Below are 144,179 nucleotides of genomic sequence, written 5' to 3'. Positions count from 1 at the left end.
TTCTTGCTCCATGCATGTTGTCATTACAAAAAGGGGATTTGGCATGACAAATATATTCCTTAATAAAATCCCATGTCACATGAAGAGCCAAAGAAATGAAGAGCCAAGTTTCAAATACACAAATGAAAATCTAAGAGATTAACACTTTCCCATAAATCAATTCTCAGCCCTAGTAAAGGAAACTTCCCAATCAACTTACAATTTGTAAGAAATAGACCGATTTTTCTATATAAACTGGAAACAAAAAAAAGGTATATTTAAAAAATTATTTGAAGTTATGATTCTTGAGTGAAATGTGTTCTTGCAATATTACAAAAGAAATCTCACCTTTCTCATTTGGAGGATTTGGAAGACTTGTCTGGTAACTAATATTGATATATTGACTATAAAATGCAGCTGTTCTATAAATGGACTGCATTAATGCAATCAGTAGCATTCATTGAATACATTAAAAATCCACCAAACTTTAAAGTGAAATATTGACTGGAACTTGCACATGCATTATGTTCATTAAAAAAACAGGCATTGTTCATTAAAAAAGCAGACATTTCAGTCATGGAGAGATTTCTAAAATGTTAAATTCTTTTTTTTTACTTTTATTTTTTAAAATTTTTTTAAAATATAAATTTATTTATTTTAATTGGAGGTTAGTTACTTTACAATATTGTATTGGTTTTGCCATACATCAACATTAAATTCTTTTATGATGAAAAATACTTGGATAGGAAGTTGTTTTGAGGGTAAAGAATAATAAAAACATTCTACCCATCAGATGTATCAGGGAAAAACTCTTGAAAAACCACAATGTCTTAATTATGGAACAATGATGACAAAAATGGGAATTGCCACATAATCATGGAAGGACTTCAAGAAACCAGTTACCTGGGAAGTGGTTCTATAACTGTTCTCTCAGCAAAGTCTTCACAATTACTACCAATGTGTAGTACTCTCTATCATCATGTATGCTACTTATTTCTATCTTTGCTTCCTGAAGCCAATCTTCACAATATATATTTTAAAAAGTATGTTTATAATCTCAGAAATCATCTTCTAAGAATATATGTTTACATAACAACTTAAAAAGATGTATTAGTAAATCAAAAGTTAAAAATAAAACATATTAATATTTTATGCTAAGTGAAGTCGCTTAGTCATGTCCGACTCTTAGCGACCCCATGGACTGCAGCCTAGGTTGGTCATAACTTTTCTTCCAAGGAGTAAGTGTCTTTTAATTTCATGGCTGCAGTGATCTTGGAGCCCCCCAAAATAAAATCTGCTACTATTTCCACTGTTTCCCCAACTATTTGCCATGAAGTGATGGGACCGGATGCCATGATCTTAGTTTTATGAATGTGAGCTTTAAGCCAACTTTTTCACTCTTCTCTTTCACTTTCATCAAGGGGCTCTTTAGTTCTTCTTCACTTTTACTTCTTCTTCACTTCACAAGAAATAAAATAAGGTGGTAGCCAGATAAATTTTTAATAATTATTATTAATAATATAACACAATTAATAATATGTGATAATATAATTATTAAGAATTCTACATGTGATATGTAAGGTGGAAGTGTACTCAGGAGCTCATAACTGAGGAAAACTCACTTAGTATGCCAATGAAATTTAGAAGACCTGAAAGGAATGTAGGACAAAAGGAAATCTGGGAAAAGAGAAGAATATTCTAGGCAAATATACACTACCATGTGTAAAATAGATAGCTAATGGAAGCTGCTGTATAGCACAGGGAGCTAAATTCAGTGCCCTATGATGACTTAGGGTGGGATGGCAGGGGCAGGGTCAGGGAGGGAGACTGAAGAGGCAGTGTACATATGTATACTAGCAGTTGATTCACACTGTTGTAAGCAGAAAGCAACACAACATTGTAAAGCAATTATAGACTCCAATTAAAAAAAAAAAAAAACAAGATGGAATAAAAAGAACAGCCTATGCAAAGGCCCTCAGGCAAGAAGAAATGAAGAAAGGACCCTGAGAAGCTATCTAGGAGCCTAAGGCACCGGATGTCCTCAGCCTGATACATAAAGCTTCATTTAGAACCTGAAGGAAGCGAAATGCAGTGAAAATGTACCGTGTGCCTATCAGAAAATTTGGCCACAGAGTTTGGGGCTGAGGTTTGACCAAGTCTCTTGATCTGGTCTTAATGAGTTGCGGGGGGGTGGGGGGGGGGCAGGTAGTATTCTCTGCAATCCCATAATCTTTGGGAGATGTGATCTAAAAGCTTCAGCATTCTCTCCCTAAAAATAGGGTTTTATGAGCTGTCATCTGAGGGAGAGTTAGATCAGCCCCACTTCATTCATGTTTTAGAAGTCAGAGGTACTGAAGCATCTTATTTAATCATGAGTTGTTCCTCGATTAATTGTGTTGATATTAAAACTTTTAAAAAACTGAAGGAGAGCTACCTTCTAAATAGGAACAGGAAGCCTAAGAATAGAGAGAAAGACAAAGAATGCAGCTATATCAAAGTCCTAAGTTGTCCCAAACTTCCAATTAATTAAATGTGACAGAAAAAGTCATGGCAATGCTGCTACAGTTATTTATTTTTAATTTATGTCTCCTACACTCTCCAAATCAATTGCAGAATCTCTAACAGCTGCACTGGTGTGATCACAGCAGAAAGCAGTTTCTATATCTGAGTTCTGCTTCCTATTATTCAGACATGCTTCGGAATTTTTCTCCACAATTTCAGTCTTGGTTGCTGCCCTGTTACTTAGCTAACATTGCATGATTTTAATTGAGTATGGCTGTATCTCAGAGGGGAAGGACACCAATTTTGTAAAGCAAACTTCATACCACCATGGCTCAAGATTGGGAGGGAGGCTCACAAGGGAGGGAATCACAGCTGATTCATGTTGATGTACTGCAGAAACCAGCACAACACAGTAAAGCAATTATCTCCCAATTAAAAATGTTAAAAATTTAAAAAAGATTGGTAGTTGTTTTGCTGGCTGATCTAAAATTTCCACAGATGTTGGAAACTAAATTATTGTGGAATCCAAGTCCCAATTAAAATGCTCTATTTATCATGCTGGATCAATAAGATGAAGTAAGTTAACACTGATTTCCCAATGCAATGAATCAATGAAATAGTTTGAGGTTATATATTCAATTTCTTGTTCAGTTGTATTGTGAATTTATCCAGTGATTGCATAAGCACTCAATTAGCCTACTATTCTGGGTCCAGAATTCCTGGGACACTCTCCAACACATTTTTCTCCCCCATCAAGATAGTTTATTACTAGGACGTTACATAACCTAACAGTTTCAGTGATTACTGAAACACATTTCTTTTTTATGGAATTAAAAATACAAAAAAATTTAAATTTTTTAAAAACTTTCTTCTATAAATAGGTCAGCACCAGCCACAACTCCAGTACTGTTAACAATAACAATAGTGACAAACAAACCTATATGGCATGGGATTCAAGAGCCTGCTGCTGAAAAGCCTTTTTCTCATTCTTCTTTGCCAATGGGATCCCATTTTGGGGAGCTGGGTGGGGCTTGATAATGAGCCTATCAGTACATCTACTTAGACTCCCTTGCATCTAGGGGAGACTGTGGCAGGCTTCTGGACAATAAAATATAGGCTGAAATTCTTGGTGTGGTTTCTGGGAAAGCTACTGTTTTCTTAAATGTTAAAAGGGAAAAAAAGGAAAAGATAGGGGTGTGGGAGGGAAGGAGGGAGAAGGAACAAGAATGATACAGAAGGAAGAAGGAAGGAAGGAAGGAAAGAGAGAGAGAGAAAGAGTGAGAGAGAATAGACTTTCTCTTCCTGCCTGAAGCCCAGAAGTGGAGGCTGGCTATGAAGCAGCCATTCTGTAACCTTGAGAAAAGACCTCCTGTTACTGAAGACAGAAACAAGGCAGATCTGTGTCCTTGATGATTTCTTTTGAGCAGAGTTGTGTATCAGTTCTGAACTGCCTCCTCCCAAATTTCCTATTATCTGAGAAAAAAAGTAACCCCTTTAATTGTCAGGGAAGAGTGGCCAGGACTTGTGACATGGCTGAAAGAAATCCTAACTGATAAAACACCCCTCTACACATCTGGTGTGGTAGGGTCATATCAGTCCAGGAAGCATCATTTATTTGTATCCTGTACAACCACATGGCCCTATAGCTGTCAGATGCTAAGCATGTTCTGAGGATTCAAAGATTACTGAAATATAGATTCTGCCTTTCAGAAGCTTATAACCTACTGAGAAAAATTTGTAAACAGATAGTTACAACATACTGTTATCTGTGAAGTCAAGGTCTTAGAAAGGGTGTTCCCTAGGACAGCACTCAAGTTAAAAAATGGTCTGTCATTATATGAGTTTAGAAAGCATATACTACGTCTTTGTGATACACTCTGGCATATTAAAGTTTCCGAGGAGTCCTGTAAATAGACTGTAAGGTGATTTAACTCTATTTGACCTACTGTTTCTTAAAACTATTTAATAATAAAAGCCCCCTTTTCCTCTAAGCAGTACTTCCTAACATTCTGCATACTAGTGTTAGAAAACACACCCGAGGAAATGTTGTACCAAGTGATTTAATAAAGTTATAACCTTAGTCTTATGGTAAGTTTACTTGGGGAAATAATTTAACCCTATTTAAATTATTCATAGATTAGTCCCTTCTTTAAAAAACCATCAGCTGTGGTTTGAATTGTGCTCTCGCATAAGACAGCCTGAAGTACTAAGCCCTGGTGCCTAGGTGCCTGCTAGCTTAGTCGCTCAGTCGTATCCTACTCCTTGCAACTCTATGGACTGAAGGGTGCCAGGCTCCTCTGTCCATGGGACTTTCCAGGCAAGAATATTGGAGTGGGTTGCCATTCCATCCTCCAAGGGATGTTCATGATCCAGGAATCTAACCCGGGTGTCCTGCATCGCAGGTGGATTCTTTACCGTCTGAGATACCAGTGAAGCCTGGTACCTGGATATGAGAGCTCTGGATTAGAGTGGGCTCAAAACCCAATCCTTATAAGAGAAACATAGGATACCAGATGCAAGTAAAGCCACGTAAAGACAGAGGCAGAGACAGGAGGGAAAGAGCTGCAAACTAAGGAACCACTAGAAGAGAGGAGAGAGTCCTAGAACAGATCCTCCCCAGGGCCCCAAGAAAAACCCAAACCTGCTGACACCTTCATTTGGACTTATGGCCTTGAGCTCTGTGAAAAAATAAATTTATGTTGTTTCAAGCCACCCAATTTGTGGTCCTTTGTTTCCTCAGCCCTAGGAGACTAATACACAATCATACTTCCTATTTGACTTCTATTGATTCTATTTGTTTGAAAAAATTGTCTTGGCGTTTTCTACCCAGTCTAGCAGCTGGGTTGGGAAAGGGAAGAGCTTGAAGTCCAGAAGAGTTTGAGCCCTGACTCAGCCTATTTTGAACTCTGAATTTAAGCAAGTTACTCAGCTGTTAGGATTCTCGGTTTTCTCAACAATAAAATCAGGATAGAAACTTTCATTCATTCAACTCATCCATTCCTTTGGCAAGTATTGATGCAACAGAGACTGCTAAGCACTATGTAAGGCACACAGATAGATATTAAATAGCCAATTACTAAATCTTGCAAAGATAAGGCAGGTGCTAAGGGAGGGCATAGTCTGACCACATAAGCTAATCTTGGAGGTGGTTATGAGGATTCAGTGAGAAGTATGTGATTGTGCTTTATAATCTATACTTTAAATATAAACAAAGGTATTATCACAAGTAGAATCAAATGGATTAAGGAGAATGGAATGGGTATCTCTGGTCAAGCTGGTTCCTCCAGTCAAACTGGTAAGTATTTGGAAAAGGAAAAAAAAATGTGTTGGTGGGCTTTCAGAGGACTGGCAGGAGAAACTGTTGGAGATCATAAGAGGGAGTCGAAGTAGATGAGAGATGTGTGAATTCACTCATCATTCATTCAACAAAACAGACCTAGTCATGCTCCTCATGGAATTTAGCTAAAGCCCGCCTATCACGTATTGTAATTAAGTGAGATGTTGATAATTGTCCCCTTTTCTTCCAAAAAAATGAAATAAAACAGGTGTTTGTGTTGACTCATTAAGTGGTATACATATGGGAAATAACATTAGTATATCAATGGCAGGAGGTAAAGTAGTTATTGGTGTTATGTTGAGAAAAGGCATAATAGAACAGAAGAGGATAAACTGTCTCACATTAAACATTTCTGAAGTCATGCCAGTGAATATTTGAAAGTTCAAGTCTCTGGTATCTGCATGATGAAGGTGCAAAGCATCTCCTCAGTAAACCTGTCAGGGATCATCATCTGATTTCTGCTGGAATCAGCCAGCTACTGGAAAGAGTCCTCCCTTGGCATCCAGAACATTTGACTCTAGCACTCTCATAAAGAAAGCAGCCAAGAGTTTTCCATCCAGACACAAGTACTGTCTTATTAAAACTTTATGAAGTGACATGGAGTCATATTTCAGAAACCAGTCATGGAGCTATTCTATCTTAAAATTCCCAACACAAAGGCTCATCCTCTATATAAAGATGATATTGGCATGCAGAAAGATTCACAGAGCTGGGGCTCTGGATACGTACACTGACCAGCTCAATCTGGCCCAACTCTTAGGCTTTCCAGTCCAAAGATCAATAATTTACCCATCACTTTTCCGTGTACAAAGTTAAAAATAATGACATAAGAACAAATGCTGAAATACCGATAATATGCTTCAGTAAATACACAAAACTTATATTCTTACCTATTTCAAGATGGGTTTGGAGCTGCTTTTTAAAAATATTTTTGATAATAAAAGAGTTAATTCTGCTATTACAAGGCTTCGATTAAGTCAGATTAAGTCTATAATATATTATAGATTTCATTAAGAGTATTAAGTATTTAATATCAGATAGCAAGGAAACAGTAACCCACTCCAGTGTTCTTGCCTGGAGAATCCCAGGAATGGAGGAGCCTGGTGGGCTGCCGTCTGTGGGGTCGCACAGAGTCGGACACGACTGAAGCGACTTAGCAGCAGAAAGGTTTTTAATATTATAACAAACAGTTTTTCATGTTAATTAATGGTATAAATTTCTTTTAAAAAGTGCATATTGGATTTCTTCCATCCATTCAAGATTCAAAGAAAAGTGACCATAGCTCCAAGTCTTGCCAGCAGTAAGTCCAAACAAACTACCTAATCAGCCAAGAGCAAAGTTGTTTCAAGGACTCTGAGGGAATTCTAGCTAACAAGGCTCATATGTCTAATGAGTATCAAAAAATTGTGAGGAAAATATAGCAATAAGAAGAACATTTTAGTTATATTTATCTGAAACTATCTCAGTATTTATTAATTGCCCAGGGGCTTCCCTGGAGGCTCAGATGGCAAAGAATCTGCCTGCAATGCAGAAGACCTGGGTTCAATCCATGAGTAGGGAAGATCCCTTGGAGAAGGGAATGGCAACCCACTCCAGGATTCTTGGAGAATTTATAACCTGGAGAATTTCAAGGACACAGAAACCTGGCAGGCTACAGTGCACAGGTTCACAAGAGTCACATACGACCGAGCGACTAACACTTTTTTTCAGTTCATATATATGCATGCATGCTTAGTAGGACTGTAGCCCACTAAACTCCCCTGTCCATGGAATTTTTCAGGCAAGAATACTGGAGTGGGTTACCATTTCCTTCTGTAGGGGATCCTCCCAACCCAGGGACTGAACTCAAGTCTCCTGTGTCTTTTGCATTGCAGTTGGATTCTTAACCTGCTGAGCCATCAGGGAAGCCCCATATAAGTATACATATATTAGCCATTTTTATGGCCCTATGCTACTGTACAAAATGAAGACTGCCTACATGTGTTTAAATAACCCTCCCCTTCCCTCTGTGTGTGTGCTCAGTTGTGTCTGACTCTTTTCGACCTTGTAGACTGTAGCCCGCCGGGCTCCTCTGTCCATGGAATTCTCCAGGCAAGAATACTGGCATGGGTAGCCATTCCCTTCCCCAGAGGGTCTTCTCAATCCAGGGATCAAACCCAGCTCTCCTCCATTGCAGGCATATTCTTTTACAGTCTGAGCCACCAGGGAAGCCCATATGTGTATATATATATTCATATATATACATATATACACATATGTGTGTGTGTGTGTGTTTTCAGCTAGAAGAGGCAAAATATGATCTTGCATTATTGTTTCAAACTCCTAACTTCAGTTATATAATGTTGGCATTGAAAATGTATATCATCTACCTCATTTTTCTTATTTTACAGTCATCTTAGTTATTTCAGGCTGTGGTAACAAACTACCATAAACTAGTGGCTTAAACAACAAACATTTCTCATGGTCCTGGAAACTGGGAAGTCCAAGACCAAGGTAATGGTAGATTCAGTTCTTTTTTTTTTTTTTTTTTAGATTCAGTTCTGGTGAAAGCCCACATCTGGTTTGCAGAGGCTGACTTGTCATGCTGTCCTCGCAGGGCAGAGAGGAAAGACTCTGGTATGCCTTCCCCTTCTCATAAGGGCACTAACACTATCAGATCAGGACCTCAGCCTGATGACCTCAGTGAGCCTCCTCACGGCCCCTCTCTCCAAATACAGTCATGAGGTGGGTCAGGGCCATAACATATGAATTTGAGGGGATACAAATTTTCAGTTCATAACAACAGGTACGTATCCAAGGGCAGGAAAGGTGAAATTGGTTATTCAAGGTCACAGAAAGTGCAGATGGTTGGAGGTGGGCAAGCCAAAACCTGAAAAGCCCATCGTTAGGCTCTTCTAAGTTTCACTCCACAGTGTACTTACTGACAGTCCAAGGGTTTGCGTTTGTTTTTGCTGGGATCTTAGTTCCCTGACCAGGGATTAAATCCATGCCCTCTGCAGTGGAATCACAGACTCTTAACCACTCCACCACCAGGAAAGTCCTCAAGTTTGTTTTTTAACTGAAAATTAGCACATCAACTAACAGAAAATCTCAGCAATTCTTTACTCATCTGTATATGTCCAATAATTATAAAGATATGCTCTTTATTCACTTGATCGCATGATGAGGATTTAGATGATTTTCATCTGCTTTTTTTCCCCCTCATCTGCATTAAAATGCTGCACTCTTCAAAGGTCAATACAACAGAAAATGTATATGAACAAACTAAAGTTTGATTTACCTGCTACCATTGATTTTTTTTTCTATCCACTACCCATAGCTGTTTTTGAAAAAGTAAGTCATTTTTGAATCCAGTATCATCAATATAATAAATAAAGGCCCAGAGCCGACCTGTTTGGAGGCTCCTCAGCCTGAAACATGTCTTGTCTTTTTACTTCTTCTCCTGAGGCTCAGGCTTTGAAGAGAACAAAGTAGTTCTGGAGTTTCTCTTCTTCCCCAGAGTCATTATCTGAAGAGCAAAGAAAATAAAGCAGAATGTTGCTTCACCAAGGCACTCCTCAATCTTTCATGCCTGTTTAATCTTGTGGTAGTGGTGGCATTGTTCCAGGCTATGGGGAAAATAGGCTCTTACATGAAGTGCTTAAGCAAAGAGTAATTTATTAATACTAACACAGATGATTTCATAGGAGCTAAAAGAAGTAAACAAAAAGAAGAAGCCCTTTAGGCAGGCTTGCAACAATAAAGCACTATTCCCTCAAGGGCCACCCTGAGAAACAGCATTCTCTCTCAGGCCCTTGTCTCTAAAATGTCAGATTTCTACTGCTCTGTCTCAGTACACCAGTTTATTCCTAGGTAAACTAGCCAATGGATGTCCCAAGTGGCTGGGTGGTAAAGAACCCTCCTGCCAGTGCAGGAGATGTGGGTTTCATCTCTAGGTCAAGAACATACCCTGGAGAAGGAAATGGCAGCCCACTCCAGTATCCTTGCCTGGAGAATCCCATGGGCAGTTGAGTCTGATGGGCTAGAGTCCATGGTGTTGCAAGGAGTCAGACTCGATTTAGCAACTTAACAACAACAAACTACCCAGGCTCTGGTCAGTCACAACAGAATATCAGAATCAGAAGTATGTAAAATGCATTACTTATTGCCTCACCTTAAAATGACATAATTGCTCCGTGACAGATTATCAAACTTGAAATTGGTTTAGCTTTTCAGTTTGCAAGACAAATTCAGTATAGAAATGCTTATTTGGTGATTTGTATCTGATCAGTCACCAAGAGGAGAAAGTCAGTCCAGCTGTTTTTTCTCAGATAACAACTATCATTTTCATACAAAATTCTCCTATTTCAGCATATTTTAAGTGGAAATCTTTCTTAAATGCATAAGAAGGTTTCATGACTCTACCAGTAGAGTAAATATGGCATACTTTAATTTGTTGCTATAATCTCAGGGTTATCCAAGTGGGTCCTGGTCTTCCTTCCAGATTAAGACACTGCTTTGTCAAATAGTAGGGCTTCCCTGGTGGCTCAGATGGTAAAGAGTCTGCCTGCAGTGCAGGAGGCTGGGTTCAATCCCTGGGTTGGGAAGATCCCCTGGAGAAGGTAATGGCAACCCACTCCAGTACTCTTGCCTGGAAAATTCCATAGCCAGAGGGGCCTGGTGGGCTACAGCCCATGGGGGTCACAAAGAGTCGGACATGACTGAGTGACTAACACACTTATCAAAGAGCAACATGGCCTCTCCTAAGTGAACTGGGCAAGGTAGAAAGGACTGTTGCGAGTCCAGGCCAGTGGTTATCAGATCCTTGGCATCAGGACCTTCAACTGACATGATTATTCTCAGACGTTCTGGGAAAGAGTCCTATTTAACTCCTCCAGAGAAAGACTTGGCATGAGACCACAGCTACACCCAGAGTTACAGATGGGGCTGCCTCGTGATTCTGTGGGAAATTTGCTTCCTTACTTGGCTTATACTGCACAGTATGTCATTTTCTGCCCACAATTTGGTGAAAAGAGAACTTCTCTAAGCTCCTCTTTGAGCGTTTGCATGCAATGCGAAAACTAGGCTTCTGAGTGCCAAGTATAAGTGAATAAGGACAAAGGAATAAGATCATCCATTCTCTAAAAACGCCTTGTATAATACAACCCAAAGAATGCATTCTACCTTCAAATCTATGGGTAGTTCAGATAAACATAATCATCACCATCCTTGAATTAAATGGATAATTAAAGGTTATAAACATGCTGTCAAATACCAAAAAATAATTTGAACTCAGTCATAATGCTGATTTTTCTATGATTTGGGCAAAGGGAAAATGTCTGAAGAATACAGATAGTCTAAATGATTTAAATATCTATAAGAAAGATACTAATTCAAACCCCTTCACCTATTGGATATAGTTTCCTAGAAATAAGTTTTGTTGACAGATGTTGATAAACATTTTAAAGAAAACATTATGGATAAAAAAGAGATTTATAAATATTATGGTTCAAATATAATTTATACACTTCCTTTCCCAAGTTTCTGCATTATATATTAGCTTATATTTTCTTTGATTTAATAGTAGCTGTATTTTGCAATACTTTGATCCTCTTCAAAATCTTGGCATAGTTCCCTTTTTCCTAATGGAGCCCATGTTTTAGCATTATTAAGTTTATCCACTGTTTGGCCTCAATTTGTCTTTCCAATTCAGTTTCTAATCCTCACTGTACAAAGTCTATACACCCATATTATTAGATATTTTATAATTCTTTGAGAAAGCCTTGTACTATCCTTGGACTATTTCTAAAGGTACCTGCTCCATGAATCTTCTGTGCTTCTTTCTAACAGAAGTTTTTAGTCCTTTATCTGACTTCTGTAGTCTTTTGTGTTTCCCATGTGTCATCCATCATGTATTGGGTTGTATTATTAGCTGTATACATCTTTCTTTTCTTACTAGACTGTAAAGTTACTTAAGGGCAGAATATGAGTTATCTGCCCAAATGATTATCACTCACAATACCTAACAGAGTGCCATTCATATACAAAATGCAAGATGATTGAATGATATTACAAATATATGAGTCATGTCTCTCAGTTACAAAACAGCAGAAACCCACCCAATTTAAAGAGGCTTAGTTCCTAAAAGTGGAATTTATTGACTCATATAAATGGCCAACGCAGGGATTCAGTTGACCTCAACTATAAAGGGATTTATGGCCTCAAAGAATTCCGTTATAGTTCCCTCTATGAATCTCTTTATTCTTTCTATATTTCTTTGTCTTCATTATTTAAGGAGATATTTCCCCCATGGAGGTCAAGAAAGGCACAAGCAGCCTTGTGTCACAAACTCCAGAAAAGAAAACCATTGACTGTTCTTGGGTTTCATAAAGTCACAGCAGATAGAGAAATAAAAGCCTAATTTCCTAATGGAACTCAAGGACAAAAGAAATGTATCAGACAATAAAAAAATACCTACAAAATCACACTATATATTATAGATTAACTTTTAAAGAATTTTACAGACTAACATAAGGGTTAGCTTTATAATTTTTAAATTTTAGTGAAAATATCAAATCAAGAAATATTACATGACTGTATTCTATGCTCAAGGCATATACATGTTACAAAAGCCAAAATTAAGACCACTAAAGAATCATAGTCTAGTTGGTGACTGACAAAATTTGATGCATGGCAAATGAAAATAAGCTGTGATATTAACCAAGTGTTACATATTGCAGCACATATTATAATCTTAGCACTAACTCAGAAAAGAAAGGATGGTTGCAGAGTAGAAAATTATTGAAGGTTTACAGAGATGGTGCAAGTTGTTTTGTTTAATGAAAGGTAGACTGTCTTTGAATTGTTGGAAGATGGTGGGAAGGATGAGGGTGGAAGGAAAGAAAATGAAATGGCTCAGAGGTGGGCATTCTATTTGTAGAGACCTGATCATAGACAACAGCCCATTTATAATGGAGAGTTCATTTTGAGGATAAAGTAAGATGGTTACAGAGAAGTTAACTGATAGAAAATTTTGAATTTGATCAGTTATAATTTCTCTACATGTAGGTTTAAAGAAGAATAAAGAGGGAAACCCAGTGGCAGGTCATGATATAACTGAAGTTCAGAAATTGGATTAATATTTCTCCTGTGAAATAGAGGCCATCAATTCCATTTATGCACACTGTAAGCTATATGTGCTTGTAACGCTAGTGGGCACCAGCCACACCGCAATGTGAATGGTGCTTCCGAAAGCTGGGAAATACATGATCCTTATAAAGATGTATGGTCCATCTAGATGACTTCAAGAAACAAAACACATCAGTTTGAAAGGGGTTGTAGGTATGTAGGTACTAGGAAGAAATTAAAAGGTTGAAGAGAAAAGTGGAGAGCAGACAATGGAGTGCTTAAGGCTAAGGAACACAGACTTTATTCTATGGTTAATTCGGGAAGCAGTTTCAGGAGCCACTGAAGGATTTTGACTAGAATAGTGAAGTTGCAATCAGTGTTTGAGGAAAATTAAATTTAAGATACAGGTCAAGGATCAATTCAAGGGGGCAGAAAGAGAGAACTATGTAAAGATCATTAGAACAGTTCAGAAAAAAAACTGGACCGTAGGATTGAAAGTAATGGAGGTATTTTGAAATGAAAAAAAAAAAGTGGTAACAAGAAAGAAAGGCAAGAAAGTGGGATTTTGCGAATCTTTTACAAAGGAAACATATGCCCTGGGACATATTGTTATTATTTAGGTGGAGAATAAGGGACAGAAATTATATTTCTTTTAAATTGCTCCCCATGACTTCACTGCTGGAAGTTACACAGGTGTTTAGAGTTTAGAGTAATTTCAAATATATTACTCCATTTGAGTGTAGATGCTTTCTGAAATCATGAAATTAAGCAGTCTTAAGCTTATATACTGTGGTGTTGGAGAAGACTCTTGAGAGTCCCTTGGACTGCAAGGAGATTCAACCAGTCCATTCTAAAGGAGATCAGCCCTGGGATTTCTTTGGAAGGAATGATGCTAAAGCTGAAACTCCAGTACTTTGGCCACCTCATATGAAGAGTTGACTCATTGGAAATGACTCTGATGCTGGGAGGGATTGGGGGCAGGAGGAGAAGGGGACGACAGAGGATGAGATGGCTGGATGACATCACGGACTCGATGGAAGTGAGTTTGAGTGAACTCCAGGAGTTGGTGATGGACAGGGAGGCCTGGTGTGCTGCGATTCATGGGGTCGCAAAGAGTCGGCTACAACTGAGTGACTGAACTGAACTGAACTGAAGCTTATATAGAAAGGTAACATGTAAAATGCAGAAATGTTTATTCATCACCTATGATAGAATGTAATGTAATATTATAATGACAAACTTCCATGTGTTTATTTGGATGAGAAAAGAACAGCCAGTAATACCAGAATCTCTAATATCAAACTTTTCATGTATTTTGGATCTTATTTCTTTCTGAATCTCATTTTTCTTCAGAGACCATGTTCCCTGTCTTTCCTCTTCCCATCCCTGATCTTGTCTTCAGCATTTTAGAAAAACATTCTTTAACCTACCTCCATTCTGGATCATCTCTTCACTTTCTATCAATCTAAGCTGCTGGCAGCATTAAGTGTCCGTTTTATGTCTCTCGTCTCCTTTGTGTTTGCACTTCTCAATCCATCCCACCTCTGCAAGTTTTTCTCCCTGGTGTTAACACAAATCTATTTGCTATTTTTGTTGGTCATTTTTTCAGTATTTTCCATATTTGACTTCTTGGTAGTGGATGATAGTTTCTCTCTTCATCATTCTTGAAATTCCTGCCTTGGGTTCCTGATCTCATTCCATTATCTCACCTCTGTGTCTTTGACGTCTCCTGTCCCTTCATGTCTATAATCCTTCAGGATTCCATCCTTCATCCTCAACACACTTTCTCTGGGGAATTTCATTCTCTCCTTCTAAAACTTATATACAGACAGCTGTCAATTCAGTATCTCCAACCTAAATCCAAAGTGGTATATTTACAATCGAATGCCCCACAGATTGGGACTTCCCTGATGGCTCAACAGGTAAAGAATCCACCTGCAGTGCAGATGTGGGTTTGATCCCTGGGTCGGGAAGATCCCCTGGAGGAGGAAACGGCAGTCCACTCCGGTATTCTTGCCTGGAGAATTCCAAGGACAGAGAAGCCTGGCAGGCTACAGTCCACAAGTTCACAAGAGTCAGACATGACTGATCGCACACACACATGCCCCACAAATGCTCCAAAAATCATGTCCAATACTGAGCTTCCCTTGGGTACCTCGAGTCTGTTCTTTCCATACTCGCTTCAGAAATCATGGACCCATTGTCCACACAGAGATCTAAGGTAGAACAAAGATAATTGTCTTTGATTTCTTTCTTCTTCATCCTCCATGTGAAGGTTAGTTTTATGTGTCAACACAATTGGACCACAGGATTCAGATATTCAATTAAATACTATTTCTGGGTGTGTCAGTGAGGATGTTTCTGGATGAGATTAACATTTGGTAGTCTGAATAAAGCAGATCAAACAAAAGTAACTTCCTATGGGGCTGCAGGTTTGCCATCATTCCTGCAATTATACTAATTTTTCACAGGGATTCTTCTAAACAGTGCTTTCACACAAATCGTTTTTTCAAGGTTCCTTTCTGAGGATTCCAAGTTAGACAACCAGTTTTAGTGGCTGGTTAATATTTTTATATAGCATTTATACTATAATTTAACTATTTCCCAATAGTGCAGTGTTTATGTTGTTTCTATTTGTCTCTACAATAATTAGCTTTGCAATGATTATCTTTGCATGCAAAAATGTTCTCATGAGTTCTAGACTGTTTTCTACAGATAGATTCTGAGAAAGGAAATTACTAAATCAAAAGGCACGAAGACACATTTTACAGTGCTTGATCTGCATTGCTGTTAAAAATATTTTTACCAATTAAGCCAATCTTACTAAAACTTGCTTATCTTATTTGTTATGAGATTACTAGAATTATTTTCTTTGATTGATGAGATTAAATATTTTCTTACACATTTACTGGCTGTTTATCTTCTGCTTATAAATTTTGCAATTTTAAATTATCCTAGAATTTTTCAAACAATATACATACAATTATACAACTTAAAACTATTAAGTCTGTGTTACTAATGCAATCTATTTAATCTATGCAAATATTGTGTTTGATTTTGTTTTTTAATGTTATTTAAAATACAATTTGATTTTCAAGTAATACAATCTATTTGTTTTTGTTTGTGATTTCTTTTAATGCTTCCCTACTTAGAAAGTTGTCCTACATTTAAAGATAAATTTTCTCTTACTTTTTTCTCCTTTTTTTTTCTCCTTCCAACGTCTCTCTTTAACATTTGTCTTATGAATCCCTCTGTTATTTACTTTGACATATGGCAGAGATTGAAAATAGATTCCACCTCATATGCCAAGTTGATTCACTCACTCAATAAAAATGTATGCAGTGTTTACTATGTACCAGGCACAGTGCTAGACATGATTGTAGAGGCAAATGTTGAGATGGATACTCAAGTCTCATTGGAAGTCCCTCAGTGAGAAAGTGCACTTCACTGATTGCCAGTGTGGGGAGGAGGGGAAATGAGTGAACTGGCAGCCTAGTGCTGGGGGTTTGCCCTCTTTGCATGTTGTGATATCAACTTACTCCTCATAGAAAAGCAGACCTGATGGTCAGAGGATGTGCTCCATAACATTAAAAAGTACAAATGAGTAGAAAGCATCATCATCCTGAAGAGAATAAACAGGTTTTCAGCAGTAAGTAGAAATATACGCCTTCCCTCCCAATGCCCCTTAACTTGACTTAATCACTTAAAAGTAGCAAGATATAACAAATTATCTTTTCTATAAGTATTTTAACATGGTTTCAATCATACTATTTATGTGATTTTAGCTTTTACCTTTTCCATTTAACATTATGAGATATTTGCCTATGCCATAAGCTTCTTAGTAAACACTGTATCTAATCGTGATACAAAAGTGGTTTTAAGTGGACCAATTACTCTTTTCAAAGTAAAGTTAGTTTCTTTTCTTAAATGAATATTTCCAACAGATTCTCTACTTGAGATATTATAAGATAGTCATGCCTGTTTTGTAGGGTATACACATTGAATCCAAGTGAATTAACACAAGCACACATTATCTTAGGTCCTCAAGCAAATTTGTTTTTCTATTAACCAGACAATGTTTTGAATTTTCTTCTTTCATAACTCTTAAGACCATTCAGTCAATAATTTATTGAGTCTCTAAATGGAATACAATCAATAATAGGGCACTTCCTTATGAAATAATGTTCCATATAGTCCAATATACTTAAATGTAGCACTTTACATCCTTAACTTACCCTTCTCTACTAGCTCCTTTCCAAAACTGTTTAAGTGTATGCTAATCTAAAACAAAATCCCAAACTCTAAAACCAAACTTTTTCTCAACCTAGTTTCTCAGACCTCAAACTCTACCCAATCTTCTTTCTCAGCCAAACAAAAATAAAAGCAGAGTTCACTCTTACCAAATCTCTTCCCTTAATCATCTATTACCAATTTATTCATTGGAAGGACTGATGCTGAAGCTGAAGCTCCACTAATTTGGCCATGTGATGTGTAGAGCCAACTCATTGGAAAAGACCCTGATCCTGGGAAAAATTGAAGGCAGGAGGAGAAGGGGATGACAGGATAAGACAGTTGGATGGCATCCCTAATTCAATGGACATGAGTTTGAGCAAATTCCAGGAGATTGTGAAGGACAGGGAAGCCTGCATTCCACAGTCTATGGGGGTATCAAGAGTCAGATCACAACTTAGCGACCGAACAACAACAAGCAGTTTATTTCCTAAATTCTGCAATCTTCCAGGCTACCCCTAATCAGTTAACTTTATGGTCTTATTTAGGCTTTATCTTAACTTGTCCTCTCTGTAACTCTATCAATAACACTTCCATCTGTCTTCAAAGCACTCTCTTCCCCAACACCTTTGTTTCCACTGTTTTTTCTCTCATAAACCTTGTTCTTAATCACCAGTTTCTCCTTTTATCTGAAGAGAATTTGAATGTACAGTAGAAACCCTTAACTCCAGATAAGGAATTCACAGGATTAGGGAAGGCTCTTCCCCTCTCTGTAAATGGATTCCTTCCCCACCACACATCAGAGCTGAAAGCTTTTGGCACAAGAAAAATAATCTCCAAGTCGTCTGTGTATACCTAACAACCTCTACACTCAGTAGAGGCAAATTGTTTGTTCTAAAAACTGTTTATGCAATTGCATTTGTTATTTTTATTATGTAATTTAATCAAATGTTATATAAACTAATAAGATATGAGTAGAAAAAGAGTTTTTTCTATGAAAGTTAATATAAGTGGTTTGGAAACGCTTCATAATGGTTGGTAGCTTAAAGAAAAATTATAGTCAAGTGGAAAACAAGGCCAAGAAAAAATGTTTTTTTAAATATAGATATGTTTTACATCTAGTGACCTTATCATGTATGTGTCTTTAAGTTCTTACACCACTCAATAAAGATAAAACTGGAATCTGAATGATGCTCTTATGGCTTAAATGACAAAGCTGAGCTCCAACCAACAACAGATCCACACACAAAGCAAAGACCTTGGCCCGACATTCAGAGATGATTAAAGGAAAGCACATTTCTATATTTTAAGATGTTTATGTATCACTTATTTTTCCCAGTTAGAACTGACTCTGATTAACCTGTTCCAACTGCATTGTCTTAGAAGCATTATCAGAAGGATCTTGACTGCATCATGAGCCCTCTTCTTTCCTTGCTCTGCTGTCTCCCTGAGAAATTTAAATTTCTAACCAGAGCTTCAGTTTAGACTTTAAACAAATAAGCACCACACTGGTAAGCTCTTCACAGAGGGTCCAAGGTTCATTCATCATTAAATCCCCACTTTCTGCTGCCCTTACTGCATTGTACCTTATGTGCAATAACTACTTCAAAAATTGTTGTGATTTAAAGCATAATGAAAATATTAGTCCACAAATTACAACCCAAGAATTAGAAATCTGGTTGAAAGTGGTGTATTACAAGAAAACTCCTCTGCTTTGAGGTCATAATTTGCCCCTTCCCAGCAGTCAAAAGAAGCTCAATTGATAATTATAATTGCAAAATTATCAGTTTTAATTGGGTGGTGGTTCAGCTGCTAAGTCATGCCCGCATCTTTCACAACTTCACGGACTGTAGCCCACCAGAATCCTCTGTCCATGGGATTTTCTGGGCAAGAATAATGGAGTTGGTTGCCATTTCCTACTCCAGGGGATCTTCCTGACTCAGGGATCGAACCCACATCTCCTGCATTGCAGGTGGTCTCCTGCCTGAATGCTGATTCTTTACTGACTAAGCCACCAGGGAAGACCTTAAAGCTAATTTTTAAAAATCAACTGTAGTTTTCCAGAAATGTACACAAATTTGGGTGAACAATGACAAGGAACAATGTAGCTTTCAATTTTATCTAAATTAAGTCTGAAGTTTTGCTAATCTCTTGAATCCTGGGGATTTCTTCTCTCAGAAGCAATTTTATCTGAAATAGGCAGGACAGATATGATAATTTCTTCCATTTGACAAATGAGAGAATGAATGGCTCCAGACTCACCTTTGACCTTATAGATAGTTTGTGACTTACAAATATATTGTACCAGGCAGTAGGTATTCTGAGTCACTTTTAAATGTTCCAATGCTCCTTTACAACTGGTCAGGAGAATCAGAAACTGAATAGTGAAAAGTCACACTCTTCAATCCACAAAGATCACTCTTTTCATCAGGCTGGCTAGAACTATGCCTTTAGAGTTCAGCCCTTTAACACATTTCCCCACAAAATCTTTGGGCGGAATAATGAGTTGATATTTGGGAGAAGGGGAGCTCAAATCTGGTCACATCACTTCATGGGAAGTACATGGGGAAACAGTGGAAACAGTGTCAGACTTTATTTGGGGGGCTCCAAAATCACTGCAGATGGTGACTGCAGCCATGAAATTAAAAGACGCTTACTCCTTGGAAGAAAAGTTATAATCAACCTAGATAGCATATTCAAAAGCAGAGACATTACTTTGCCAACTAAGGTCCGTCTAGTCAAGGCTATGGTTTTTCCAGTAGTCATGGATGGATGTGAGAGTTGGACTGTGAAGAAAGCTGGGCAATGAAGAATTGATGCTTTTGAACTGTGTTGTTGGAGAAGACTCTTGAGAGTCCCCTGGACTGTAAAGAGATCCAACCAGTCCATCCTAAAGGAGACCAGTCTGCGTGTACATTGGAAGGACTGATGACGAAGCTGAAACTCCAATACTCTGGCCACCTGATATGAAGAACTGACACGTTGGAAAAGACCCTGAAGCTGAGAAAGATTGAAGGCAAGAGAAGAGGATGACAGAGGATAAGATGGTTGGATGGCATCACCAACTTGATGGACATGAGTTTGAGTAAGCTCCAGAAGTTGGTAACAGACAGGGAAGCCTGGCGTGCTGCAGTCCATGGGGTCACAAAGAGTCAGACATGACTGAGCAACTGAACTGAACTGAATGAGTTAATATTCATTCTTTCAGTCACTCAGTCGTGTCCGACTCTTTGCAAACCCATGAATCGCAGCACGCCAGGCCTCCCTGTCCATCACCAACTCCTGGAGTTCACTCTGACTCACGTCCATCAAGTCAGTGATGCCATCCAGCCATCTCATCCACTGTCATCCCCTTCTCCTCCTGCCCCCAATCCCTCCCAGCATCAGAGTCTTTTCCAATGAGTCAACTCTTCACATGAGGTGGCCAAAATACTGGAGTTTCAGCTTTAGCATCATTCCTTCCAAAGAAATCCCAGGGCTGATCTCCTTTAGAATGGACTGGTTGGATCTCCTTGCAGTCCAAGGGACTCTCAACAGTCTTCTCCAACAACACAGTTCAAAAGCATCAATTCTTCAGTGCTCAGCCTTCTTCACAGTCCAACTCTCACATCCATACATGACCACTGGAAAAACCATAGCCTTGACTAGATGGACCTTAGTCGGCAAAGTAATGTCTCTGCTTTTGAATATTCAAAAGCATCAATTCTTCAGTGCTCAGCCTTCTTCACAGTCCAACTCTCACATCCATACATGACTACTGGAAAAACCATAGCCTTGACTAGATGGACCTTAGTCGGCAAAGTAATGTCTCTCCTTTTGAATATGCCATCTAGGTTGGTCATAATTTTTCTTCCCAGGAGTAAGCGTCTTTTAATTTCATGGCTGCAGTCACCATCTGCAGTGATTTTGGAGCCCCCAAAATAAAGTTTGACACTGTTTCCACTGTTTCCCCATCTATTTCCCATGAAGTGATGGGACCGGATGCCGTGATCTTCGTTTTCTGAATGTTGAGCTTTAAGCCAGCTTTTTCACTCTTCACTTTCACTTTCATCAAGAAGCTTTTTAGTTCCTCTTCACTTTCTGCCATAAGGGTGGTGTCATCTGCATATCTGAGGTTATTGATATTTCTCCCAGCAATCTTGATTCCAGCTTGTACTTCTTCCAGTCCAGCATTTCTCATGATGTACTCTGCAAATAAGTTAAATAAGCAGGGTGACAATATAGAGCCTTGACGTACTCCTTTTCCTATTTGAAACCAGTCTGTTGTTCCATGTCCACTTCTAACTGTTGCTTCCTGACCTGCATACAGATTTCTCAAGAGGCAGGTCAGGTGGTCTGATATTCGCATCTCTTTCAGAATTTTCCACAGTTTATTGTGATCCACACAGTCAAAGGCTTTGGCATAGTCAATAAAGCAGCTGCTACTGCTGCTAAGTCGCTTCAGTCGTGTCTGACTCTGTGCAACCCTATAGATGGCAGCCCACTAGGCTCCCCTGTCTCTGGGATTATCCAGGCAAGAACACTGGAGTGGGTTGCCATTTCCTTCTCCAAGGCAGGAAAGTAAAAAGTGAAAGTGACGTCGCTCAGTCGTGTCCGACTCTTAGCGACCCCATGGACTGCAGCCTACCAGGCTTGTCCATCCATGGGATTTTTCAGGCAAGAGTACTGGAGTGGGGTGCCATTGCCTTCTCCCCAATAAAGTAGAAATAGATGTTTTTCTGGAATTCTCTTGCTTTTTCCATGATCCAGCAGATGTTGGCAATTTGATCTCTGGTTCCTCTGCCTTTTCTAAAGCCAGCTTGAACATCAGGAAGTTCATGGTTCACATATTGCTGAAGCCTGGCTTGAAGAATTTTGAGCATTACTTTACTAGCATGTGAGATGAGTGCAATTGTGTGGTAGTTTGAGCATTCTTTGGCATTGCCTTTCTTTGGGATTGGAATGAAAACTGACCTTTTCCAGTCCTGTGGCCACTGCTGAGTTTTCCACATTTGCTGGCATATTGAGTGCAGCACTTTCACAGCATCATCTTTCAGGATTTGAAACAGCTCAACTGGAATTCCATCACCTCCACTAGCTTTGTTCATAGTGGTGCTTTCTAAGGCCCGCTTGACTTCACATTCCAGGATGTCTGGCTCTAGATGAGTGATCACACCATCGTGAATATCTGGGTAGTGAAGATCTTTTTTGTACAGTTCTTCTGTGTATTCTTGCCACCTCTTCTTAATATCTTCTGCTTCTGTTAGGTCCATACCATTTCTGTCCTTTATCGAGCCCATCTTTGCCTGAAATTTTCCCTTGGTATCTCTAATTTTCTTGAAGAGATCTCTAGTCTTTCTCATTCTGTTGTCTTCCTCTATTTATTTGCACTGATCGTTTAAGAAGGCTTTCTTATCTCTTCTTGCTATTCTCTGGAACTCTGCATTCAGATGCTTATCTCTTTCCTTTTCTCCTTTGCTTTTCGCCTCTCTTCTTTTCACAGCTATTTGTAAGGCCTCCCCAGACAGCCATTTTGCTTTTTGAATTTCTTTTCCATTTGAATTTCTTTCCAGGGATGGTCTTGATCCCTGTCTCCTGTACAATGTCATGAACCTCATTCCATCAGGCACTCTATCAGATCTAGGCCCTTAAATCTATTTCTCACTTCCACTGTATAATCATAAGGGATTTGGTTTAGGTCATACCTGAATGGTCTAGTGGTTTTCCCTACTTTCTTCAATTTAAGTCTGAATTCGGTAATAAGGAGTTCCTGAGCTGAGCCACAGTCATCTCCTGGTCTTGTTTTTGTTGACTGTATAGAGCTTCTCCATCTTTGGCTGCAAAGAATATAATCAATCTGATTTCCGTGTTGACCATCTGGTGATGTCCATGTGTAGAGTCTTCTCTTGTGTTGTTGGAAGAGGGTGTTTGCTATGACCAGTGCATTTTCTTGGCAAAACTCTATTAGTCTTTGCCCTGCTTCATTCTGTATTCCAAGGCCAAATTTGCCTTCTACCCCAGGTGTTTCTTGACTTCCTACTTTTGCATTCCAGTGCCCTATAATGAAAAGGACATCTCTTTTGGGTGTTAGTTCTAAAAGGTCTTGTAGGTCTTAATAAAACCGTTCAACTTCAGCTTCTTCAGCGTTACTGGTTGGGGCATAGACTTGGATAACTGTAATATTGAATGGTTTGCCTTGGAGACGAACAGAGATCATTCTGTCATTTTTGAGATTGCATCCAAGTACTGCATTTTGGACTCTTTTGCTGACCATGATGGCTACTCCATTTCTTCTGAGGGATTCCTGCCCACAGTAGTAGATATAATGGTCATCTGAGTTAAATTCACCCATTCCAGTCCATTTTAGTTCGCTGATTCCTAGAATGTTGACGTTCACCCTTGCCATCTCGTTTGACCACTTCCAATTTGCCTTGATTCATGGACCTGACATTCCAGGTTCCTATGCAATATTGCTCTTTACAGCATCGGACCTTGCTTCTGTCACCAGTCACATCCACAGCTGTGTATTGTTCTTGCTTTGGCTCCATCCCTTCATTCTTTCTAGAGTTCTTTCTCCACTGATCTCCAGTAGCATATTGGGCACCTACTGACCTGGGGAGTTCCTCTTTCAGTATCCTATCATTTTGCCTTTCACTCATTCTTTAACATCTTTCTGTTAATAAATATATCCAGTTTGCTTTCCTTTAAGTAATTACCTGAGGAAAAGGAAAGGAAAGTAACCGGCATTTTGAAAAAGAATTTGTTTTCTTTTTTTGCATTTTAAAAAATTGAGTTTTCTTGTCTGAGTAAAAAAACCTTTCCTTTTGAAACTATAATACTTTTGCTGAAGATGGAGCCATCTTCGGCTTCCAGGCATCATTCTCCATCTAAGATCAACACTGTATTTACCAAAATAAAAACTGATATTAATTGAAATTGTTGTTATTGTTTTGTTTTGGTCTTTTTGCTATTTACATTTTGGCTATACTTGTCTGTGACCATCATTCTGTCCTTAGTTCATGAATATTTTTCTTATGCTTTCAACAGGGAATTTGCATCATCATAATAAAATTTCTAGGCAAGTACTGATTTTTTTCTGGCATTCCTTTAGTCCAAGTCTTCCTCATCTTGTAAGTCTAAATTTACTTACCATTTGCACTATAATAACAAATAAATCACACAAACAGAAACTTAACCAGCATATTTTCTGAACTTATGTGATGTTGAATGAAAATTTCTGCTAGTGCACTTCCAAACTGGTAGAACTACTCGGACCCATGAAGTTGCTTGTATACTGTTTCATAAATGGCATTCCTGGGAATGTATCCTTAAAAAATATAATTTGGTAGATAAGAAAACAAACAAAAACCAAATAAAAATATTCACTGTTAATTATTTAAAAGCTATAGAAATGGCCAAATATAGGAGACCAGCTAAGCAGGTATTGTGTGTGCGTGTGCTAAGTCACTTCAGTGGTGTCTGACTCTTTGAGACCCTGTGGACTGTAGCTCACAAGGCTCCTCTGTCCATGGAACTCCCCAGGCAAGAACACTGGAGTAGGTTGCCATGCCCTCCTCCAGGGGATCTTTCTCACCCAGGGATTGAACCTGTATCTCTTCTGTCTCCTGCGCTGGCAGACAAGTTGCTTACCACTAGAGTCACCTCAGTGAAAAGGAAGACATTTGAAAATATGATTTAAGACAATTAAAAAAAAGATATTATAAAGGTAGTGGTCATGAAAAAGCATTATACAAAATAATATGCTATTTTATAGCTTTAATTAAATATAACTGCAGATGAGAAAGAAATAGATGGTAATAGACAAAAATGGAAATAGTTGCTGTGCTAAATGAAAGTTATGAAACTTTTTTCAGCAATTATTATTATTGCTACTTCATTTTTGTTTGACTTTTAATTTGATTTTTTAGTTAATAAAGATGCTAATTTTCATGTAAAAATTGAGGTTTAATTGACATATATTAGGTTCAAGTGTACAACATAACGATTTTATATTTATGTGGACTGTGAGATGCTCACTGCAATAAGTCTAGCTATCATCCATCACCATACAAAATTAGTTTCTTTTCTTATGATAAGAATGTTTAGGATTAGATCCTTAGCAACTTTCAAATAAATATTACAATACTGACTACAGTCATTAGGCTGTACATTACATCCTCATGACTTATTTTATAACTGGTCATTTGTAGCTCTTTACCCTCTTCACTCATTTGTCCCACCCACCACCGACTTCCTCTCTAGCAACTACCAATCTGTTCTCTATGAAGTTTGTTTTCTTTTGTTTGTTCATTTGTTATATTTTTTAGAGTCCACATGTAAGTGAAATCATCAGTATTTTGGTTTATTTCATGTAGCATAATACCCTTAAGGTCCATTAATGTTGTCACAAATGGCAAGGTTTCATTCTATTTTTTAGCTGAGTAGTATTTCATTACATATGTATGACCCATTATATATACTATCTTCTTGACCCAGGGATCAAACCTGGGTCTCCTGCATTGCGGCAGATTCTTTACTGTCTGAGCCACAAGGGAAGCCTCATTATATATGATACCACATCTTTATCCATTCATCTATCAGCAAAAACTTAGATTATTAAAAAATAATACTGTAATGACAGGGAGGTTGCAGAGATCTTTTTGAGTTAATGTTTTTATTTCCTTAGGACAAATACCCGGAGAAGGCAACGGCAACCCACTCCAGTACTCCTGCCTGGAAAATCTCATGGACAGAGGAGCCTGGGAGGCTGCAGTCCATGGGGTCACGAAGAGTCGGACACGACTGAGCGACTTCACTTTCACTTTTTACTTTCATGCATTGGAGAAGGAAATGGCAACCCACTCCAGTGTTCTTGCCTGGAGAATCCCAAGGACGGTGGAGCCTGGTGGGCTGCTGTCTATGGGGTCTCACAGAGTCGGACACGACTGAAGCGACTTAGCAGCAGTAGCAGCAGCAGCAGGACAAATACCCATGAACAGAATTGCTAGGTCATATGGTAGTTCTATTTTTAATTTTTTGAGAAACCTCCATACTGTTTTCCATACTGGCTACACCAATTTATACACTCCCACCAAAAGTGCACAAGGGTCCCTTTGCCCCACATCCTCACCAGTGTTGGTTACTTTCCATCTTTTTGATAAAGCCATTTGAACAAGTATGAGGTAGTATCTTATTGTGGTTTCACATGCATCTCCCTGATGATTAGTGATGTTGAGCGTCTTGCATGTGCCTGTTGGCCTTCTGTATGTCTTTGGAAAAGTGTCTATTCTGGTCTTTTGCCCATTTTTAATTGGATTTTATTTTGCTATTGATCTGTATGAATTCCTTATATATTTTCAGTATTAACCTTTAATCATATGTATGATTGGCAAATGCCTTCTCCCATTCCATAGGCTGCCTTTTCATTTTGTTGATGGTCTCCTTCACTGGGAAGAAATTTAGTTTGATGGAGTTCCACTTATTTATTTTCCTTATGCTCTCCTTGCTTCTGGTTGTTATTGTTCACTCAGTCATGTCCAACTCTTTGCAACCCCATGGACTACAGCACGCCAGACTATCCAGTTCTTCAGTCTCCGGGAGTTTGCTCAAACTAATGTCCATTGACTCAATGGTGCCATTCAACCATCTCATCCTCTGTCACCCTCTTCTCCTCCTGCCCTCAGTATCTCCCAGCATCAGGGTCTTTTCCAATGAGCTGGCTCTTGCATCAAGTGGCCAAAATATTGCAGCTTCATTATCAGTCCTTTCAGTGAATATTCAGGGTTGATTTTCTTTAGGATTGACTGGGTTTAAGCTCCTTGCTGTCCAAGGGACTCTCAAGAGTCTTCTCGAACGTCACAGTTCAAAAGCATCAATTCTTCGGCACTCATCCTTCTTCACAGTCCAACTCTCACATCCATACACGACCACTGGAAAAACCATAGCCTCGACTAGACGGACCTTTGTTGGCAAAGTAATGTCTCTGCTTTTTAATATGCTATCTAGGTTGATTATAACTTTCCTTCTAAGGAGTAAGCGTCTTTTAATTTCATGGCTGCAATCACCATCTGCAGTGATTTTGGAGCCCAGAAAAATAAAGTCTGACACTGTTTCCACTGGTTCCCCATTTATTTCCCATGAAGTGATGGGACCGGATGCCATGATCTTCGTTTTCTGAATGTTGAGCTTTAAGCCAACTTTTTCACCCTCCTCTTTCACTTTCATCAAGAAGCTTTTTAGTTCCTCTTCACTTTCTGCCATAAGGGTGGTGTCATCTGCATATCTGAGGTTACTGATATTTCTCCTGGCAATCTTGATTCCAGCTTGTGCTTCCTCCAACCCAGCGTTTCTCATGATGTACTCTGCATATAAGTTAAATAAGAAGGGTGTTGGCCCTTCTCAAATATAAGATCTTGAATCTCTTGAATTTCTTTCAGTTTTAGGAATAAAACATTAACTTGGTGAAATCCCTCTAGATTTATAATTTTGAAATTATTCATATTGTTAAATATATGGCATATAGAAATATAATATTTTAAAATGAAAACTAAGATCATGGCATCTGGTCCCATTACTTCATGGCAAACAGATGGGGAAACAGTGGAAACAGTGGCTGACTTTATTTTTGGGGGCTCCAAAATCACTGCAGATGTTGATTGCAGCCATGAAATTAAAAGACGCTTACTCCTTGGAAGAAAAGTTATGACCAACCTAGATAACATATTCAAAAGCAGACATTACTTTGTCAGCAAGGGCCGTGTAGTCAAGGCTATGGTTTTTCCTGTGGTCATGTATGGATGTGAGAGTTGGACTGTGAGGAAGGATGAGCACTGAAGAATTGATGTGTTTGTACTGTGGTGTTGGAGAAGACTCTTGAGAGTTCCTTGGACCGCAAGGAGATCCAACCAGTCCATTCTGAAGGAGATCAGTCCTGGGTGTTCTTTGGAAGGAATGATGCTGAAGCTGAAACTCCAGTACTTTGGCCACCTCATGCGAAGAGTTGACTCATTGGAAACGACTCTGATGCTGGGAGGGATTGGGGGCAGGAGGAGAAGGGGATGACAGAGGATGAGATGGCTGGATGGCATCACGGACTCGATGGACGTGAGTCTGAGTGAACTCCGGGAGTTGGTGATGGACAGGGAGGCCTGGCGTGCTGCAATTCATGGGGTTGCAAAGAGTCGGACACGACTGAGCGACTGAACTGAACTGAAAGAAACCAAACAAAATAGAACTTACAAAAGACCTAGCAAGACCAGTATGAAGAGCTCTACCTAAAGGCAGAGTTATGTAAATTCAATTTATAGGCCTTGAATAGCTTCCCCAATATTGGCCTTTGAAAAGCTCTACACTGATATTTCAAGAAACTAGCAGCACACTTCACCTTGGAAAAGTAATACTATAAAGACATTGCCATTAGTGATTTTATGTACTTCTCCATACCCTTCTTGAATTTGAAATAATGGATAAGTTCAGGTAATAATTTTTGTTCTCTTTCAAATTTTATGACTAAAATATTGAGTTGTGGTTTATGACCTACATTTATTATATTCTGTAGAGTCAGCCAGCTGCTTTAGGCAAAGAATACCTTTGCAGTCAGAAATAAGACTTGGGGAAGAAATCAGAGGTTTAAAATGGGTAATCATATACTCTGGAAGCTGAGGAATTTTCCAAAGATTTTGAAAAACAACCAAATATTGCATACTGTGTAATATATGAGCAATAATTTTCCAACTCTCTATACAGTTTCTTTTTCTTTTGTGGCTAGGATAATTATCTGTTCATGTATGGGCCAGGATTGTTGCTATAAAACTTAATTTGTTCCAGAGCAGTTTAGGTAGTTTTTTGGAGGAAAAGTTTGTTTAACAAATTGCACACCGACAATGGTAAGGAATTTTTAGTTATGAGGAATTCTGACAAGGTCACAGGAATTATCCAGTCTCAGGTTTTCAGTCTCAAGAGTCACACTGAAAGAATGGAATTTAAACACTGTAGATTAAACATGGTAGATTCAAAAACAAGTAAGCCTACTTAATATTTGCATGACAGGACAAAACACTGAAACTTTAGATCTTTTTCTCTTTAAATTAGGTTCTTACTCTAATGGACCAGATATAATCTGTTAATATAACTTGTTTCAAAAGAATGAGAACATGGCTTCTATAGGAGAAAGAGATGGAAAGGACAGGGTTCTGACCTGGATTATGATCCTGTTGTGCTCCTAACTTTCTAGAAGGTTCTAGACCTATCACAGTACTTTGATAAGCTTTGCTTTATTTACCAATATGTGAAGCAAATATTTAACCTGACTGTGATAAGTAAGATAGTATATTTGTAAATAAAAGCATTTAAAAAATAATGTAAGTTATCATTTATTAGGGAAAAGCACAAGTCAGGCACACTGAGTTTTCACCATAGTATTAACATCACAGGCTGCTGCTGCTTAGTCGCTTCAGTGGTGTCTGACTCTGTGAGACCCTATGGACTGTAGCTCACCAGGCTCCTCTGTCTTTGGGATTCTCTAGGCAAAAGTCCTGGAGTGGGTTGCCATGCCCTCCTGCAGGGGATCTTTCTGACCCAGGGATCAAAGCCGGTTCTTCTGCATTGCAGGCAGATTATTTACCATCTGAACCACCAGGGAAGCTCATAGACGAGCTAGATTGTAAATTCGGTTTATTTTATGGGTTTTAATATCAGAGCCCACCTAAAAATTTTCTGCACAGGGGCTGACCTTAAGCAGTAGTTGTGGCTAAACAGATCTACCCTCAGTTTGAGCACTCACTGGCTATTATTGACAGTGGTGACTAAAATCTGGTTAAAGTATCTAAAAAATTATGCAGTATGTGATAAATTACACTACTAAGGCTTTTGAGAAATAATTTACTTTTTTAGAATTTAGGTCAAGAGCAAAAGCAAAATTATCAGTTATGCATAAACTCAATTTTCTTTCCCTTCAAGAACTTAGAACAAATGTGCTACGGATTTTCTCTGAAGAGGTTTATAGTTATTATGTTTGTTTTACTTGTTTTTTTTACATAGGGAATCTTATTGGCCTTTAAAATGCAACTTAGCAGTGTAACTGATGTATTTTTTGCCACCAATAAAACCAATACATATGACAAAATGAATGCGTACTCATTTCAGCCTCTAAGATTTGTTTTTAAATTATTCTGTTGCAGCCAGGAGAAAAACATGAGATCATTTCTTTCCCTTCTGCCAAAGACAAGCTGACTTCCCCAATCCACGTAGGCAGTTGAGCGCTACGTCTATCACCGTAGCGTGCTCGAGTCTCCGGTCTAGTGCCCTGCCACCTGTGGGGACGCGCTAGGACACGGGATGGGGCAAGACTCAGTAGGCAAGGCATCTCTGGTTTACAAGAAAACTGTGGTCATTTAGCTATGTGTGCCTGCCGCATCTGCCCACTGGACAGGGAAAGAAGGAAAGGTGCTCTGTGGAGAGTACACGGTTGTTCCCATTCACTCTCTCCCACTTCATACACTGTATTCCTCTCCCCACGTGCTTTCCAAGTGCAGGATCACAGATACATTTCCACGCGCGCGCGCACACCCACGCACACACACACACACACCGTCTCTCTCCCAGACGCCAGCCGGGACTCGCCTCTCGCGCACCCCAACTTCCCTGCGGCTGGCTCCACGGCCTCTCCCCATCACCCGCACTCCACGTGGGCGTAACCCGGCGCCAGGCCGCCAGGCTGCCCAAGGAGCCCTTCGCCCGACCAAGAGCTCGAGGGAGGGCGCGGCCCAGGGGTCGGACGGACAAAGCGGGCGTCCAATCGAACCCGGTACTGCCTCCCCGAAGGGAGGGAACGGCGGCTCAGACCGGCCCAATGAGCGGGGAGCCCGAGTGGGACTTCCTCCCGGAATCCCGTTGGCCAAAATAGCGGGGCCGAGGGTGACACGTAAGTTGGGTGGGAGGCGGCGGCCGCCGAGGTTCGGCAGCCCCGTCAGTGACACCGGCCCGCGGTCCCCCCCAAACTCGGCCGGGACAGCTACTCACCCCCGCGAGCCGCGCGCCGAGAGGCTGCCTGGAGTCTGCCTCCCTTTGTTGGGGCCGCACCCCCTCCTTTTGGTGGCCACAGTCGCGCAGTGGGAGCCACCGCGAGGGGGCGGGGAGCGGCCGGGGCGGGACTCCGAGCGCCGCCGGGGGCAGCCGGGCCAAAAAGTGGGGAGGAGGGAGAGAGGCAGGCGGCGTCTGGGGACCGGCGCGAGGGCAGCCCGCCGGAAAGTATGCGGAGGGCCCCCTCCCGGGCCCGGGCACTCGCGGAGAGTCAGCCTCGCAAAAGTTTGGCGGCGGCGGCGGCCGCCTCGGCGGCGTCGATGGCTGCGCGCCCCGCCGCGCGCGGGGGCTGAGCGGGCGCCACTTCCCCTCCGGCCCGGCTTTTGTGTCTCGCGTCTCCTCCTCATGCTGCGTCCGGCCACCTCCTTCGGCGGCCGCAGTTGAGGCGCTTGCTCGGGCCAAGGGGAGGAAGGCACGGCGGCGGCGCGGACGGCCGCGGCGCGGGGCCCCGGCGGGACTATGGGAAACGGGATGTGCTCCCGAAAGCAGAAGCGGATCTTTCAGACGCTGCTGCTGCTAACCGTGGTGTTCGGCTTTCTCTATGGCGCGATGCTCTACTACGAGCTGCAGACGCAGCTGCGGAAAGCCGAGGCGGTGGCGCTCAAGTACCAGCAGCACCAGGAGTCCCTTTCCGCCCAGTTACAAGGTACGGTTAACGGGATGCGCGCGGCCAGTGGCCAAGTTTGCCCCGCGCCTCCCGCCCTGGCTGGAAAAGTGGCTTTGGCGAGCCGTTGGCCCTGCGGGCGCCGCCACCTCTGACCTTCAGGGACAGCAGAGGCAGCCTCTCCGGGCCTCCGGACCCCGGAGTGTCAGAGGAGATGACACCTCCCCACCCTCCGGCGGTTACATTTGAAACTGGTAGCACAACCCATGTCCCACTGGGCGATGGGATGGGCGGGTGCACGCTGAGTCTCTTACTCCAGCACTTGTCATTTGTCAAAAGGCCCAGCAGCCATCTAGGCAGACAAACCAAGATCCCTGCCTCCGCTCTGCCAGCGTATCCGGAGCTTGGTTTTCTGGTTTCTAGGTATTTGGCTTTTCAGCTGACTTTGTCAGTAGCCTAAGAAATGGGCAGTTTGGCCGAGACTTCTCAAACTCTGCTGTTTTTCCCCCAAGGAAATTAAACCTGACCCAGTGGTCGGAACTAATGCTCTAGATGAATGTAGCCTACACTTGCTAGTATCTTATTTCTGCTAACTCGGTAGTGTGACTTTAGAGATGTTCAATGTGTTGGGGAAAGTCCACACTACTGTTCGCCATCCTGCACATGTTTTTGGAAAAAAATTTTTTAAAAGGTTGAATTGTTTTCCTAATTAACTTTTAGTTTATCCCAGAAGAGGGGTGGTTGGGTGTGGGTGTGTGTTTGTGTGTGTGGGTGTGTGTTACAGTTAGCCTTGAGAAGCACAAGAGGAGAAACCTGGTTTTTCACTTTGCCAAATATACAGCAAGCACAATGTGAGCAAGACCTGCAGAATGACTTAAGCTCCTATTCTTCTATTTTAGAATCCCATTTAATGTAAATTTCAGGCACATAAATGATGCGTGACTGCAAATTCAGAACCAGGTGGCCTTGTTAAGAGCAGCGTCATCCTGTACGTATTTTTTGAGAGCTTTTTCTTGTACTCTTGGTTAGTTTTCAGCGCTCATGCAGCCCTCTCCCTAACCAGAACAAGTAATAATAGTAAAGGGCTGTGAGTAGTGAAATGTTGACAGTCTTTGCTGATAATGCAAATAGAGCTTATTTCACATTACTAGGAAGATACAAGCTGCATGGCTGATTTCTGTCACTGTATATTTATTCCAATATAAAACAGATGCCTTTTCAGGACTTAGCTATTTTGAATGTTCTCTCTAGTTAAAAAAAAATAATAAGAAAATGATCCACAGCTGATTCTTGGTCTTATTTGTTTTTCCCAGTTTAGAAGTAAAGGAAGTATTTTTAGCTTACTGAAGCTGTGTCACCACAGGCAATGAAAATATGTGAGCTGGGTTTGTTTCAAAAGGAAAATCTGTTTTGATTCAGCCTTAGGTTAAAAAGTTTTTTTTCTGTAAAATGTGTTGAGATTTACCCATGAATTACTGTTGGTTTGCAAAGTATGGATATTTATTTATTTACTTAGAAGATACTAGTGGTTTCCTGGTGAAGTTCAGTGCAGTTAGATCCAGGGAAATATTTGCCATTTAGGAGTACAGTGGGAGGACTGCATTTTCACACTTGTGATAGGAAGGGTGGATGGTGGATTTACAAGGTCGGTGCCTTGTTCTTTTAGTTCAGGAGGCTCAAGAGCAGGTGCTGTCAATAGTTCACCAAAACACCCTCCGCTCTGTGCAGTGTCTGACCCTGAGGGAGACTCAATGTATTTATTCACTCAACAAACAAAAATTAACTGTGGTAAGACTAGTTCCAAGCACTTTTGTTTGCTTTCTCAGATTTCATTTCCCGAAAAAACTCAAGTAACAACAGTGAAATATTAACCCAAGCACCATATTTGCTTTAATTCCCAGCGGTAGAACTCATTGACTGAGGAGGTCCCAGTTTCTGAGTCGTAGCCTTTATTTGCAGTATTCTATTTAGAAGATCAGGCTCAGTGTCTTTTCTCCTTTTATTTGCCTTCTTTTGATGGTGGTAGTGGGGAAGAGGAGTAGTTCTTGGTATCCAAGACCATTATAGTGCGTAGCAGTTGCTTTGCTGCAGGAGATGAAAACAAAAATGTAGCCAGTTTGAATGAGTGACCTTACAGTCCATTTCCTAATTTACCCTTTTGCGATTTCCTTTTGAATTGTGGTGCTCCAACAATTGCAATATGATTGTGTGTGAAGAATTATCTCCCACTCAGATTAGTTTCTTCTTCTACAGTTTTTCTTTTTTCACACTTGACTTCTATTCTGTGGCATTTTATTTTGAATTTCCTATCAAAATGAAGATTTTTTGATGGCAGGTAGCTTTTCTTCCCTTTTCCAATGACAAATGACATTTTACTTGGCAGTGCTATGTACAACCAGCATAGGTTTGTTTTTAGGACATTAGACTTGTTTAGCTATGTGAGATCTTCAGACTTGTTTAGCTATGTGAGATCTTCAGACTTGTTTAGCTATGTGAGATCTCTTGACCTGGCTTGGATTAAAATCAGTTAATCATGAGTGGCAAAAAAAAAAAAAAGCTGGTTGAAAAACTTTTAGTTTGGCTATGTATTCTGAAGGTGTCATTTGTTAAGTGAACATATTTGGGTCATCTTCAGTTTAATAATGGGTTGTACACTAGACATTAAAAGTAGGTTAAGTCTAACTCCAAGTGCATTTTGGAGTCAAACAGTCTCGTAAATAGGAAGTGGTGGGGGTGATGTGGTGAAAGTTCAAGACTTAGCAATGCCCCCTCCACTAAAAACAGATGTCTGTGTCTGCCAGCCTAGCCTCTCTGTCTTCCACCCATAATATTCCTTAATTATATTGAGGAGTAGAGCAGAGGTTACCTCTGGTGGCAGAGGCAGTAGTAACAACCTTTGATTAGCCCAGTGTTTAGCTAACTTAAAAATTAAGAAAAAAAACACTTTTGGGGCCACCCACTATTTTCTATGTCTATAAAGAGTGTCTGAGCTTTGACTGCCCATTAGAATGACCTGGGCAGCTCCCAGGCCTATTAAATCACAATCTGTGGGGGTGGAAACCTTCTGGCAATCTCCCCAGGTGATTGCAGTGCCGCAGCCAAGGTTGAGAACCACAGGTCTGTAGTCTTGAGACAGCTGATTCACACATTGACTTCACTGGCTTGGCTGAAAAGACATTTTACTTTTTTTTTTTTCCTTTTAACCCAAGCATGTGATTCAAATTCTAGCCCTGCAACTTTTTGTGTGATCTTGGGCCTCATTTTTCTTATTTATATAATGGGGATTAGAATGGCCTATTTCATAAAATACTATAAGGATAAAATAATAACTATTAAGTCCCGTGGCGGATTCATGTTGATGTATGGCAAAACCAATACAATATTGTAAAGTAATTAGCCTCCAATTAAAATAAATAAATTTAAATTAAAAAAAATAATTAATACCTATGAAGCTTCTGGGGTTCCCTGGTGGCTCAGTGGTAAAGAATCCACCTGCCAACACAGTTAGATCCCTGGGTCGCAAAGATCCCTCAGAGGAAGAAAAGGCAACCCACTCCAGTATCCTTGCCTGGGAAATCCCATGGACTGAGGAGCCTGGGGGCTACAGTCCGTAGAGTTACAAAAGAGTCACACACAACTTAGCAACTAAACAACAGCAAATGAAGCTTCTAGCACATAGTAGGTACTGCTTATTCATGATTAGCTTTTGTTATCATTACGGTTTCTGTTTAAGAGATTTGACCTCTTTTTCTTCCCACTGTTGCCGTGCGTAAAATTTTGAAATTCACAGACTTTGTTTTTATAATTAGCTCCTTTTTTGTTGTACCTAAATGCACATCAAAGAAAATAGGTAGACTGGCGTAAATCTAAGTACTTTACTCTGGAGAAGGGACCCTCCCTGATAATTTAAAGTTAGAATTCAAGTCTGGTTACTAATTAACTGTATATTATGTCAGATTAGTAGAGGGAGTGATAGCCAGAGATAGGAGTAACCTTGTGCAATAAGATCTGGGAGAGGGATGTAACTATGTAAAAAAAAATTTTTTTAAGTAGGGTCAAACAGTCACTAGTTCTTAAAACACTGTATTACATTATTGCAGTGCTCTTGGTCTTCCCAGGGATAACCAGAAACCATGGAGAAAAGGTTCATATGTTGTCTTCTGTGCTTCTATTTTCGGAGAAGGCCATGGCACCCCACTCCAGTACTCTTGCCCGGAAAATCCTATGGACGGAGGAGCCTGGTAGGCTGTAGTCCATGGGGTCGCTAAGGGTCGGACATGACTGATGCTTCTATTTCAGATCAGTGTGTGACAGTTATTTAAAATAAACAGGTTTGGTGCTTAAGGCTGACATGGTTAATTTAAGTTAGTTGTCCCTTACATGGTGTTCCCCTGAGACATGGGATGACCCATTTACCTGAGCATGAAAGCATACTGTTTCTAGCTACTATTTTTCTACCTCCCCTGAATCTGTTTTAAAGAATAAAAAAGTGTCCTTCAGCTAAGGGCCAGATTTTTTTTGTGGTGGTGGCTCTTCTTTCTGTTGTTCTTTCATCTCCAGTGCCAGGTGCTTGGCATGATAGGTGCTCAATAAATAGTAGGTCTGTACCTATGTGGTATTGGCTCTCTGCTGATGAATATGCTTATATAAGGTGGGCAGTGAAATGTAGTGGATGTGGGCTGAGGAGTCAGAGTGCTTGGATTTGATGTCTTGCTATATTTTTCTTTTTTTTAACTAGCTGGTGATCTTGGTTTCACCTTCCCAGGTGGCAGCACACTGGTAAAGAATCTACCTGCCAATGCAGGAGATGTGGTTTCCGTCCCTCAGTCAGGAAGATCCCCTGGAGTAGGAAACGGCAACCCACTCCAGTATTCTTGCCTGGGAAATCCCATGGACAGAGGAGCCAGGTGGGCTACAGTCTATGGGGTCGCAAAAGAGTCAAACACAACCTGACGACTAAACAACAAACAGATATTGTCTATTAAATGGACATTTTCACTGAAGTACATACATCTTGCAGTTAAAAGGTGAAATTTACCAGGCTGTTTTTGTTTAATTCTGTTCTATTTAAAAAATGGAACAGAAATGACAACTTTTTAAATTCAGTCAGTTTTATTTGTATGTAAAATCCTGCCTTAAAATTCATTCCCTGAATAAAAGATAAAACTTTGGAAAATATGACTCAATTAAGACTTCTGTTGAATATATGTGACATGCACGGGCATGTTTGCTTCTGCACATTATACCTGCCTTGGTCATCCCTGTAATGGAACTCGCCAATATTGGTTGACCAAGGAAGAGAATTGCCCATTATCTGTGAGCCTTTTGCTTTGCTGTGACTTTTTATTTTATATTGGGGTAAAGCTAATGCCTAGCGTGCTGCAGTTCGTGTGGTGGCAAAGTCAGACATGACTGAGCAACTGAACAACAGCAAAGCATCGATTAACAATATTTTGATAGCTTCAGGTGAACAGCAGAGGGCCTCAGCCACACACACACATGTATCGTTCTCCCCTAAATTCCCCTCTTGTCCAGGCTTCCATGTGCTATACAGTAGGTCCTTGTTGATTATCCATTTTAAATATAGCACTGTGTACATGACCTTTGGAAACTCCCTAACTATCTCTTCCCCACCATTCCTTCCCCCCCACCCGCCCCCCCACAACCCCATGTACCACCGGCAGCAGTAAGTTTGTTCTCTAAGTCTGTGAGTCTCTGTCTATTTTATAAGTAAGTTCGTTTGTATCATTTCTTTTTAGATTCCATGTATAAGGGGTGAGTGAGCCTTTTAAGTCTCAAGTATGTTGTACAGTTGACTACATCCACATGGATTGGAAACCTTACCTTGAGCTTTTAAAATTCCCTTTTGCCTCACCAAGAGCGTGGACATAAGACTAGGTTTTAGAGACTTAAGGAATGGGTGAATTGGGAGTTTGAGAATGAAGACTGAAGCTGAGAGTACCGAAGTGCAGAGGATTTGAGAGGAACCAGAAGATGGAAGAGAGAAAGAGAGGCAAGGGGACTAACATCAGTTTATGACATTTCAGAACATTGGAGAAGATTCTTGCCCCCACCTCCATGTCCTAAAAAGAAAAAACATAGGGAATAGGGAAGGGTATGTGGGTTTGGCATCAGATATTGTTTGAATACAACTCTGGTGTTTACCAGTGGAGTGACCTTGAGCACACAGGTAACCTCTGTGAACTTTGGTTTCTTCATAGTGCCCCGAGGATAGCAGTGTCTATTTTGCACACTTGCATGGACTAGAAATAATACATTGAATGTGACTGGCACGAATCCCAGAGTGTGTCACTATGACATTTACTAGGAAACCAGGACTTGCTGTTGTAGGATTAGCATTGGCTGCTTTTCATTTCATTTGCCCACTGTATTACATCTGGAAGGTAACAGTTATTAGCTGTGGTCTAAAGGTGGCTCTTTTTGGAGCCATATGCTCAATTTGGCTGAAACGTACTTGATTTAAGACGCTCTCGCTCTGTTGTTTTTACCATATTGACCCTTTTTTGGTAAGAAAGGACTTGAGAATGCTGTACATGGTAGTAACTAAGTGTTGCTGTTTTTCATTTTGACAACTCAGTGTCCTTATTTTATCACTGAGGACAAAATGTTTTTGCTACTCTTGCCAGTCAGTGGTTTGTGGGTTTTGTAGCTTTGTTTGGAAGTGAAAGTTATGCATAATATAACTGTACTTTAAAATAAAAATGGCCATCTGTATTTTGTCTTTCAAGCCATTAAAGCGAATTTATTTTGACAGAAATTTGGAAATTTCCTTGGAAGAATTAAATTATGTGAAGTACATACCATTTATTGTCTCCCACATTCATGGGCTGTGCTAAGCATGATACTTGCGTTTTCTCACTAACATTGAACCAAGCACTGTGGTGTGAAGGAGCAATCTGAGGCTCAGAGGGGTTAATTAACTTTCCAGCGTCAAGGTCGAATCTAATGAATCTGAATATGGAACCCTAATGTGACTTTGTAGCCTGGGTTCTTTCCACAGTACTACATTGCCCTCAGAATTATTTTAGTGTCTCATGATGATATTAATGGTTTGGAGAAAGTGGGTTAGGTGGGTCGTGCGAGGATTTAAGATAAAATTTAGAATCAGAAGTAACAAGTCTGATTATTTGATACAGCATCTCCAGAGTGTAGGGCATTTGGTGCAGTTACAGAATGTGATTTTAGTTGATTCTTGAGTTGATTTTAGGTGGTCTGCACATGCTGCTTGAAATAACAGAATCACATGAGAAACAGCTGCTTTTTCTGAATTCCCTTTCAGTGTTTTCTTGACAAGTCAAGGAGGAACTCTCAGTTGAATTCTAGAGCCTCTCGTTGATGTAGCTGCTCATTTGTTTTTCTTAAAGAGAGCAGACTTCAGGCAGCCAAACAGCCTGATAGCTAGACTTTAATAATTGTTTTGTTGTTTTATTGCATTTAAATTTCACACTTACCGCCCATTGATGCCACATAAGTCAGGTTTTTCATTTACAAGGTAGTAATGTAAAGTTTCCCTTTTAGAAGTTTATTATAGGGGAAAAAGTGAACATTTGGCATTTCATAGTACAGGTTTTGCATGCATGGAATAAGAATAAGATGCAGGAGTACCTGCATCTCCGAAGTTTAGGAACAGATCAAATCCCTTTGTGATACTGAAACTGTATTTTACAGTTAAGAAAACAGTTCGGAAGAGGGTGAGTCACTAAGTATGTGTCTCAAGCTGAGCCCAGAGTCCACAAACACTGACTTCCAGAGCCACATAGCATTCCTCCAGGGCTGCACCCTGCAGCCCCTGGAGACCAGCAGCACCCTCATTGCAGTTTGAGCTGAAATGGGTGTTGCTATTTTTAAACAATGCTCTGTAGTTCTGAATGGCACACTTGTGTTCTTTGTTTTTATTGGCTTATGGGTGCTTTTCCAGAGGACATGCCAGCCATTGCCCTACGCTAATAAGCCTCACTAAATAGGCTCATAGCCTAGAGGGATGCAGGCATGAAATAAATTGCTCGTTATAATAGTGTGACATTTTAAAAAATATTGCTTTAGCTATTTTTCATATATAAAATGTCATAATATGATAGGTAATGAATAGAAAGATGTGCTGTCACTCTGAAGGATGAGGCATTTTAGAACATTTGAATGACACCATTTCCTTTCCTTTGAGAATAAGTGAATTTAAGAAAAATATATTATCATTTTAGGAGAGTCAAACATTTCATTTCCTATTTCACATCTCATTTAAAGCCCCCTTTTTAAGTGAAATGTTTTTTAAAAAAATCTACAACTCAAGCTATGTAAGAGAACTTTGACATTGCTTATATGCTCTAGACAATAGCTGCTGCTGCTACTAAGTCGCTTCTGTCATTTGCAACTCTGTGCGAGCCCATAGACGGCAGCCCACTAGGCTCCCCCGTCCTTGGGATTCTCCAGGCAAGAATACTGGAGTGGGTTGCCATTTCCTTCTCCAATGCATGAAAGTGAAAAGTGAAAGTGAAGTCACTCGATCATGTCCAACTCCTAGCGGCCCCATGGACCATAGCCTACCAGGCTCCTCCACCCATGTGATTTTCCAGTCAAGAGTACTGGAGTGGGTTGCCATTGCCTTCTCTGAGACAATAGCTATGATACTATAAAAATAAAATATTCTAAATATAGATTAAAAATGGGAAGTTGATAAATTGGTTATTTAGTTTGATTAGTGTGGAACAGTTTATTAAGCTTTATATTAGTGAGATTTAGTAGTATAAATCTATAAATCTATATTTCCTATGGCATTGACCTCTCAACCTAATAACAAATATTTAGAGGAAATTTTTAAAAGGATTTTATATCCTTTATAAAGATTTGTTTTTGAAAAACATGTTAAATTCTACTGATGTCAAACATCAGTTTTATTAGAAAATGAAAAATAATCCTCCTTGTAGGTAAGTGTCAGCTCAAAATCCAGAAGTCATCTAAGTTTTATTTAGGTGTGGGTATGACTCATTGGAAATAGTTCCTCGAGTATAACTTGTCAAGTTCAATTCCTCTTCATTGATGGATCTGTGAAACTAAACCTCAATTCAAGCAACATACAACAGTGGAGCAGGCATGAGATACCTACATCTTCTTATTAAAAAAAAAAGCACAAAGTACAAGGTATGTGGGAGTTGTTGCTCCATGAAAATTCTGAAATCCAGTTAGGCAGATATTCCTCAACTAGGTTCAGTTCAGTTCAGTTCAGTCGCTCAGTCATGTCCGACTCTTTGTGACCTCGTGAATCGCAGCACGCCAGGCCTCCCTGTCCATCACCATCTCCCAGAGTTCACTCAGACTCAAGTCCATCGAGTCCTTGATGCCATCCAGCCATCTCATCCTCGGTCGTCCCTTTCTTCTTCTGCCCCCAATCCCTCCCAGCATCAGAGTCTTTTCCAGTGAGTCAACTCTTCTCATGAGGTGGCCAAAGTATTGGAGTTTCAGCTTCAGCATCATTCCTTCCAAAGAAATCCCAGGATTGATCTCCTTCAGAATGGACTGGTTGGATCTCCTTGCAATCCAAGGGACTTTGTCTTCTCCAATACCACAGTTCAAAAGCATCAATTCTTCAGCATTCAGCCTTCTTCACAGTCCAACTCTCACATCCATACATGACCACTGGAAAAACCATAGCCTTGACTAGACGGACCTTAGTTGGCAAAGTAATGTCTCTGCTTTTGAATATACTATCTAGGTTGGTCATAACTTTTCTTCCAAGGAGTAAGCGTCTTTTAATTTCATGGCTGCAGTCACCATCTGCAGTGATTTTGGAGCCCCCAAAAATAAAGTCTGACACTGTTTCCACTGTTTCCCCGTCTATTTCCCATGGAGTGCTGGGACCAGATGCCATGATCTTTGTTTTCTGAATGTTGAGCTTTAAGCCAACTTTTTCACTTTCCTCTTTCACTTTCATCAAGAGGTTCTTTACTTCCTCTTCCCTTTCTGCCATAAGGGTGGTGTCATCTGCATATCTGAGGTTATTGATATTTCTCCCGGCAATCTTGATTCCAGCTTGTGTTTCTTCCAGTCCAGCGTTTCTCATGATGTACTCTGCATAGAACTTAAATAAGCAGGGTGACAATATACAGCCTTGACGTACTCCTTTTCCTATTTGGAACCAGTCTGTTGAACTAGGTTCAGACCTGGGAATAATCCTTCATGGTTCTTGATTCTACCCTGTGGAGTATTGAGTTATCCTTCCTATTCATGAAGGGTGGTATGTGTTTACATTTGAGTTTTCTCAGCCTGTTTCTTGCCTGTAGAAAGTTGGGGGTTTATGGTGTTTTTTCATTTAGGACCCTCTCCATTCCTTCTAGTCAAAACTGGCAGTGTTTCTCCTGATAAAATCCTCTCAAAACTTTTGTGGGTCTCCCATGAAGCTTATTGAGGTTTACTCTTGTTAGTCAAAAAGCACACCCATCTTAAGAGATGATTCCTTCTCTACCTTGGGTTTCTGCAAAAATAAGGGAGAGACAATGCCCTTTAACTTAGCAAAATCCTGTTGAGAGAACCTGTGTTAGGTGAGCTTGGTTAAGGAAACTCGCACTTAAGAGAACCTGTGAGTCACACCCTTAAAAGTTGTAGGAGGTCTTATAGCCTGATTGAATAATACTCTGACATGCCACATTTCCCAGGGCTTACCAAAAGGATTTCAGAAGCTACAACTTTGACCTCACTTCACACTTTTTGCAGACAGTTCCCTAGAAATGATCTTTGGTTGGAAACTATTTCTTGATTTTAGCGTTACTGAGAATCTTCAAAACCTTCAAGTCTTGTCTTTTTTGTTTAGTGATCCCTCCCCCAATTTATCTTCTCACAGGTTTCCCTAAACAGCAAGAAGAAACCAGGTAGCCTCTTCAGTACTTTGCTGGGAAGTCTCCTCAGCTAAATTACACAGTTCATTTGGCACTTTTAAAACATCTCATCTAACTGCACAATCTGCAGGTTACGTAACTACATGTTAAGTGTCAGTATTGTTAAACTTTCTGCCACTACATAATTTCTAGTTTCCAATAAGATTTTCTTCACTTTCATTCATGCCCTTATTAGAAATCTCTTCAAAGTCCAAAGTTCTGTGAACAGTGTGTTCGAGATGGTTTACCCTTTGACTCATGCCCTTCTTAGGCCCACTACACGGTTCCATAGCCACTACTGCCATTTAGATTTTTGTCATGGCAGCGCTCTGCTTCCAAAATCTGGACTAGTTACCCTGCTGAATAGCAAATTACCCCCAGACTGAACTGATTTTGAACAACAAATACTATCTCAGTATTTGCTGGAAAGGAATTGACTTGGCTGAGTGATTCAAGATCTCTTAGGATGTTGGAGTCAAACTTCTGATCAGGGTTGTGTGTACTGCGCTGTGCTTAGTCACTCAGTCATGTCCGCCTCTCTACGACCCCTTGGACTGTAGCTCACCAGTCTTCTCTGTCCATGGAATTCTTCAGACAACAATACTTCAGTGCTTTGCCATGCCCTCATTCAGTGTATCTTCCCAACCCAGGGATCAAACCCACGTCTTCCGCATCGCAGGCAGATTCTTTACCATCTGAGGCACCAGAGAATCAGGGTTGTAGTTATCTCAAAATTTGACCAGGACTGGAGAATCTGCCTCAGAATTCACTAATGTGGTTGCTGGCAGGCCTCAGAATATCCAGTTCTATTCTCACTCTTCCAGGGCTTTCGATAGGAATTTCCATAGTTCCAACCTGGAACTTTGAACAGAATAGCTGACTTCCCTCAGGGCAAGAGATCCAAGAGCAACAGCCAGGGAGAGAGTTTGTGTGAACCCAAGGTAAATATGAAAGTATTTTAATAACCTAATCTTGAAGGTATAACTCACGACTTCCTGCCCTATTCTGTTCACTACTACTGAGTGACTAAGTTTAGCTTGTGCTCAAGGGTAAGAATAACAGAATGCAAGAATCATCTGGGGCCGTCTTAGTAGCTGCCTCCCACAATGTAAGAACATCATTGTCATTGTTGGAAATATCCTTACCAAAGTCATCTTTGAGTACTTGCTATGTACCAGTTACTGTTCTAAATTATATTCTTGGATTATCCAGTATAATTGTAATTTTGTAAAAAAATGTTTTACTGTATATTAAAATGTGATTTACCATTTAATTTGACATAGTAAAAAATGACATTTGAAATCATGGCACCTCAGAGGGAAATTATTTGGCCTTTTAAACTATCTGACCAGGAAGAATTCAAATTAAAAGAGATTTCCAGGTAACTCTCTGAAGTATAAACCTAACTAGGAGGTTGTTAGGGAAAATCCCAAAGTTGAAGCCATCCTGTCCTTTAGGGAGTTTCAAAATCCATTGACAATTTGTGAAAATTTCATATTCCTGCAAATGACTGTATTTCATTGGTTAGTAGCTAGGAATGGAGTAGAATGTGTTTGTCCATATGGTATTTTCACTTGCTTCTGAATGTGTTCCTTTTGACTTTATATAGCCTGCAGCCCTTGTGAAGACGTTATTATTTGATAGTTGGAAGATACATATTTTTAATGGAGTTCAACTGGTTTTAGAAAGATAAGTATCTTAGATTTAAAGAAAGAGCATTAGTTGCATGAATAGTAATTTCAGCTTGTTCATTCATTCCTATTTTGAAAGTCATTTTATATATTGTAATACATGAGGTATTCTTTTGTGCTATTGATAAAATTAAAAAATAGAGCATATAGGCATATTATGAAAACATCATTAAATGTTATGAACAATTGAAACTTCAAATGGCCTCACTCTTCCAAACATACTTTCGTAATTAAAGATACTTGAGTTGAATATTTCTATTTTCCATTTTACTTCCATTGTACTTTCCTAAACAGATTTCTAAAAGAGGTGGGATCATCAGGAAGTGGATAGAGAATACTTTGTCCAAATGTTTGAAGCCATACTTCACTTAAAAATCAAGGGGAGTTTCCATTCTTGTAAGTGAGAAGTTGCTGTTGAATATCTAGCCATCAGTGATCATCTTCCTGCCCCTACTGCTATCTATGTGAGTACCAGATTGCTGCCATGATCCTCACTGTTAGGCTAGGTTGCTGTGGGCCTCATGTCTTAGTGATACCCTCATAGATTGAAGGCCCTTGAGACATATGGTCTTCGTTCTGTGTCTGAACACGTAGAAAATTCCCTATGTGTTCTATAGGGTACAGTGTAGTTCTTAGGGAGACTTACAGTCTGCATGTTGTGTTTTTCTTATTTACCTTTTGCTACTCAGGTTGGTTAGGGTCTGTATGGATTAAGCCAGAGGATGCTCTTTTCTGTTGTTACTGCCCAAGGAAGCAGTAGCTACCAACCCAGTTAGCTAGAACGATGGTATTTATGAGTACATGTGAGACCCTGTTTTTAGCCTCCAAGAAGTCTTTATCTGAGGGTCCCACAGTAGCAATACTTTGAGCAGAGGCTGAGCTTTTAAAGAAAGACTGCTTTGTTTTTATGGTGGGCCTCCAGCTGATCTCAAAACTGCCTCCTACCAGGCAACAACTCAGTCCTGAGACTATGTTGTGTGTCTTGCCTGTGGCCCTCTCTTCCTCAAGGGTGGCGTTTTCAATTTGGGATCAGTGAGAGGTCCATGAACTTTCTGAAAATTTATGTCAATTTTGTATATGTGCCTTTTTCCAAGACAGAAGTCATAGCTTTTATCAGATCCTCAAAGCATCAGTGACCTGAAAAAGGTTAAGAACCACTGCTTTAGGGCAAATTCCTCCTTCTGAGGTTTTTTTAAGTCCATCTTGAAATTTTACCTCCTCTGGTTCTACCTCATGAATCCTCTGGAAAGTGGCCCTCTGTTTGTAATGGGGTTCTCAATGCTCAATGCTGTTCCCCTAAAGCCCAAATCCCTACCACCCCCCTTAAGTGTAAGAATCCTGATTAGAGATTTAAATGACATTTCATAAATTGCATTCCTAGAATCTACTAGTAATCACTTGTTGCTGTTTAGTCTTTACGTTGTGTCCAACTCTTTTTGTGACCCGAGGAACTGTAACCCATCAGGCTCCTCTGTCCATGGGATTTCCCAAGCAAGAATATTGGAGTGGTTGCCATTTCCTTCCCCAGGTGATCTTCCCGACCCAGGATCCCCACCTGCATCTTCTGCATTGGCAGGAAGATTCTTTACCACTGAGCCACCTGCAAAACCCATTAGTAATTGCTTAGTAAATAATAAAAGAATGTCTTGTTATCACGTGAGAAATTTAGGCTTTTCAGATTGCTTTATATTCATGATATTTAAAGCAATATGCAACAGTTATTTTCATTTTAAATTTGGGGAAATGGAAATCACACAGCAAGACAATGGCACACTTGGGCATAATGCTCAAATTACTTGAATCCTAATTCAGGGCTTTTACTAATCCTCAGTTTCCAAAGCTACATCACCCTGGAACTCTTGATAAAAGGAGGTTTTGACAGTATCTATTCACAAAATAGAGTTTCTGACTTAAAAATTAAGTCATAATTAAGAATATCCCCAGATGGTGACTCAGCTCAACTTGAGAACTTGTCTCTTTGGGACCCACCTGCCATCACCTGTCACTTCCCATCTCTGGGTCCACAAAAGGTTCTGCTGGCTGCTCATGCTCCCACTTCCTGCTCCACTCTGCAGCTTTCTACTTACTCAGTGGCATGTTTCCCTTGCTCCTTTCTGCATCACAAGTACCCTGGAGGATGGAGGCAGGCTCCATAGGATTGGATCCCAGGGTAATAAGAGTGATAGTCACCGTGGTGAACTTGGCTCCCTGACACTTCTCATCTCTCTCTGGCACATTGTCCTTGTTCCAAAATTAGGGGCTTAAGCGGTCCCTTACCTTTGGATGGTTCTTTCTCAGACTCCTCTGCAACCTGGGGTATAGACAGGGGTAAGCTAAAGGAGATCAGTCCTGGGTGTTCTTTGGAAGGACTGATGCTAAAGCTGAAACTCCAATACTTTGGCCACCTCATGCGAAGAGTTGACTGATTGGAAAAGACTCTGATGCTGGGAGGGATTGAGGACAGGAGGAGAAGGGGATGGACGACAGAGGATGAGATGGCTGGATGGCATCACAGACTCTATGGGCATGAGTTTGGGTGAACTCTGGGAGTTGGTGATGGATAGGGAGGCCTGGCGTGCTGCAATTCATGGGGTCACAAAGAGTCGGACACGACTGAGCGACTGAACTGAACTGAAGCCCGTACCCAGATCCTGCTATTGGAACTTTCACCACAGGCTCTTACAGGGGGGCTTTGAAGTTCTCCAGTCAACTGGTTCTCCAGCTGCGTTTTTTAGCTTCCAGATGTAGAAGCCAAATCACTCCTAAATAAGTCACAGATTGGAAAAGCAGGAAAGAATGTTTGTAGAAACCAGGTTGCAAAGAGAAACATATGGATATGTTTTGGTTTGGCCCACACAGTGCCTGGAAAAATTTCAAGGTAGTTGTCTACATGGAAAAAGAAAGATATTTTATGTAAACATCTAGATTTCAGACTGTTTGAAAAGTCATAGGATCTCTTGACCCTGGTCTGCATTCTTGTGTGGCCTGCACTTTGAGTGGGGCATGTGGGCTTCAGTTGGCAAAATTTTCACTGGAATTCTTCCTCTTGAATAACTTATTTAGTTTATCAATGAAAAAGTCAAGCCTCAGAGAGATCAAATGACCTGACAACTGTGCCATGCTGTGTGGTAGCCACTGGTGCTGTGTGGAAAAAGCACTGAAAGTGTGTGATTGAGTGGAATTTCATATTTTAATTTATTTAAACTTAAAATTTAAAGCTGAAGCACTGTGAAATATTTTTCAGTTAAGCACAGCTTTATCGTTTTGGTGGTACTGTATTTCAGTTAACTCTTGGGTCATGTTAGATATTATTGGATTATTAGATATTAATTATTAGATATTATTGCAATGCATGTGTACTTTGTACTTTTTAAAATGTGGGTTCAGTTCAGTTCAGTCGCTCAGTCGTGTCCGACTCTTTGCGACCCCATGAATCGCAGCATGCCAGGCCTCCCTGTCCATCATCATCTCCCAGAGTTCACTCAGACTCAAGTCCATCGAGTCCGTGATGCCATCCAGCCATCTCATCCTCTGTCATCCCCTTCTCCTTCCCCCAATCCTTCCCAGCATCAGAGTCTTTTCCAATGAGTCAACTCTTCTCATGAGGTGGCCAAAGTACTGGAGTTTCAGCTTTAGCATCATTCCTTCCAAAGAAATCCCAGGATTGATCTCCTTCAGAATGGACTGGTTGGATCTCCTTGCAGTCCAAGGGACTCTCAAGAGTCTTCTCCAATACCACAGTTCAAAAGCATCAGTTCTTCGGCGCTCAGCCTTCTTCACAGTCCAACTCTCACATCCATACATGACCACAGGAAAAACCATAGCCTTCACTAGATGGACTTTAGTTGGCAAAGTAATGTCTCTGCTTTTGAATATACTGTCTAGGTTGGTCATAACTTTTCTTCCAAGGAGTAAGCGTCTTTTAATTTCATGGCTGCAGTCACCATCTGCAGTGATTTTGGAGCCCCCAAAAATAAAGTCTGACACTGTTTCCACTGTTTCCCCATCTATTTCCCATGAAGTGAGGGGACCGGATGCCATGATCTTCGTTTTCTGAATGTTGAGCTTTAAGCCAACTTTTTCACTCTCCTCTTTCACTTTCATCAAGAGGCTCTTTAGCTCCTCTTCACTTTCTGCCATAAGGGTGGTGTCATCTGCATATCGGAGGTTATTGATATTTCTCCCAGCAATCTTGATTCCAGCTTGTGTTTCTTCCAGTCCAGCGTTTCTCATGATGTACTCTGCATATAAGTTAAATAAGCAGGGTGACAATGTACAGCCTTGACGTACTCCTTTTCCTATTTGGAACCAGTCTGTTGTTCCATGTTCAGAAATCTAAAAATTGCAAATGTGGTTCATGGTGTATTTCTGTTGGATGGTGTTGACCTGGCAGAGGTCACACAGCGTGTTGGTGGAAAATCTGGAATATGTCAGCTGATATCCACGGTTCTAACCATATTTTTTCTTTATTTTCAATACTTTATAAAGTGTTGCCCAAATTTTCTTCTGATTCTCAATACCTTTTCATTGTACCAGACAGTCTCAGAAACTCCTCTAGGAGTTTCTTTTTCCTCATTCTGGCGTGGCACATGATACAGAGGTGACTTTATTCAAATAAAAATTTAGCTTTGTGTGTTATAGTGGTCATATAATAAAGGTAATTTTAAAGATAATACAGTTGCTATTCATGATATATAAAGGCTAAAATTATTTTCTCATTTTAAGTGATACTGACCATTAGTTGTCTCTGAATTATTTAAGAAAATAATTTTAAACATATTCAAAATAACATTGTGTTTGATTTTGTCACAAATATATATTAGTCTAAAATTAGTTGCATATTGTATCTCATTGTATAACCAGCAACCTGATCAAAATGCAACACCACCAGCATCCCAGAAGTTTCCTTGAGCCCCTTGCAGTCATGAACTGTTCCTCGCTCCCTAAGGATAATTGCTATGAATTGATTTTGCCTGTTGTTATATTTTACATCAGTGAAATGAAACAAATGAATCAAACAGTTCTTTTTCTTAACATTGTGAGATTCATCCAAGCTATTACATATAGATTGCTCACTTCTTTTAGTATGCCATCTTATAAGTCTATCACAATTTATCCATTCTATGATTGATAAGCATTTGAGTAATAAGTCTGCTGCTGTGAATGCTCTAGTTCCTTTTGACTTTTTTTTTTAAGGGCTAGCAACTGCTTGATGTCCTCAATGACTATAGCTTAAGGTCTACTTTGAGTGCATTTGCCAAGTTGTTATTTTATTATTTCTCCGCTATTAGTGCTAATTTAATATCTTTATGCATGCTGTCTGTATGCACTGGACTATTACCACTACAAATTAAAACATATGACCAAAAATAAAAGCAGCTAAAACTTAACATTCAAAATGCAAGCGTTGGTGTCACTGTTCAGCCAAGGATAAGGATAAGCTGCCTAGGGATCTGTCCAGATGTGAGCTGGCTTATCTTTTGTCTGTTTACCATCATTTCTGCTCTTCTGATACATTCTTTTTCCATTTGTACTGTGTAAAAGGGTCATTTTAAAGTAGTTATTTATTTAAAAACTTAAAATTACATCAGGCCCAATTCTTCCTTTTTGCTGATATCCTGAAACATGTTCATAATCCCTTCATTTGGGAACATTGCCTCTCACTAGAAGTGTCCAGAGGATAGCTAAGCATTTGAGAGGAGTGTTACAGAGTTAACTCAGATATCTGGTGGGTGGTTGAACTAGCCTTAAGAATATTTCTAAACTAGAATAAGGTCATTTTTAAATTCTGAGATGCTAGCTTAAGTGAACAGTAATGAAAATAAGAATTATTTGTAGTGACATGCTCAGCAATTTCACACTAGAGTTTGCTTTATTACGTATAAATGGCTAAAAAGGCAATGATGTTCTTGGAACTGATTCATGAACATTCATTAATGTTACTTTTATAACTTGTCATAATAGAACTTGTGCTATGCTACAGTTTGTACAAATTATGATAGAAATTAATAAGATATTTATGTTAACTAAAATCTACCCTAGTTTTTTAAAAGAATAGATTTCTAAGTAGATTTCTAAATCACTGAGGAGTGTATCCTCCTAGCCACAGAATTAACAGATATTTCCTATCTTGTGGTTCACACAGGCCCTAGAAGTATTAGTATTCAAAAGTAATAAGATTGTATGTACTAAACTCTTCTTTAATTTCAGATTTTTAGTGATTTATACTGGCTCCTGTCCCCAACACTACTTAGTTTACACCTGTGAAGTTTCAAAGGGAAGCTATTCAGTAACTGCTCAAAAATCCATATGGGTGGTTCTGGAATCTTATCAGGTATTTAGAGATACTTTCAGTTCACTTAGAGAATTGATTAGTAGAGACATCTGAGATTAAAAAATTATAACTTGGGTTTCTTAAAATATAGCCCATTCTATATATTATAGTTTATTTCTGAAAATTAGACTACATAGAACAAATGTCTTTCCATGACATTTTCTTTAATTTTTTTTAATTGAAAAGATTTCTGATTGTTTTTTTAACATAAATTTATTTATTTTAATTGGAGGTTAATTACTTTACACTATTGTGTTGGTTTTGCCATACATCAACATGAATCCAGTCAAGGAAAATTACTGTTGTGAATTTAGGATAGGTAATCCAAAGAGGTGTGATTTGATGCAACTGATATTACATGAGTAGCCATATAAAGATACTGAACATCAGTATTTTTTTGTTTTGTAACAGTTTAAAAGTCTATTACTTAAAGAATAGACATATTCATGCTTACTGCTTGTCTGTGATTTGAACATTGTGGCCTGGACTTGATCTGGCCTGATTTATCTGAACCTAACGGGTAGACAAACTTGGAACTGGCTCACTGTCCTTTTATCACCTCATTGGCCAAGCAAGACGCATGGTCAGTCCCAACACTGATGGATTGGGGAGCGGAAGAGTACTCTGCCCACAACAGTAAGCACTACTCTGTGGTTGGCAGGGTGTGAGTATATAATTACAGTAATGAAGGTTAAAAAATTTGGAGTGATGACCCCATCTACCAGAGTCAATTTCAGAATTGGTACAGTGTGAGATAAAGCTGCTTTCATTTGAAGAAACGTTTTATGGTGATTTGACATAGACTTTTTCAAAAATTAACATTGATTAACATAAAAAATCAGACACAACTTAGCAACTAAACAACAACAAAAAACATAGTTTTAATCATATTTGGTTTTCTAGGCAAAACATATGAGTTCATAATGAAAAGACATGTAGCAGAAATTATAAACAAAAGGCAATAGGTAAATATGTTCCTTTTTTCTTCAGTCAACAAACTTTTCTGAAGCACCTGCTGTCCACAGGCTTTCTCAGAGGAGATAATTTTATAGGTGCTGCCATTAAGAGATAGAATGTAAATGAAGTATCGTTTAAAGCGGAAGGTTTATCTGTTCGGTTTTTATGACTGCTCTTTCAGTGGCATAGAATTAGTAGAACTTCTCTGCTGAAGTATTTCAATGTTTAATATGGTGATTTTAGCAGCAAAAGCAGATGTGATAAAATATAGGATTAAATCTTACATACTAGTTTATAAGGGTTTTTTTTTTTTAAAAAGCTAGAACAATTTAGAATATGGACCCATGGATAAGTTTGGGCATTTAAAATTTTTTGTAGACTTCTTGTAGATATTCAAATAATGCTTGGCTTTAAAAAAAATATTCATTATATATCCATGGGAATTCTTTTCTTTAAAAAAATTAAATGACAGATTATGCCATTAGTATTTATTTGAAGGTTCTAGCACCTACTATGGCAGCTATATCTTTTTATACCCAGGGCTTTATATTTTTATACCCAGTGCTTTGAGGGAAAACTATGGAAAATTGAGAGAAATAGATAGCCTTTTTGTCAGTCTTTCTGTTTTTCTTTCTATATTTTTAATATATATATCTAATTTTAAGCATTTCTTCAAAATACCCTCATTTTTCAAGTTGCATATTTTTTAATTTTTAAATAATCTTTTATTTAGTTAGTTGTTTTTGGCTGTGCTGGGTCTTCCTTGCTGGGCAGGCTTTTCTCCGGCGAGTTGGGGCTGCTCTGGTTACCGCATGTGGACTTCTCCTTGCGGAGACTCTTGTTGCAGTAGTTGCAGCGTGTGGGCGCAGTAGTTGTGGCTCTGGGGCTCTGGAGCTCGGGCTCTGTAGTTGTAGCACATGGGCGTAGCTGCTCCACAGAATGTGGGATCTTCAGACCAGGGATTGAACTAGTGTCCCCTGCTTTGCCAGGCAGACTCTTAACCAGGGAAGCCCCACATATTTACTAATTCCTTCCATTTAATGTGAGATTGTGTATGATTGTATGTATGTGTGTGTGTATGCCTAATCACTTACGAATGATATTGGTCTTTAGTTACATAATCCTAGTAGCAATTTATATTTTTACTTTTTAAAGCTTTATTCCTCATGTTTCAGCTTAAGAATATCAAAGTTTTTTGCTAAAAAAGGGAAGCTGAAGGCTGGTCCCTCGGTACACAAATAATGGCCTTAATTTGAAAATAGTTAATTTCCTGTGAGTCGTCCATGCTTTTTGTGCTTACACTAGAAAAAGCAGTAAGAAGAGGCAGGTTGTTGTTGTTTTTTTTTTTCCCCGACAAGTTTATTTCTGTACTTTTTGTGAACAATGCCTGGTCAGAAAGTTTTCAGAGTAGGAACATGTAGATTCTTGCTAAGCGCCAGTTACTGAAACTAATACTGTATGAAACCAGTGAATAATTGGCCAGTTACTGTGTATTTATTCTTTAACTTACTTAAAGAAATATTTCTTGTTATTAACTTTGTTCCTTTGGGAATATGTTGATGTGGAAAGAAAATCTGGCTTTAGTTTCCTTTCATCTCTTTTTATTTATTTATTTTTTAACTCTGCTAATTGATTGCTTAATTACTAAAAAAAAAAAGTCTGGTTGGCATCAATTGGAACAGACACCAAAAAGAACATTTCTGAGTAATTATTTTGTAAAAAGAGTCTAACCAGGCCCCATAGCATTTTAACTACAAGAAATTACAGTTTTTTAGCTATCATACCCAGAATTATGTCTTGAACTTTGAATTGTGTCTCATTCGATTATATCTAATTTCCCCTCTTTCTAGGTCTGTTCTGGTGTTATCCAGGTCACTCAAAAAACCTACTGGCATGGTGTAGACTACATGGATTATTTTTTTATAGTTGTGTTGACCCTACTTTCAGAAGACATATCCTGCCTCTTACTAATCTGTACTATTTCTAACATCCTAGTCTGATTCACTGTCCTCTCTTGATTGGGCTGATTGTAGTAGGCTTCTACCTGGTTTTCTTGCTTCCAGCCTTACCTCCCACATGGTAGCTCAGTAGTTTATAAAGATTATTCTTTGTAAAATATAAGTTAGGTAATGTTATTTTCCATTTCTCCATAGAGGAACTTTTCTATTACCACTTAGTTGTACCAACAAGTTTCCGACCTTTTAGCTGTTAAAGTGACCCTCCAAGCTCACAGCCTTCACAGAGTCTTCAAAACCTGCTCTTCCGTCATTTGGTTGCTTCTTCCCTGAGAATCTCTTCATCATGGACTGACTTTTTTTATTCAGGCCTCAGCTTTGATGCCAGCTCCTACAAAGGCAGCTGTGTTAGCTGCGTTTGCTCCATAACAAATTATCCCCAAATTTACCGCTTTCAAGTAACAAACACATGTAACCATTAACTATTCCACACATTTTCCTGAGGGTCATGGATTGCTGGACCCAAACAGTTGGCTGGGCTGTAGTTGACTCAGGAAGAAGCTGCTGGCAGGATTCATCTTCTCACTATTGGTGAGATATCTCCGTTTTCGCAAGGGAATGCCCTTCCATAGATTGCCCAAGTGTCCTCCTGATGTGGCATCCCCCACACAGTGAGGGATCTAACAGAGGAAGAGCCCAACACAGAAGCCAGTCTTTTGTAACCTAATCCACTTGTATTGGATGCTGTTAGTCACACAGACCATCCATGGTACAGTGTTGGAGCAGAGTACACAAGGCTATGATTACCAGGAGGTTGGGGGTGTCATAGGGAGCCATCTGGAAGGCTGGCTACTATAGCAGCCCGTGAGAATTGCATTGGTTACTTTTGAGAAGCCTACGTGTTTCTTTTCTTCTTTTTTTTTTTTAACATCTGAGCAGTGTTTAGAAGTCATAGCTGCATCTCTTCCTTGATAAGGGAATAGCTGAATGGTGATGAGAGTTCATCCACCCAAGTACTTTCTCTCTCATTATTTACACTAACGACCTTCTGAAATCCCATATTGTGTCTCCTTGTTAATTGTATCTTGTCTGTCTGTCTTCCTTTATGAGAGCATGAGACCCTTGAATTAAAGAAACTGATATTTCATGTCCACTATTTTATAATCATTGGGCTTAGAACAATGCCTGAAATACAGTAGATCATTATTTGATAAATGATAAATTTTATTTGATAAATATGAAAGTGAAAGTGAAGTCGCTCAGTCGTGTCCAACTCTTTGCGACCCATGGACTGTAGCCCACCAAGCTCCTCAATCCGTAGGATTCTCCAGGCAAGAATACTGGAGTGGGTTGCCATTGCCTTCTCCAGGGGATCTTCCCAACCCAGGGATTGAACCCAGGTCTCCCACATTGCAGGCAAACGGTTTAACCTCTGCACACCAGGGAAGCCTGGTGGTGCTTATATTATTTATTTGATAAATGATAAATTTTATTGATAAATATAGTAGATCATTATTTGAAAAAAAAAAAAGATTTCCCTTTTTGAGCCCTGAAAGTTTTATTTTAACTATTTCATATGGGAAATTGTTTTTACATGTATCACTGTTTCTAAAATTTGGTGTACTGAACATAAATTTCATCAGTTTATTATTTTCTGTGCTAGATACTCTGAAGTTACCAGCCAAATAAGACATGGTCTTTACCCACCCAGGAGTCCTTTTAGTGACAAAGGGCAGACTGTGGTGTGTGCCATATGAGAACAAGTAAAGTAAAAGAGGAGGAGATGGCAGGGTGAGAAGCAGGGTGAAAATTGGAAGAGGCTTCACAATAGAAGGTCTTCTTCATGTCTTAGGGTCGCATGTTATTTTGTGCTATACAATATTATGTTTCTTTTAGCATGCTCAGACTGCAAGAAGGAAAGAAACTGAATTTTCTGAACAACACAAAGTCAGGAAGCTTGTTCTACAGAAGTAGAAATGGTAAATTATTTAGTTACATATATTTTAAAGTTATATATTGTTAAACGTCACCTTGCTGAATTGACTGAAAATACAGGAAATTTAATTTCATAATATATGGTTGTCATCACATATAGACAGTTGCCCGTACTTCAGCCTTCAATCAGTGTACCTTTGAAATTAGTTCTGAGTAATAATTATGTTTACAGTATTCTTCACTGTTACCAGTTTGTTAGGGTAGTCCTTCTGTCTCCATCTCCTTAAAGTTGCTTCATCTAATTTTGCTGTGGCTTGAATGCCCAATTACCACACTAGATAGAATTATGTATGTGAAAGTGAAAGTTGCTCAGTCATGTCCGACTCTGAGACCCCATGGACTGTACAGTCCATGGAATTCTCCAGGCCAGAATACTGAGGTGGGTAGCCGTTCCCTTCTCCAGGGGATCTTCCCAACCCAGGAATTGAACCAGGGTCTCTGGCTCAGAGGTTAAAGAGTCTGCCTGGAATGCGGGAGACCCAGGTTCGATCCCTGGGTCGGGAAGATCCCCTGGAGAAGGGAATGGCAACCCACTCCAGTACTCTTGCCCAGAGAATCCCATAGAGAGGAGCCTGGTAGGCTACAGTCCACGGGGTCGCAAAGAGTTGGACACGACTGAGCGACTTCACTTTGACTTTCTCCTGCTTTGCAGGTGGATTCTGTACTGCTGAGCTACCAAGGAAGCCCAAGAGTACTGGAGTGGGTAGCCTGTCTTTTCTCCACTGGATCTTCCCAGTCCAGGAATCGAACTGGGATCTCCTGCATTGCAGGTGAATTCTTTACCAACTGAGATACCAGGGAAGCCCCAGAATTATGTGTAATAATAATAAATGAGACTCCAAAAAGAGTTTTCGAGTAATTACGTTTTAAGGGAGGATTGATTTATTTTTAGTTTAGCTCTCTCGGGCTCATGATTTTCATCTTTCTCATACTCACCTGTGTTTTAACAACTTCTCTTATTTGCTAGGTGGTGTTTTACTTAGGTTTGCTTTTGAACTTTGTGTTTCTGATCAATGTATTGTAGCTGGCTTTGAAGTCAGACTGATTCATGAGTCTGCCAAATTTTAGTTTTATATCCTTAAACAAGTTGTTGAATCTTTCTGAGCCTTATTTTAAAATATATCTGACAGTATTGATGTAAAGAGTAAATATGTTCAAGGCCTAGAATGTTACCTGGCATGAGTTTCCTTCCACCCTCTCTTCCTTCCCCAGTTATCCCCACCAGGTGGATTGGGCTTCACAGTTCACCACCTGGTGCCTGGAGACAAATGCTTCAGTGAGCAGCATCCGTATGTGTGACACTTGGATAAGGACTTCTAGTTTATCCCCCGTGTTGGGCTGGACTTGGAAGACCAATCCTGCGGATACATTTCCTTCCTAAGATTGTCAGCACAATCTGGGGAGCAATCCAAGACTGAGTTTCATGGCAGACTGGTACCAGTAACTTGGCCCAGTGGAAAATGCACAGTCCAAGATTGTAATATTAAACTTACTTTCTAGGTATCCTTTAGAGATTTGATCCTCTGAAGCAGATATTAACTGCTACATGGTATTTCACTCCCTGCCTGGGATTTATAACAGTGGAATTCAGCTGTTTAAATTTAAACAGGGGCAGCTCAGCCTTGAGAAGAAGAAGGCCGTGGGGGTTTCTTGGGGGAGATGTATCAATCCCTGTGCATACTCAGAGTTAACAAAACATTCAGAGCAAGGAATTTTTTAATTAAAGTAAGTTTTACAACATCCATGTAATTACTTACATATTTTCCACTCCCTCACATATTTTCTTGGGTTACCCACCCTTGTGACTCATTCAGTAGCAAAATCAGTGACATCAGCATTCCCTTCTAGTCATCAAGCAAAACAGGTCATCTCTGTACCTGCTGGATTGTCTGGTGTCCCCCCGGAGAATCTCATTTCAGTTTAGGTCTCTTCCTGCTGCCATATTTCCTTGTTTTCCTCCTGGGTGGTTTCCACTGACCTGTTGGGAACTTCTCACCATGCCAGTTTCTTCACTCCTGTTGCTCTCTTTTGACTATTGCATTTCTTGTGTTTCTTCATCATTCATGCCTTGAGAGTCATACCAAGATTCTTCCCTTGTTTTAAATTCAACTAAAATTCATCGAGTATCTATTTTGTACCCTACGTGGAAATAAGCTGTATTATGGAATAAAAGAATAAGGTTCAGAAAGGTTTTGTGTTCAGAATGACAAGAGTAGTATATGAGAGAAGGAATCTGGATGGAAATCTGCCCACTGTAGATTCAGGTTTCTTTCCACTTTAGCACAACTCCCATTTCCTCAAGGTTTGCCAAGGTGTTGGGAGCCTCTGATGACATGAACTGGAAGGCTTCATTAGGTCATGCTTAAGTCTGTGCCACTGGGCATCATCCTTCTGCTGATGCAAGAGGCTGCTGGAAGCAGTGTGTGGCAGATGTGCCCCGGGTACCAATCTTTGGGTCCACCTGGAGTCTGTACTGCCAGCTCCTGGCCTATAGAATGGACAAAATGCTGTTATTTCACTGTTGATTTTTTTTTTTAAGGACTGGTTTTAAAAGTAGATTTAATAATTTAGGGAAAGAAACCTCCACTCATTATGAGGAATGAACTTATTAAAAGCAAAAAAGTCAGGGGAACTCCCTAACTCAATTTTTTTTCAGAATATGATTTTACTCTTTCATCAGAAAGATGTTACATTGAATAAATAGGCTTTCCCTTTTAAGTTATAAAGCTGTATACCTCTGTCTAGGCAGGCCATAGAAATTTTCTTTTAAAATTACTTCTTTAATAACCCTAATGAAAATGAAGGTGGTTTCCATGAGTTGAAAATTAGGCCATTATTTGATTAATTATATCATTGGATGATGAGAGTATTAAAAATAATTCATTTGAGGGGATTTCCTGGCAATCCAATGATTAGGATGCCTCGCTTCCACTGTAGGGGACACAAGTTCAATCCCTGGTCAGGTAACTAAGATCCTGCATCTTACAAGCCTTGCAGAGTGGCCCCCCAAAAAATCCTTTTTGGGTTTTATAACAGTTTTTAGAGATTCTGTGAATCTGTATTTAATGAGGTAGATGATTATGTCAGAGACTTTAAGATACAGTGTGAACAGCAAACTTAAGAAAATGAGGAAACTATTCACTTTCCCCAGAGTTGAAATGACTGTAGCCTGGGGTTCAAATCTGAACTCCATAATTAAACACTTGGATAAGCTTTGACTGGTTACCTAGCTACTCAGCCTGTTTGATTGCCTATTCAAGCAGAGATTATACTTATTCTCTGAAGTTAATGAGTCTAATGAAAACATCAGTTCTGTGTCTAATACCATAGTAGACATTTTGAAAAAGGTAGTCAACTCCACCTCCATTTTAATTAGTTGAGCAATTACAACTTCTAGAAAAACAAATTCCCAGGTGGTGCAGTGGTAAAGAATCCACCAGCAGCGCAGGAGGTGCAAGAGACACAGGTTCAATCCCTGGGTCTGGAAGATCCCCTGGAGGAGGGCATGGCAACCTGCTCCAGTATTCTTGCCTGAAAAATTCCTTTGTAGGCTAACAAAGGAGCCTGGCAGCCTATAGTCCGTGGGGTCTCAAAGAGTTGGAGATGACTAAGCACACACACAAAATACAGAGAAAAACAAATTAAAATATTTGCCTTTTTAATGGTGAGTTAGTTGCTATGGTTTTTCCACTAGTCATGTGTGGATATGAGAATTGGACTATAAAGAAAGCTGAGCACCGAAGAATTGATGGTTTTAAACTGTGGTGTTGGAGAAGACTCTTGAGAGTCCCTTGGACTGCAAGGAGATCCAACCAGTCCATCCTATAGGAGATCAGTCCTGTGTGTTTGTTGATAGGACTGATGTGAAGCTGAAACTCCAATACTTCGGCCACTTGATGCGAAGAGCTGACTCATTGGAAAAGACCCTGATGCTGGGAGGGATTGAGGGCAGGAGGAGAAGGGGATGACAGAGGATGAGATGGCTGGATGGCATCCAGGACTCAATGGACATGAGTCTGAGTTAACTCCGGGAGTTGGTGATGGACAGGGAGGCCTGGCGTGCTGCAATTCATGGGGTTGCAAAGAGTCGGACAGAGTGACTGAACTGACATAACTTCATCTTTTTATACAAAGGCTTCATATTTGAAAACTAGCTACATTACATCAAAGTTTTTATATAACTCCAACTTAGAAAATAAAAATAGGATATAAAGCTTTAATGACACCCTTTTAAAATCTCCATTAGGGAGAGTAAGTTTAGCATATTAAAAGACATGATTTTTTTTTTAACAGGCATTTTTATTTCTCTCACGAAGCATATTTTGGAATGAACTTTGAAAGGCTCCTGCTTCAATTGTTAATTCATTTTACTCAGCAATTATAAACATCAAAGCAGTAATACAGTGAAATACTCAGGAAATGGCATATTCTGGTACATTCAGTTGTCATCGTTAAATAGGAAAAGTATCACTTTCTCCACCCATATGTTTTCTGGTCTGTATATTTAAACCATTCTGTTGAATTTGAGATTATATTGAAAACTGTATGTCAAGTGTTTTTCTGGTAAAAGAAAGAGAAATCAGTTAAATTACTTTTTGTTTCCTGTTATATTATTGAAAGACATTCCAAACTGTACTAATTGCTTTACTTAAGTGCTAAGAATGGTCATCATTAGAAACAATAGTCTCCTCTAAGTGCTGGAAATGTAGATCAGATATGAAGAAGATTCGGCTAACTGTATACTGTCCGTTAGACATGGCAATGAACTTGTCAATAGATTTTGATTTCTCCCTTTATTTTAGAAAGTGAAAGTGAAGTCGCTCAGTCGTGTCCAACTCTTTGCGAACCCATGGACTGTAGCCTATCAGGCTCCTCCGTCCATGGGATTTTCCAGGCAAGATTGCTGGAGTGGATTGCCATTTCCTTCTCCAGGGGACCTTCCCGACCCACTAATTGAACCCTGGTGTCCCACATTGCAGGCAGACGCTTTACTGTGGGAGCCATCAGGGAAGCCCCTTTATTTTAGAAGAGGAGTACAAAAAAAAAAAAAAAAACCTCCATTTAGTCAAGATATGGTAAAATTAGCATCAACATTATTATGATATAAATTTAAAAGTAGTTTATGTTCGTGTAGAAATTTGAAAAGTGCAGAAAATTTTCAAGAGACAAAAAGTCACATAATAACAACCAGGGCTAGCTCTGAAATTTTAGTGTTTAGTCTTTTTATAGAGTTAAAGGCAAGTGGATGTACAGTTGTGTTTTTTGTTTTTTTTTTTTTACTAGTTTAAGTTTTTTTAGACCTGTTTAAGTTGATGTTTTACTTTATTTGTATTTCCATTTTAAGTTTTAGAGAAATCTTTTTAAAATGGATGAGAAGAATAGAAATGAAGCTTCCCTTATGGCTTAAAAAAATCTGCCATTCATTTAATCAACATTGCAGTATCTTATTGGGGAAACAGAAAAAAATAACATTATTTTTTAAAGTTTTTTTTATCCTGCAAGAAACTGATATATAAAATAGTAAATCACGTACCTGCTTTCAGAATTTAGGGATAAGTTTCTCTGAAGAATAGAACCATTGTAAGAGATTTTTATTTTCACTTTATTTTCTCACTTGGAGTATTGAAAGAAAAATTTTAATCACAATAATTTTTGTTGATTTGCTTTCAGGGTTTTCCACTGCAATAAGGAATGTAAGCCTAATTGATAAATGCATTCACGAATTATCAATATTTGCTTTATCTTACTTAGGTTAATTTCTTTTTTTTTTTAACTGAAGGATACTTGCTTTACAGAATTTTGTTGTTTTCTGTCAAACCTCAGCATGAATCAGCCATAGGTATACATATATCCCCTTCCTTTTGAACCTCTCTCCCACCTCCCTCCCCATCCCACCCCTCTAAGTTGATAAATTCTTTTAACTCAGAATGATAAATTAAGCTTATAACACCTTTTATTTCTTAGCTATGAAGTTAAGACATTATAAAATTACTTCTCTATATTCCTAGTGAAACACCAGGCTAGAAAATATTAATATGATATTAATATGTTCTTGTTAGATTTCATTTATGTTCTTTGCAAATTCGTGAAATTCCGAAAGACAAGGTAATGGAAATACTCCCTTTGTATGCCTCAGATAAATATCATGTATATTTTGTATATTGATAGTGTAGAATTTTTCCTTTCTGCTTTATAGGAATGTTTTAAAATGAGTCCTGGCCTTTTTTTCCCCCCTCAAATGCCCGTGTTGTTTTCTCTCATGCATTTAGTACAAGGATGATTTACTAAGTTGATAGTATATTGGCAACTATGTTTAGATCAGAGGGTTTTATTTTTATGTTTTGGGGCTTTTTTTTTTTGGTTCTTTTTATATCGTGTGTGTGTGCGCGTGCGCGTGTGTGCATGTGTGTGTTAACCTCAGAAGAAAAACTATAAGAACTAGTGCTATTTTTTATTTGCTTACATATACTGCTATTTATTTAGGTAACCATCTAATGTATATTTCTAGGTTTATTGTTTTGAATCAGGGACTGCAGTTCCTAATTCATAAATTTGTAGTGTTGAAGGGATAGGATACTTGTAAGTACTGTAGTTTTTATTTTATCATGGAGTAAGTAACAAAGTAGCACAAAATTATCTTCATTAAAAGTAGAACTCAAAAGTGAGTTTCTTAAAATGTTTAAAAATTTACCTAGTGAGTTCCCAAGATTCTAAAGCAAAGATGAAAGAACCAAGCATGAATATTAACTAAAATTTGTCCCAGTTCTCCTATGATAATTCATATTCAACATAATTAATAAAACCATTTCTTTTATCTACATACCTAGATTCATACAACTTTATGGTATGGTGGCAGGTATGTTGTATCAACAACTTAAAGGTAAATTTCAAGATAATAATTTCCTTTCTCACAGTCTCTTGAATGACAATCACAAAGTTACCATAATAAATGAATTTCTTTTCTTATGAAGTACCTCTACAGAAATTTAGAATAGTGGAACAAGACCACACTAATTCACTAAAAAGTTTAAAGCTTCTTAAGTAAATACCTTTTTCAGTACTATACATGTAAGATGAGCTAATGGCTAAAAAAAGGTCACTGGATCATCTAATGAATAAATAGGAGTAGTTTCTAATTAGCACCTTGTTCCACCACAAATTACTTGTGAATTGGGAGTAAAAACCTCTTTGTATATAAATTATAAAGGAGTATAAAAGCATAGTCTATGATGATTGCTACCAAAGTGGGTTTTAAAGGACACTTTTTCCCCCTGAATAGATGAGCGCTCATCTGCAAATGTATTTAACCTCTTAGTGATAGGTTTATCTATAAGGTAATAAAGAATAGAACTGGGATCTTTAGTGGAATAGCTGTTTACTCTTTCAGAGAAATTCTGATTTACACTTTGTCAGTAGGGAAATAGCATCACATCAGAGGTGAAGTGTCTAGTATGCTAACGAATCTTGTTTTAAGCTATGGTTATAATTAGTTTTATTCTACATTTGAAAATCAAGCTGTAGTATAATAATAAATGTCAACTACTCATGTCCAAATTACTATAAATACTGAATTGTTAGAATCTGGAACTATTGAGGTTATTCTTTGCCCAAACTTCCTGTTTTCACCCACCTCCCAATTAGTTGCAGCTGTCAAAATAATTTTAATCATTTTCAGATACTTTGCAGAAGAAAAAGGACTTAGGCCCTTCAGCCAAAAAAGATGTTGCCCCTCTTCTCATCTTCGTTTATAGCCCCGCTGGGCCCCTCTGTTCTAGTCAGGCCAGCATTCTTTCTGAGCATCACTTTTCTGCTATAAGATCTTAAACATTTATTCAGGTCATTCCACAGTGCTGATTCTGTGTCCTTGCCTGGTAAGTCACATCAGAGAAGCAGAGAATTTTAGAGCTGGAAGAAGCTTGAGAAATCAGTTGCTAAGCCAGGTTTATTTTACCAGTGATGAAATGTATGACATTAGATAAATACTTTTCAGATTAAAAATTAAACCCAAATCTCAGGACTTCTAGCCTTTGACCTGCTCCACTATGGAATGTTGCCTGCAGATATGCTTAAGTAGAAGTACACAGACATCTGCCTACTCTGAAAAACACTTGACATTTGCATTTTCCCACCTCTGTGTCCAGGCTTTTCACCAACTATGCTTGGGTATTAGTCCCTGGTATGCAGAAAAGTCATGAAGAGAGCAAACTGAAACGCTTATCAGGCAGGGGAAAAAAGGAGGCAGGCATGCTCCTTAGACCTGTTTACAGTGGAAGTAGTAACTGTGTGGAAGTAAATGCACTTTACTGCTTTTATTATTCTTTCAGTATCAAAATTCATTCAGTATCAGAGAAGGATAATGCGCTTGTAGTTTTTTAGAGTCGTACCTATAGAAAAGGAGAGCCCCACTATAAGTGTGACCCAGGGTCTTAGTTTATACATAATAATTTTCAACTAATTGAAAATCATAAGTGACAGATAAATCCAAAATAGTGTTATTTTTGTCAAAAACCATTCCCTGAAAAATCAGAGCCATTCCCAGCATTCTGCTAAATTGAATCTTTCCTCTCATATTCACATTTATAGTACTGAGAATATTCAAGTTCAATTTGAAATGATGAATGTACTGTTGATGCCTCCTTTGCTTTAAATATGTGTATTGAGAATTTTAGCATTGGAAGGACCTTGGTGACTCAAATGTCCAACTACTTCATTTTATTGCTCAGGAAACAGAATTCAAAATGTGAATATTCTTAAATGTGACAATAGAACTGATTTGTGTATGGTAGCATGGGGCTCAGGAATCTTGGCTCAGGCTAGTGGTATTTTCCCTAAATTACTTGAAAATTTTCTCATTAAATTGTCTCTTGGCTCCATCTGTTTCTCTGCCCATTGGTCCCTTTTTTTCCTTCTTCCTCTTTTTTAATTCTTCCAGGTTAATTCATATCAGTACTACTTAAGTAATTTTCAGTCGATTTAATATGCCTACTAACTATGAAATAGGTTGAAAAAAGAAACTGGAAGTCTCACTTTAATTAGAATGCTGGTATCATCAAAGTTTTTTTCTTTTTCTTTTTGGACTTCCTGGGTGGCTCAGACGGTAAAGCGTCTGCCTACAATGAGGGAGACCTGGGTTCAATCCCTGGGTCAGGAAGATCTCCTGGAGAAGGAAGTGGCAACCCACTCCAGTATTCTTGCCTGGAAAATCCCATGGATGGAGGAGCCTGGTAGGCTACACTTCATGGGGTCGCAAAGAGTCAGACACGACTGAGCGACTTCACTAGCATCCACATATTCACCTTTCTACTGACAGATCTGGACTGTCAGTTGATTTTACTGTATTTTCAAAAATCCCCATGTACTTTGTTAATTTAAACAATAGACTTTGTCTCTGCCTCTCACAGAAAAATTTTAGAGGTTGCCAATGAATTTCTATGTTTATATTGGTATAAGTCAACTGTATCAAATTTAGCTGGACTCGCATGAATCTGTCTTGGTATGTAACTGATTACATGTTTTGTAGGTAAATTTTATGAAATAATTGATATGAAGAGTACATTGTAAACATAACCTGCTAGTTCTCTTCATTCAGTCATTTCATAAACCATCAGCAGGTACTCAGACTCAAGACTAGGTAACACTGCACAGATTTGATTCTCTTATGAGTAATTCTACAGATTAGTAGGAATGACAAATCCATACATAAAGTATTATATTAAGACCATGGATAGAGATTTGCTTAGATCCCTGTGGGAGAATAGGCGTGGGGCATCAGATGACCTGCAGAAGCCTCTGGGGACCACGGTGAAGGTGGACACTGATCTCACATGCCAGGTGTTATGTAGGTGACCACGTTTACCAGATGGAGTCCAGTTTAATGGAAGCGTTTCAAGGCCTACTCACCAGAATTTCACAAAAACCCTCTGTGTCCTCCTCATGTCGTGTCATGATCAAAAGTCTCTTGCTATCTCGCTGAAATCCAGATGTCCTGATATGTGCTATACCCTTTCTTAAAGGCTGAAAAGAGGATGTTTTTATTTGACCTTTGGGGGTCTCAACCAGTGAACTTATCGTTCTACTGAAGGGCTTTTTATGTGCTGTGCAGTGAGTAGAGATTAAACTCTTACCCTCACCCTACACCAGACAGTGCCCAGGATCTTAGCACAATGTATGTGTGTGCATGTTAGTTGCTCAGTCGTGTCCGACTCTTTGCAACCCTGCCAGGCTTCTCTGTCCATAGGGGTTCTCCAGACAAGAATATTGGAGTGGGTTGCCCTCAGTACAGTAGATATTCTTATTTAGAGTTGCATATGATCTTCCTAGCAAACCGTCAGGAAAATATTCATTGCTTTATAGCAAATATGAGAAAATAAAAGAAATTATACTAATTATATTCCTATCTCAGAGGAGAGCTTAAAATGTCAAAAAATGGAAAAAGAATGCAGGTTATCACTAACAATTCCAATCAAACTGGTGAAGCAGGTTTTAGACATCTGGTGTTGATCTTGTCCCCACAGTGTCTTATCTTCTTAAGTTCCCTCAGTGGTAACTGGCATAAGCAGTTTGTTGTGGAACAAAAAAAAGTCAGGAAAAGTAAGAGGTGACTGTGGAGGGTTGGCTGGGAGTTTCCCTTATAGGGGTCCTTGTGTTGCGTCTTCTTAGACTTGTGATAGTGATGTAAATGTTCCCACCATTGACCTTCTGGCTATCAGCCACTTGAGTGTTTCCTTGATTATTCTTAAAACTCTTTGGTACTCTTCTGGTGTCCATGTCAGGCATTAAACATGTCCACCATGAGATGCCCTGCCCCCCCCCACACACAACTCCTGCTGTCTTTCTTGGTCTTGGACCCTCCTTTTGCACAGGAGCATAAGGAAGAAATCTTTGCATCATCCTTGGATCCACTTTCATAACGCACTTTGAGTCAGTCACTCAGGCATTTTGCATTTATTTCTTAAATATATTTTGCTTCTGTGCCTTCATCTCCCTGTCAGTGATTACTGCTTATACTTGAATATTATAAAGTGAAATTCCCTTCACCCTGCAAGATTACTCCTCAGAAAAGAGGGGATCTTGTTGTACTGGTGTGAGTACAAAGCCTCTGCTATTTCTGGGTGCTTTCCCAATTGCTTTATTTTAAACAGCAGAGCACTGTGTGAGGAAGATGCATTGGCCCAAAATGACCTTGTTTAATGCGGCCAGATATTTATGGAGGGCACCTGACAAAATCTTTTTTTTTTTTTTTTTAAGGATGTGGCAGCATTAAAGATAGTGTGGGCATTTATTCCCAGGAATGTGATCTCACAGTTATAAATGCAAAATGTCTTTATACATAAGCCTTTTTACTACCCCCACCTGGCAAAAACAAAACGGAAAACCTTCACCCCTAAAATGTTCAGGAGCTAGGGCTACTGAAAGCATGAATCTGCACCTACAAGACAAATGGAGATGTCAGCTATCCTAATTTTTACCCAATATCTGTGAGTTAGGGCTTTTCTAGTGACAGCGTCAGATGGAAAATTTCACAAATGCTGTTCCTCTAGTGAAGATGAGTATGCTCTAGAAAACTGTCAGAGGACTGAAATACTGACCCGAGGTGATGCAGACACAGATGCCAGACGTGCCTGTGAAGAATTTGAATCAAACTGCTGGGGTGACACAGATAGAGGGGAAAAGTGATCTATCTGAATGTTTTCTATTTCACTATTAATTTCACTTATAATATGTAACTCAAAATAGGACTTCCCTTGTAGCTCAGTGGTAAAGAACCTGCCTGACAATGCAGGAGACATAAGCACGGATTTGATCCCTGAGTCAGGAAGATCCCCTGGCGAAGGAAGTAACAACCCACTCCAGTACTCTTGCCTAGAGAATCCCATGGATAGAGAAGTCTGATGTGCTACAGCCCATGGGGTTGCAAGAGAGTTGGATACAACTGAGCGACTAAACAAATAATAAGTCCATGATCTTAGATAAATATACATTCAGAAAAGTACATGAATTCTAAACTTATAGCTCAGTGAATTTTCACAAAGCAGACAGTGTGGAATCAGACCAGGAATCAATGTCACCAGCACTCAAAAATGTGCTCTCCTGCCCTCTTCCGGGAACCACCTGCTCGTCTCCCACTGCCACAGGCAAGGTTGAACTGGCCCTGCCTTCTCCACCGTAGACGGCATGTGCGCACTCAGTCGCTTTAGCCACCTCTGACTCTCTGCGACCCTGTGGACGGTGGCCCACGGGACCCTCCGTCCTTGGAATTCTCCAGGCCAGAATACTGGAGTGGGCTGCCGTTTCCTCTTCCAGGGGGCCTTCCTGACCCGGTGACTGAACCCGCAGCTCCTGCGCTGGCAGGCAGGTGCTGCACCTTCTAAGCCACCTGGGATTATCGAGCCTCTTCCCAGGAAATCCTGACTCAGTAGATTCTAGCTGGGCCCCAGGAATCTGTGTGATGAACAGGCACTGCAGGTTCTTCTCACTTGCAGGGAAGTCTGAGGAATACTACAAACAGATTATTTTTGTGTTTGCCCCAGTGCTTTCACATGGTCTCTCTCTTCTGTCTCTGTCTGCTGCTCTCCTTTAGATAAGAAACATCCTTCCTCCACTGGAAGGAAACATCCACACAAACGTTGCCTCTGGGAATCCAGACTGACCCCTGCAGGCCCAGTAAATCACTCTGTAGTCACTAAAGTCTTATTCCTGGTCTTCCTCATAACCGTAGTCCATGGTGACTTTCCTCATCTCAGCTGATTACAGGCACTGGTTTTACCTTCAGTTTAAATGCAGAACTGGCTGAGGCTTCTGCATCGTTCTATTCTGTCGTTACACTCGGGCCTGGATGACTGCAGAAACCTGCTACTAACTAGCCTTCCCACTTGCATCTTGCATGCATGTGGTCAGAGTGATCATTATTTTAAAAACTTAAGTGAACATCACACGTTAGTGCTCAAAATTCTCCACTGGCTCCCCATTTCAGAGTGAAAGCCAAGTCTTCACAAGGTTCTGTAAGACCCTTTGTCACGTGCCCCCTTCCCCACCTTCACCCTTTAACCTTCTAGGCTCACTGTGCCTCAGCTATTCTGGCCTCCCTGCTTAATAGATGCGCTTTCACTGTAGGACTTTTGCACTTCCAGTTCCTTATATCTGAAACACTTACCCTGAGGAGTCTAGAGGGCCAACTCCACTTTTTTCAAGTCTTGGCTCCTTCTCTATGAAGTCTATCTTGACCACCCTATTTAAAAGTGAAACTTGATCCATTCTTCCCACAGCTCCCGTCTTTTTACCCTTTCTATTTCTTCCCATGGCGTTCACTAACTTCTTACATACCATTGACTGTGTCATCATTCTCTCTCTGCAGAATATGAGCAGAGAGAATGGTAGAAAATATGGTATTTTCTATCCTTGTGCTCAGGATATATTCCCAAAGTAGTAAATGCTTTGTGAATATTTGTTTGATTTGTTGAATGAAATAGTCAGGATGCAATAGATAAAGAGAATTTACATAGCATCTCTTAATAAGCCCGATTTTCATGAAGACTTTCCCAAGAAATGTTGCAGACCGTCAGATTTGAAGTGAAGACTTGACACGGGGAGTTTGGATGATTTGGGGTGTGCTTGTGTACTGCTGCACTAATTTGAAGAAGCCAGTTGCAGCCTAGCTCACCCTTTCTGAGTTGTGGGTGTGCTGCTAGATACAGGTTTATACAAGGGGGTTGATACTTGAGTTCTGGATTTTCCCTCTTTGTTGGCATTACTTGAAGTGTCCATAGAGGCAGGTTTCCATGAAGAAGCTAGATAACTTAAAAAAATTAAATAACGTCTTTCATGTTTGGTCCAAGCACATAGATTTTGAAAGTTTATGCATAAATTCTTAGGTTCATTAAAAAACCAGTGTGCTTTTGCATATTTTAGCCCATCCGAAGAGCATTCTTATATGCCCTTAAATCAGTTTTGGGGTACTGGAAACCTAATCATCTTTGTCATGCATTATTTCCTGAAGTGTTGTGATGCAGTCCATCTGAAATCTGATTTCTAGATACGAATATTACTTTAGAGAGTCTATTTTTATTCATTTGATTTTAGAATAACTTCTGTTACTGTGAGTTCCTAAGTTTCTAATATATATGCATGTGAAGTGTTATTCGCTCAGTCATATCTGACTGTTTTGCAATCCCATGTAGCCCCCCAGGTTCCTCTGTCCATGGAATTTTCCAGGCAAGAACACTGGAGTGGGTTGCCATTTCCTTCTCCAGGGGATATTCCAGACCCAGGGATAGAATCCGGGTCTCCTGCATTGCTGGTGAATTCTTTACTGTCTGAGCCACCAGAGAAGCCAATATTTGCTCATATGTACTTATTTAGGCCTTTGAGAATGTAACTTTTACATTTTTCATGGGACAGGAGGATAATTTTTCTTTTAGCTTACATAGAGATTAGGTGTAAAAATCTGCTGGCTCAGCAGGTTATTCTGTCATCCTGGCTCACCTAGCCTTTAGAAAGAACGAAAGTGAAGCCTTTCAGTCATGTCTGACTCTTTGCCATCCCATAGACTGTAGCCTGCTAGGCTCCTGCATCCATGGAATTTTCCAGGCAACAATAATGGAGTGGGTTGCCATTTCCTTCTCGAGGGGATCTTTCCAACCCAGGGACTGAACCCAGGATTCCCGCATTGCAGGCAGACTCCTTACCTTCTGAGGCACCAGGGACATCTAGCCTTTGGTTGTCTCCAGTTGTCTCCTTGACTTCCCTGGTGGCCCAGATGGTAAAGCATCTGCCTACAATGCAGGAGACCCAGGTTCGATCCCTGGGTTGGGATTGTTTTCTTACTGTTTTACCTTTCTTAACCTCCTCTCCCAATCCAAATTTATTGATTACAGAGTTTTTATAAGAGTAAATCTTATATTTTAGTGTCTCCCAAGGTGCCTGGAATACTGCTGGGCTGTGATAGCTCTGAGCACCTAAGAGAAGAATTATTTCAGGAAAAGTGAGTAGGTTTCCTATAATAATAATAAGAATGATTATTAGTAGCTCACCACTTGAAAGAATGCCAAGGAGAAGACTTGTGTGAAGACATATATCTTAAATCAGCTAATACATATTTGAAAAAAGGCAAATCTCAGATAATATCATGAGGGAAAGCTTGGGTATAGTTTTATCCAAAATAGGAAAGGCAGTAAAGCACCAATTCAAATCATGGTTAAAACTTCCATTTAAACAACTTCACAAACTGTATGCATTAGCAAACTTAAAAATAGACACTTGTGTGAACTATTATAGGAAGTTTATTGTGCAGTTAAAAAAAAAAGTATAGCAATTGCCATGCAGTAGAAAAATACCTAATCAGACTGTCCTTTTTTCCTCTTGGCTTTCTGAAAGTGTCTGTATTTCAGGGCCGTGATTTAACTAAACACTAATCTTATGAGCCTATATGTACATTTAATCTCTTCTGTTACCTGTCTGTTCTCTGGGATGTGCGAGTACCAGTGAGCCTAAAAATATGGAAATTCAGTTAAAAATACTAGGACTTAAAGGGTAGCAGGCAAATGAGGAAGAGAATGACCTATCTTCTAAATGCATTCAATCATTTCACAAGTTATTATTGAATCCTGCTGGATATTAGGAGTTGGGGGGTTGGAACTGAAGTGGTAGTAAGGGTTGGGGATATAGAAGAGAAGGAAAGGGAAGCAGCCAGTCCCAGCCTTCGTGGCATATATAGTCCGTTCATTTAGTCATTCATTTGTTCATTCCTTACCTATTCAGTGCCTATAATTCACTGTAACAGGGGTAAATCAAACCAGACCTTTTTTGTCCTGTCTGAACTTATATTCTGGTGAGATGGCAAGGCAATAAATAAAGCAAAAATACAGTAGAAAGAGTTAAAGAGTAAGGAGAAAAATGAAGTGGGGGAGGACCCTAGAAGCGTTGAGGGTGAGAAAGGTTGCAAACTTAGACAGGTTATCCAGGAAAGTTGTTGGTGAGAAGGTGTCTTTAGTGACGATCTGAGGGAGGTGAGGGAGATAGTCACGCAGAGGAGGAGCAGTGGGGGCACCAGAAAGAGGCAGTGTGAGATGCGGAGGTGAAAGCTCACTAGTGTGTTCAGGGAATAATGAGGCTGCTGTGGCTGGAGCAGAGGATGGACGATGGGGTGAAGCCTCGTGAGGCTTTGGGCTTCATTCAAGGCATGACAGGAAGCCACTGGAAAGTGTTGCCCCCAGGCCTGCAATACAAAGATGTAATTTGGCAAAGAGAACTAACCACAGGACAGGGTTCTTTAATAATTCAATTCACACATGCACTGTTGAGCAGACTGGAAATGCAGAATTGTACTGGAAGAAGTAAAACCGGAATGGGGTGAAAAGCCAAAGCTGGACTTAACTGTTTAGGGGTTAGAGGTTCCTAGTGGAGTCATGGGGAGGGGGCAGAGAGCTTGAGACCTTGAGGAAAGATCGGGGCTGAGACACTGAAGAAGAGCCTTACGGGCACTGGAGTGGGGGGGGATCCTATGTGATCCTCCAAATGGTGATAATTGTCCCCCTTCTTTTGTCTTTGTACTTGTTTTATGTGGGTTGTTTTCTAGGGAGATATTTGATATTCTTTCTCCGACTTCATATGAAATTAAATTATGAAAGAGGGAAGATAGAAGGAAAAAAGATGATGTTGACTTTGTGTAAATTACTAACTTGTTCAGCAGAGGAAGGCAAGTTGAGGGGTTCCACCTCACTTCTGACTAATTAGAAACACAGTCAAAAATGTTCTTAAAGATAAATAACAATGATTTTAGGCCTAAAAATCCAAAATAAAATGAAACCTCAAAAGTATTGTGTTCTGAGAACTGTGATGATTTCAGTTGATTTTCCTTTTATGTCATTTGTCTTGCTATCCTAAAGATCTTCAGCCACAATTATCAGAGCACAGACTTGTTCATTTTAACTTTTATCACCTGTAAAATGATAATATATTAGTCGCTCAGTCGTGTCCGACTTTTTGCGACCCTATGGATTGTAGCCCGCCAGGCTCCTCTGTCCATGGGATTCTCTAGGCAAAAATACTGGGGTGGGTTGCCATTTCCTCCTCCAGGGGACCTTCCCAACTGTACATAAAGGAGACTTCATTAATGTGCACTAGAGGATACCCCAGGTTAACTGTCTTAGAAAACTGTCTCTTGAGCCTTTAAATTTTATACCAACTCTACACCTCTGGTTGGCCGACTGTTTGTTTCTTTACTTAGGTTTTAAGGTGAATGACCTGGGGCTATTTGTTTCCATCAACCTGATTGCGAATCTGAAGGCACAGTTGAAATGTCTAGTTTTCTTGCCATCCTCAGAAGAAGATTGCTGCAGATCTCTATGATTCTCATTCTTTTCAGCTTATAATACAAATAGCTTATTATTTTTTGCAACCTATGTCTTATAATAAAGCAGTGCTGAAAAATTAAATAGAAGAATGTTCAGTTGCCATATAGGCTACGAAAATGATTTGCTGGTGGTGATTTTAAAGCTTGATTCTAAATAGATTTATGAAGAATGGCACTTGGAAGACGTGGTTCAAATTTTGCTATTTAAGGTATTTTGAAATTATAGGCTGACTCTCCCTAAAATTTCAAAAAGCATAGAGCTGAGGCTCTTAAGGGTATAGCACTGATACAAGCTTTCATAATCATTTCTAAAAAGCATCACTTCATAGTTTTCTGTCTCCAATGGTTCTCTAATATACTTGTAGAAGGAAGGCAACAGAAAACCAAGAATAAAAATAGCTGAGCTCTCCACAGTTGGGCTTCCTGCTTGCTTTCCCTGTTCAAAGAAAAGAGGAGACACCATCTTGCAATAGAGGCTTCATAGACAACTGGGCTTCTCCAGTGACAGTCGGCATTTGATGCCCCATATCTCTTGGTTCTTCTTGTTGCTGATGGTTGGCTTGGCGATGGTGGTGAAATGGTAGCAATTAAAATGATAAAGACAAAAAAAATAAAATAAAATGATAAAGACACTCACAAATCAGTGTTTTCACAAGTTGAACAGTGTGTCTGTCCTACCAAGACTCAGTTGTTTGTTTGTTTTTTACATAAAGATAAAATTTTGTGTTATCATCAAGACTGAACAAAATTTCACAGAAATTCCAAAGAAACATTGCCCTCTCTTGGCTTAAGGTGTTAAAACGCTTAGCAGTGTTTTCTGTTTAGAGTGTTGCTTTCTAATTCTGAGTGGAAGCAGTTTACCCTGAAGTGTTACAGATGGTATGTTTTACCCTTAAGTGGATATACACGGGCTTCCCAGGTGGCTCAGAGGTAACGAATCCACTGCAGTGCAGGAGACACAGGACATGTGGGTTCGATCCTTGGGTCAGGAAAATCCCCTGGAGAAGGAAATGGCAACCCACTCCAGTATTCTTGCCTGGGAAGTCCCATAGACAGAGGACAGCTAATTTCTCTTTGCCTTTCAAATGGAAGTCAGTTAAAATGGAAAATTGCTGTAGGAAGCTGGCATGTTTTTAAACTCTTGAGTGTGTTGAGAGAGGTATAAAAACTCTTTCCATTCTTGACTGCATGGAAAATATTAAACTCCTTGTCAGTAAGCAGGGGAGATGATGAGTATTGTGGGTTTTCATCTTTTTCTTGTGAGTTCTTGTGATTCACATCCTGTCCTGGTTACAGTATTGGTCTGCATTAGCGATCTTGAATGCCAAGATTGAACCATTATTTTAAAAATTATTTTTCCTGGAACCTGTTTGGTGCGTTGAGCATATTCATTATATACGTTTTTTGCTGCAAAAGTTCTAACAGTATGATTTCATCTTGACTGATGCCCTTGACTTCAGAGTATAAATAGAAAAATAGAGATAAGTGACAAGGATTGATTAGCAATCCTCCTCCTAAGCGAAACAGTAAACCTACCTAGATAAATCACGAGCCGCAAAGCCTGGAGAATGTGTGTTAAAGAATTAAAGGTAGTGTGGGTATATGTATGTGTTTAATTGATACGGACATTTTCTAGAACTGTAAGAATACAAAGATTCCATCTGGTCTGTTTTGCTGCTCTTCAAGTTTTATTAAAAATAGGCTTATAGGTTTTACTAAACTATTAGAAAGTATATTCACAACCCTCTCCCCCTTTTTAAGGGAATTTTTTTTAAGTAACAAGAAACTGAGGCCAATATTTTATTGTTGTTCAAGTCTCTCTCTCAATTCATATGTATATGTGTGTGTATGTTTAATTGCTTTGTTATTATTAGACTTTAATTGTAGGGTTGAAAGAGCTCAGGGAATCACCTGACTCATTTTCTGGCACTTTTAAGCCATCACAGACAGATGAAAAAATATTTTAGTATTTTCTAGCATTTGCTCTGTGCCCTGCAGTGTTTGAAGAAGTTGATGTAAATTAACTCATTTAGCCCTAACAGCCACCCAAAGGGATGGGCACTGTTGTTATTCCCATGTGCCATATAAGGAAACCGAAATGCGAAGAAGTTCAGCATCTTGCCCTGTAAGGACTGGATCATGAACTTGAACCCAGACTCCAGAGTGTGTGCTTTTGATCGTTACATTACCACCTGCCTCTTCTCTCTTTCTTACTGGAATTTCTAGTTATAAGGGTTAATTTTTACTCTCACTTTCCTTTACCTAACATGGTTTTCTCAGCCTGTAATGTTCCTTTTCAGTTTGTTTTCCTTTTTCTGAGCACTTCTGCAACCTTCTGTCAGTCACTGCTGTTCCATTCTCTCACCTTCCTCCTCAGTAATATTCTGCAACCCTCAAACCATTTCTGAATTCTTAGGTTGTATATCAGGACAGGGAGGCCTGGCGTGCTGCGATTCATGGGGTTGCAAAGAGTCGGACACGACTGAGTGAGTGAACTGAACTGAGAAGCTAGTGCTTTAATAATGGCTTGACCAATTCTGAGTAAGTTAATATTAATAGTACAGTTACATCATGGTTTCTACACATACCCTCTGTTCCTGTTTACCACATCTTTTTTCTGCTGCAGTTTGCAAAAACACATTTCTCTTGCCTTAGGTTTTGCTATGAATGATGCCATTTTATGTATTCATGATCATGCCTCAGATTTCCTAAGACCTTTGATTGTGGACTGTAATCCACAGGTATATTCGCCTCTTTGTGGACATTGTATAGCATCTCTTCAGGTTATTTATGAAAGTTTCTAACTTTCATGTATCCTAGAATCTTCTAGCTGTTGAGACAAGCTAGAATTTACATGTCAAATGTGTAAATTCCCATTCTACACGTAATTGTCAGACAGCTGTGTGATTAAGTTTGGTTGATGGGTACTTTGTACCAGCTGTTTGCATGTTATCCTCCTGACTGGATCGCAGGGAAGAGAGTAAAGCGCAGAACCATGTCTCCCCCATCCCCCAGTTCTCCTCACCCTATCCACCAACTCCCTGTGGACCCTCCATCCCAGTGAAGATGCATTTCTGCAGATGCAGAAGTGTTTTCTGCTTCCTAAACCAAAGATAAGCATTACATGATGACCAAGTACCACATAATGTTGAGTGATGCTGCTGTGTTTTATTGTCAAGAATTTCACAGGATTATAATTTGTAAATGCAGCATTTGCCCACATTCTTACCTTCCCATGGTAATAGTTAATATTTAGAGTCTGAGGTGTCTGGGGATGGTGATTAACAGTTCCCTCACAGATGTTTTCTTGACTGTGCTGCTGCTGCTGGGTTTTTTGTTGTTTTTATCTTGGGTGTTGCTAGCCTGGATTGCCTCCCCCTAGAGGTGCTGCCCTCCATTCAGGAGCCCCTGGACTCAGGACCCCTGCTGCCACTTCGCTTACTTTAGAGCAAGATCTTGACTACACTGCCTGTTCACCTTTCTTTGAGAGTGATGCACATGCTTGCTGAAATTGTCCATGATATGTCCAGTTAGTGCACCCATTTAGCATAATAAAGGTATATTTCAGCCCTATTTCCTGGCATGTTTATGTTCCTGTGAGCCACTGCCCAGACCGTGGGCACTTTGGCCAGTGGATTGGAGATGAGGGAGTGTGTTTTCTACCAGCTGGGAGCTTAGATGCTCTCATGGCATCCTGTTCTCACCTGTGTATATCATGACCACATTGTAATTTATGTTTCCCTGTAGGCTTCTCCCACCTGACTGAAAATTTCAAAGACTGTGAGCACACAGTTCTGGGCTTGGCTTGGTGAGGTTCCACAGCACTAATCTTTGTTTTCCATGCCTCATTGCAAATGTCATTCAAGATGGTAGCATTAGTACCAATCCAAGGAAACTCTTGGTTTTAATAGACTTCTAGAAATTGGCCAAGAAACGTATATACTATACACCTGTATGTTTGAAAAACAATGTAATTTCTCAGCAGTGGACTTGGAACCAGCTTTTTGGAAAACAACCACCTTTGGTCCAATCTCATCACCTCTGCACCTTTGTCCCTGTGGTGTCTTCCAGGAATGCCTTTCTCTTGTGGCGTCCCCACCTACCTAATTGTTCTTCACTCTCAAAACCAGCCAAGAGTCTTCCCTCACTCCCCTTCCTTCCAGAGCTCACCCTTCTCTTTCACTGGGCTTAAATATACTTTTATTATGCCAAATGCAGTTAGCTCTGATTATTTAAAATTACTGAATGTGTCTCCCTTGTTAGACTAGAGCTTCTTGAGGCCAAGGCCCATGTCTGTTCACGTTGCATTTCTACTCATATCACGGTGCTGGGTAAAGTGGAGTTGGATGAGATCCCTTTATAATAACAGCATTGGAGGAGAGGGAAGGATCATCTGGTGAACAAAATAGGGGCCCAAGTGGAGAAAGGAAATGGGGCAGGTCGTTATTTGGATGACTGTTTGGAGGCGGAGACAAGAGGGAAGATGAGTTTGGGGCAGGCCAGTCCGGGTGGTGGCAGGCATTTTAGCAGTCGTGGACTGAGAAGCGAGCAGCGGTGTGAGGAGAGGAGTAGGGGCTGTGGGAGTCGCAGATGGAGCCCTGGCAATAGCAGCTGCACGTGGAGGCAAGATGAGAGCTGCAGCCTTGGGAGAAGGAGAAGGACTTTGGAGATGATGGCCACATTGGAAGAAGGGCAGCCATAGCTGGTACTGGGCAGGGGGTGGGGGACGGGCCGTGGGGAAAGGTGGGGAAGAAGGTCAGGGAGGGGATCCCTGTGACCGTGGCAACTTTGAGTGGCCAGCAGTCTGGGGCAGTTGTACACACTTTGCCAACAAAGGTCCATCTAGTTAAAGCTATGGTTTTTCCAGTAGTCGTGTATGGATGTGAGAGTTGGACTATAAAGAAAACTGAGCACTGAAGAATCGATGCTTTTGAACTGTGGTGTTGGAGAAGGCTCTTGAGAGTCCCTTGGACTGCAAGGAGGTCAAACCAGTCAATCCTAAAGGAAATCAGTCCTGAATATTCATTGAACGGACTGATGCTGAAGCTGAAGCTCCAATACTTTGGCCACATGATGTGAAGAACTGACTCATTGGAAAAGACCCTGATGCTGGGAAAGATTGAAGGCAGGAGGAGAAGGGGACGACAGAGGATGAGATGGCTGGATGGCATCATCGACTCGATGGACATGAGTTTGAGTAAACTCCGGGATTTGGAGATGGACAGGGAAGCCGGGCATGCTGTGGTTCATGGGATCACAAAGAGCTGGACATGACTGAGTGACTGAACTGAACTGACACACTGAAGGGTCAGTCAGTGGTTGACAGTTGAATTGTATCTTAGGTAGCTGTGAAGAGCTGGAGGTGGTAAAAAGAGCCCGGTGGCAAGCTCAGCTGAGCTTGCCAAGGAGTGAGGTCATCTGTGACCATAATGCTGAGCAAACAGGATTAAAGGGCACATCAGAAACTTGCTTTATCCTCTCCTTCTCTCCCCTGTTCCAACCACTACTCTGTGGGCTTGAGTTTTCTGTCCCTGCATGAAATCTAAGACAGACTTCACTACTTTGTATCAGCTTCTCTCAGATTAAAAATATATTTTTTTCTCAATAACTTTTATCCATAAATACAGTCTTGGTTTAGTAATATCTGGCCTAGTCCAGTATAATAATACTTTTTTTTCTTTTTTCATTAAAGGTAAAACTTCTCTTGCAGCTCCTGTTTCCTGGAGACGTGAAGCCTGTAGTGAGGGAGGAAGTACCCAGGGGCTTCTCTCTGTTTTCCCCCTAAATCATCAGCACTCCTTCCTCCCCTCACCAGGCAACTCCCACTTCTTCAGAATAGACTGGGGAGGTGGGCTTGGTAAAGTGCAGGAAGGCCCTGTGGCACAACATCAGCTTGCCTTGGGTTTCCTGCCATGGCAGATGTCAATGCTGTGGGCTTCCCGGGTGGCTCAATGGTGAAGAATCCGCCTGCCCAGCCAGAGATGCAAGTTTGAGCCCAGGTCAGGAAGATCCCCTGGAGTAGGAAATGGCAACCCACTCCAGTTTTCTTGCCTGAAAAATTCCATGGACAGAGGAGCCTGGCAGACTACAGTCCATGAGGTCGCAAAGAGTCAGACACAGCTGAACATGCAGGCATGGCACAGGTTATAGGCTCTTCAGTGGGGACAGTCTCCCTCCTTCGTCTCTGTGGCCCTCTCGCCTGTATTTTCTCTGACATGGGGAATACACCTCCTTTTTCAGCAAACCTTGGTATGCTGCTGAGCTTTCCACACCCACCCTTGCTCAGCTCGTTCCGCTGCTGTGCTGTGCTCAGTCCTGTCCAACTCAGTGACACAGTGGTCTGTGGCCCGCCAGGCTCCTCTCTCCCTGGAATTTTCCAGACAAGAATACTGGAGCAGGTGCCATTTCCTACTCGAGGTGATCTTCCCAACCCAGGGGTGGAACCCGTGTCAGGCAGCTCTAATTCACTGTCAGCTCGTGTTGACTTGGGAGCACTTATGGGATCTCTGGGTGTAAATATTCTCCTTAGTGCCTGAAAGTGAGGTGGGAGCTGGACACACAGATGGGGGTAAATGCTGTGCAGATGGTGGCTGAAGTGTGGAGGGTGGACATGCTCGTCCAGCGGGAGACAGGGAACCCCACAGAGACTCACATTCCAGAAGCAGGAGAACAAGGAACTGGCCAAGAAGGTGGAAGCCTCTTCCACAGTGTTGTTTCTACAGAGGGGCAGACCATATAGGAGTCAGTTGAGCATTACGTCTATTATTGTTTCCATCTTTTACGCAGATTAAAGGCGTGTATTTTCATTTTAATTGTGAAAGGACCCTAAACTATCTTCTTCCTGTTTTGAAAATTGATGTTGGTTTTACTTTAGAATTTCTGATTTATTGAAGATAAGTTTTCAACTTTTTTTTTCCAGTTGTGTATGAACACAGATCAAGATTGGAGAAATCCTTGCAAAAGGAAAGACTTGAGCATAAGAAAGCAAAGGAAGGTAAGTAAATAATATCATTCATGTTTTACATTTTTTATGCTCTTCTTTGAAGTATCATGTACTTGCTTTACTGTTTTCTTGCTTAGAAATTTTTCAAATCACCCGAAGTCATTCAAGCAATATGCTATACATCGTGCAACAAAATAATTCCTGCTCAAGATTGGATTTAGAATTTTTCATTTAGTTTGTGCCTCTTTGAGGTCATTCATATATCAGAAATAGCACACAGTTTTTCTTTTGAATATTGTATATGTTATGAACATCTGTTAACAGACATATGGGAAAGTAATACCATGCAGTCCAGAATATGATAAACTTTATGTATACATATATATATGTATATATGCATTTATAGCATAATCGATATCAATCTCATTGCATGACATCTTTTAAGTTATAGACCTGTTTTCCTCCTGTGCTAAAGACTTTCTTGGCATAGCCGATTGGTTTGTTTTGAAAAATTAACATTTAACACAGGTGTTAAATAAAAATCAATGCTGTTGATTTTTATCAGAATTTTTCTAAAAAGCATGGACTTTGTATAGCTTGTGATTTGGAGTTACCTGCATTCTTATTTTCATTTTCAACTTTTTGGTTAAATATTAGATTGGAGTGGTGTTTTGTCTGATTACTTTGGTATGGGGTTGAAGGAGGGAGAACAGAGGAGGACAGTATGAGCTGGAATGTTTTACTGAGAAGTTTTAAGATTATTAAAATGCTCTGATAGGGTTTGGATTTTCCTTGTCTTCAAATGCAGAGTGGTTTTGTAGAGCCATCTAGTGGATAATAAAGCTTTAAGAGCATTAAAGATGGTTTCCATGGCCTGCGTTCCTTTTCAGGTCCTGAATGATTTTAGGGTGCCATCTAGTGGCTGGCCTAAATCATCTCTGTCCTTAGGTGCACTGCATGGTTGTGTTTTTTTTCTCCTTCATTTCAAGGCGAGTTCATCACCAAGTCCACACTTTAAGTGCACTTTTAGTCAGTTGGCTATAGTGTGTATTTTGTTGATACAAGATTCACAACTTTAACGTATGGAGGAAAACTTTTCAAGCATTAAAAGGCAAAATAAAGTGTATCGTCAAGTAGATTGTTTAGGTCTGAGTAAAATGTGCCCTTGTTTTTTTAGATGTTTAAAAATGCACAGTGAATTAACTTATACTAATAGAGTTAATTAATGTAATTATGTTCTCCATTTTGTATTTTCTAGATTTTCTGGTTTATAAATTAGAAGCACAAGAAACGCTGAATAAGGGAAGGGTAAGTTGTTTTTTTTCTCCCTTAGTTTTTTATTTCACAAAACTTGACAGAGGGGAAATAAAGTCTCCAGACATTTTACTCTGTTGATCATTAGGACTGAAATACGTCTCCCTCCATCCTTTCCTTCCTTCCTTCCCCCCAAATTCTGAGAGGAAGACTTTAAAAATTGTTCCTTTAAAACCTACCTTCCTTTGCTTATCACATTATTGGCGATAGTGATAAATTGAAAATATCCTTAATGTTCCACAATAAAGAGATTCATTTATTTATTCATCCGTAGTCTCTCTTTTCTATAGAATGTGATGTTTAGTTTGATTTGCCTTTGCACAATGTTACTATCACTTGCAGAGACATTACTGTGTAATGTCTAACACAGTACCTGGCCTAGAGTTCACATGTTCAAATGTTCAAAAACATCTGTAGAATGAATGGATAAATAAATGATATTGACATTTTTAAAAAGTTTTTAAGTCCAAATTAACTAGGGAAAAACACTTTTTTCTCTTACTGTAAGAAAAACATGTAAGTATTGGTTGACGAAAGCATTGGTGTTGTGGGGTATTAGAACTGAGAAGAGTCGGTTCTTTGAATAACTAGGAGGTTACTGGCTTTTCACTCTTACTTGCATTTTTAAGACCTAGTCAAAATCATGTGTGTTCTGTTGTGCATTTTGTAATGTAATATATTACAAATTAAAATAAAGTGGTAAAGTGATGATAAAAAAAAAGGTGTTAAAGCAAAAATGCAGTCCATTTTAGAAGTTGGAAGAACATGAAAAAAATAAATGAAGCTGTGCTTATACTGCCGATGGTGTAAAGTAAGAGGTGGGGCACGTAAGATGGAAAAACACAGCAGCCTGGGGAGAGAAAACTGGCAGGTGTGGTTTGTACACTGACCCGCTGTGGCTGCCCAGGACTGGACATGTGTGAGCTCCAAATGTGAAGACGTTCCACTGGTACATAAGAACACGCTGCTGGAGCACGGAGTTCAGCTGGACACTAAGGCTCAGGGTTCTCTCCTGGCTCTGCTACTAAAGGAGACGTTTGCCCTAGGCCTGTTTCTTTAGCCTTTCTGTTTCTCTCTGTGAGCTGGCGCTCTAGTAAAGAATCTGCCTGCAATACAGGAGATGCAAGAGACGTGGATTCAATCCCTGGGTAGGGAAGATCTCCTGGAGGGAGAAGTGGAAACCCACTCCAGTGTTCTTGCCCTAAAAATTCCATGGACAGAGGAGCCTGGATGGCTGTAGTCACTGGGATCACAGAGTCAGACATGACAGTACACGCACCCACAGTCAGACATGACTGAGTATACACACACACAATGTGTGTGGCATTTCTTACCCATGGGAACTCAAGGAAGAAAAGTGCCTTTTCTCTCCCTTTCTGGAACCCATTCTAAGCTTGTGAGGCCTGGTCTCTGCTGGTTTCTCTCCTGTTCCCATTGGAGCACCAGGTACAAGGTACCAGCCATATGCAGTCCTGTGTCTCAGGACAAGCTCTCCTGTGCCTCTGGCCTCAGTTTTTCTTCTGAATATGAGAGTGGAAGTAAACCACCTCCAAGGGCCCTTTCAAACTGCTGTTTTATAATTCCACACCCTGCTTTTTCATCATTAAAGTCTAGCAAACTTAGAGGAATGTAAAACTTCATTTCTGCTATGAAGTAAAGAGAGGACCTCAGAAGCATCCTGGCTCCAGCTTAGAATTCATTTTTACTTACACATGTGAACAAGTGAAAACCATTCATTAAGAGCTGTAAGTTCTGTTTAACAAAAGAGCCAAATGTGTTATCTTTTTGTTAATTATTTACTTTTCAATTTACAGCAAGATTCTAATAGCAGGTACAGCGCATTGAATGTTCAACATCAGATGCTGAAGGTGAGTAATTTAGAAGTGTTTTTCATGAATGAACGAAGGGGTTAACTAAGTAACTTACGTGATTGAGGAAAGTTTACAGATAATTGATTTGTACCATGATAGTGACTTAGCTTAGCTATGGTATAATAAAGTCATTTTTGGCTAAAGGTGATATATAATTGTAATGCTCCATTGTGTTTATCACCTGATAGCAAAGGACATATTTAACTCATTATTCATTTTCTTATAAATCAGGGTCTCTGGTCACTTAATTTTTGAGTTTGTTCTTTATCCTTTAAGGATTTCTGTTTGTTTTTAATCTAATTTCTCAGAGTGGTTTTTCTTGAATTTTTTTTTTTTTTTTTTTTGGTAATCTTAGACACAGTGGAGGCAGTAGAAGTATTAGAATGCTGTCTTCCTGTTACTAATGTGTCATAAGTGGCCCCCCTACCACAGGAGCACAATTTATATTTAAAGATATTCCTTCCTTGATTCTTGGATGAAACTCATTGTTGTGTGTTAGGAAGACTGAAGAAAAGAGAGAGAGATGCACTGTTTGTGTCGGGCCAGAAGAGGTGAGCGGCGGCTATTATGCCACCCACACAGCAGGAGATCTGTACCGTTGTCTCCCACAACCAGTGCCCAGCTTTTTGTTTGGCGTTGTCTTTCCTCCTATATCAGTAGGGTATATGCCTTTTATTGAAACCAGAATCTTTACTATTCTCAGGAAAGTAATACGTGAATTAAAGCAGACCACCCATTCACGTTAAGCATTTGGAGACTATAGAATTTATCTAGGTTGTGATTACAGTATTATAATCTAGAGTAGTATAAGTAAGAATCATTTCTACAAATAATCGATTTTTTTTACTTCCCCCAAAGGGAAAAAAGTCTTTTTTTTTTCCCCCTTCTATAAACTGGGTTACCAGAAAGGCTGATAATCAAAGAAGGGAAATAAAAAAACATGGCTGGGAAAACATCAGATTGAAAGACAGTCTAGAGGCTCCACGGAGGGGTCATTTTTCCATTAGCTTTGCCTAGTTTCCACAGTAACTTGAGTCCCTGGGAATTTTCCCAGATCCTTTCCTTTTCCATCACTCTTGTAAACTTCCAACTTCTTGTTGTTCACATTAATGTTAAAAATTAAGGAGAAAATTATTTTTGGCCATGATCCCAAACTGTTCATTTGAAATGGAAAGGAAATGGAAGAGAGCTGCACAAATTTAAAGCAGTCAGGAAAATGAAGCCTGCTTCATCTGTGCTTACTTTCTTAGAAGAGAAAGGCAGTGCTATCGAGAGACAGACTGATTTAGAGAATGTGTTAGTGCAAATTCTCTGTGCCCAACGCACAGTGAGGCCAAACAAACCAAACCATCAGAGTTTGGAGCAGAGCAGGGTTTATTGCAGAGCCATGAAAGAGATTGGTAGCTCATGCCCTAAAAAGCCCCCAGGCTCCCCCAAGGGTTTGGCAGAGCATTTTTAAAAGCCAGATGAGGAAGGGGGGTTGCAGGGTCTGTGATCAGCTTGTGCACAAGTGTCTGACTGGTTGACGGTGAGGTAGCAGGGTGGTGTCACAGGAGTTAACATTATCAGTCCTTAGGCTCCAGGAGGCCTGAGGCTGTATGCTCATGGTCATCAAGCAGTTAACATCTTCCATTTGGAAGGCAGGGGGATGGTTTCACATCTACAAAACAACTCAGGAAAAGGGCATCAAATACTGTTATCTAGGTAATTCAGAGAGGAGCTAAAGCAGAGGATACAGGGTAGCCCTGTCCCAGGAAAGCCCCATGGGGTCCTGCTCAGTTACAAATGTATATCCCTGCTCAAATTTTCATCTTTGCAGAGTCAACATGAGGAGCTAAAGAAGCAACACAGCGACTTGGAAGAGGAACACCGCAGACAAGGAGAAGACTTCAGTAGGACATTTAATGACCACAAGCAGAGATACCTGCAGCTGCAGCAGGAGAAAGAACAAGAGCTTTCTAAGCTAAAAGGTATTTGGAAACCTAATGAGCCAGTGTGCATGGAAATGAATCGTCATATTAATGTTTGAATGGAACAAGAGACTTTTGTTTGCTTGGTGATTTATTTATATTACATGTGGTGTTTTACCAGCTACTTCTTTTATGATATTTCACACTGATCTCTCTGGGTTTGTTTAGGGAAACAGTAAAGAATACTTAGTGTTTCTCAATGGGACATATTGGCCTTGTTGGGCAAGACAGTTCTTTTCGTGCATTGTGAGACTTTCAGTATCTCTGACCCCACCCACAGAACGCCGCTAGTGCTTCCCAGTCACAGTGATAGATTTCCAGATCTCCACTGGGACACAAAGACTCTGTTGATCACTAATAGTCACTTCAAAAAGCTCAGGCTCTGAAGTCTGCCTGCCCTGGTGAATCAATGACTAGTTTTATGACCATTGGCAAGTTGTATGAATCTCCACAGACTTAATTGTCCTCATCTGTAAAAGTGGGATATTCATAAAAAGTATTAACCTTATAGAGTTGGTATGAGGATTAAATTATGCAAAGCACCTAATACCGTTACTGGTACATTGTAAACCTTCAATATATGCTAACCACCATATCAGCATCAGGTATTTTCATAGTAATATGAAATGAAATACATCACTTCTGAGTACATATGAGTTCTGAAGGAGGGCAACAGCATATTCTACAATCACCTATTCAGGTCCTGAATAAGTTTGAAGTGTGAGATTTGGTTTAAAAAGGTACATGGTGCTTACATAAACAAAGAGGAAATCAGAGTAAGGTTTTCTATAATCTAGTTAATTGTACTGTGCCAAACAATTTCCTGGTTTTATGTAAAATATTGTCATAGAAATCTGCTGTGTGATAGGTACTTTGGACTTTCTGCACTTTTCTTTTGCTATGCATTGTCTCTCAGTATTCCAAAATAATAGGTTAATAATGGTATTCCAAAATAATAGAAATACATTGTAAGTATTCTCTAGGTGCCTGACCTTGGCATACTTCACATAATTTAGTTCATTTAATTTTAGTGAGAGGCTTAAAAGGCATGTTACCTTATGTCTGCTCTATATTTACGCCCTTCTTTGAAACTCAGTCCATGTGTAGTAAAATTTTATCAAGAAATCAGAACTGTGGAAAATAGGAGGACACTTGTATGTGAGTTCTGCATACTCAGACAATTCAAGCCTGATGGCTGGTCTGAACATCCTGGGATCCAGAACAAAAGGAGAAGTACAGTCAGTTCTGGGGCTCTTGTCATCAGAAGAGAGAATCTACCAATATCTTGGAGGGTGAGAGAGAGACAGAGACAGAAACACGGAGAGTGAGAGAGAGCAGTATTTTTGGTACCAGTTAATATTTAGAAGACATCTCTCATAGAAATTTTAAACAACTTAACATGGCAGTGCCTTTGATGACACTTGATAAGTGATTTTCACATCAGCAGTTTTGTTTGATCATGGTCCCTGACAGTAAATTGTGATAGACGAGGGTCTGTCGTGGCAAACCATGATGTGTGTAGTCCGACTGATCTTTGGTAGATTAATGTGACACGAGGAAGGAGTTTAGAATTTAGAATATGGATAACGAGTTGATACCATGTAGGCTTAGATGATTCTTTTCATCATTACGGTTATAATAAGAGCTGACACTCAACTAATGTTTGCCATGTGTCAGTACCGGGTGAAACTCTTCATGCGGGTATCTTATTTAAGCCTTATAACAACCTGGCAGGTAGGCGTTATATTTAACTCAGTTCAACAAATGAAGAAATTAAGGCCTGCAAAAGTTAAGTAACTTACGGTCACACAGCAAAGGCCCAGGAGACACTGTCCTTAAGGTTATAAACTGAATTCCTTTAAAAGTCAGCCCTGTATTTCAGCTGCATGTGTGCGTGTGTAGACTGAAGGCCCATCCAGCCTATGACACACTTGGGGTCCTCTTGGATTGCTGCTGGTGTCCCGTTTTGATGTTTGAGAAAATCCGCTGTTACAAATAGGTGGACAGCCACTAGCGACATTCTCACCTTCTTCTTGATCTCTTCCCAAATGTAGTCATAAAGCCAGTGCCCAGGGATCAAGCAGGGACTCTTAACCGACTGAAAGCGGGCAGAGAATGTGAGGCAACGTGGTGACTGGCAGTTTTCTGCAGTGCTGAGGGCCACCCTGGAGACAGTAGAGCTTTGCCTGCAGGGAGTGGCTGCCACTCTGGGGACAGTTTGCCAAGCACCATGCAGGCCCACACCTGCTGCTGTCCCAGCAGCATTCTAAAACAGCACCCCTCTCACTGTCAACCATATCTCCCATTGGAAAATGCATCATATGATGACCCAGCTGCCATTTTACTTCTGCTGAGAATTAGCCTGATGTTGCCAGAATCTTATGAGACCCAGCTTCTTGATTTTTACTTGGTGACTACCCTTCAAATGTGGAAGACACTGTATGTTGGCTAACACTTGCAGGGGCCAAAAAAAAAAAAGTCTGTGTGTTGGCCCAGGGGCTACCAGTTCATAACAAATAATCTCCAAATACAGAAAATGTGGGGAAATTACCAAGAGGCTGTTTCCTGAATTGTAGGGCTTGTGGTGGGGAGGTTTTAAGATTTCACTATGATCACTGCAGTCTCACATTGTAACTGTGGAAAGAATTGTCCAGTAGCTATTGGAGGAAGAATTTAGACCAGTCAAGAACTCAACTGTGGGAGAAAGAAAATACATTTAGAATTTTTGAGCAGATGGGGTGTCTGTCTCTTATTTGTTTCTTGAGTTGCTTTTGTAACTGAAATCCCTTTGGAGGACTGTGGAAATTACTCATGGCTGCAGAAAGTGAAGAGGAACTAAAAAGCCTCTTGATGAAAGTGAAAAAGGAGAGTGAAAAAGTTGGCTTAAAGCTCAACATTCAGAAAATGAAGATCATGGCATCTGGTCCCATCACTTCATGGGAAATAGACGGGGAAACGATGGCAATAGTGTCAGACTTTAATTTTTGGGGCTCCAAAATCATTGCAGATGGTGACTGCAGCCATAAAATTAAAAGACGCTTATTCCTTGGAGAAAAGTTATGACCTAGATAGCATATTCAAAAGCAGAGACATTATTTTGCCAACAAAGGTCCGTCTAGTGAAGGCTATGGTTTTTCCTGTGGTCATGTATGGATGTGAGAGTTGGACTGTGAAGAAGGCTGAGCACCGAAGAATTGATGCTTTTGAACTGTGGTGTTGGAGAAGACTCTTGAGAGTCCCTTGTACTGCAAGGAGATCCAACCAGTCCATTCTGAAGGAGATCAGCCCTGGGATTTCTTTGGAGGGAATGATGCTAAAGCTGAAACTCCAGTACTTTGGCCACCTCATGTGAAGAGTTGACTCATTGGAAAAGATTCTGATGCTGGGAGGGATTGGGGGCAGGAGGAAAAGGGGATGACAGAGGATGAGATGGCTGCATGGCATCAAGGACTCGATGGACGTGAGTCTGAGTGAACTCTGGGAGTTGGTGATGGACAGGGAGGCCTGGCGTGCTGTGATTCATGGGGTCACAAAGAGTCGGACACGACTGAGCGACTGAACTGAACTGAACTGATAAGAGATGCAGTTTGTGCTTTTTGATAGCTTTGTTTTTAATTTACGGTGAGACTAAAATCTTAGATGACCCCTACCCATTATATTTCATTCCTAAGCATTTGCTTATTAACAGAAATATTTGATTTTTAGCTCAGGAGTAATTAAAAATCCTTAACTTCTCTGCCAGATAGCTTGTTTAAGCATATTTAAACCACTGAGCCAGATTGTATTGGGTTGTCCAACTGAATCTGTGCCACATCCCAAAATGGTGCCAAGTTTTGTTGATTTGGAGTATTGTACTGTCAAAGTTCAAAACGATCTTTGAAAAAGTTATGTGAGGCTTTAGTTAGGAAAATAATCGAATCAAGAGCCTGAAAGGCCCAGGGCTTTATGCATGATTTTCCTTTTTCTAAAATAGAAACCGTGTACAATCTGAGAGAAGAGAACAGGCAACTGAGGAGAGCACATCAGGACATGCACACACAGCTGCAAGATGTCAAGGTAAAAAAAAAGCAACAACAACCGCCTAAAAACCCCAGCATTTGACTGTTTTGTGTTTGCCTGCTTTACTTTGTAGTGACTTTAAAAGTCGTTCACTACTTGACCTGCTTTACAATCCACACTGTTATTTTGGGCTTTTGCAGAAAGTGAACGTGCCCATGACTTCTTGTGCATTGTAAGCTAAAGAATGATCTGGAAATCTCAGCATTTGCATTAGCACTGGAATGATTCTTTTGCTACATGGGTGAATCTTAATAAGCTTTTTATTTGCAAAGGTTTATTAATAACTAAAGGTATTTTTCTTCCTGTTTTGATTTCCTTGTAAGTGATTATGATTTTTGGGTAACACATTTTAGATTGTGGATTACCACCTTAACCATGGTCTTCCCTCTGCAAAGATTTTTGAACTTATCAAATGCTACAACAGCAAACAAGCCAGCAAGTGAGCAATGTTTGAGTGGCCATATCACTACCTGCCCAAGAGGAGTTTGTCCCAGAATGTCAAAACTCAACATGTAAAATTCTTTTTTGTGTAGCAACAGCATAAGAATTTACTCTCCGAGCATGAGCAACTTGTAGTGACTTTGGAAGACCACAAGAGTGCACTAGCTGCTGCACAGGTTAGAAGGGTAGCAGCCTCTCTGGGTTCTTTTTAAGTCTGCTTAACATTTCTGAATTCCTCTATGCATGCAGTCTCTTAAAGGCCAGTCTTCACTGAGTTCCTTAGGACAGAGCTTTCCTGATCCTGAAGATCATGCATGCTTTCAAAACTCAATCAAGAGAATATTAAGTAAAGCTTTGATTTTTTCTTTTCTTTTCTTTTCTTTTTTTTCTCTGCACTGGCAGTGTGGTTCATATGACTTTTTCTACCCTCCACCAACTCCTACGTGCAGTAGTCTAATACTTGTCTGAGTCAGAGAATTCATCCCACGTGTGTGGTTTTTTTACCACTATATAGACCTATGTAGATTCTTGCTATACTATCTATAGGATTTTATATGCTAACTACCTAAATAAATTATTGTAAAACTCTATATTTTACTCCTACTTCCCTTGCTCCCAGCTTTACACCTGCATACACTCCTTTTGGGCCTAGGCTTATGTGTTGTTAGGTCAAACTACAGGAAATAAGAAATCTCAGGTAAATAGAGAAGAAAAACCAGAGTTGTAAGTTTCATTTGTTCAAAGCCTACAACAGTCCTCGCATAAAGGCAGGCCCTCAGTAGATAATGTCTTAAATGAACAAATACAGGTGTTAGAGAGCTTAGTGAAGTAATGTCACACTGTTTTACAGCTTTATCATTGAAGCAAATAGGAATGGCTAGTTCAGTCACTGTATATTCTTAATCGCTGGTCTTCACTTTTCTTCTCTTGGAAGAATTAAAAGAGCAAAGGAAAACCAACTATTTGTTCTTACCAGGAGACTGTGCATTATTTTTTGTCTTTATAAAATTTTTAAAAGAATCATATACGAGGCCCTGATCTGTTTCAGAGACTGTAACATCTGGGTCTGTGGGATCCTTTTCAAGGCAGTCATTGATTATCCCCCTATAAAACTGTAGCTGTGTGGTAATTTTTTACATGTTTATCAATTAAATTGGCTTTAGAGGATATTATTACATTGAAAATCTTCTTTATAAAATTTCTGCCAAGCATTGTTACTTGAGCCTACTTTTCATACTGAAAAATATGGCAGACCAATTTGAATACTCTAGGTACTATAATAACAATAGGTATTAAATTAAGTAACAACTTGAAAATTCAGAAAAATGTGAGTAAAGTAGTTCATTTAATGACCAAAACCAAATTCTCTTGTAAGCTCACTGGGGAATATTACTCGCAAGATTTTGTAATAGAAAACAGGTTTTTAAATTTAACTTACATATATTTTTCTGTTTCTTTGAATATCTTTTTGGTTCTTTTGGATGAGGTCGTCAAGTTTCTCCTGTTCTTTTACTCCCCAGTTGAAACTTTCCCCAGATCTGCTTAGCAAACAACTGCTATTTTAGGCATATACGTTTCTCATGTAAATCATCTTATGAGATTCTGTCTTGACAATCTGATTTTTAAATGTAATTAAGGGGGGAGAAAGCAGAAACTGAGTGGAATTTGAGAGCTTAGAATTTGTCAGGGATTATCACAATAACTTTATATACAGAATTTTATTTAATATTCACAACCTACTGAGTTATATAACTGTATATATTTTTTATAATTAAATAAGGTCAAAAAGAGTAAGAAGCTGGCCCAGTATTAGTGCCCAGAACCACCTTGAAGCTGGGATTTGTGGAGATTCCCTGTATTACAGTTATGTAGGCCTTGCCCCACACCTACTGAATACTGATTTCTAGGGTGGGCATCCAGGAGCCTGCATTTTTAACATGATCATTCCATAATTTAACATGATTCTTCATGCATGCTCATATTTGAGGACCATAGTATTTCTCCCTTCAAAGGTTATATACGTAGGAGGAGGGGAAAGAAGAAAGGGTAGAATATTTATCTTATTAAAAGCATCGCTGTGTGGATGTCATTTTTTCCCCCTTTGACCTCCAGAGTTGGTTTGCAAATGTTTTGATAGGTTTTGGCTAAGGGCCACTGTTAGCCATATGGCACACATTTGTACAAATGATAAAGAAGCACGCACCTGAGACAGATTTAGCAGGCAAACGTCTCTGTGTGAATTAGAAAAAGGCGGGAGGCGGGTGGGCAAGTGCCATTCAGGTGCACAACTGTGGCCAAGGGAGCAAGACTCGCCAGCCTCCTCTCTGCTCTGCTGGCCCCAGTGAGGGGGCACCCTGCCTGGGAAGCTTGTTCAGAAGAGAGCTCTGGGTTCTTTGTATGTGCTTATGGAAATGTGTGTTTACACAGATAGCACTTCTGTTTTAGGATAACAGTGCTGGTGCATATGATAAAATAAGTATAAGCAGTCTATTGGTTTTCTTAACGTATTTATTTTTTCCATCTTTATAGCTTCTTGTATTTAAAGTATCACACACACAGACACACACACCTTACCACACATACACACAGATAACACACACATAAGTATATTCTCGTCCTATACCTGCATTAGTGCCTTTGTTATTTTAGAAGAAAAGGATATTCAGAATCAAAGAATAAGAATAAAAATCCAGCCTCCTTTCATGCCTATGCTTCTGTTTTCCATAACTGCAGAGCACAATAGAGGGAGCTTTTTGGAGAGGAAGGGACCTTATGTGACCGCGGATTGACTGGGAATGAGGGTGGCCTGGGTGATTTCACATATATAATCAGTTACTTATTTGAAGCACATGATTCTTTCTGCTGAAAAGTGTTACTCAGACCGTACTGGTAAAAGATATCTGCACTTAGATTTATATAAATGTGGAATTTTAAAACAGATTTTAATGTCATAAAACTGATTGCATAGCTGTCTTTTAATAATGATATTTATACTAGAGAGTTATTTATAAAAATTCTGACTTAGTTTAATGTAGCATGGAAAACTAACATCTGTCTTAGATATTTTTTTCTCTGTTCCCTTTAACTCTAATTCTAATTTGCATGTGATTAAAAATGGTTGAGCATGTCCAAGTAAGTATAGATAATGCATGGAAACAGTCTGCATATTTTTCATCTCTTGCATTTAGGTGTAATATTTTTATCTAGTCCTCCACTGAACCATCTATGAATGATATTCTTTTCCCTCCTCAAATTGTGCAATTTGCATCCAATTGTGCAATTTGTGAGCAGACTCAAGTTGCAGAATATAAACAACTGAAAGATACACTGAATAGGATTCCAAGCTTTCGAAAACCAGAACAAACAGAGCAGCAAAATATTACCCAGGTGGCACATTCTCCACAAGGTGACAGCACAGCAAGAGACGAGTCACCTGGAGAGCCTCGGGAGGTAAGAGTTGGGGACTGGTCTGTGGTCGTCCTTTTCTCTGTCAAGCTGTTGTCAGGGGAACTGCTCTAAATATGGTCAGTTCTTCCTGCAGAACATTGATTCTCAAAGTTTAGCAAATATCAAGAGTTCCCCCTTAGGGCTGTTAAAACAGGAATAGCTGTTTTCAGCCCATAGGTTGGGCTTCCCAGGTGGCTCAGTGGTAAAGAATCCACCTGCCAAAGCAGGAGACTCAGGTTCAATCCCTGGGTCGAGAAGATCTCCTGCAAGAGGAAATGGCAACCCACTCCAGTATTCTTCCCTGGAGAATCCCATGGACAGAGGAGCCTGGTGGGCTACAGTCCATGGGGTCACAAAGAGTCAGACATGACTGAGCAACTGAACAACAAGCCTACAGGTTACAGTTCAGCTAATTTTGGATGAAACCTGAGGATCTGTGTTTCTGTTTCAGCTGGCCTGGTGATGTACACTATGAGAACTGCTGTCCTGTTTTCTGACAAACACTAAATTAGTTTTATCTTTCTTCATATGGATCTATTTGGTTGAAAGGAGCTATCTGAGTATTTTAAGGTTTTTTTTTTGCGGGGGAAGGATTGGGGTAGAGTAAGAAGGTTAAATGATTGTGAGGATATTATATGATAATCATCCCACTCAAGTACTAAAGCTGATAATATATTTGAACTTGATACTGTACTAGGCCATACAGCATATGTCAAAGTTTGTATTTTAAGACCTTCATGAAACTGCAAGAGAGTAAGTTCTAGTCACAGAATCCACTCTTTTGTATTCCCGTTCTTTATAAAATTAAGTCTTGTTGTTTAAGAATATCTCCCAAGTGGAGCATCCCAAATGGTGTCACCCATATGATTAATTCTTACCGAGTTGTTTTCATAATTAGATCTTTCCCCTGACAAAGACACTTTAAACAATGAATGTTTGAGAAGACTCCCCAACTCGTCTTCTTATCATCTTATGGCAATAATTAAGTTGGTATAAGTGGACTTCACTTGAATCTTCAGTCTGAGCAAAGTATTCCTTCACGGACAAATTCTGTGTCCTGGATACTTGTTCTTTGTCTGGGTCTTATGTTGCTCTGAACTTCAGGAAACACAGTCAGTGCCCTGATGTGGGAACTGGTTCTATTCTCCATCCAAGTTCAACTGGATTGATGTTTTAATGACTCTGACATTTTTTAGTTTTTCTATCAATGAAATGGAGATAATAGTTATTTGCCCTAACCTTTCTCACAGGGATGTTGTGGAGTTAAATGACAGGTATTTGAAAGCACTTAGAGTCCTTTAGAGAAATATTTCCTATAAAGCCAGCTAGTGTGCTTGCTAAGTTGCCTCAGTCATGTCTGACCTTTTGCAACCCCATGGACTGTATCCTGCCAAGCTCCTCTGTCCATGGAATTCTCTGGACAAGAATACTGGAGTGGGTTGCCATTTCCTTCTCCAGGGGATCTTCCCAACCCAGGGATCGAACCTGTATCTCTTGATTCTCCTGCATTGGCAGGCAAGTTCTTTACCACTATAAAGCCAGTTCAGTTCAGTTGCTCAGTCATGTCCGACTCTTTGCGACCCCATGGACTGCAGCATGCCAGGCTTCCCTGTCCATCACCAACTCCTGGAGCTTACTCAAACTCATGTTCATTGAGTTGGTGATGCCCTCCAACCATCTCATCCTGTGTTGTCCCCTTCTTCTCCTGCCTTCAGTCTTTCCCAGCATCAGGGTCTTTTCCAGTGAGTCAGTTCTTCACATCAGGTGGCCAAAGTATTGGAGTTTCAGCTTCAGCATCAGTCCTTCCAATGAATATTCAGGACTGATTTCCTTTAGGATGGACTGGTTGGATCTCTTTGTAGTCCAAGGGACTCTCAAAAGTCTTCTCTGACACCACAGTTCAAAAGCGTCAGTTGTTCAGTGCTCAGCTTTCTTTATAGTCCAACTCTCACATCTGTACATGACTACTGGAAAAATCATAGCTTTGACTAGACGGACCTTTGTTGGCAAAGTAATATCTCTGCTTTTTAATATGCCGTCTAGCTTGGTGATAACTTTTCTTCCAAGGAGCAAGGGTCTTTTAATTTCATGGCTGCAGTCACCATCTGCAGTGATTTTGGAGCCCCCCAAAATAAAGTCTGTCACTGTTTCCATTGTTTCCCCATCTATTTGCCATGAAGTGATGGGACTAGATGCCATGATCTTAGTTTTCTGAATGTTGAGCTTTAAGCCAGCTTTTTCACTCTCCTCTTTCACTTTCATCAAGAGGCTCTTTAGTTCTTTGCTTTCTGCCATAAGTGTGATGTCATCTGCACATCTGAGGTTATTGATATTTCTCCCAGCAATCTTGATTCCATCTTGTGCTTCATCCAGTCCAGCATTTCTCATGATGTACTCTGCATATAAGTTAAATAAGCAAGGTGACAATATACAGCCTTGATGTACTCCTTTCCCAATTTCGAACCAGTCTGTTGTTCCATGTCCAGTTCTAACTGTTGCTTCTTGACCTTCTTACAGGTTTCTCAAGAGGCAGGTCAGGTGGTCTGGTATACCCATCTCTTTAAGAATTTTCCATACTTTGTTGTGATCCACATAGTCAAAGGCTTTGGCATAGTCAATAAAGCAGAAATAGATGTTTTTCTGGAACTCTCTCGCTTTTTCAGTGATCCAACAGATGTTGGCAATTTGATCTCTGGTTCTTCTGCCTTTTCTAAAACCAGCTTCAACATCTGAAAGTTCACAGTTCCCATACTGGTGAAGCCTGGCTTGGAGAATTTTGAGTATTACTTTGCTAGCCTGACTGTAAAGCCAGGGCAGTATCAATTCACACTTGTCAGGTATGCAAGGACTTGATAAAATGTGTACCTCCAAAAGCTGTCCTCAAGTGTCTGAGAAAAGACTTTTTCCCTTGGTTTATTTATTTATACACTCCAATTTCTTAGTTATGTTTCTGCTAATTTAAGAAGAGAGCTTCACATTTATTTCAATTATGGGACAGTCTGACCAAACAAAATATTTTTTCTGATAAAAATCAGGAGGATTTGGCAGGAGGAAGAGCAGTGACACATTTTCCTATTGATGTTGTATTTACTTTCTTTTGCCCCTTTTTTCTGAGTAATGAGGACCATATAGAAATCTCTGACACTTTCAGAGAACAAGTTCACCAATTTTAGAAGAGGAGTTCTCTGTAGAAAAGACATATCTTTTTTTTTTCTTCAGAGTTTTCTGTATTAATAATATAAAATATTCACAGACTTTCTCTGGTATACAAAGAAATATTACTTTTAATACATTAAAAATGTTTTATTGTACCTGATTTAATGGACACTATTTTAGCTAACATGAATGTCCATTAGTAATGGCATTCTTTTTTATATTAGTAACAGAAAGCAAACCTAACTCATCCTCAATTTGATCTTATCCTTTTCTTTTCAAATAATTGAAGAGAAAATTTACATCAAAGAAAATTGCATAAGTATTCAGTCACTTGGAAGTATGAGGATTTTCCCTTTTTATTCTGAGAGAACAGGAGTTAGACTACTTTTGAGGGCAGAGTCTACTGAGATGTGGTCATTTACAGGCTTTACTTTTAGGTTACTTACAGTATGCTTCCCATGATGAAATTTTGCTTATGTTATCTCTGTTTTATAGGTGAGATTACACAGTGAGAAGAGTTAAGTGACTCCATTGCAGCCATACTTTTCAGTCAGGACTCTATATTTCTAGACTCCAGGATTTTGCTTATGTTGTAACCCTATAGACATGGTAATAAAGAAATTCTGTCACTACTTTCGAACTAGAGGAGTGTCATTTCCAGTGATGTGCTTGACCTAGGTGTCTCGAAATAGTGAAGTGTGGCAGAACCATGAAGCAGCCCCTGGAAGAACAGAGGAAACAAAACCTTACCCTTCCACCCAGAAGGAGACAGAATTTCAGGCTCCCGCAGAACTGACCCGGCAAGAAGCGGGGCCCAGGGAGCCGGAGGAGCGACAGGTGGAGGAGGAGCACAGGCGGGCCCTGGAGGAGGAGGCCATGGAGCAGGTCGGGCGGCCTGAGCACCTCGAGGAGGAGCACGACCCATCCCCCGAGGAGCAGGATCGGGAGTGGACGGAACAGCATGAACGAAAGGAAGCCAGACTTGCGGCAGGGGAGGTTCATGCTGAGGTACGAGGTTACCCAACCAGTCGGCTGGGGTAGGGGCTGTGTCTTTGTGGCTACATAGTGTTGACCCATGAACAAGGAGAGTTTGAACCCTGCAGGACCACATCTGTAAGGATTTTTCTAGTAAACACTAGAAAATCTGTGTTTGGTCGAATCTGAACATGGGAAACTGAGACAGAAGGGCCCCCACAGGGAGGCTGTGGAGGATCCCTACATACAGAGGGCTGACTAAAAGTTATATGAAGATTCTCACTGTGCTGAGGGTCCACGCCCCTAACGCCTACGTTGTTCAAGGGTCAACTGTATCAAGGAAAAAGCCCATGTGTAACAATCTCTAAAATAAAATGAGGGTGATTTCACTAAATCTTCTATGTACTTATTGTTCTGTTGTGATATTAGTAGCATAGCTACCTTACCCCAGAAAGGTGATTGGGGAAAAGAGAAGGTGCTGTAGGTGTTTATTTGTCAAGAATGCACAGTAGGGCGGGGGTAGGAGGGAGGCTGAACAGGGAGGGGATATGTGTGTATTAAAACTGACTCATGTTGTTGTACAGCAGAAATCAAAACATTGTAAAGCAATTATCCTCCAATTAAAAATTTTTAAAAAAGGAAGAGAAAAGAGTGCACAGTAAGGGAGACTTGGGCACATCCCTTTAACAGACTAGGAAACTAGATGGTCACCTCATCCTGCACTCATTCAGCCTGTGCTCAAGGCCCGTGGGCATCTTGATGCCAAGAAGTGACTCATTTTCTGTGATCAAGGGTACTTGTCTCTCTGTTCACTTACTGTTAAATCCTATGTTGGCTTTCACACATTCAAATTCAGGGTGGTTAGTAAGTCATCAAAACTGACCTTATTACTTAAAGATATGCCACTGGGTGAGTGTGTTTAACCAGTGTCTGCTCAAGCTGAGCATTCCCCTCTGCAGAGGAGCACTGCCCTCTCACTCCACTCCCCTTTCACTCCATTCCCCTCTCATTCCACTGAGCACTCGCTTGCTTCTCCATATGAGCACTCCCCTCTCTCCCCACAGCTCTCCCATTCCACTGAGCACACCCCTCTCACATAAGTAAGACTCGCGAAAACAGCCACTATTTTTATAAATGATGTTTTAAAAGAACTGAGAACAACACTGAAGCAGTCAGGTATTTTTCTTACACAGCCTCTAAGGTGATACCGGACAACAGGCTACCTGGCTCTTACCTGGATGCTGACCATCTTTTATTTACAGCTCTGAAGCTCTGTTTGCTCTCAAACTTTGCAAGACTTCAAGCTGCTAGAGGATTGGCTGAGCAGGTGTGAAGGCACCTGTAGGTTTACTCTTAGACTGTTGCACACTTAGTGTGAAGAAGCCTCTCCCAGTCTTGCATCCATAAGCTTTCCTCCAAGATAATTCCCCATTAGGTTTAATTTCTCTCAACCATGCCCCCTCTTTCCTTTGGTGAGAATTGTATGTGCTTGTATTAGTTGGATGGAGGAGAGAGTGGTAGATTGCTTAATGGAAACAGAGTTTAAGAATTCCTGGATCAGATTTTCCTTTAATCTGAAAATCCTCTCTTCTCATCCATTTTTGATTTCTTTGAAGAAAACTGATTCCGCCTCTCCACCCTAACCTGAAATTTGACCTTTTTTGGCTCCGCTTAGCCTGAGCTTGGTGTATGCTTTGCTAGAATTAATTAGCTTCCCAAAGCTCTTCATGGAAAAGCCTTAGCCTCAACTTCAGCTCACACATTGGCCCAATTAGTCTGAGGTTATTAAGTGCCCACTTATACCAGAGTCTTTTGAGCATACATTTAATTAAAGCTGAAACGTTTCTTCTGTTGTGTCCTTTTCCGTTTGAGAGGGAGTACATTAAAAAAATCTGCATTAATACCAACAGCGGGGGAAGGTCAAAGGAAGCCAAGCTGCTTCTTGCTAAAAGAAGCCAAGGGTGATTCAGAGAGAGTAAGGAAATAGCAGTGGAGTCCGGCAGCGGGTGGTGTTGGATCTAACATACGAGACAGTTGACCTGACAGAGAGGTATTAATAAACCAGCCCTGCCTTCTGCCCGGGTCATGAGAAGCGGGTGAAGGTCAGACTCGGGACCCGACTGCTCTTGCTCACTTTTCCCCAGGTGCGTCCTTCAGCCAAGCCGGTTACCAGACTCCAGTCGCCGTATGAGGAGCAGCTGGAACAGCAGAGGCTGGCGGCGCAGCGGGCGGAGGAGGCCCAGCGGCTGAGGGAGGAGCAGGAGGCCCTGCACCAGCAGCGGCTGCAGGGACACTTGCGGCAGCACCAGCAGCAGCAGCTCCTCGCCAGGGAGACAGCCCGACAGCGGCAGGATGGGCTCCAGGAGGGCCGGCTGCAGCGCCCCGAGCAGCCACGGTAGCCTTCTGACCGACCTGGATAGCTTGGCCTCCAGTGTCCACAGACAGATTAAAGACAGCTCCTCATAGTCCTTCCCTGTGAACTTGAGGGGCTCCTCTTGCTCATGGGAGCTAAGGCAGAACCAAAAATCAAATTCCAAATATTTAACTTCCAAAATAATCAACATTTTTTTTTCTGCCTAAAAGTAACAGTTTACATCTCAAAGTAACCTGTCAGGTTTTGTGCTAACTTCATTTTAGTTTTTGAAAAGCATTTTATCTTTTATAAGATATCTTTTGAAAGTGTACCTGGAATCTTTATTAAACCTAATTGGATATGTTTAAGAAATATATTTATGGCTTTTAAAAGAATGTTGAAAAATTCATTGATAACTCTTTTTAAAGATAAATGACTTATGTCAAACTGTGCTACTTAAGTTGTGTCCCAGAGTTGATGACTGTTTCCTTGCAGGCAGCAAGCTCATTACGATGCTGTGGATAATGATATCGTTCAGGGAGCAGAGGACCAGGGCATCCAGGAAGAGGAAGGAGGTGGTGAGCTTCTTAGATGATGAATGTTTTAATAAAACTGCTTGGTAATATATAATGTCAACTCAGAGACATATGCATACCTGTGTACAGGTTTCTCCTGCTCTCTGAGAGTGTTCCTTTGAAACTATTTGTAAGCTGAAATGATATAGATCGAAGAAACAATTACCATAGGACACATCTTGCTAATGGAGACACAAAATAAATTGAGATAAAGCACAGATGCTCATTGGCACATTCAGAGCTCCGGGGGTGTGATGTTGAGATGTGGAATGTAGGTGGGGAAGGAGGAGGGGGTACCATTCTTGCTTCTCTGCTCAGGTGTGTGCTGCCTCCATACCTGCTTTCTCTCTCTACAAATGAAACACTAAATGGCTATTTTTGCTTTCACCTATTTTCATAAAATTGAAAATCCTCTTCCGATTTCTTTCAGTTAGCCAAAACAGGTACTAATGTAGATCTTTCATAAAAGTGAAGTGGCATGAAACAAACTTTCAAAAAGTGGAGGGTACCTGTATGTACAGAGATTTGTGCACCATATGTCTTTTGTTGTCATTGATATGTTTTCCTTTTATCCTCCCAATAAGTTCACATTGATGGCCTAAATCAACCCAAGATAATCTATTTGCTCTCTTACATTTTAAAGTAGAGAGGAAATAGTGCTTTACTCTTCTTATATGGAAGGCGTGCTTGCATGCTCAGTCGTATCTGACTCTTTGCAACTCCATGAAATGTAGTCTGCCAGGCTCCTCTGTCCATGGGATTCTCCAGACAAGAATACTGGAGTGGGTTGCCATTTCCTACTCCAGGGGATCTTCCCAACACAGGGATCAAACTTGCGTCTTCTGTGTTTCTCCTGCATTGGCAAGCAGATTAAACAATCTGAGCCAGATTGCTTACCGCTGTGCCACCTGGGAAACCCCTGAACTTCTTACATATTAATACTTATTATTTTTTTTAGCACATTTTCATAGGGATATTAGGCTTTGGGAAACCTCTACATTTTCTTCTTACCTTGGAGACATATAGATTATTGCCTTGAAAGTTTTTCAAATTAAGTCATTAGCAGCTTTCATTTGTGGTACACATCTATATGTCACTGAACAAATACCGCTTATTAACAGAACTAGAGAATAACCATCTCTCTGGCAACACTAACACTTAGCTGTGTATCCTTTCCTTAAAGAATCTAATGGAAGGTGATTACCGAACTCCCCCTATAGCCTATTCTGATATTTTATAGCTCTGATAGTCAAGAAATTGTTTTCCTTATGTGCCCCCATGCAACACTTGAAGCTTTTTTGTTCTATTATTTAAGACTAGAGAACCATTTGTTCTCCCTTTTATTTAATGGATCCCTTGGTGCACTTGAAACATGATGGTAAGTTACCTGTATCTTTATTTTCTACAGGCTAAATACTCTCCATACATTTAACCTTTCCTCTGATATCTCTGTGTGTGTTCTTGTCTAAATTCTTGGTATTGAAATATTTTTTTCAAAAAGTAACAAGTAAATGTGTGAGCATAAATTTGTGATGTTTGTGGTATCATCATCACTACCACCTCAGAGAACACAGGATGGGCTGAATTTGTTTTTGATCTTCACAAATGGAGTTACCATTTCTTTGATTTCCTGAAGTAGCATCTGTTTCTTCTTTTGGTACCTTGCTATTTTCTCTGACATTACCAAAATTTTGTCAATAATTTTAGTGATGTTCAATTGATTGGGCTTTATTTTATGGAGAAAGTTTCTATCGTTGTTTTTGGCATAATGGGGAAAAACGCAGCTTCTGTTGTAAACATGTGTTTTAGAGAGTTAGAATATGTCAGTTATCCACATTGTCTCTGTAGATACAAGGACTGGGAAAAAGACATAACTTTCAGAAAAGCTGAGACGTGTACTTTATGTTGAGCTAACCTAAAAGGAGTGAGTGAGTGATGAGGTCTGTAGGAAAGCCCACCAGTGGCTTGGCTTGGCTTTGAAAGGGAAGAATCCTGTCGGGGTTCATTGGGGCTGATAAGGGTTCCTTTGATTTGCTAGCCTATGAGAGAGACAATCAGCACCAAGATGAGGCAGAAGAAGACCCAGAGAATGGACATGAGCTGCAAGAACAAGGGCCCCATGAAGCTGACCCAGAACCCGAGGGAGATGTAAGTGTCCTCTCATCTGGTCATGACACTTGGGAACTCACAAGGCAGAAAGGAAGTATAAAGGTTTACCTGACTCTGTAACTCCAGCTCCACTTGGTTTACATAATTATATGGTAACTGTTAACTGTCAACCATGGGGTGTTTGTGTGATGAGAATGGGTTAAAGGTTGCTCGGGGAAAACATCCAGGGAGTCTCCCTCTAGGGCCTTTAGTAAAATTAAAATAGAAGAGCAAAAAGAAGCAATGTAGTATGTAGTAATTCTGAAAGATGAAAAAGGAAACACAACAAAGCAAATGTGGGAATTAGAGAACCAGAGAAAGGAGGTCAGCACCATGGAGCACGTTGAGCAGTCGCTTGGTTGTGAATGTGTGTCCTACAACTGTGTAATGTCTCAGCAGTCCAGTGACTATTTTAGTAAACACACAGCTAAGAATGTGAGGTTTGAGAAATGAAAAACATTTCCCAGATACCATAATGCCATAGAAAAATTAGAGTATTAACAGGTAGAGATATAATAACCAAAGCTATTCTTTTTATTTACCCAAGAAAGGACCAAGACTCCCAGTTCAGTTGGGTGGTATGGGACCTTGACCTTGCCTATAAGTGTGTCTTTGCACTTATGCATAGATGATTTTGACAACTTACTGTAGCTCTCCTGTCATTGTTTGCTAGCAAATCAACCATCACATTTATAGAATGTAGCCTGCTGTCCTCTGGGCCCTGTTTATGTTGGTCCAATGGACTGAGAGGAGGAGGATTGATATTCTTCCTTGATAAGCACTGACAAAGTCTTCCTGAGCTGCTTGAAGCAACCTCGGTGGAAATGGCTTTCCCCTATAACTTGCACGGAGAGGTGGTAGGACATAACTACCCACCAGCTCCTCAATCAGCAGTTCTCAAAGTATGCTCCAGGGAACCCTAGCCCTGAAATATTGTCAGGAAAGAATAAGAACTATAGATATCAGGAGAGTATGAGAGAGCCAGAGGATGTGTAGGAGCAAGAGAGTGTCCATGAGAGAGCAAGAAAGCAAGTATGCAAGAGCCCAAGAGCGATGGAGGGCACAGGGGAAGGGTGGGTATTCCAGTTCCTAACTTTGGGGAAATGCTGTCTGTCTCGATTGGTTACCTGATTGCATGATCCTTCAGTCTCCTTTCATCAGTTGATTTGCTCTAGATAACATGTTGGGAAATGTTGGCCTTTCTATAATGCCTTCCCTTAATGAGAAATTATTAGCCTGTTTATATCTCTCTTTGTCTCACCTATTTTATTTTTTTAAATTAGAAACATTTTTGTCTGGCTTCACTGAAGTTTAATGAATCATCCTTTTTTTTAAAAAAAAAATCTAACAACTGTGCCTATTAAACCTTTTTTATTACTTGGTTAGAGTTAAAGCTAATCTGTATATTTTTATAAACTTTTGCAAAGGACATTCAGTACTTTTTTCCCTGAAGAAAACATGTTACGTTTTCCCTGTATTTCTGCACAGTTTATTGATAACACACAAAAGGAAATCCGTATGACAAGATTGTGGAGTAACTGGAGTTTAGTGTGAAGGTTACGATTTGTCACTCTGTCGCCCCAAGAAAAGTGTCATTTTGTTCTTGAACGAAGTATATAGCCAGGGAGGTGCAGATAATACATCAGCTGAGACTGCAGTGAGCTCTTGAACATGTTCAAGGCTCTGAAGTGAATTGAAGTAGAATTTTGTGGTCTGGAGACTAAATCTCACTCAGGTTTCCCTGTCTCTGGGAAGCATTTGCTGCTTCAGTGAAGTGTCCTGTTGATGACCCCAGTGTGGTCAGGGAAGCTCCTACAAGCATCATCATTTCCGCCCAGCTCACACACTAAAAATCTTTATGATGGTGTATATTATTTTGAAAGGTGCTTTGTGATCATAAGTGGGACATCCAGATAATTCTAAAGTTGATAATATGAAGGGCATTCGTTGAACACAATAACCAAGAACTACTTGAGAGGTAGGATGGGTTGGGGGAGGTATTTTTCAAAATATTTATATCACCAGAAGTTAAGCCCAGTCCCCTTATTTTGTCTCTTATCAGTGCAGCATCTCTCAGCTTCACATTAGTGTTCCTTATAAAGAAATGTGATCCACACTAGAATGTGATGGCCTACTCTTGAATTAGCCTCCTCTTGTCTCGGACATGACTGAATGACTGAACTGAACTGTCTCCTCACAGGCCTTCTTCTTGGGTCCCTGCTGGTGTGGGCTTCCTCTCTCCTCAACTGCTTTTCACCCATTTACATCAGCTGGTTTGCAAAGAATAACTGGTGTAAAAATCGATGTACTGGTGAAAGCAGTTACCATTTGCCTATCTAAATCTCTCATTTTAATTATTTGTCCTATTTGGTCCTTTGGGTTTCATTAACTGTTTTTCTTGTCATCTAGTTATGCTCATATTACTTACGGCATTGGAGCTTTGAGAACTGTTTTGGAATCACTCGCAGGAAAGAAGTGCTCTTTGAACTTCTTTCTCATGCATCCGTCTCTGACAAAGCAGAGGCTTTATCTTTTGACAGCAGGATGGGTACCTGTGAGTCTTGGTAAAGATAGACCTGAGCAGTCTGGTAAAGGACAATTTAATTTTCTGTCAGCCTGTGGCCTTTCAAATGAAATTAAACTTGATCCTGGATTTTGAAGTGGTGCTTGCTTTTCATTAAAATTTTACAGAGGGCAGCTGTAGAGGATATAAACCCAGCAGATGACCCTAATAATCAAGGCGAGGATGAATTTGAAGAAGCTGGGCAAGTGAGGGAAGAAAACTTGCCAGATGAAAATGAAGAGCAAAAACAAAGTCACCAAAAGCAGCAGAATGCAGAAATGGAGGAACATTTGGTGGTAAGTGGGTGCCGTGATGGAGGGTGGTTTTAACCTGGGGATTTAATTTTTTTTAATTTGTTTTAATTAGAGGCTAATTACTTTACAATATTGTGGTGGTTTTTGCCATGCATCAACATAAACCAGCCACGGGTGTACGTGTATCCCCTCATCCTGAACCCCACCCCCACCGTCCCTCCCCACCCTGTCCCTCTGGGTTGTCCCAGAGCACTGGCTTTGAGTGCCCTGCTTCATGCATCAAACTTGGCCTGATCATCCATTTTACTTATGGTAATATACATGTTTCAATGCTGTTTCCTCAAATCATCCCATCCTTGCCTTTTCCCACAGAATCCAAAAGTCTGTTCTTTACATCTGTGTCTCTTTTGCTGCCTTACATATAGGGTCGTTGTTACCATCTTTCTAAATTCCATACATATGCATTAATACACTTTGGTGTTTTCCTTTCTGACTTACTTCACTCTGTATAATAGGCTCCAGTTTCATCCACCTCATTAGAACTGACTCAAATGTGTTCTTTTTAACAGCTGAGTAATATTCCATTGTGTATATGTAGCACAACTTTCTTATCCATTCGTCTGCCAATGGACATCTAGGTTGCTTCATGTCCTAGCTATTGCAAACAGTGCTGCGATGAACATTGGGGTACATGTGTCTCTTTCAGTTCTGGTTTCCTTGGTGTGTATGCCCAGCAGTGGGATTGCTGGGTCGTACTAACCTGGGGATTTTATAAATGCCTAAAGTGAAAAGTGTTAGTCTCTCAGTCATATCTGAACCTTTGCGACCCCATGGACTATAGCCCACCAGGCACCTCTGTCCATGGGGTTCTCCAGGCAAGAATACTGGAGTGGGTAGCCAATCCCTTCTCCAGGGGATCTTCTCAACCCAAGGATCAAACCCGAGTCTCCTGCATTGTAGGCCGATTCTTTACCATCTGAGCCACCAGGGAAGCCCTATAAAGGCCAGGTTTTATGCAAAAGGTTTTAGTTATGACCTGTGTGGACAGAAAGTTTACCTCACATGCAATGCTTGCACTCAGGAGTGGGTCATGGGCATCCTGGGCTTTGTTGGGAGTGATTAGTCATCATTTCCTGCCCACTGAGGCATTGAAATGCACTGTTCATGGTGGCCTGCCTGTTCTTTGTCCCAGAGGACTGGAAAACACATCTCCAGTGTTCAGTAACCTGAACCTCTCCTTTTGTTTCAACAGATGGCAGGAAACCCAGACCAGCAGGAGGACAACGTGGATGAACAGTACCAGGAAGAAGGGGAAGAGGAGGTAGGAAGGGGGAGGGCAGGAGGCCAGACTGCTTGAGGTCTCACACTCACCTGAACAAAACCTCTCCGAACGGGCTTTCATAGAATGGTTTAGAGCCATAGGCTAGATAGGAAGGATGGTTTCGAGGAGAAATGGGCCATAGTCATGGAGACATTTGGTTGGAAGATAACAAAAACAGGATGATAGAATTCTCTTCTCTTGTTTTCCCTAGAAATTTTGAATTAAGAAGACACTTGACCTTCCAGGAATGGCATACTTAGGTTTATGTGATCTTTGTAAAAATATTTTCTGCTGTCTCTTTCCCTCACAAGAAAGAACAAAGCTCTGCTCCTTGAGAGTCTGGACAAACCTCAGAGACTTTCTCTGTAGACATGGCCACTGCTCCTGCCTCATAGCAACACCCCATGGTATCCAGCAGAACACACTTAACACCCTCTGGACATGTAAAACATTTTCACTTTTAGCCTCTTCCCTTCTAAAAATTTAGTATCTTAAAGAAGAAAAGGAAAAATTGATAAGGAGCTCAGTTGAGTAAAATGCATCCGGGTAGAATTTCTTAGCGTTCCATCTCAGTTTGCTTTTTATTGCAAACCCCTAGCATATTACTGTAAATTGGCTTCTTGGAGCATCTGCCATGTGTAGTTGTGTGTAGTATGTAGTGTTGGTGCGTGTAGTGGCACAATTGTGTAGCTGACTGATTAGCTCTTGGTTGAGCTGGTTAGTCTCAGCAGGGTACTGTATGGACCACTGGAGCTCAGAACACAGGAATCTGATATACATGAGGCCCAGGCCCCAGGCTCCATGTCTCTCTGGACCAGAAAATGGTCTAGCAAATTAAAGCCCTAATTCAGAGGTGCTTCTCAACCAGGCCTTTGCAAATGTGTGACTCTGGCCCTGAGGGGGGTGGCAGGAGAGGATGGACAAGTGGCAGCCAGAGCCTACCTGCGAGCCTGCTACGAGGCCCGTGCTTCTGCCTCCTGGGCAGGGCTCCCTCAGCTAAGGCTGCTGCCTCGCCTGCTTGCATTTGTCAGCTTTTCAGAGCTGATGCTGAAGTTTGTGTTTATACCAGGAAAACAGAGAAGAACGTTGTTCTTTGCAGGCATTGGCAACATATACCTGTAGTTTTACATGCAGTCTACCTGCCTTGATCCTCTTATTGTCTCTCCTTTTTCTCATCCTGCTGTTCATCCTGATCTAACCCCTGAGCCGTGTCATCAGAAGAGAGTGTTAGAGAACCCGGCAGCCTTGAATATGAAGACATCTGGCAAGAGAAGGATATTCATCTGGACCTCTCTTGTAACAGAATGTCTGCACTAATATTACTTGTTTCATTATGTCTGCTGCCGGGGATCTTTGAGGGATTAAAAGAGAAGAGGCTCACCTTGGCTTCTTTTTAAAAATTCAGAAGGATAAACATAAAATTTTAATCAGTATTTACTGATTAATTTTTTTTTTTTTACTTCTGTATTCTATCAGTTAATGTGGGATCCAGGAGGGATCAAAAATAGAAAAGAAAGGAAGAGCGGTGGGAGGGAAGGAGGACGGTGACAGGCAGAGGCCCCCCAGTGCCCAGCCTAGAACTCCCAGCTCTGCACCTTTGTCCCTGCTCTCAGACCCTGACAGACTCAGGTCATCACACCTTTTCCTTTAGGGTGGCTACCACATGAGGTCTCAGCAGAAGCCCAGCCTGCCTCTCTTCTTCCCTGGGTACCTTTCCCCTCTGCCCTCTAAGTGTCCTTTGTTCAGGCTGTATTTTATTTTTTTGGCAGTTCCTGAGGTGCTTATTGGATTTTCCCACCTCTTTCCACTGTTCTCAGTTCTTCCCGTGAGGAGGGAGAATTTCCATATACCACTCAAGGCCTAGTAATAGACGAAGTTCTCAGCGGAGTGCAGCAAAAGGAGAAAAACAAAGAGGGATGCTGTATGTGAGAATACATAGCCTGTTGTCTATGAGTGTCATGTATGTGAGCACTCAAAACTGTAAAATGCAGGGTAATGTGCATTGTTCTTCTCTTCCTTAAGGCTTAGAGGCTTCCAGCTGACCCCTGAGATGTAAGGCCCATTGTCACCATTGGCTTGCCTCCCTTCCAGTCCACCATCAACCTGCCGCCTTGTCACATTTGCCTCTAAGGAGGAATTGCATCTTGCCAGGGTTGTACCTGTTCAGAGGCACAGCCCATCAGACTTGTGACTTGAACTTTGAGAGTACAGAACCCCAATCAAGTGTGATGTTAGGAAATCTGCCCTCTCCCTGCCTTCTCTTATCATAGTGCAACAGTGTTTTCCTTTTGAGATCTAAAAACGACCGTTAACAAGCATTGACGACCGTTAACAAGCATTGACGACCGTTAACAAGCATTGATTGTTTTTGCTTTGGAATCCTTAGAAAGACATTCCTATGATAAGACATTCCTATGAAAAGCCATCCGCATGTTGCATACTTTACAGATTTTTTAAATCTCCTTATGAGCAAATGAGACAAACTGTGACATTGCCAGAAAGTGCTGTGTGTACTTTAAAATGATTTAAATGTTTAAAAATATAGAGAGCTTAAATGACTACTGTGAAAAACCCAAGTGCTCTGTTTCCCCAAACTGAGTAAAACCAGATTGATCTGAACACTCACATAAGAACAGGTACAAGGTTTCCTGGCTGCCTTTAGTGGCTTGTCGGCCTGGGAATCACCACATCGAGAAACTGTCCAGATGGCAGAAACTCTAAACATTAGCCAGCAAGCAGGGGTGTCCATCACAGATTGAAGGTCTTTCTGTGATCATGTCCCATCCATCTCTTTGGATTTTAGGCTTCTTGGTTACTTAAGGGCATCCTTCCAGTTCCTGGCTCACCCCCTGAGATCTTTGATGCATCAGAGAAAGGCATGAATACATATGGGGACTGGGTAGCTAGCCAAGTCCATTCAGATTCAGAGATCTGTTTTATTTTGCTTTGTTTTAACTATTTATTAAACTTTGCCACATCACATAGGGTCATTTTTCTAAAATGCCTAAATCATTAGATTTTAGTAATGAGTAATTTGAGTTACTTTGTCAACAAAGGTCTGTCTAGTCAAGGCTATGGTTTTTCCAGTGGTCATGTATGGATGTGAGAGTTGGACTGTGAAGAAGGCTGAGTGCCAAAGAATTGATGCTTTTGAACTGTGGTGTTGGAGAAGAATCTTGAGGGTCCCTTGGACTGCAAGGAGATCCAACCAGTCCATTCTGAAGGAGATCAGTCCTGGGTGTTCATTGGAAGGACTGATGTTGAAGCTGAAACTCCAGTACTTTGGCCACCTGATGTGAAGAACTGACTCATTTGAAAAGACCCTGATGCTGGGAAAGATTGAGTGCAGGAGGAAAAGGGGATGACAGAGGATGAGATGGCTGGATGGCATCACTGATTCGATTGACATGGGTTTGGGTGGACTCCGGGAGTTGGTGACGGACAGGAGGCCTGGCGTGCTGCAGTTCATGGGGTCGCAAAGAGTCGGACACGACTGAGTGACTGAACTGAACTAAACTGAACTGAACTGAATGAATAATAAGGAATGGTTCAGGGAGATAGATAACAAAATGTTTCCATTGGATTTAGCAGGATAATAAAGAGGGTCAAGTGTGGAAGACATAACTGGCATGTCCACATTGTAAAAAAGTAACATTTGGCGGTTATTAGTCAAAACATATTTTAAAATGACAAACTCCATATCATTTTGTCCCATTTCAGTAATGCTTTTAAGATGAGTTTGAATTACTCTTGCCCCCAAATGTAAAGAATATATTACTAGAATATTAGAAAAGGTATATTCATAAATTTGAAAAATTATAAAATTTTTATTTGTGTAATACCTAAATTAAAGAGTAATTTAAATCAATGGTTTCCACCTCAGTTTATATTGTCAGTTGATCAACAACCTAAATTTTTTACAATAGATTCCAAGAGAGGAAAGAACTCATGAAACAATATTTATCTCTCTAGCCAGAGACATTCATTGTCACTCAAGTGGCTCTCAGGCTTTGCTGTGGATGAGAATCCCCTTGGAAAGTGTGTAAAACATATAGATCCCTGGATCAGACCTTACTCTTGGAGCTTCTGTTCCTATCTGTGTGGGTCTTAGGAATCGGAGTTTTTCCAAAAGCTCGCAGCTAATGCTGATGTTTCAGGAACACGCTGTTAGAGAAGTCTGAACCTCTTGAGACTTCTATGCAAAATGATGTATGTCTGGGTGCCTACTTACTGAAGACTTTCTCATCAAAGCGGTCCTTAACCCCCACCATACCAGACACACACACAGAAAATTAAAAATCACTGATTTTTATCTATCCCCTTTCTTTGACAGGTAAGAAATTTGAACTTCAAAGAGGTTACATAAGTTTTCAAAGGTCACACAGCTTGTTGTTGTTAGAACCATGATTAGACCCTACCCGGGTCTGCTTTTAAAAGTTCTCATAATTAAGTATACCAAGCATAGTAACTGGGCTTCCCAGGTAGCTCAGTGGTAAAGAATCTGCCCGCCAGTGCAGGAGACTCAAGAGACATGCATTCGATTCCTAGGTTGGGAAGATCTGTAGAAGGAAATGGCAACCCACTCCAGTATTATTGCCTGGAAAATTCCATGGACAGTGAAGCCTGACAGGCTCCAGTCCGTGGGGTCACAAAGAGTAGGACATGACTGAGCATGCACACACATGCACATTACGTTAGAGCATAGTAACTAAATAGTTGATACAGGCAAGGTTTTCTTTTTAGAAATTAGTGAATACAGAAGGAATGATGGAATTAGAAAGTCACCATTTTTGTAACCCCTAATTAAAACAGTTGATTTAGGAGCAGTCATCAATGGATGACATCACCAGATTAATGGAGGTCAGGGGATTTTACCATGGAGGGATCAGGCTATAGCTGTCTGAGCTCACTGACCAACTTTAGCTTCACTAAAAGTAGAGCAGACAGTATATGCCTCCTGATGTGATGGAAATATGAAGTCTACAGCATCATCGCTGAAAAATCTTTACTTTGCAAATTGAATCTGAATTCATTCAAGCCTTTAAGCTAACTTCCTTTTGTAAGAAATGTGGAGGCCAAAGAAATAACTGACACCTCAAAGAAGCAAATAAATCCAGAGTCTGGGTCATTTTACTGGACAATAATATAGCATTAAGGAAAAAAGGAAGTGGAATTGGTGTTGGATATGACTTTTGTTTAGATTAGGACAAACCAGATGTAAATAGACATATTTAAGACAATTGAGAAAATGTAAGTAAGGACTAGACATTAGATGATGCCATGGAATTATTATTAGATGTAATAATGGCATTATGGTTATATAAGAAGAGTGCAATGTGTTTAGAGATGGGTAGGGCTGAAATTACATGATATCTAGAATTTTTAAGAATAATTCATCAGAAAATAAAGTGATAGGTGATGCAGGCATGGCAACATTGAGATAACCTTTGAGCCTTGGTGATGGCTATTAGGGAGTTTATTGAATCATTGTCTTTGTGCTTGAAATTTTTCATAGTAAAAACAAACGACCTTATTGTTTACACAGCTTGGAGAGTTGCAGAGCCAAGGATTTAATCTAGCTCTGTCTGACTCCATGGTCTGTGTTAGGGGGTTGGCAGGCTATAGGCCTGGGTCTATTTTATAAGTGAAGCCTTACTGGAACAAAAGCCATGCCTTTTTGTGTACATGTTGTCTAAGGCCACTGCTGTGCTAGAGTTGGATAATTGCTACAGAGACCTGATGGCCAAGAAAGCCTGGATATTTACTGTCTGGCCCTTTAGAGCAAACATTTGCTAACCCTGATTTATTCTTTTCACTGTACCACAGTCTCAAGGCAGTTCCCTCCCAACCCTAACTACAGTATTTACTGTTCACTAGTATATTTTCATCATAAAGGCCATAGAAGACATGTCTTCTCACTGAAATCAACCGAGACACTTGAGCAGTTTTCAATTAGTGAGACCTTAGTACAGTCTGAAGTAAGTGCTTCACTGTTTTCGCTGTAATGTCCTGGGGAGTGTTGCTATTCTGTGACTAAGGGCCGAAGAGATGTCATTGGCCACTGCTTCAGCCTACGGGTGAAGCAGAAGTGTCTTCTTTATAGCTCGCTCTACCAGGACACGTAAATACAAAATATACTCTATATCTGTCCCCACAGTGTATTTATTTGATGCCAGTGTGGTCTAGGGGCTGTGAGTCCAGCCAATAATGGACTGGTTAGACAAGACTCATGAAGGCCAGCATCTTAGGCTGGCATCTTTGAAGGTTCGTCTTTGTAGGCTCTTAATAGGTCAGGGTCCCTCCAGAGTGGGTCTGGTGGGTTGCAGTTCATTCTGCTGAACCTGGGCTATGGACACCTTGACACAGCCCTTAATTTGTTGTTGCTTAATTAGAACACCAGTATACTTTCTTCTTCTTGCCCATTTCTGGGGTATTTAACACATAGACACTGCTCCCCCCAAATTAGGTAATTTTGTGTTACTTATAGTTAAGTTATAAAATATATTACCCTCTGTTTTCATAGCTGTGATCACTAAATAGAGATTTGATGGTCAAAAATATTTGGATTCTTTCTCTGATTTGCATTTTGAGATAATCAGAATCAATGACACGTAATAGTAATAGCATACATGAAAGAGAACTACTTAAAACAGAAATGTGTTAGAATACAAAGAGATGCAGAGATTTGAGGTAGCTTAATAACTATTCTGTGAAGAAACTGAAATGATTATGTTCTGTGTTCTAGATATTTTAGCCAAAAAAGTTTATTCTTAATTATAGAAATGTATATATACAGGTTTTTCTCTGTTCTCGATTACACTAAAGTGCAGGTGGTGGTGCCTGATTTCTGTGACTTGTAAATATCTGTGAGAACAGATATGTTTTGCATTGACTCATTCGTTGATTCATTTAAAACAGTATTTATTAAGCACTTGCAGCATGCCAAGCATGCATCTAGGTTTTGAAGGCAGTTACTTGAGTAAGACTGATGGTTCCTGTTCTTCACAAGAACTTACATTCTGTCAGAACTTTTAGACTTTCACAGTTCTCTCTTTTGGAAAAGAGGAGTTTTTTAACTTTATAAGGTGAATTTCTTCAGGTGTCATACTTGGAGTGTTAACCCTTATTCAAACAAATCAGAAACTCAACACACAAAAATCCTAGATTCTGAATAACACTAATTTTTTTAGTAAGTATGTTACACATTTATTCATGGCCAATAGGCAAGTCAAATCTTTGTCTTTCCAGATTTATTTTTAGCTTAATTTTGTCTTTACTGATTTGAATGAACTTTTTGGAAATCAGAATATGTTGCTTCAAGTGTTGAAATGATACAAGTGTCCACTTGATGTCTCTGGTTTGTTTTAGGTTCAGGAAGATTTGACTGAGGAGAAAAAAAGGGAATTGGAGCATAATGCTGAAGAGACCTATGGTGAAAATGATGAAAATGTATGTGAGGATATACATATTTCCATTGCACGTGTGTGCCTTTGTGCATATGAGTAGGAGACACCTGTGTATAGTTGGAAAGATCCCAGTGGGTACATCTGAGGTGCCACAGAGTATCACATTGGGAATTAGGAAACTGTGTGACAGTGTGAAGATTAGAAAAGACAGTAGCACTCTTGCCTATTGGAATATTTTCTTCACTTGTTTTCTTTCTGTTTTGGTTTTTTTTTTTAAGAGGGAATTATTTATACCACTAACTCAGTGTCCTGTCTCTCGGCTTTCCTTTTTTTCTTTTAACTTTAAGGCCGATGAGAAAAATAATGAAGGAGAAGAGCAAGAAGTTCGAGATGACAACCACCCCAAAGGCCGAGAGGAGCACTATGAGGAGGAGGACGACGAGGAGGAGGATGGGGCTGCTGCCGCCGAGAAGTCACGGCGAAGAGCTGAAATGTAGCCATACCCGATTTCACAGGCAGAGCTTAGCTGTCGGATACTTTTCAAGCTGCTCAAAAATAAATCTGCCTACTGAACTCTAGGATATTTAATTACAAAAATTAAAAATTTAGACCTTTTTTAACTTTTGTATTAGAAATGCTCGTACATTTATATGAATATATTTTGATAACCTAGGTTAGAGCTTCTTTTTATATTCAAGCAAGACCTGAACGAGAAGAAAAATGATATAGCAGACGTTAGGCTCTGAATCTCATTTTTCACAGATTATGTGATGTTGGAAAAGACCTTGATTTTGTATATGTTTCAACTTGTTCCTTCTCTGTCTTCCAGTTTCCAAATGTTCTGCTGTCTGCCTTTGATGAAATGCAGAATTTCAAGATAGGGAATACTGAAAAATGCTGTACACATTTTAAGGAGAATGGCCAATTTACTAATTGGTGCCTTTCCAAGGTTCTTATGTATAGTTCTGATAGAATTTTCACCTGTCTGTGTATCTCTGGGATAAGATTCATAGTGACATACAGTAGAAAGACGTTTTTGTTATAAAGACACTTTTTTCAGGCTTCTAGGATCAGTTACAGAAATGTTTGATTTTACTTAAAATCACAGGTCTTCCTCTTGAATTAAATTTAAAAGTGAGATAGTACTAAAACTTACGTGGCACTATTCTGGACTTAGCTATTTCAGGATTCAAACAAGGTATGACACATCAGCATATTAACCTTTTGAAAGGACTGACAGGTTGTTTAATAACGAATTTGGTGTGTATGGGTGGCATTTTCCACATGAGCACCCCTTCTTTTTTTCGGTAGTCACCCAGTGATAGCCTTGTTTTAGTATCTAATTCTTGACAGTAATACATATTTCCCTGTAAACTCTGTGCCTCAACACACAATCATTGATGACAAGCATGAATATGAAGAAGTACCAAACTGTACAACTGAACAGTATATTGTTCAAAAGCTATATGGTGAAGCACATAAGGTGGTATGATTGACCCTCATGACTTTTCTATTTGCTGGGATTAGGTCTGCATTATATCCATGGATACACGTTTAATGATGATGAATTATACAAATCCCTTAAAATTAAAAATCAATAATTTCCCATGGGATAGAGACATATTTCAGTCTCAAGTATAAAAATTTTTAACTAAATAGAATTAGGTCATATCATTCATTCAAATGTGTGTGGTTTTATAATAGTACTTTCAAATTAAAACTGATTTCAATTTGTACTATTATTGTATGAATGTAACTTTATTTTTTAATAACCACACTCATGTATGGTTTTTGATTATCCCATATGAGTCATTATGTATGTATGCATAGGAATGCTTTGTTCAAATGTATTTTGGATTTTCAGTAATCATGAATCAAATCTTACCTTTATGTATAAAAACCCTTTATGTAATGTAAAATGTATAATATTGTACATAATATTCAGAATACAATTATTTTGGTAAATTAGTTTGTATTTTTAATGTCCCAGTTGCAGTATTTAATTATTTGAAACACATTGAAACTTGGTAATAGTCAATAAAATAAAAAGGAGCAAGTGGTAAATCTTCTAAAAGTATGTGATTTTTTATTAGTTTCCGATCTTACAACATTTTTCAGTTCTTTTTCATAAAAGGAAAAATTTTAAGAGTTACCAATGTATAGTAAAGAATTATAAAGTGCTTTTCCCAATCTATTCCTATTTTGCTATCTCTTTCTCTGCTTGGACTGGCACATGAGTTTTTCTCCCCCTTTTCCTAATGAAAGAGCTAAAAATATTTATTTTATTTGAGCTAGTTCTGGAGGAAGAAAAAAGGAATGTAAGACAGTGACACACAAAATAAAAAACTATTATATCTTCCCTGGAAAAGCAAACAAAGCAATCACAAACCATTTTACTCTGGATAGCACCAAGTTATAGAGCTGTTTTTAGTCAATGTTTGGAGGAGAACTAATCAGCCAGAGCTGATCTACATTAATGAGATGAGCAGAAATAAAATGTCACTTGTATTTACCTTGCCAATTAATCTGTGACTTGGTACCAGTGACATAATAAGGTGGTGGGGTTGGGGGGAGGCAAATTTTTAAAGGACAAGTAGAATGGAGCACAAAAAAAGCTATATTAATACTAGTACAAATGGAATAACTGGATATTTAAGAGTGGTTAAGTTAGATCTAGGAATAATCTGAGCCACATGGAGGTCACAGTGACTCAATGTGGTAAAGGATAACGATGGACTCCCTGTCTTCTTACTGTGAGAAATGGGAGAACAGGGTCTACTTTGTCCCCACAGTGCTCTTTTAAGGCTCATCGAATTCCCTTACAACTGAAGAATTTGGGTTGCTTAAACGCTTTGAGTTCTTTATTTTGCTTTTAGTTCTCATTACATCATTTTGGTACATTGTCCTGTGGCAGGTTGCACAGCATTAAAAAAAAAAGTCCATTTCTGCTCTTGAATTTTCTTCTGGCTTCCCTTGTACTGTCCATTCCTAGTTTTCTTCTAACCGTCCTGGCTACTCTTCCCAACCTTTTTCTTTCCCTCAGATTTCTAGCATATCAGTGCTCTTCAGCGTTTGTCCTGGACTTGACTCTATCCAGGCCACTTCTCTCTCATGTCTTGGACATGTCTCCCAATTTATCTCCTCAGCCTAGCTCTCTGTGACCCATCCTACCTTAAACTTATGATTTTCAAGGCTGAATTTGTCTTGTTGCCTTCCTGAAACCTACTTCTCTTTCTAGGCTCTGCATCTCAGTTCATAAAGTTTCCCAAAACAGAAGCAAAGTTTGTCCTTGATTCTGTCTTCTTTTCCTATGGATGTTACCAATATATCATTTGCCCATTTCTTTTCATCCCTACTGTCCTGGTTCAGGCCTTTGTTATCTTTTACGTGGACTATTATAATAGTCCCCTAACTTTTCTCCTTGTTTACCCTCTCCTGTCCCTAAAGTCTGTGTCAGTGTGATCTTTCCAAAGATAACACACTAACCCATTATAAAATTATTTAATAAATTGCTGTTGCACATAGAAATAGTTCGAAACTCCTTAACATGACTGACATAGTTCTTCATAACCCATCTTAACCGCTTCAGCCTTGTAATTTATACTCTATATCATAATAAGTATGACTTATCTTTGTCAAGCACTAATGTCTTAGTAACTGACCTTAACTCCTGCCCTTGGGTGGGAAGTTGATTTGACAAGAGCTGATAATACTACCCCACATCTTGGAACAAAGTGCTTGATCCAAAATGGGCACATGATTCATGACACACCAATTCAATTCCTTCCCTGGGATTATTTTGGTGGAGGGCAATTCTCCACGGTGTTTCTATACATCTTGTGAGCTTTTATCCTGAACAATCTTTTCAAGGGTATTTACCTATCAAACAGCCAGCTGCTAGAGACAGTATCTCCTGCTAGGTCAGAGGGCTTTTTTGTCCCTGACTGGAATAAAAAAATAATGTCTCCCTGCAGGGTGAAATATGGGCAGGTTTACTAGCAGTCCTTTTATAAGATGGAGAATTTCTTAAGATCAGAGATCCTTAGGAGGGACACAAGTACTGTGGGTGCATCCTCTGACCTGGGAGGTTCCACATCAACCTCATGACACCAGGGGAGCAAGAAGGAACTGATGTGAACACGAAGCTCACGTTGCCCGCTGTGCCATGAGAAATACTTGTTTTTAAGCGAGCAGTCTAGAGTCTTCTACCAGCATCCGTGGATCTGTGGCAGGCTAACTCATTAACTCGTAAGGTGAATCTCAGACTCTGCACAATTACTGACATTTTTGCAGGCTTGAGCAAATGGAAAATAGCATCTCTCTTTCCTTCCAATAGCAAAGCTACCATTTGTAAATTCACATCAGCTGATGTCTGTTTTCTCACTTGTGTGGAGAAAATAGTCTACAGAGGTAGAGAACAAACCTAACCTGCAAAGAGAAGCAAAAGGCAGAGGGAGGGAAGAAAAGAGCTGTGACAATTTTTCAGTCCGTTTATCCTGCCATCCCTGATATTGGGCAAGTCCACCCACAGATTGATTAATGAGCCAATAAATTCTACTTTTTCAGTTGAGCTAGTTGGAAATTGATTTCTGTCACTTGCCACCTGAAGATTCCTGACTAATACCTGACTAATGTTCAGTTCCTTTAAATCATTGTGCTCTCTTGTAGCATGATAAATTTGCTCTCCCCCCACCAAACACTATTCAATCAGTTTGCTTTCCTCTCCTTTACCTGGCTCATTGCTGAAGTCTCACCTTAACACCAATTTTGAGAAGTGTCTACCTCTCATCCCACCCCTGTCTAGGTTGAATATATTTTCCCTGTCTCCCTACAGCACCCTGTGTTTCATATCATGGTACCTCCCACAGAACATGGAAATAGACTATCAACAAGTCTGTGCATTCTGTGACATAAATGTTCTGTGAAGGTGGAGACCTTATTTTGCTTGTTCACTGTTGCAACCCAAGCACTAAGATCTTCAATATATATTTACTAAATGAAATCTCAAAATCCTTACCTGTAAAATGAGAATATTGATTATTTCAAAATCATACAAGTAAATGGCAGAGCTAGGAAGTCTTTGCAGGTGAATCTGATTCCACTGTTAATTCTACATACAGCCAGGGTTGTATGGATCTTTATCCAGTGTCTCATTCTGAGTTTCATAGATTAAGGTGTGTTTTAAATTTTGCAAAAATAAATGTAACAGTAGTAAAAAGCAAGAAGTCACAGGCATAGGGTCTTGAGAAAGAACCAAAAAATTTCAATTACTTGACCTGAGAAAGATATGGTCAAAGGAAGATGTAACACTGTACGTCTGTCTTCTGCTGCTGCTGCTGCTAAGTCACTTCAGTCGTGTCCGACTCTGTGCGACCACATAGATGGCAGCCCACCAGGCTCCCCCATCCCCGGGATTCTCCAGGCAAGAACACTGGAGTGGGTTGCCATTTCCTTCTCCAATGAATGAAAGTGAAAAGTGAAAGTGAAGTTGCTCAGTCATGTCCGACTCTCAATGACCTCATGGACTGCAGCCTACCAGGCTCCTCTGTCCATGGGATTTTCCAGGCAAGAGTACTGGAGTGCGGTGCCATTGCCTTCTCCATGTCTGTCTTCTATGAAGCATCAATTGTAACATGAAGAATAAAGAATGTCTTGAGAAATGAGTGAATGAAGCTGTGAAACCTAGAGTTGTTTTCAAATCAGAATATATTAAATAATTTCAATTTATAACAGCCACGCCTAAGCAAAAAAACAGATGCAGTATCCTCTTCGAATTTCCCTGGGTCTTGTCACGAACTATTGTAGGAGGCCCAGCTGATATGATGGAGTCGGCTGTGTATCCATCCACTGGTTGCCCTTTTGTCTCCACACCATTTCTTTTGTTCTTCATCTGCAGAAAGGCTTAACCCTGTAACTGCTAGAGTAGGCTCCAAACCAATCATTGGACTTCATCTTCTGTCTCTATACTGATTCTCTACTTCTGATTTCTATACTGAGGCTAGATAGGAGAAATGTTCTTTTGGCTGCTCTAGTGATGACAAAATCATCCATGTGGAGCTTCCAGAATTCACGCTTCTTTATGACATGGAGAAAACTCAGTTGAAGCAGAAGAAATGAAGTCAAAACAGAGAAGGATAGGATTGGGGCAGGAGTGGAGGAGCAGAGGGAAGGTGAAAATGGGAGAGAGACAGAGTCACAAAGAAAGAGAACGGTGCTCAGATTCCCAGGTTCTGACTTTATTTTCCAAGGTTTCTCTCCCTTTTGTCCCATTGAACTAGTTTAAGAGTCTTTTTTTAAAAATCAATTATATACTGAAGAATATTGACTGACTTCGGAGAAGGCAATGGCACCCCACTCCAGTACTCTTGCCTGGAAAATCCCATGGACGGAGGAGCCTGGTGGGCTACAGTCCATAGGGTCGCTAAGAGTAGGACACGACTGAGCCACTTCACTTTCACTTTTCACTTTCATGCATTGGAGGAGGAAATGGCAACCCACTCCAGTGTTCTTGCCTGGAGAATCTCAGGGATGGGGAAGCCTGGTGGGCTGCCGTCTATGGGGGTCGCACAGAGTCGGACACGACTGAAGTGACTTAGCAGCAGCAGCAGCAGCATTAACTGACTTTCACATTATATTTTAATTTATGTAACGAGAGGAAATACTCCCATTAACTTCTAGTCATATTGCCCTAAATGTAGCAAGTTTTAATAAATAGTGGCCCTGCTTTTTGCCAATCTCTTGATCATCATGTTTTTCTCTTGGATCTGTCTTTAAGCCCAGAGAATTCATCACAAAAACTTTGATATTATTGTAATGAAGTTAAGAATACTTATATATTCTCAACTTTAGTCTGTATCAAAGACTGGCAAACTTTATCTGTAAAGGGCCAAATAGTAAATCTTTTGACCCTGTGGGCCATAGAACCTCTTTTGAAACTACTTAACTCTGCCACTGTATTGTGAAAACAGCCAGGGGCAATGTGTAAAGGAATGAGCATGGCTGTGTTCCAATAAAACTTTATTTTCATAAACAGACAACAAGCCAGATTCAGCCCACAGATGATAGCTATCTAGTTTAAATGATCCAAATGTTTGCTGTAAAAATAATTATTTCAACAGAAAATAGAGCATTTTAAGATCTTTAGGTATCAAGGCTTTCCAGTTCTTTCCTACAATCCTTTCTTCTATTTTGAGTTGGCAAGCACCCAACATTATCCTAGCTGCTGCATTTGTACACTGTTTTAAGTAACTGGAAATGAAATAGTTTTGTCCTTTACCATCTCGGCTGACCTTGTTCTCACCATTCCCTGTATCTTACTAATGGAGCTTGAAATTAAACGTCATTTCTGTTTATCTGTTAACACATGCATAGCGTTCCCCGTAAAGTACATGTCTTTTAAAGACATTGGAAAACAGGGGTTTGAATATGATGAGATGACTTCCTTGGTCTGGTGTATTCTTTCTCCTTCTAAAGACTGAAAGTAGGGAAACCAGCTTCCATGGCTCCCATTAAAGTATTAAAAATCATGCAATTTGTGATCTCAACTGAGTTTTTTGAGTGCTGTAGGTGTCTGATTGCTGTTAAGCTGATGAATCCTAATAGAAATAGACATTTTCTTCCATAAAAGTAATGCAAGCACATTTTATGTTTCCTTAAACCTATACAGTATGTTGAAAAGCAGAGACAACAAAGGTCAGTATAGTCAAAGGTATGGTCTTCCTAGGGGTCATGTATGGTTATGAGAGCTGGACCATAAAGAATGCAGAACACCAAAGAATTGATGCCTTCAAACTGCGGTGCTGGAGAAAGCAAGGAGATCACACCAGTCAATCTTAAGAGAAATCAACCCTGGTACTTGTTGGAACAACTGATGCTGAAGCTGAAGTTCCAGCATTTTGGTCATCTGATGTGAACAGCTGATTGAGTCCCTGATGCTGGGAATGACTGAGGGTGCAAGGAGAAGAGGGCATCAGAGGATGAGATGGCTGGACGGTATCACCAGTGGACATGAACTTGGGCAAACTTCAGGAGATGGTGAGGGACATGAGGCCTGGCATGCTGCAGTCCATGGGGTTGCAAAGAACAGGGCATGACTAGGCAACTGAACAACAATGGCCCTATCCAATTATCTTCTGAGGTGGTTTTAAGATTTGGCCATGAAAGATTATCTTTGATAATCTTCCTTCAAGAGGTGGAGTCTAATTTCCCTTCCTTTGAGTGTGAGCTGGACTTAGTTACTGGCTTCTAACAAAATTAAAAGGGGTGATGGTGTGACTCAGAAATTAGGTCAAAAAGACAATATAGCTTCCTCTTGTGCTGTCTCTTGGAAGCCAGCTACCCTGTCAAACAGCCTTATGTTGAGACCTACATCCATGTGGCAAGAAATTGAGGCCTCTGGGCAACAACCAGTGAGGAACTGAGGCCTCCCACCAACAGACACATGAGTGATTTTAGAGTGGACCATTTGGCCCCATTAAGCCTTCAGACTATAACTTGACTGTAATTTCATTAGAAACCCTGACCCAGAACTGCCTATATAAGTCATTCCTAGATGCCTAGCCCACAGGAACTATGAGATAATAAATGTTTATTGTTTAGGTTTTAGAGTAACTGGTTACACAACTGAAGCTAATTAATACATCTTCTAAGAATACTTATGGCTCTAAGTGGAGAGGCCAGTGGTGATGCGTAGCAGCACAGTGTAACTGAGCCACCAGCCAGTTGCCAGGGCCAGATGTGCAGGTGAGGGAAAATGAAGTTCAGCTTAATTAGCTGAAAGATTTAAGCCAATTTATTTGTCCAAAATTATTAGATTATTTGTGCCAGATAGCAGTAGCCTCTTTACAGTGGTTCTCAGCCTTGGCTACACATCTGAGGAATTTCAAAAGTAGTGATAACCTGGGTCCTACTCCCAAAGACTCTGAATTACTTGTACTAGGCTATAGCCTGGGCGTCAGGATTTAAAAATTTCCCCAGTTGTTTCTAATATACAGCTAAGACTGAGAACTACTGCTTTATAAGTTAGAAGCTTGAAAGGGTTATGTTTTCCCCCAATATCACTCTGTACATGCCTGCTAAGTTGCTTTAGTCATGTCCGACCCTTTGTGACACTATGGACTGTAGCTCGTCAAGCTCCTCTGTCCATGGAATTCTCCAGGCAAGAATACTGAAGTGGGTTGCCATTCCCTTCTCCAGGAAATCCTCCTGACCCTAGGATCAAACCCATGTCTCTCATGTCTCCTGCATTGGCAGGCAGCTTCTTTACCACTAGAGCCATCTGGGAAGCCCAAAATATATTTTCCCAACCCAGGGATGGAACCAAGTATTCTACATTGCAGGTGGATTCTTTATTGTCTGAGCCACCAGGGAAACGCAAGACTACTGGAGTGGATAGCCATTCCCGTCTCCAGGAGATCTTCCCAATCCAGGGATCGAACTGGGGTTTCCAGCAATATAAATGGATTCTTTACCATCTGAGCTACCCTCTGAGTTAGTGAAGTCGCTCAGTCGTGTCCGACTCTTTGCGACCCATGGACTGTAGCCTGCAACGCTCCTCTGTCCATGGGATTTTCCAGGCAAGAGTACTGGAGTGGGTTGCCATTTCCTTCTCCAGAGGATCTTCCCAACCCAGGGATCGAACCTGGGTCTCCTGCTCTATTTGATGGTAAATTACAATGAAAACAAGTCTCAAGACTAAATTTGCAAAGCAAACATTTACAGGTAAGCAGAAACAGACTACAAACTTTTAGGAAGTCTCAGATATCTATCCTTTTAGGCACTCTAGACAGGCATGAGGCTTAAAGGATTTGCTCATGATCCTGTAATATTCTACAGACAGAATTCGGCTAAATGTCTGGTCAGATCCTGCCTGACAATCTTCCCTTATGTAGCCCATAGCCTTCTGCAATAGATGCTGGGCTCCCCCAGTGGGCAGGGAAGGTGCCTGTGCAAGACTGCCTCCAGCTCATACTCATGTTTTGAGCAGCATTCATTTCTACAATGAAAAAAAAAGTCTTTAATATCCATGGTCCTATGTAACTAAATACATTGAGCTGAAGGGAGTAGAAGATCTTTTAACAGCAGCCTCTGGACTTGGGCCCAGGTAAGAGCACCAGCTTTTCAGCCTGGAAGCACATTCGAGCCACCAAAGAAACTTAAAAAAATAATTTCCAATACTAACCTGTCTAATTTAATCAGAAACACTGAGGGCAGAGCCTAGGCATTGGTACTTTAAAAAAAATCTCTCGCCAAATCAAGATTGGCAGGGAGGTGCGACTCATAAAGGGTGTAATACATACAAGGGAGGGTTTTGGATGGTGAAAATCTGTGTTCTGATTGTGAGAGCTTTATATGAATCTGTACATATATAACACATAAAACTGTACAACAGCAACAAAGGAAAAGGTCAACCTTATTGTATGATAATTGTATAAACAAAATATTATATCTATTAAATTCTTTATAAAAGTCTCAGAGTTTAACATATAGGCAGGGTCGGAAGTCACTGATTAGATTCTTTCAAGGGCAGATCTACCATTTCTGAGATGTACATTCATAGTTAGGGTACTGCCAGCATATATCCACATATATAAGCTCACCACATAGTCTATGCAGAAGTATTTTAAAGTGAATTATAAATATTGTAATAGTAAGGCTTAGCTATCTTTTTCAGATTCACACTGAGGAATTTTAGAATATTACAGTGGGGCATTGCACAAGTGAATAGCTCTATTAATCTCTTGCTCGTGGAGAAAAACACTTGCAATGCAATTGCTTTGCCTCAAAACAATGTTTCTCAAACCCATAAAGTGGGATTTTTATAGAATAAAAAAAATCCCAAAAGGAGAGGAGTTTGGCAGTTTAATTAGTTTCATTTCTGAGTAGGATCACAGGAAGAAATAAACACACTTTATATCACAAAACAGTGTGCATGAATATGTGTGTTTATATTAGGTAAATGAAACAAAAGTTTCAAGAAACAGCTCATGTCTCTCCTAATGCTAAGTCGCTTCAGTCGTGTCGGATTCTTTCTGACCCAGTGGACCATAGCCTGCCAGGCTTCTCTGTCCAGGGATTCTCCAGGCAAGAATACTGGAGTGGGTTGCCATAGCCTCCTCCAGGGGATCTTCCCAACCCAGGGATCAAAACCATGTCTCTGGCATCTCCTGCATTTGTAGGCAGCGTCTTTACCACTAGCACCACCTGGGAAGCCCCTGTCTCTTCTACTTGATTTCATCAATATTTCATGACAGTGTTGGTCATGACTCAGTATCTTGCTATAATGGTGAGAGAATCATAGTTAAAACACTTGGGGAGAATATAACCAGATGCTTAATGCTTGTAAATGCCATGCAGCAAGAAGACAGATGGGAATTTGACCGCAGCATGCACCACTCTCAAGCTTTCTGGAGTTGGACAAGTTTCTTGATCTCTGTATTTCCACTTCCCACTCATAAAATGGGAATGATCACAGAAAATTTCATGCTGTGGTTGGGATCACTGAGTCCTCATCTGAGGAACCCAATGACTAAGTTTCTCTCCCTCTACCTGTAAGACTCATTAAGACAGAGACTGGACATGGAAGCCCTAAACTATTTCTGAGTTTAGAGGCCAGAAGACTATACCCAAATTAATGATCTTTTTTCTTGAATGATGTAATGTGGTAGCTAAGTCTTAGCAGAGCTTTCAATATATGAACCATCCAAGGATCTAAAAAACAGTATGAACCCTTTAATCCTCAGTAATTTGAGATACTCTGTCTGGAGGAAGAAGAATAAATTAAGCAGTTGTTCTGGCCAAAGACAATTGAGTGGTGATCCAGGTTGATCTGTCCCATCCACATCCTTACTTTAAAATAACCAATAAACCACTTCTATGAATTTGCCTTATGGAAAACTGACAGTATATGAGGAAAAATGAGACGATTATTCTAGGGAAAAGAAAAGGTGTACAAGCAGTCTCAATGGAAGGGCATGGCCACACAAACAGTTTGAGTTGAATTCCCCAACATTCAGTCACTTCCAAGGGGTCCAGAGCATCTGGGGACATGGCTGACTAAGCAGAGTTTATTCACATGCTCACTAGGGCACTTCCTAAAGCTTCAGAGACATGGAAAAATATGCTATATATATAGAATTATAAAACACACAAAATGTAAGTGAATACTAAGAAACAACTCACAAGGCAATACATCTACTTGTTCAGCTTCTCACTTCTGTTATTTTGGGCACAGGCTGCCAGAGTGGAGGGAGTAGACAGTGGTTGTCTCAGCCAATCAGTCCTGCTTTTAATCCACAGCTTGGGCAACGGAACCTAATGCACTAACTAACATGTGCTGTTCAACCTAATGTGTGTTCAAGTCAAGACCAGAAATTTCTCCAAGACAAGGAGGAAAACATCGCCACTCTGATAAAAATTTCACAGCTAAATTAGGGTATGGGTTCTTTACACACAATACATTGAAATCTCCAGGTCAGTGTTTAGATTGTGAAAGTTGTCAAACATATTGCTAATCTTGAGAGAAAAGCAGGTGTTGGTTCACAATTCTGGGAATCCCCCTCCGACCCACAAGATAAAATCTGAAACCAGCCCCTGTACACAGAAGGTCAGGGAGCGATGGAAGAAAGATGCCAACCACTCCAGATTGACAGGTGGCAGCTTTGATGAGCAAGGAAACTTACACAGGAGGCTTGTCTTCCATGACTGCACGGCAAGTAGATCTCCGCACCCGCCTGCCAGAAACTTAACGGTTTATACAGAGGCCTGAACTGGGTTCAATCAAGTTTTCAGTCCACGTGGTCTCAACACCACATTGCTTTCTCAAAGCCACCTCCTGGAAACTATCGTCTCCTGCGGGAACGATGTGTAGAAGGTACACTCTGAGGACCCTGAGAGGGTGAGGAGCCACCCATTTCTGGTCCAGCTTCCAGGTCAAACATGACCACATCCTCCCCATGACTTCTTCCAGCAACTGGAGCAATAGGTTATTTAAAGTGCCACAAAATTACTAAGGTGGCTAAAGAGCACAGTTCATTTCAGTCACTCAGTCGTGTCTGAACCGCAGCATGCCAGGCCTCCCTGTCCATCACCAACTCCCGGAGTTTACCCAAACTCGTGTCCATTGAGTCGGTGATGCCATCTAACCATCTCATCCTCTGTCATCCCCTTCTCCTGCTGCCTTCAATCTTTCCCAACATCAGAGTCTTTTCAAATGAGTCAGCCCTTCACATCAGGTAGCCAAAATATTGGAGTTTCAGCTTCAACATCAGTCCTTCCAATGAACACCCAAGACTGATCTCCTTTAGGATGGACTGGTTGGATCTCCTTGCAGTCCAAGGGACTCTCAAGAGTCTTCTCCAACACCACAGTTCAAAAGCATTAGTTCTTCAGCTCTCAGCTTTCTTTATAGTCCAACTCTCACATCCATACATGACTACTGGAAAAACCACAAACCATGCTTAATAAGAATGAAACTGAATTGGAAGGAAAATTAGCATTTTATAGCCTACATTTTAGAAAGGGAAGAAACATCAGTGTTGACCCTGAAGATGATAAATTGTATCTGCCAGGGAACAGGCAGAAAAGGACTGCAAAATGATATCTTGGTTTCTCATTTTGAAAAGGCACTTGAGGGGCTTCCCTGGTGGCCCAGTGGTTGGGGGCAGTCTGCCTGCCAGTGCAGGGGACACCTGTTCAATCCCTGTTCAGGGAGGATCCCAGATGCCTCCAGGTAACTAGGCTCTTGTGCCACAGCTACTGAGCCCACATACTGCAACTACTGAAGCCTTTGTGCCTAGAACTGGTGCTTTGCAACAAGAAAAGCCACTCAATGAGAAGCCCCGTGCACCAGAAGAAAGAGTAACCCTTGATCTCCATAACTAATGAAAAGCCTGTGCGTAGCCGCAAAGACCCAGCACAGCCAAAAATAAATAGAAAGAAAATGCACTTGAATTTAACATGAATGTACACTCCTGACTTTTCTATTCTGTCAGTTGGTTACACAGCAGGACAGCCCATTACAGAGGCATCTGTGTCCAAAAGCTCACAGATTTTCTGTAACTTGAATGAACTATACCAGGTACTGTTCATTTGTTCTTTTCCTTTCTTATTTTGTTCTTCTTCTTTTTTTTGCTAATTAAATTACTAATATTTGAAATGTCCTTAACTGAAGGAGGACTTGAAGGCTTCATGTCCTCAATGAGGCATGAGTGGTTTAGTACAGGGTTCTGTCTGGATGAAGTAGACTATCCACCTCCTAAATTTCAGGTAACCATATGTGTATCACTGAATATTGGTGATCTGGAGTTGAGATGCTGCTGTGTGAAGAGCCAGAGAATGCTGGTGCCTCAAGGCTAGAGAAGGAGAAAGAGAGGGCTGACCAATTTGCCTAAAGTCTACTCTCCTTGTTTGCCTTTAGCTGTGAGTAGAATTAAAATTAAAAAAAAAAAACTGACATTAAAGTTCAAAGATTCTGACCCTTTGCAAAGTCTAGGAGTAGTACTTTCATCCCAATAGATTGCTGAACCTGATTTCTTAAATGGGTTAATAACTTTGTCTGGCACCCCTGCTTTGGAGTGGATTTTAACAATCCTTGGGAGCCTCTTCTATTCTGCTTCATCATAGTGCCTTGGCTGCAATGTCAGAGCTAGTGGAACGGAGACCATGATTCCAATTCCTTTCTTCTGCTTTTTACTCCTTCTGTTCCACATCTTTAAATATTCTTGGTTTTGAGGATAGACATCTGAACTAATAAATACCTGTGCATATGCACATACCACAGTGGGGACATATATGGGTTTTAATCCTTTTGACATTTTCCCATTCTCAGCTCTTGAATTGTTCTCAGCTCCTGAATTAACACATGCTTCCTCTTCATAGGCAAGCTTGGCTGTGGGCTCCTTCCTCTCCACCCTACCACCTATTCTCCTTACCTGGTAGCCTGGTAGAGCCAAGACTCTGTGAGCCAGCTTTCAGTGTGAAGGATCACCTGGCCACTGACTACTGGTCTGCTTTCTTGACCTTTTATTATTTTTTAAAATGTGATATCATAAGAGTAACAAATAAGACAAAATTTAAATTAATCTAAGAACTGACTTCTGAAAGGATTGTTAATGTCATACTTTCTTGCTTTTAGGTAGTTGAGGAAAACAAACAACCTATGGTCAGAGATCAGTACTAATTTTTCTACACATTTTTATATAATGTCTATGTTCGAGAGAGTTTCCTTATTTAATATAGAATTCTCAATGGCCATTTAAGATGGCCATAGACATTAGTAAATATATACGATAAAACTTCACAGTGTAGCATTAATTTTGTGTATATCCCAGAGTCTGTTTTGACCATACAGTCTTTTTTGCATGTGTGTTAAGCTGCTTCAGTCATGTCCAACTCTTTGCAACCATATGGACTGTAAACTGCCAGGCTCTTCTGGTTATGGAATTCTTCTGAAGAGGTTTTTTAGCAGTCCCGTTCATATATAGAATTGATGAATTAAGAGGAACTGCATTTACTTTTGTATATTCCCCAGTTCACAGTTTTTTTTGAACATGTATCCCTGGGTCAGGAAGATCCCCTGGAGAAGGAAATGGCAACCCACTCCAGTATTCTTGCCTGGAGAATCCCATGGACGGAGGAGCCTGGTGGGCTACAGTCCATGGGGTCGCAAAGAGTCGGACACGACTGAGCGACTTAACTAACTAACTGTCACTATTTTGCCTTTAAAAAAATCTTATTGCTGTGAATTACAAATCTGTAAATGGTGATTTTGGATTCTACTTATTTCGAGGTTTATTAGCATGGTTGCACATTCTAGTTTTTTGAGATGCTTTTCAGTTGAATGTTATATACCTAACATTCATCCATATTGATTTCAATAATTGTTCTTCATTTAGTTTTGTTGTTGTATTGCCTGCTTTTAAAATTTATTCATTCATGCCTTTGTCCAGATATTTGGAAATAAAGGTGTGGAGAGGGGAGAAATTAAGATTTTGAGACAAAATTTTTAGAAAGCAAAACTTTTTCACATAGGGGTGTCAGTTTAGTTCAGTCTCTCAGTCGTGTCCAACTCTTTGCCACCCCTTGGACTGCAGCACACCAGTCTTTCCTGTCCTTCACCAACTCCCAGAGCTTGCTCAAACTAATGTCCACTGAGTCAGTGATGCCATCCAACCATCTCATCCTCTGTCATCCCCTTCTCCTCCTGCCTTCAATCTTTCCCAGTATAAGGGTCTTTTCCAATGAGTCAGTTCTTTGCATCAGGTGGCCAAAGTATTGGAGTTTCAGCTTCAGCATCAGTCCTTTCAATGAATATTCAGGAGTGATTTCCTTTAGGATTGTCACCAGCTCACAATTTGAGGGCAAATCATTCAGTTACTATACTACCACTTTAATACTTCCTTTACATGCTTCCCTGACAGCTCAGTTGCTAAGGAATCCACCTGCAATGTAGGAGACCTGGGTTCAATCCCTGTGTTGGGAAGATTCCCTGGAGAAGGGAAAGGCTACCCACTCCAGTATTCTGGCCTGGAGAATTCCATGAACAGTCCATGGGGTTGCAAAGAGTCGGACATGACTGAGCGACTTTCACTTTCACTTTACATATAAAAAATCAGTGAACAGTCGGAGAAGGCAATGGCAACCCGCTCCAGTACTCTTGCCTGGAAAATCCTATCGACGGAGGAGCCTGGTTGGCTGCAGTCCATGGGGTCCTTAGGAGTCGGACACAACTGAGCAACTTCGCTTTCACTTTTCACTTTCATGCATTGGAGAAGGAAATGGCAACCCACTCCAGTGTTCTTGCCTGGAGAATCCCGGGGATGGGGGAGCCTGGTGGGCTGCTGTCTCTGGGGTCGCACAGAGTTGGACACGACTGAACAGACTTAGCAGCAGCAGCAGTTTATATTTAGAATAAAGAACTAGTTATACTTTCATCTCAGACTCTTCTCCCATGAATTTCTCTGTGTTATTTCTCCAGGAATACAGTACCTGTATGTCTTTAAATCTATAAGTGATACCAGCAGCAAGTAAGTTTTCTAGTGCTCCAAGCACACAAAACCCAAATGAAAAATTTGAAAAAAATTCCAACTGTAAATATTATTTTTCTACCAGTTGAAAAAGCATGTATTTCTCCCTGTTGCTTGGAAATGCAGTTAGTCTCTTAAGTGGTATTTCTTAGAAAGTCAAGAAATTGCTAAAATAAGAAAAAAAGTCAGTAGTTCTAGGTTACAATTATCATTGTCATTATTTTTAAGAATATTTAACTTATATTTTCAGAATTTAATGCAGTTGCTAAGTGGTATCAGAAGCAAAACCTAAATATCAATACTTTTTCTTTTCATTATTTCAAGCTGAAAATATTTATGAGACTTGTGTGAGTAAATAAAACAAATAGTTTTGTATAATTACCAAAGGCTTCATATATTTAGAACTGACTTGAGCAATTTTTTGACAATTCAGTAAAATAATCAGCAAATTTATTATTTAATAATTTAACATTTAATGAATAAATGGATTAAATGTAGCTTTTGAAATTATTTCAAAAGCTCTTGTATTACCTTTATAAAAAATCAGGAAGGAAAGGTCATCATTTTGAAAACTTGGGTAGGTCTGACTGGCTTTTGACTGTAGGTTCTAGTGAATGAATTGTACGGTATGAGAAGCCCAAAACTTTTTCTGTTAAGCAGGAATGACACAATCTATTGTTAGTATTAATAGTGAAAATATAGTACTCAAATCACTGCATAGCAACAAATAATTAACTGGCAGAAATTAAGCTTATTCAAAAACTTAAATAAGATATTTAAATACTGCTTAAAAAGTGATCATTTTAGATAAATAAAGACCATGTATGTTTACAACAGAAATAAAAACAGTGACATTTATGAAATAGTTTTTCTTGCTCATGTCTCAACAATTGAGGCAACAGAGAATTTCTATCTAAGCATGAGCAAATACTAAAATGTAATGTAGTGTCTATATTAGTTACTTCGGGCTGTCGTAACCAATTACCACAAACTGAGTGGCTTAAAACAACAGAAATTTATTCTTTCACAGTTTTAGAGGCTAAAAGTTGGAAATCAAAGTGTCTGCAAGGTTGGTTCTTTTTTTAGGGTCTGAGGGAGAATCTGTTCTGTTCTTCCCTCCGGGCTTCTCCCTCTGGCAATCCTTGGCCTTTCTTAGCTTATAGATGCATCAGTACACAATCTACCTCTGCCATTACATGGTGTTTCCCCTGTGTTGTCTCTGCCTCCTTCTTATAAGGATAAATCTAATCTACTAATGTAGTATGACTTCATCTTATTTATTTATATCTGCAAAGACTATTTGCAAATGACCAAATAAGACCATATTCTGAGAGTCTAGGTAAATATGAATTTGGTGGGGGGCGGGGCATGATTTAATTATTCAGCCCAGCACAGTATTTTAGCTACTGTAAAGGAAAAATCGGAAGCTTTAAAAAAGTGATTCAGAATATATATTTGGTATTCATGTATTAGATACTTGAAGTGGCAGTTAAATAATTTTACTTGGGAAAGATGTTTAGTTTTTATTGAATTTTATCAGACTAAAGAATTAGGAAGTAACTTAATAATATTTACTATTTTTAGGAAATATTGGCATAGTCTTTATTAGAAAGAGTCAACAAATATTTACCTTGCTCAAAGCACGTCTTTGTGGAATATTGGTTTTTTCATTTATCTGAAACATGATTACTATTTATTATCTCTTCTTGATTGCTTACAGTACATAAAGAAGGACATGCTGCTGCTAAGTCACTTCAGTCATGTCTGATTCTGTGTGACCCCCATAGACGGCCCACCAGGCTCCTCTGTCCCTGGGAGTCTCCAGGCAAGAATAGTGGAGTGGGTCACCATTTCCTTCTCCAACGCATGTATGCAGGCTAAGTCGCTTCAGCTGTAGCTGACTCTGTGCAATCTCATGGACAGCAGCCCACCAGACTCCTCTATCCATGAGATTCTCCAGGCAAGAATACTGGAGTGGGTCACCATGTCCTTCACACAAAGAAAAACATGAGATATTGGCAAAAAGAAAGCAAAACAGATATACTACTTTTCTTCAAAAGCTTTTAAATAAAGAAATGCTATATTATTGGAAAAAGAAATGGCAACCCACTCTAGTATTCTTGCCTGGGAAATCCCATGGACAGAGGAGCCTGGCGGGCTACAGTCCATTGGGTCACAAAAGAGTCAGACACAATTGAGCGACTAATCATATATTGTATTATAAAGAGAGCAGGGTGGTGTGGTGAGCACATCACAGGCTGCTACTGACTAGCCATGTGAGTAAACTTCTCCACATCTCAGTTTCCTCATTTGTAAAGGCAGTAATATATGTTATATGCTGCCCAGGATTATTAGGACGATTAAATGAGTAGATGCTTGAAGAGTGTTTAGAACCATGAATGGACCCAGGAGGTCTTATATGAATTAGCTATTGTTACAAGAAAAGCTAGTATGTATAAATATATTTTTAAAAATTGTATTTGTTATTTCATATTTGTGCTGGGTCTTTGGTGCTGCACAAGGGCTTTCGCTGTGGTGAACAGGCTTCTCATTGCAGTGGCTTCTCTTGTTGCAGAGCATGAGCTCTAGGGCATGGGGGAGTCAGTATTTTCAGCACACAGGCTCAGTAGTTGTAGCTCGCAGGCTCTAAAGAGCAGGATAAGTTGTTGTGGCACAAGGGCTTTGTTGCCCTGCAACATGTAGAATCTTCCCAGACTAGGAATCAAACTTGTGTCCCCTCCATTGGCAGGCAGATTCTTTACCACTTAGCCACCAGGGAAATCCTAGTATATATAAATATTTAAGGATAATATGAGGCATTTTTGGTCTTTTGGGGCCCAGATGGTCTCCAAAAAAATGATTTCCAGAAAGCCCTGAATAACTTGGTAGTAATAAACAAATTATTTTTGACAGTAGTTTATTTTCTTATTAGTAATAATTGTTTGTCTATTTCAAAGTAATGTGTGGTTTTTGCTTGAATAGTATAATAATTCATTCTGGATTTGAGTTTGCTGTTAAAAGTAAATCAGAAAAGTCAGTAAATGAAAAAACTTACAATATTTGATGATTTTTTTTTTTAGAGTCATGTGAATTTATTGCACTCTGTGAGGTCTTCTGACGATGGCCATGATAAAAGTCTAGACTTTCTTTTTTTCCCCCCATTAAAAAAAAACAAACACTGGTTCAAGCGAAATAGGCGGGTTACTTTGAGCATAGTCTGGTCATGTGTTCTTGTCTCTAGAGAGGAATCTTCCGCTGTTATCGATTTCTCAGACCAAATATACATCCTGGAACATCTACCGAAACAGACAAAAATGAACTAGACTAGAGAAGTTGAATTATCCTGACTTAATGGTTTCTTCCCCCAACTTGGCCAAGGCTAAGTAGGTGACCTGAAATGAAATCTAAGTGACCACAAATCTTCTACGAGTGTAACTCCACCACTGGCTACTGAGCAGTGCATGTTTTGTTGGTGGTGCATTGACCAGCAATATTTAAGGGGAGAATAAGTTGTAAGCAGTGGGAGGAAGTGAGTGGAGGTGGTTAAGGCAAAACCTGATGCTATAGCTGTCATCTACTCTGTGTTTATTAAGGTTTAAGGAAACCTGTGATAAGCCTGGTTCTGCCACTCACTCGATCATGAAGGACCAGATATTCCGTAGTTACAATTTAACAATGTCTTCAAACTGAAAAGGATAGGATTCATGCTGCATCCTGCTTAAATGTGTCATTTCTTTCTATTACACTTACCTCCTGCAAGTGCTTTTTAGAGTTGCTATGAAGAAAAGGACAGGACTAAATTGTCCAATATTGTCCTAGGCAAACATGGATGTATGGTCACCCAACTATGTCATCTTAGATCTTATTTAGGGTGTTAAGAAATACTTGTTTAGGAAGGAGATAATATATAGCATTTCCAAAAATTATGTTGGAACACATTAAGGGTCTAAGTGAACCACTGTCTGAAATGTTATATGAAACAGAACATGTTTATGAAATGGTTTTAAATGTTTACTTAGAAATAATGAATTTTCCATTCCCATCCTCATTCAGATTTTAAAAGAAATTACATGAAAGCCAAAGGAGGAAAGTATAACTTCTATATCAATTTAAATGCCTGTGGATAATGTTAAGTTCTTTAATGAGGACATTAACTGGGTAATACAAATCTTTGGGATTAAAGGTTTCTAAGGATGGCTGATAACCCATTAACTTTTTAATAATGTTATAATACCTCAGGAGGAAATTAAGTCTGTCCCTAAAGGTCATTAAAACAGTCTGCCTATTTTGTCTACATTTTCTTCACGGTGACTTTTGATTCTAAGAGTCTTTTACAGTTGTTTCCAAAAAATGGTTTATTGTTAAGTCCCATTCACTTATGGGTATGAGATCATTTAGGTGTAGATTTCCCTGTTGCTGGAAGTATCCCTCTTATAATTCTAGCAAATGTTCCCAATTTTATAAAATGATAATGAGAGTTTAATGACTCTCTTCCCCCTAGAGGAAAAATGGTTTCAAACGCATTAGAGATACAAGGACTTTGCTTTCTCTGGAAAGACAAAAACCAAAATTGACCCCATTCTCAAACTTTAATTCTCCAGCGGTTAGTTGGATATTATTCTTTGCATGTTTCAGTCTGTTCCAAGCTCACTGAATAAAAACTAATAGGAGGAAAGAAAGAGAAGAGAATCATGATTTAAAGCATGAAGAAGTAGGACACAGCAGTTCAAAAGAAAAATACTGTCTTTCAAACAGTAGAATCATATGACTATACATACTTGTGATGTTTGCCATACATAGAGTATGGGTTTGAAACAGGGTAGACAAGGGAAGGTCGTGAGGTGGTGAGAGGCGGAGCTTGGGGAAAGGTACAGATTGCTTGAGCAGAGTAAAAGTTCCAGGAGAAGCTCAGCTGGCGTAGAATAACAGCTGGAATGCAATAGACACCCAACAAATAGGTCAATAGTCAGTGAGTATTTGTTGAATGAATTGATGACTCATGGTAGTAATCAGATCTTCTCTTAGCATTTTGCAAGTGCTAACACACTGATTAAGAAATGCTGTTTGGATATAGACATAAAAATGATCACTTAGAACAATTTTTCTTTTTTTTAAATCATAAAACAGAAAAGAAGAAAAAATGTGCCCATTCTTCCTTTTCTTTTGAGTAAATCATCGAGATTCAGATTCTAATATTAGAAATGATAATATTTGCTCTTCCTTCCTCACCTGTCTGTTTGAGGATCAAATGAAAGAGGTGATACCGATATATTATACAAACATATTGGATTATTATTCTGAGAGAATATCAGTGATTTCCTTTAGAAGATTTTCTCTCATTCCCAAGTGATCAGATCTCTACATATGGAGAGGAAGGTGCAATGCAGAGATGCGTGGCAGCCACGTGTGTATGTGTTGTTAGTAGAGTGGCACGGGTCAGTGGGCCTGAACTTCTCAGTGCGCATTAGATTCACCTGGACAACTTTTGGGCTTCCCAAATAGCTCAGTCAGACAACTTTTACAACATGCCTGTGTCTATATCTTGCTTCAAGAAATTCTGATTTAATTAGTCTGAATGGGTCCCAGGCATTGGAATGCATTTAAAGCTCCCTAGATAATTCTCTACGTAGGTAGAGTTGAGAATTACTATTCTAGAACAGAGTTAGGGGGCGTGGAGAGACATAAGGGGGAGGGATGCAGAGCCTACAGTTTTTCCCTATATTAATTCAGCAAATATTTCCTAAATATCTACTGTGTGCCAGACCCTGTTTTAGGCACTTGGCACATATTGACAATTAACATAGACAAAATCTCTTCCTTCCTTTTGTGTCTATTCTAGTTTGAAAAAGCAGACAATACATCTCATTTATTTGAAGACATACATTTTCCCTAATTTAATGTTTCTAAAATTATCAAGCAGTTTACAGCATATGATAGCTTTGCAATGTATAGTTATTAGACACTATTTCCCTCAGTGGTAAATGGAATAATAATATATCTTATAATCTTTCAGCTCTCAAAGTCAATAGAATATAGTACTATAATATAATTCCGGGTAAAGTCAAGAGAAAAAATCCTCTTCATAATCAACAAAACATTATCACATAATTCAGAAGTTTAAAATCTCAACTAACGAAATAATTACAGTTGAATTACTCATCTAGATAAATACTGTGACTTCTTCATCGATGTTTTACTTCCCTGGACCAGCAATGTAATCCCTCAGGAGATTGTACATATTTTACTGAGCAAATATTATACACTTTTTCAATATATATTATCAGTTTGGGGACACAATTCTCCATTAGTCTCTTGACATCTTGATAAGTGAAGCACAAACTGTCCTTTGTTTCAATTGTCTTTTCAAAGATTTTTGCATAGTAAACACCTTTGAAAGATAGAGGTAGTGTTTCCCTCCAGAACAAAGGGCAGGCATGCTTACTTCCCAGTCTAATAGAGTTAACATCTTCCTCCAAAATGAAGGACAGGCATCTTATTGTCCATTATAAAAGATCCAGATTCTCCAAACTCAGAGCTCCTCTCCTGTAACACATCCAGCTGCATAGTCAGATATCATCTCACTCCCTTTGCATGGCCCTTTGGGGTTAGGGAACCAGCACAAAATATGTTAATACTCTGACCACTACACTATTGCTGTGAGTGATAAACTGTTCAATGTCTTTGACCCAGAAGTCTTGAGCCTTCTATAGTCTTTCATGAACTTGGGATTGGCCAACTTGTTAACGTACAAGTAAGGTAAAATCTCAGGCATTTTATAGTTCTCATAAATCAGTATCCTTTACAAATAGCCTTTTGGAGTTTTCTATTTAGGAATAAAGAGAGCTATGGAGATGATTAATGGAATGTAGTATCTTAAGGGGCAAGGTAGGTTGCAACCAATACAGATATTTCAAAATGTATGCAAAGAAATCAAAGATACTTGGTCAGCATATGGAAGGGAGTTTCACCAATAAAACAATCATGATCCTTTGCCTAGTTTTCAGAAATGAGTCAGTTTTCAAACTTAGAGACCACTTAATGATGAAACAAAGGTCAAGTTCCTCAGAGAAAGTTGACTGAAAGACACATGAGGATTCCCTAGTCGTTTCACAGAAGGACCTACAAAGTAGTAATGTAGAATTCCCCTGTTGTAGTGAGAGTGGTTGAGTTCAGATAATAAGTGGAATCTTGGCCCGGGTCCTACTCATAGTGGTCCACAGAACCACCAGTGGCCATTTTCTCATTCCTAAGTGAATAGCTGTCATAGACATACTCAGCAATTGGAAGAGCCTCCATATAGATTCCTGTCTGTGGAGTAAGAATTATCATAAAAGAAAAGGGCAGGTCAAAGCCTTTAAAACTGCTCCCCAATCGCCTACCAAAACAGTCACAACAATTTTAAGCTCCAAAGGAAATGGTTGAGTATATTGTGGCCTTTAGACTAAAGGATATGGAATTAGTGATCCCCATCATATTCTAATGAAACCAGATAAATTCTGAAGGATGAGCATAAACTGTGCCAGGTATTATCCTTGCCAGAGCAGAATATCTGACCCAAGGTATACAGAATGCAGTCATTGATCTGGTGAATTCTTCCTTTTCCAATTGTATCAGGAAGAGAGTCAGAAGTAGTTTTCACTCGTGATAAACTAGAATATTCATTTAGGGTCTTGTTCCAGAGTTATGATAACTTTTCTCTTCTGTCATAATAGAAAAAAAAACCTGGACTATTGAAATGAAGCGTGGAACATCATGTTGGTCCATCACAGCAAACGATATGTTAACTGGACTAGAGAAACAAGAATCGGCAAATAAAGACCAGAAAGAGAGGAAATAAACCCTCCCTTTGATGAAGGTTCAGGATCTTGTCCTCATCAGTGTAGATTATAGGACTCTAGTGGTCTGGGGCAAGAATGTACTCTCAGAAATAAAGAACAGATTGTCACATGTTGCACCTCCCGTGACCTAGAAGAGAGGGTGATGCTTGGTAGGCAGTTTCAGCTTCTGTAGTATATTTCAGCAGTATATTCCAGGGTGGGAAAATGAATCTAACTAATTTACCAAACGACAGAAAGGCTTCGAGCGCTGAGTGAAACGTGACATAGGAAAGGTTTCTGCAGCAGACTCAGGCAAGGGGGCTGCTGCTGGAGCTGCTCACCCAGAGCCTCTTTAGTACAAAGGAACTGTCTGCAGGAAAAGACAGTGGGTTTCGAGGACTCTTTTCTAAGGAAACCCTACTTTAAAAATGAATAGGAAAAATAAAGAAAATGACTAGGAGGAGGAAGAACAAACAAGGGAGAGGATCCTATACTTAGGATCTCTCTCTAATATATATATATGCATATATAGTATATATATATATATGTGGGGCATTGCAGAATATCCTCTCAGAAATAAAGAACAAATTGTCATGTGTTGCATCTCCCACAACTTAAGAGAAATGGCAATGCTTGGTAGGCAGCTTCAGCTGCCTCTGTGTGTGTGTGTGTGTGTGTGTGTGTGTGCGCGCGCAAGCATGTGGCTCCCCATCATGGCTTTGTCAGAGCTATCCTTTTACAAAGTAAAATTTGCAGTATCACTCTAATATGAACACATGACAAAATTTTCAGAGATGTGAGCTGCTTCTTGGCCCTCATAAATTGTTATTGTTTTCAGTCACTAAGCCATATCCAACTCTTTGCAGCCCCATGGACTGCAGTATGCCAGACTTCCCTGTTCTTCACTCTCTTGAGGTTTGTTCAAATTCATGTCCATTGAGTTAGTGAAGTTATGTAACCATCTCATCATCTGCTGCCCCCTTTTTAGTATGTCAATTTAAATATAGTTGAGAGAAGGAAAGAAAGAGTTATAGTAGTTTTACTATGTAAGTTTTCATAGGATGTCTCACAAAAGTAAATTAAACTATTGTGTTTTTCACAATAGTAGTTTCATTATAAAAAATCAAAAATAGTTCCTTTTCCAAGGATGGGAGAATGGTTAAGCAAATTGTTACACTTTCAGACTTTGGTATACTATGTAATAATTAACAATAGTGTTTAGAAACAATGCTTATGTCATAATAAATATATATATTTTCTATATGCATATTTATATATGTATCTATATATACATATACTACATATATAGTAGGTATATAATAAATTATTAATATCATCAACATATACATGATAGCAACAAAAATAAAAATATCAATCATTTATTCATTCTATAGAGAGTTTATTGAGAACATAATGTCTAGGGACTAACTGTCAATATAAATATCCATGATAGTAGAAATTTTCTTCTTTATTTCCATCTTCTCAAAGCCAAGAATAGTGCCTGGCTCATTTTGAGCAGCTCAGTAATATTTATTAAATAATTTCATTCAATCTTTCTGACAGTATAAGAGACAATTTTAATTGTCCATAATTTTCTTTAAAATACTTGATTCTATACAGTGGACTGCAAGTATGTATTTTAATTTTTATTTCTAATCCAAAGTCATTTGGTCAACAATTAAATATTCAGGTAGAAAAAACACTCCAGAGGTGATTGGTAGTATTTGAAAGACATTGATCAGGAATCTATCCTGCAGGGGAATCTATACCAGGTTTCATGTATCACTGTTACTTTTTTATTAGAGAGTTCATTAATTAGCATAAGGAATGCTAGTGGTTATTTCTCATGGGTGAAATGAGTGGTGTTCCAACTATGTTGATCAGTTATAAATACTTTATGAAGTAAAGTCGCTCAGTCGTGTCCAACTCTTTGCGACCCCATGGACTGTAGCCTATCAGGCTCCTCCGTCCATGGGATTTTCCAAGCAAGAGTGCTGGAGTGGATTGCCTTTTCCTTCTCCAGGGGACTTTCCTGACCCAGGAATTGAACCCGGGTCTCCCGCATTGTGGGCAGATGCTTTACTGTGGGAGCCAATATTCACCTGTAAGTTTGCCTGAATAGTGTATTAAACCTGGGAAGCCTACATCTCTGGAATGGTGTTTCAGAAACCATCTGTTCCCATGAGAAGGACTATTGATCCTCATCTTGGAAAAGTGTTAACATCTTTGGCTTGGAGTGTAACTTCCAAGAAAACTGTTGGGAGGTTACCTAAAGAGATGGAGAACTGGTGTTTCCTGGTTGTCATGAAATGTTCATATTTGACAAAAATCAGTCTGAGCTTTGCTTTCATTGCTACAGATCCCCCAACAGCCAGAATGTTGGAGAGGAATTCTAATTATGGTAGATCACCAATACTCACCAAAAAGAGCCTGACAGTTAGTTGTAAGGACGCGCATTCAGTGAGGTCATATCACAACAGACAAATGTCAGTATTATCCCCATTTTATAGGTGATGGGGCTTCTCTGATAGCTCAGCTGGTAAAGAAGCCACCTGCAATGCAGGAGACCTCGGTTTGATTACTGGGTCAGGAAGATTTCCCTGGAGAAGGGATAGGCTACACACTTCAGTATTCTTGGACTTCACTGGTGACTCGGTAAAGAATCTGCCTGCAGTGCAGGAGACCTGGGTTCGATCCTTGGGTTGGGAAAATCCCCTGGAGAAGGGAAAGGCTACCCACTCCAGTATTCTGGCCTAGAGAACTGCATGGACTTGACCATAGAGTCCATACAGTCGCAAAGAGTGGGACGTGACTGACATTCACTTTCACTTATACTTGAGAACCGAAGACAGAGAAATACATGATTTGTCAAGGTAACAAAAATAAGTGAGAGGCAGAACTCATTGAGATGGAGGTTTAAATAGCATTCTAATGTCCCTCTCCTTGTACTTAAAGCTATGCGGGGGGTGGGGTGGGGGTGGGGGAGTGGGGGAGGTGGGGGGCGGAAATAATACCAAACCAAAATTATGCATTTAAAAAAAAAAAGGAATTATACCAAAAATATTACTAGTAATGGTCTTACAGGAAATTATTTTTCTTTCTACTTTTCTGTATTATACAAAATTTCAAAAAAACTTTTAAAAAAACTCTAAACTTCATTTGATTTCTTAAAAAAAAAAATTTCTGGCTGAAACAAACTGTCCTATCAATGTTTCTCAAAATAAGACTTGTAGAGAAAAAAATAAATTCATAGGCTTAATAAATTTTTTCTTGTCTCATAGCCCTAAAATATACTTATACTGTTAACAGAATTTTTAAAAATTCACAGAACATCTAAAGCAATGTATTATTTTTTCTATTGTTAAGAGTATTTTTTAATTTTCTAAAATTCATTTCTTAGAAACAGAATATTGACCTTATTGACTAAAATATAGTGTTACTCACTATTTCAAACAACATCAGAAGGCAATGTTGAAAAAGAATAGAAATAAATCAGACCTCTACATTCTACTTTAAATTTCCCTGGGCATAGTTTATGTGAATATAATAATAAAATGCATTGCAAATCTTTCTAAGGACACCCTGGATGAAAGAGAGGGTTATATTTATGTTTTCTGTTGTTGTTAATAATGTGAGAGCCCTAGTATGTTTCACTTAAATGCTGTTTGAGTTTTCTAAGCTGATGAATTGGAACATTATAAATATGTATGTGACTGACAAGGCAGGTGAATAACGCCAGCATAGTGACAATCATTTTCCAAAATTGTTTTCAGTAGAGCAGTTGCTCACTGAGTTTTGAATTAAGTAACTTTCCAATGTGTGAGATATTTTTTTTTGTGTGTGTGTGTGTGTGAGATATTTTTAAATGTAGACTTTTGGTTATGCAAAGAAAAATTTGCAGCAGCGCATGCATGGGACCTTTTGAAGAGGGCACCATTATCTTCATTACCTCCACCATAGTTTGGGCTCAGGTCAAATAACAGGGAGGAAACACAGCCCCGCCCATCAACAGAAAATTGGATTAAAGACTTACTGAGCATACTCCTTGAAAGAAAAGTCATGACCAACCTAGACAGCAAATTAAAAAACAGAGACATTACTTTGCAAACAAAGGTTCATTTAGTCAAGGCTATGGTTTTTCCAGTAGTCATGTATGGATGTGAGACTTGGACTCTAAAGAAAGCTGAACGGTGAAGAATTGATGCTTTTGAACTGTGGTGTTGGAGAAGACTCTTGAACATCCCTTGGACTGCAAGGAGATCCAACCAGTCCAACCTAAAGGAGATCAGTCCTGAATATTCAATGGAAGGACTGATGTTGAAGCTGAAACTCCAATACTTGGCCACCTGATGCAAAGAGCTGACTCATTCGAAAAGACCCTGATGCTGGGAAAGATTGAGGGCAGGAGGAGCAGGGGACGACAGAGGATGAGATGGTTGGATGGCATCACCAACTCAATGGACATGGGTTTGGGTTGACTCTGGGAGTTGGTGATGGACAGGGAAGCCTGGCGTGCTGCAGTTCATGGGGTTGCAAAGAGTCAGAAAAGACTGAGTGACTGAACTGAAATTAACTGAACTGAGCATGGCCCCACCAATCAGAACAAGACATAGTTTCCCCCTCAGTCAGTCTCTCCCATCAGGAAGCTTCCAGAAGCCTTATCCATCCGAAGGCAGACAGAATGAAAACCACAATCACAGAAAATTAACCAATCTGATCACACAGAACACAGTCTTGTCTAACTCAGTGAAACAATGAAACCATGCCATGTAGGGCACCAAACATGGATGGGTGCAGAGTTCTGGCAAAATGAGGTCCACTGGATAAGGGAATGGCAAACCACTTCAGTATTCTTGCCTTGAGAACCACATGAACAGTATGAAAAGGCAAAAAGATAGGACACTGAAAGATAAACTCCCCAGGTTAGTTGGTGCCCAATATGCTACTGGAAATAGGTGGGAAAATAACCCCAGAAAGAATGAAGACTTAGAGCCAAAGCAAAAATAACACCCACTTGTGGATGTGAGTGGTGATGGAAGTAAAGTTTGATGCTGTAAAGAGCAATATAGCATAGAAACCTGGAATGTTAGGTCCATGAATCAAAGCAAATTGGAAGTGGTCAAACAGGAGATGGCAAGAGTGAACATCAATATTTTAGGAATCAGTGAACTAAAATGGACTGGAATGGATGAATATAACTCAGATGACCATTATATCTACTACTGTGCACAGGAATCACTTAGAAGAAATGTAGTAGCCATCATGGTCAACAAAAAGTCCGAAATGCAGTACTTGGATGAAGTCTCAAAAATGACAGAATGATCTCTGTTAGTTTCCACGGCAAACCATTCAATATCACAGTAATCCAAGTCTTTGCCCTGTCCAGAAATGCTGAAGAAGCTGACGTTGAACTGTTCTATGAAGACCTACAAGACCTTCTAGAACTAACACCCCCAAAAGATGTCCTTTTCATTATAGGAGACTGGAATGCAAAAGTAGGAAGCCAGGAAATACCTGGAGTAACAGGCAAATTTGGCCTTGGAGTGTGGAATGAAGC

General features: G+C 39.9%; 1 protein-coding gene across 4 annotated transcripts; it reads left to right on the top strand.

Moving 5' to 3' along the window:
* Positions 1 to 31,325: 31,325 nt before the first annotated feature.
* GOLIM4 (golgi integral membrane protein 4) lies at positions 31,326 to 115,975 on the top strand. Of its 4 annotated transcripts, none has more exons than XM_040248348.1 (16): positions 31,326 to 31,859; positions 79,905 to 79,979; positions 81,187 to 81,236; positions 83,057 to 83,110; positions 84,933 to 85,083; positions 89,057 to 89,139; positions 89,676 to 89,759; positions 92,875 to 93,033; positions 96,865 to 97,194; positions 99,306 to 99,556; positions 100,010 to 100,089; positions 102,128 to 102,237; positions 104,929 to 105,096; positions 106,307 to 106,375; positions 113,744 to 113,824; positions 114,129 to 115,975. In XM_040248348.1, exons 1-16 carry the CDS (start codon positions 31,673 to 31,675, stop codon positions 114,276 to 114,278), a joined length of 2,082 nt encoding a protein of 693 aa, XP_040104282.1. In that variant the 5' UTR covers positions 31,326 to 31,672; the 3' UTR covers positions 114,279 to 115,975. The 4 variants fall into 4 exon arrangements, with proteins under 4 accessions (XP_040104282.1, XP_040104277.1, XP_040104298.1 ...); XM_040248343.1 differs by having other exon boundaries at positions 100,010 to 100,092; XM_040248364.1 differs by lacking the exon at positions 89,676 to 89,759 and having other exon boundaries at positions 31,508 to 31,859.
* Positions 115,976 to 144,179: the final 28,204 nt, after the last annotated feature.

This window comes from Oryx dammah, unplaced genomic scaffold (genome assembly GCF_014754425.2).
Source record: "Oryx dammah isolate SB20612 unplaced genomic scaffold, SCBI_Odam_1.1 HiC_scaffold_2, whole genome shotgun sequence".
Classification (NCBI taxonomy): Eukaryota; Metazoa; Chordata; class Mammalia; order Artiodactyla; family Bovidae; genus Oryx; species Oryx dammah.
The sequence above is the reverse complement of the archived record's forward strand: the minus strand, read 5'-3'. Positions and strand labels throughout refer to the sequence as shown.

Excerpts from the sequence above, each read along its gene's own strand:
- GOLIM4 (XM_040248343.1), top strand. The coding sequence starts at position 31,673 with ATGGGAAACGGGATGTGCTCCCGAAAGCAGAAGCGGATCTTTCAGACG. Across the intron at positions 79,980-81,186 it reads GCATAAGAAAGCAAAGGAAG|ATTTTCTGGTTTATAAATTA; the intron begins GTAAGTAAATAA and ends TGTATTTTCTAG. Across the intron at positions 81,237-83,056 it reads AAACGCTGAATAAGGGAAGG|CAAGATTCTAATAGCAGGTA; the intron begins GTAAGTTGTTTT and ends TTCAATTTACAG.